Genomic DNA, 110,648 nt, shown 5'->3' on the forward strand with positions numbered 1-110,648 from the left:
CTTTTAAATCCATTGAAGATTCCTGCTTCTGTTCTTTCAGGCAATGCATCCTGGATCCTGCACGTACTGAATGAAAACGTTTTCTCTCATCTTTCCCATAACGTTTCTGTAAATCACTTGAATTTACGCTCTCTGGAGGAGAGGCAGAATTTGACGTTTCAGACTTAACCATTCATCATGAAGGTCTTGTGCCAGAAACGTCGGTTCGCCTGCTCCTCGGATGCTGCCTGACCGACTGTGCTTTTCCAGCACTACACTCTTCGATCTCCAGCATCTGCAGTCCTCACTTTTTCCTATGCTCTCTCCACACTGACCTCTCTGCTAAAGTCCTTCATGTTTATCGTGGTCCATCCCAATTTTATAGATCTCAATCAAATCTTTGATCAGCCTCCTCTGTTCCTTGGAGAACGGACCCAGTCCATCCAATTTTTCCCGAAAACATCTGCCTATATCTCATTTATTTCCTTCCCAGTGCAAATATATTCTTGTTGTAATGAAGTGACCAGGAATCTATACAGTACTCAAGTTGAGGCCGAACTCAACTGGTAGGACTGGTGTATGAGGAGAGGTTGACTAGGTTAGGATTGTGGATTAGTGGTGCTGGAAGAGCACAGCAGTTCAGGCAGCATCCAAGGAGCAGTGAAATTGAAGTTTCAGGCAAAAGCCCTTCATCATGAATAAAGGCAAAGAGCCTGAAGCGTGGAGAGATAAGGTAGAGGAGGGGGGTGTGGGGTGAGGAGAAAGTAGCACAGAGTACAATAGGTGATTTGGGGACGGGATGAAGGTGATAGGTCAGGGGCGGGGGAAGGGTGAAGTGGATAGGTAGAAAAGAAGATAGGCAGGTAGGACAAGTCATGGGGATAGTGCTGAGCTGGAAGTTTGGAACTAGGGTGAGGTGGGGAAGGGGAAGGGGAAGGGGAAGGGGAATGGGAAATGAGGAAACTGTTGAAGTCCACATTGATGCCTTGGGGTTGAAGTATTCTGAGGCGGAAGATGAGGTGTTCTTCCTCCGGGCATCTGGTGCTGAGGGAGCAGCGGTGAAGGAGACCCAGGACATCCATGTCCTCAGTAGAATGGGAGGGGGAGTTGAAATGTTGGACCACAGGGCGGTGTGGTTGATTGGGGTGAGTGTCCCAGAGATGTACCCTAAAGCGCTCTGCAAGGATGCGTCCAGTGTCCCCAATGTAGAGGAGACCGCATCGGGAGCAACGGATACAATAAATGATATTAGTGGATGTGCAGGTAAAACTTTGATGGATGTGGAAGGCTCCTTTAGGGCCTTGGATAGAGGTGAGGGAGGAGGTGTGGGCGCAGGTTTTGCAGTTCCTGCGGTGGCTGGGGAAGGTGCCAGGATGGGAGGGTGGGTTGTAGGGATCCGTGGACCTGACTAGGTAGTCACGGAGGGAACGGTCTTTGCAGAAGGCGGAAAGGGGTGGGGAGGGAAATATATCCCTGGTGGTGGGGTCTTTTTGGAGGTAGCGGAAATATTGGCGAATGATTTGGTTTATGCAAAGGTTGGTAGGTGAGCACCAGGGGCGTTCTGTCCTTGTTAAGGTTGGAGGGGTGGGGTCTGAGGGCGGAGGTGCGGGATGCATTGGAGGGCATCTTTAACCACGTGGGAAGGGAAATTGCGGTCTCTAAAGAAGGAGGCCACCTGATGTGTTCTGTGGTGGAACTGGTCCTCCTGGGAGCAGATACGGCGGAGGCGGAGGAATTGGGAATACGGGATGGCATTTTTGCAAGAGGTAGGGTGGGAAGAGGTGTAATCCAGGTAGCTGTGGGAGTCGGTGGGTTTGTAAAAAATGTCAGTGTCAAGTCGGTTGTCATTAATGGAGATGGAGAGGTCCAGGAAGGTGAGGGAGGTGTCCGAGATGGTCCAGGTAAATTTAAGATCAGGATGGAATGTGTTGGTGAAGTTGATGAATTGTTCAACCTCCTCGTGGGAGCACGAGGTGGCGTCAATGCAGTCATCAATGTAGCGGAGGAAGAGGTGGGGAGTGGGGGTGCCGGTGTAACTATGGAAGGTCGACTGTTCTACGTAGCCAACAAAGAGACAGGCATAGCTGGGGCCCATATGTGTGCCCATGGCTACCCCTTAGGTCTGGAGGAAGTGGGAGGATTCAAAGGAGAAATTATTAAGGGTGAGGACCAGTTCGGCCAAACGAATGAGAGTGTTGGTAGAAGGGTACTGTTGGGGATATTGGGAGAGGAAAAAATGGAGGACTTGGAGGCCCTGGTCATGGCGGATGGAGGTGTAGAGGGATTGGGTATCCATGGTGAAGATGAGGCATTGGGGGCCGGGGAAACGGAAGTCTTGGAGGAGGTGGAGGCGTGGGTGTTGTCTCGAACGTATGTGGGGAGTTCCTGGACTGGGGGGATAGGACAGTGTCGAGGTAGGTAGAGATGAGTTCAGTGGGATAGGAGCGTGCTGAGACAATGGGTCGGCCAGGGTGGTCAGGCTTGTGGATCTTGGGAAAGAGGTAGAACCGGGCAGTGTGGGGTTCCCGGATATGAGGTTGGAAGCTGTGGGTGGGAGATCTCCTGAGGTGATGAGGTTCTGTATGGTCTGGGAGATGATGGTTTGGTGATGGAGGTGTGGGGTCATGGTCGAGGGGGCGGTAGGAAGAGGTATCCTCAAGTTGGCGTTTGGCTTCAGCGGTGTAGAGATCAGTGCACCAGATGACCACTGCACCCCCTTTATCTGCTGGCTTGATAGTGAGGTTGGGATTGGTGCAGAGGGATTGGAGGGCTGCGCATTGTGAGGGTGAGAGGTTGGAGTGGGGGAGGGGGGTTGAGGCGGTTAATGTCCCGGCGGCAGTTGGAAATGAAGAGGTCAAGGGCAGGTAATAGGCCAAGCGCAGGGTGTCCAGGTGGATGCAGTGTGTTGGAGGTGGGCGAAGAGGTCCTCGGAAGGTGGGCAGGAGTCCTGATTGTGAAAGTAAGCTCGGAGGCGGAGGAAGAATTGTTCAACATCACGGCATGTATTAAATTCATTGATGTGTGGATGGAGAGGGATGAAGGTGAGTCCTTTGCTGAGGACTGATCGTTCGTCCTCAGTGAGGGGAAGGTCTGGAGGGATGGTGAAAACTTGGCAGGGTTGGGAGCTGGGATCTGGTGTGGGTGTGGAGCTGGAACTGGCCGCGGAGCCGGTAAATGGAGCGGGGAATGGGGGTGGAGTCATGAGCAGAGGTGGTGTTCCCCTCAGGGTTCTGGGGGCCGGGAATGGTAACAGTGGGATCTGTGGGGGACGTGGGTGGGGGCGGAAGTGGTGGCAGACATGGCAGTAGGGGTGGCGGAAGTCACTGAGCGTGTGACATCAGCGATGATGTGAGGGGCAGAAGTGATGTCACGTGTGATGCATGAGGAATTGTGAGGGACAGAAGTGGTTGTGGGAGTGGCCATGATGGGGGTGGAAGTGACATAATCAATTAGCGTGGGAGTGGTAGCTTAGATTACTTACAGTGTGGAAACAGGCCCTTCGGCCCAACAAGTTTACACCGACCCGCTGAAGCGCAACCCACCCATACCCCTGCATCCACCCCTTTACCCAACACTACGGGCAATTTATCCCGGCCAATTCACCTGACCTGCACATCTTTGGATTGTGGGAGGAAACCGGAGCACCCGGAGGAAACCCACGCAGACACGGGGAGAATGTGCAAACTCCACACAGTCAGTCGCCTGAGTCGGGAATTGAACCCAGGACTCTGGTGCTGTGAGGCAACAGTGCTAACCACTGTGCCACCAGCGTCCAAGCAGTTCCTGAGGCCGGGGGACTCTTCTGGAATGTTTGAGGAGCACTGGTTATAGAGGTGGGTAGATAAAAGTTTGTTGTACTTACAGTTTTTGATGTTTGAGATGGAGTTGAAATACTGTTTGTTGAGAGTATGAATTCTCCTGAGGATGTAGTACAGAGTGGGTCCTTTGCAATTCTGAGAGAGTGTGGCCCTCAGCTGAGGCAGGGCTGACTGTAGAGATGTTAGGTGCTGGCGCATTGCTGCAAGCGTGGAGCGGAGGATCCTGAAGGAGAACTGTTGCTGGTGTTTTTGAATCTGTAGTCTGTACTGTTTATCCAGTTCGGGTCCGAACTCTGCTGGTTTAAAGGTGGTCCAGAGTCCGTGTGGGATGAGCTGGTTACGTAGGCAGGCACTGAGGAAGCAAATGTGGCTGTGGTAGCGAGTTTGTTTCAGGACATGGCTGAAGAGCTTCAGGTCAGAGGAAGTGACCTGGCAGTTGCAGTGGGAGAGGGACTCCCTGAGATTCTTGTAGAGAGAGGAGGAAAACTTCTTCAAGGCAGACATCTTTGCAAGAGGATTTGCAGTAGGGTTAAAATCAACGAGGTAAAAACAATGACTGCAGATGCTGGACACCAGATTCTGGATTAGTGGTGCTGGAAGAGCACAGCAGTTCAGGCAGCATCTGAGAAGCAGTAAAACTGACGTTTCGGGCAAAAGCCCTTCATCAGGAATACAGGCAGAGAGCCTGAAGCGCGGAGAGATAAGCTAGAGGAGGGTGGCAGTAGAGTAGCATAGAGTACAATAGGTGACTGGGGGAGGGATTGTTTTCGCTGGAGTTCAGACAGGTGAAGGGCGACCTCACAGAGACTTATAATATTCTAACAGGAGTAGACAAGGAAGATACAGAGAGAATGTTCCTGATGGTGGGTGTGTCACGAACCAGGGGTCACAGTCTGTAGATTCAGGGTGGACCATTTAGGACGTGGATGAGGCGACATTTCTTCACCCAAAGAGTGCTGAGCCTGTGGAATTCGTTCCCACAGGAAGTAATTGATGCCAAAACATTGAATGTATTCAAGAGGTGGCAAGATAAAGTACTTGGGGCAAATGGAATCTAACGTTATGGGGAGAAAGCAGGATTAGACTATTGAGTTGGACAATCAGCCGTGGTGGTGATGAATGGTGGAGCAGGCTCAAAGGGCTGAATGGCCTCCTCCTGCTTCTTTGTTCTATAATCTTCTTTGTTTCTATAATCTCACTGCTGAAAAAACCCAAAAGAACTGCAGATGCTGTAAATCAGAAACAAAACCAGCGGTTGCTGGAAAAGCTCAGCAGGTCTGGCACCATCTGTGAAGAGAAATTAGAGTTAACATTTTGGGTTTGTTCTGAGGAAGGATCATCAGACTTGAAACATTAACTCTGCTTTCTCTTCATGGATGCTGCTAGACCTGCTGAGCTTTGCCAGCAACTTGCAGGTTATTGTATCACCATAGTCTTACCAGACTATTGGGTCTGCTCTCTCATTAGAGAGAAGTGACTGGTGGTGATTTAACCTGAGGGCTACCAGATCTCAGGCAAGGGAAGAAGTTGAGAAGGACAGTCCTTCATGGCAAACCAATGATGGGAATTGAACCCACACTGTTGACATATAGCACTAATCCATAATCCAACAATCCAGCCCATTGAGCTAAACCAATTCTCGACTTGTAAAGATGAGAAAGATATAAAACGAAAAGAGACTTCTTGTGGGAGCCCAACGACTGAACACACATAAGCCCATCCTTTTAATGTTTCACAATGTATATTCGATAACATATGGAACAAAAGAAAGATCCTGAATTTTGATTGAAAATTTTAATAATGACTGGCAGATGAACAGAACATTTTGGGGAACAGTCAGTCCAAGCAGGATTCGGTTTTAATTTACTTCTTAATAACAAGTTTCAGTTTGCATTTCAAAACTTGATTTTGGACATCTATCCAAATGTAATGTGATAAAATTAGTTACTGACGTAAAGCACCAACTCCACTGAAAAACATCTCTGCCTTTCTGCCACAGACACTGCCTATGGGCATGTGCAAGAAGTGGTCCCCTGGTGTTGTGGCATACATAAATGCAGTCTTTCTAATTTGCTGCTACATAAAGAATGAAGTGATTACTACGGTTGCATTTAAGGGGAAGCTATACAACCACAAGAGGAGAAATTAATAGAAACATGTGCTATCTTTGCATGCAAGAAAAGTTTTCAATAAGATTGGTCATTTTGTTATCCAATCAATGGCATCCTCAGACGTTGAGTTGAAAAGTAATGTACATTCTGCAATAAATCTTAATGTGTTCCAAGGTCAGGGGCAAATGGCTTTGTGTCATCTCTCATGAGGAGGAGGTGATTGCATCATTCACAGCAAGGGGATTCAGTTGATCTGTTTGGTGTCTTTGGAGGATGTCTTCAGGGTCACTGCCATTGGGTTAGTGATGAGGTGCTGCTTCTTAACATTGCATGTCTCCCATAATTCTATCCATCTGGGTTGATACTAGCTGTATGGATATTAGCTACCATAATGGCATTGTGCAAAATTGCATTTGGAGGAATGTGGAACAACACTAGGAGGATATCATTTGATGCACACAGACCATCTATGATCTTTGGACATTTGCTGCATGTTATGATGGTGTAGGCATGTACTGTATCTTTAAGAGAGAAAGAAAGCTGGCAAGGATTTAAGCACAAGAGTGTGCTGAAAAAATTTTTAAAATGTAACATTTGGCTATGAAACATTTAGCTGAGTTGAGTTCCTATGGTACACAACAAATTCAAATTTGAACAGTTTAAATTATGCCAAGATACCTAAATTCAATCAAATTTGAATTTGACTTTTTTGACGACATTAAACCAATGTTTCTGAGTATAAAAATTGGGCATTTAGCCAGAGTGGTAAAGAGCACTAATGAAACACAGATGCCTGCAGAATCTCTATCTGAAAGGTGCCTGTTCATATGAGATCTGTGAAGCAGAAGACCAAAGAAGACAGGAAGAAACCAAGGGAAAAGTGACAGCTGGCTGGTTTTGAAATTTGATTTTTTTGTAAAACTTAATGAGGGGTTTTATTGGATCAGCATATTGTTGTAGAGTGGGAGGTAGATAAATTCATCAGACAAAGGAGGATTACAGTATAGATAGTTGTTGTTTAATGTTCACTTTTCTCTTGAAGTTAAAGAATAAATTGTTAATTCGTTCTTTAAATTGTGGGATTTGGTAGTTCTTTGTCACTCCTACTTTAACAGATTACGAGGCCTGGTGAGCTTTACTGTGTGTCTGATTTAAATTAGCCAAAGGGTTTACCCAGTGTCGTAACATGCAGGACCGGAAGGTATAGCTATGTTCTGCAGAAGGGTAGATTAGGGCTACTATTGTGATACAAGGTATCTGGCTGTGTTCTCCCATTGAGATTTCAGTGAGATTCCAGACCAGGCTCGTTCTGGTTTTTGACTTTTGCTCAGTATTACAAAGGAACACTTTCCTGCATTAATTCTAAAATTCTTGGTCTCGAGAAGCCTATTGATTTCGGTCTTGAACCTATTCAATGATGGAGATTCAAGACGCTTACACAATAGAGAATTCACCACCATCTGAGTGACAAAATCCCTCATCTCAGTCTTAAATGGCCTCACCCTGGTCTGAGATCATATATCCTGGTTTTAGAGCCAGGGAAACAGCCAATCTATATCCATCTTGCTGGGCCCTGTAAGAATTCTGCAAGTTTCAATGAGATCACATTTCATTTTCACAATCTAAAGTGTTAGGTGCAATTTCCTGAATCTCTCCTCATAAGGAATTGAGTTGAGGCTAATTGCTGAGACTCCAGTGCAAAGAGATATTCAGGTATTGAGAGTGGAAGTAATGAACATATCTTGAAGCTTTACTGCTCAGATGGAATGGTGACACACTGAAAATGGTGAAGACGTGTGTCTTCTGTTAATTGGGTTAAGTGCCAAATCCAGGGTGCTAATGGAGTGTCCAACTTGCTTTCTTCAATAATATGCTGATAGGGTTATATGATGTGATGTGCGACGAGATTTGCATGGAGCATAAACAACAACATAGATTTGATGAGTGAATGATGTGTGCTTTAATTCTGTATCAATTCATTTGTTCCCATTTATAATAGCAACTGTATATGTGAACTTGCCACAATGAAACAACAACCTCAAGAGAGGCTACCTAATGCCACATGAAGACTAAACTTGATCATCACTTTTGATGTAAGGTTACAAGAAACTGAGTAGTAAATAAAACTGATTGACAGGGATCAGAGACCTAGTAGCAGAATTATAATCCACTCCCTGAGGAAGGTGGATTACTTACCCTGGGCAAAGACTGGTGTCAATGGAGATCAGCATATTTGTCTATTTCAGCATTCAGTTGATAAACCTTTAACTGTGATACTTTCAATCAATGAAATATGCATAAGGTTTAATATAACCAAGAATGAATTAAAATCATTGTGCAACTATTAGCTGTACGTGGCCCCTACAACTTCATTGATACATTATGATAACTGACAGTAAAGGTGCCTAATTGAATGTTTCAATTGAATTGACCTTGAGCCTGAAGAAGGGCTTATGCCCGAAACGTTGAATTTCCTGTTCCTTGGATGCTGCCTGACCTGCTGCGCTTTTCCAGCAACACATTTTCAGCTCTGATCTCCAGCATCTGCAGACCCCACTTTCTGCGTGAGCCAAAAGCCCACATGATAGTTGTACTTACCAGAAAATTGCTGATGAATAGAAGGAACAATTTTTACACGAGACACAAGTAACTTCACTCAGTATTTCCTTTATTTCATTCAAAAATACTTGTATAAAATACCAAACCAGAAAGTTAAAGTGTTTTAACAAATACTAAATTATTAAGTACTGAGATAAATAGAGTTATAGAGATGTACAGCACGGAAACAGATTCTTTGGTCCAACTCATCCATGCCGACCCCCAGATATCCAAACACAAGCTAGTCCCACTTGCCAGCACCTTTCCCATATCCCTCCAAATCCTTCCTAGTCATATACCCATCCAGATGCCTTTCACATGTTGCAATTGTACTAGCCTCTACTACTTCCTCTGGCAGCTCATTCCATACACTCACCACCCTCTGTGAAAAAGTTGCCCCTTAGGTCCCTTTTAGATCTTTCCCCTCTCACCCTAAATCTATGTCCTCTCGTTCAGGACTCTCCACCCCAGGGAAAAGACTTTGTCTATTTACCCTATCCATGCCCCTCATGATTTTATAAACATCTATAAGGTCACCCCTCAGCCTCCAACACTCCAGGGAAAACAGCCCCAGCCTATTCACCCTCTCTTTATAGCTCAAATCCTTCAACCCTGGCAACATCCTTTTAAATCTTTTCTGAATCCTTTCTAGTTTCACAACATCCTTCCAATAGGAAGGAGATCAGAATTGCACACAATACTCCAACAGTGGCCTAACCAATGTCCTGTACAGCCGCAACATGACTTCCCAACTCCTGTACTCAATACTCTGACCAATAAAGGAAAACATACCTAACGCTTTCTTCACTATCCTCTCTACTTGCAACTCCACTTTCAAGGAGCTATGAAAATGCACTTCAAGTCTCTCCTGTTCACCAACACTCCCTAGGACCTTACCATTAAATGTATAATTTCTGCTAAGATTTGCTTTCCCATAATGCAGCACCTCACATTTATCTAAATTAAACTCCTTCTGCCACTCCTCAGTCCATTGGCCCATCTGATCAAGATCCTGTTGTAATCTGAGGTAACCCTCTTCGCTGTTCACTACACCTTCAATTTTGGTGTCATCTGCAAACTTGCTAACTATACACCGTATGCTCATATCCAAATCATTTATATAAACGGTGAAACGTAGTGGACCAGCATCGATCCTTGTGGCATTCCACTGGTCACAGGCTTCCAGTCTGAAAAACAACCCTCCATCACCATCCTCTGTCTTCTACCTTTGAGCCAGTTCTGTATCCAAATGGCTAGTTCTCCAAAGGAAGAGATACTTTGCATAAGATCCCAGTCAAAGAGCTATTTCGTAGCAACTTAGAAGAAAAGGTTCAGTGCTGGAATTTTAAAGTTTAGGACCAGAAAGATTGAAGATAGGGCTGCCAGGTATACTTGAATGACAGAACTGGAAGGATGCAGATTTCTTGGATAGTTTGAAAGCATATATTATAAATAAGAGGTCAAAAGTGACGTTAACCTAGGAGAAGCTTTGAGGTTGTGTTTGTCCTATGGACACCAATTTTAATTAAATCACTTCCAAGATCTCCTTAGAATCAACCAATTTCACACATTGAGCTCATTTGAAACTGTGGGTTTCCCTGTCTTAATTGGATGCATTCAGGAAACAAAAGGGCTTCATAGAAATGATTATATTCTCTGGTAAAAAAGATTCTCTCTTTTTTAAACTTTTTAAGTGTGAAGATAATTGATTAATAAATGCAGGACAGATCACTGCTCATTTACCAATCAAAACGAAAGGATTAGTTACCAGCATGCTTCCTTCGGGGAGTGCTGCGGAGGAGATAGTGAGAAAGAGAATAATTCTGCCTCATATCAAAAGCTTAAAAATGTGAAAGCTTGTCCAAAGACCCACAAAAGAAGTTAATATGCAAAACTAAAACATATAGGATTGGTGATATTATACTGGCATGAATCAAAAACTGGTTTGCAAACAAGATTAAAAACAGAGCAGGAATAAATGGGTCTTTTTTCAAAGTGGAAGGTGCTGACTAACAGGATAATGCAGGCAGTGCTTGGGCCCTTGCTCTTTGCAATATATGAGTAACTTGGATGTGGGAATCAAATGTAATGTCTTCACATTTGCTGATGACAAAGCTAGATACCATTGTGAGTGATGAGGTGGTGGTAAAAAGACTGCAGGATGACTTAGACAAATTATTGGGCAAATACATGGTAGATGCAATATAATATGGATAAATGTGAAATTATCCTCTTTGGTAGGAAAAGCAGAATGGCATTATTGTCACTATTTTGATAATAGTGATAATAATTGTTGATTGTGAATTATAGAAATGATGATAATTAGGAAAATGCTGTTTAGCAAAAGGTCCTGGTACACTCATCAATGAAAGCAAACATGTAAGTTCAGCGAGCAGTTAGGAAATCAAATGGAATGTTGGTCTTCTTTGCAAATGTTTTTAGTACAGGAGCAACAACGTCTTGCTGTAGCTGTACAGGGCCTCGGTGAGTATTGTATTCAGTTTTCATGGAATGATAGAATCCCTATCATGAAGAAGCAGACCATTCTGTCCATTGAGTTCACACTGGCCCTCTTAAGAGTGTTCCACCCAGATCTTCACACCTCCCCCCTGCCCCCCACCCTATCCCTGTAATCCTGCATCTCCCATGGCTAAACCACCTAACCTGCACATCCCTAGACACTATGGGAAATTTAGCATGGCTAATCCACCTAACCTGCACATCTTTAACCTGTGGGACGAAACCAGAGCATGCAGAGGAAACTCACACAGACATGGGAAGAATGTGCAAACTCCACACAGGCAGTCACCCTAGGCCAGAATTGAACCTGGTGCCATGGCGCAGTGAGGCAGCAGTGCTAACCATGGCAGGATTGTTTTTAAGAGATTGGGTTGAGTATTCTCCTTACTGATAGGAAAATTATTGGAGAAGATTCTCAGGTATAGGATTTAATCACATTTGTAAAATATACTTAGCGATGGGCAGCTTGGCTTTGTGAAGGGAAGGTCATGTCTCACAACTTGAGTTTTTGAGCAAATGACAAATGATGGAGGAAAGCAGGACAGCAGATGTTGTCAATATGGACTTCATGAAGGCCTTTAACAAGGTCCCTCATGGCAAGGCTGATACACAAGGTGAAGTCACATGGGATCTGCAATGAGCTGGTAAAATGGATACAGAACTGGCTTAATCACAGAAGATAGAGAGTAGTGGTGGAAGTGTGTTTTTCAGACTGGAGATCTGTGACCAGTGGTGTTCCTCAACGATTAATGCTAAGACCCCTCTTGTTTGCAATATAAATGATTTGGAGGAGAATGCCAGTGGCCTGATTAAACCTGTAAGTTTGAGGATAACACAAAGATTGGGGAGATAGCAAGGTAGATTGCCAGGGGATACAGCAGCATATAGATAGGCTGGAGACTTGGGCGGAAAATTGGCAAATGAGTTTAATCTGGAAAGTTCAAAGTGATGCATTCTGGCAGATCTAAGGCAGGATAAAATTATACAGTAAATGGCACAAACTTCAGTTGCATCAACACGTAGAGAGATCCAGGTGAACAGGTCCAGAGTTCTCTGGAAGTGACAACACAAGTGGATAAAGTGGTCCAGAAGACACATATTATGCTTGCCTTCATTGGTCAGAGCATAGAGTATAAAAACTAGCAAGTCATGTTGCAACTGTATTGACATTAGTTTGGCCACATTTGTATTATTATATACAGTTCTAGTACCGCACTACGAGAAGGATCCAGTGGCTTTGGAGAGGGTACAGAAATAGTTTACAAGGATGTTGCATGGGTTGAAGGGTATTACCTATGAAGAAAAACTGGACAAACTTCATTTGTTTTCACTTGAATGTTGAAGGATGAGGGGCAACCTGATAGAAGTTTACAAAATTATGAGAGGCACTGATAAATGAATAATCAGAGTCTTTTTCTCAGGGTAGAAATGTCAGTTACTATAACACAGGTGGATTGGCTATGCCCATAGTGTCCAGGGGTATACAGGCTTGGTGGATTAGCCATGGAAAATGCAAGGTTACAGGGATAGGGTGGGGGACAGGCAAGGACTGGAAGGGATGCTCTTCGGAGGGTCATTGTTAACTCTATGGGCCAAATGGTCTGCTTCTATACTGTAGACATTCTATAACAGATTTAAGGTAAAAGGGGGTAAGTTTAAAAGAGATGTGAGTTTTTTTTTACACAGATGGTGGTAGGTGCTGGAAATGCATGCCAGAGGAGGTGGCAGAGGCCACACATTTGCATTATTTAAGAGGCACCTGGACAGATTTATACAGAGATCAAAGAGATAAAAGGTTTTCAATTTGGAAAGGCATTTTGTTGATGCAGTCTTGGTGGCCCAAAAGATCAGTTCCTATGCTTTACAGTTCTTTGTTACATTTACTCAAACTTAAAAGAATGAGAGGGGATCTCCCTGAAATGTAAAAGTCCTAACATGTTCGGACATACTGGATGCAGAGATGACGTTTTCCCCGTCGATGGAAGTACAGATCAAGGGTATCATTGTATCAGGATACAGAGTAGACCATTTAGGACTGACTTGAAGAGAAATTTCTCCACTCAGATGCCCTTTGGAATTCTCTATAAGGCTGTTGAGGCCAAATCACTGAATATATCAAAGAAAGAGTTAGATTTCTAGGCACAAAGTGGTATGGGGAGAAAGCAAGAGTAAGATGTTGAGATAGAGGATCAGACATAATCATATTGAATAGCAAAACAGTCCTGATATGCTGAAGGCATACATCTACACCTATTTTCTATGTTATATGTTTATTACATGTTTGATGGAAGCAAGAACAGGACCCTGTTCTCTAATCTCAGCTCTACCATTGTGCTCTGACTAATCCAAGCCCCTTCAGAAAAATCCAATAATATAGAGGTACCAACAGGTTATCTGATGGATACAGTTAACATTGCTACCATTTTGAATTTAATCTTGAAACTCCAGTATTTGTCACAGACCCCAATAGTCTGGGTCAAACTCGTAAGCTCAAAATTCCAATGCTCAAAAATTTCTCTTTAATCCACTTCCTAAATTTGTCTAAAATAAATTTGATTCTGTACCTTAGACCCTGTGACCTATGCAGAGTATCATCAAAGGACAGGCGAGTTCACACAGACAAATCATTTTTCAGAATGTGACAACGCCATAGAATTCATGTTCGGTCTGAGTGGTAATATGGACTCCATCCATTGTCCAGGTGCAGAAAGCATTCTTTGCCATGCAGAAATCTCTTCCTCATTTGCATCCATCCAGTCGACAGGTTGGCCATAGCTGAGACCTATAATAGAGCAGAGATCATCGGTGAACAACGGGACTCTACATTAACTACAGATTAAATGTTAAGTGGAACCGATATGAAAAATATTACACAAAATCAGTAATGTTCTCTGCTCGTCAACATTTGAAAAATAAATAATCTGTAGATATCTTTAATGTGGAAAATGGAGAGGTACATTTGTTATTTTACGGTCTTATTTAAGTATCGTGTCAAACATCTTACATACAATGAATGGCTTTTGACATGTGTAGGTATTCGTAGGTCAGGAACTATATGTAAAAATCTGTAATGTGCTGCAGAACCTATAGAAGAGACTGAAAGTGCTGGTGTTAAGAGCAGTGATTTTTCACTGAAGTACAATTCCGAGGCAGGAAAATTCATACAGTACTAAAGGCTCTGACTTCAGCAACACGTTTGGAGTTAAGTTTATTTATAGCTTTTGACATTTGAATTGCAGTCATTGTTGGTGGTGAGTGGTTCCTGCTGCCTGCTGCAGCATTTAAAGAGGCAGGTATTACTGCATTGATTGATTTATTGTTGTTGAAATGGTCGTGAGATCTACTGTTTGACACATGGTCCTTCCTGCCCCATTTTAAGATTTTCGGCATTCCAGCACTGCCACAAGAGGAAGGTCACCTCTACGTGGAAAGATAGTGGATTTTGAGCAAAACCAAATCAGCACGGGTAGAAGGTGGTGTTCAGGGCAGTGCGTGTGAATATTGAAATGACTTCACAATGGCCAGTATCCTGTCTTCAGGTCACCTGCTATTTACAAATGGAGAGTCCTTGACACTGATCCAGTTCCCTCAGAGCCAGTTTTCAGAGTGAATAGGATGTCTGACACTTTTTTTCCCCTCTTTTCTTTACAATAAAGCTCAGTCTAAGATGTCTCCTGAAATAACTCAACAGGTATCCAGTTACCAAGTCACTCTTTATTTACAGGTGCAGAGTCCTGGATGTTGATCCAGCCCCATCAGAGCCAGCTCTCCGAGTGAGCAGAACCCCTGACACTTCTGCTTGTTTTTAAAACAAAACCCGGACACTCCAGTTTCTGACACTCCTGTTCTTTTTTTTTTGTTTTTTTTTCTTTTCAAGCAGTGCCCCTCACATCAAGCACTCCTGTTTTTTATTCTTCTCCTTTTCTTTATTAACCCCCACACTACCGCCTAACTGCAGTAGTGCTTATTTTTCCCCAGCACCCATAGTGTGTGTGTGCAGGTGTGAGACACAGTGAGAGACGCAAAGTGCACAAATCTTTATTTAATTTCCACCACCAGGGAAAGTAGGAAAACACCCGAGTGGCCTGTGACAAGCAGTGCCCTTCACATCAAAGGGCAATGCTGTGTGATCAAACAGTGAAGGGGAGGGCAGGGACTAAATCAAAATAGAGTTGGAGGGGGAAATGATGCATTCCACTCCCTGCGGCGCCCACCTCTCCCTGAACAACTCCAGGGTGTTGGTGGACACCGCATGCTTCTTCTCCAAGGACACCCGGGCTCTAACGTAACCGCGGAAGAGGGGCAGGCAGTCGGCCCTAACGACCCCCTCCACGGCCCGCTGCCTGGACCTGTTTATGGCCAGTTTGGCCAGGCCCAGGAGCAGACCCACGAGGAGGTCTTCAGACCTGCCCTCCCTCCTCCGCACCGGGTGCCCGAAGATCAGGAGCGTGGGACTGAAGTGCAACCAAAAGCAGAGGAGAAGGTTTTTAAGAAAATCAAAAAGGGAGTGCAAATGCCCACACCCAATATACACATGGTCCACGGACTCCACAGCACCACAGAACAAGCAGTTGGGCTGGGAGTCCGTGAACCACTGCAATCTGCGGTTGCAGGGGACTGCTGCGTGCAGCACCCTCCACCCCAGATCCCCGAGAGAAAGGTGGAGGACTCCTGCGTAGAGGGCCCTCCACTGGGGATCCCCACTGCCCGGTGGCAAATGGGCATGCCAGGGCGTGCCCGGGCGGTTGATGAGGGAGAAGAGGTGGACGGTGTGCAACAGCAGTCTGTACAGGGCCCGCCTTTTAACATCCTTAAACGGGACAAAATTAAAATTTCGGAGGCGGCTCAGGTTGTGGGGCACAGGCTCTCGCGGGAAGTATGGGACCTTGGGGCCAATGTGAAATTCCGACACTCATGTTCTTATCTGTCAGACAGGGCTCCCTGATTGGACCAGAACAACCATTCCAGTCAAAGAACTTCATATTCTATGTGTCCACCTGGCTGGTCTTGTTAGAATCACCACAAACATAATTATTCCCACAAAATCACTCTGTGCCAGAAAATGACTAGGAGTCATATAGGGTGAGGAGAGTCAGTTACATATAGAACATTTATCCCCTCCACACTTATCATCAAGCACATGAGTTTGTGCCACAGAAATTCAAATGAATTATTTCTATTTCCATGGATGGCCTGGTCATTGCTAGCTGTTACAAATCCAGTGACTCCCACAGTTACCTTGTCTATACATACTGACACCCTGCTTTCTGCAAGACTCCATTCCATTCTTCCAGTTCTCAGTCTCTGTCACATCTGTTTTCTTGATGCCAACTTCTGCAGGAGGTCCTCAAATGTCTAATTCTTCCTCAACTGAGAATTTCCCAAACTGTGGTTATCAAGGGCCTCAGTTGTGTCCCACCCAATTTCTGTACATTTCTCCTCACTCCTTCCCGTCCCTCTCATAAAAATGATAGCATCCTTACTTTCTATCCCAGCCTCTGCATCCAAAGGATGATATGCCTTCATTATTGCCACCTCTAATGAGATGCTACTACCAGACTTGTATTTCCCCTTCCCTCCTATGTCAACATTCCAAAAGGACCGTTCTTTGTGGGGAACCCTAGTCCACTCTCATACTCTCATGGCACTTTACCATACAATCACATAAGGTGTAACACTTGCCTGTTTACCTACGTGGGCGGCACGGTGGCACAGTGGTTAGCACTGCTGCCTCACAGCGCCTGTAGACCCGGGTTCAATTCCCGACTCAGGCGACTGACTGTGTGGAGTTTGCACGTTCTCCCCGTGTCTGCGTGGGTTTCCTCCGGGTGCTCCGGTTTCCTCCCACAGTCCAAAGATGTGCGGGTCAGGTGAATTGGCCAAGCTAAATTGCCCGTAGTGTTAGGTAAGGGGTAAATGTAGGGGTATGGGTGGGTTGCGCTTCGGCGGGTCGGTGTGGACTTGTTGGGCCGAAGGGCCTGTTTCCACATTGTAAGTCTAATCTAATCTAATCTAATCTTCTCCTTCCTTACTGTCCAAGCTCTCAGACGCACCTTCCAGATGAAGCAACGATTTACCTGCACTTCATTCTATCAATCTGATCTACTGTTCTGCTGCTCAATGTGGTCTCCACCACACTGGGGAGACAAAACACAGTCCAGGTGACTCCTTTGCCGAACACCTAAACACTCTCTGTAAAAATTATGCTGAGCTTCCAGTTGTGTGCAATTTCAACATATCACAGCATTCCCATGCCACAGTGAAGCAAAGCTCAATGCAAGCTGGGAGCAACAATACCTCATCTTCTGCCTAGGAACCTTATAGTTTTCAAAATCCAACATTGAATTTAACAACTTCAGATTGTGAACACCCTGCTCCATGTCATTACCCACCCTCACACCCTTAGATCCTATTTTGAACGTATTGCACATATTAACCATTCATACTTTCTGTTAGTACCCTAACCAGCATTTATCTCAACCTCATCAGTTTAGCATCAGCAATACCTTTATTTGCCTCTGCTTTATTTCCCTTTACTCTCCCACTTGTCACCATCTCCATGTATTCTATTTACTCCTTCCCATACCCTACCCCAGCTCTTCATCAATATAAATACTACCCTTTCCCAGCTGCTTTCGGTTCTGAAGGACTAGACTTACAGCATTAACTTTGTTTCTCTTGCTGCAGATGCTGCTATACTTGCTGAGTTTCACCAGCACTTTGTCATTGTTTTGGATTGCAACTATTCCTTGCATAATGACCAGAATCCTGGGGATTATGGGGTGGGACAACTGAGAGTCTTGTGACGCAATGGTAGTTTGCCTGCCTCTGGACCAGAAGGCCAAGTTCATTTCCTAACCAGCCTCAGAAGGTGGGTCATAACATGTAAAAAAAACAGATTTATTAGAAGTAATTTCTACTTGTCGTGGTTGCTACTGCAGTCCAACGATAGCATATCCTGTGGTAAATGGTTCATCTCCTGACTCACTGAATCTTCTCCACCATCTACAAGGCACAAATCAAGAATGTAATACAATACTCTCCCCTTGTCTAGCGCAGCAGGTCAGGCAGCATCCAAAGAGCAGGAGAATCGACGTTTCGGGCATGCGTCTTTCTTCAGGAAGATTCCTGAAGAAGGGCTCATGCCCGAAACGTCGATTCTCCTGCTCTTTGGATGCTGCCTGACCTGCTGCGCTTTTCCAGCAACACATCTTCAGCTCGAATCTCCAGCATCTGCAGTTCTCACTCTCTCCCCTTGTCTAAACTGGTATAACTTCAAGAAGTTTGACAACACATGGAAAAATCAGTTTGTTTAATCAACAGCTCATCCAACACTTTAAATACCTCAATTTTAAAAAAGTGCTCTGGAAATTAATCTGTAACATTCTTTGTATCTTGCTCGTGTTCTCTTTTTTGAAACAATCCATAAAACTTTCCTCTATGAAAATATTAGGACAAGTGGCTGTCATGTTGCTCACTGCCCTGCTTATGTAACACCGTGGCTGACACCACTTTAAATAAAACATTCACCTATTTCAAATTCAAGACCACTCTTGAACATAAGTTGGAGTCTTGTGATCTATGTGGAATTCTAAGTACAATTTTGAGGTAAAAATAGTTGGAGACTGAGGAAAAAAATTGCACATTATTAATTCAGCCTGTAAAACAGGGTCAGAGGTTCTTCTCAAACATACCTAAGGTAGTTTTAACTTTTGTTACGCTTGACAAAGAGAACTATTTCTGTTACCTGTTCCTAGACTTAGTCTCAATCCTCCAAGGAGCTGGTTGGAAAACGTATTATGGTCCCAGACAGTGATCTCAGCACAGGTCTCCTTCATGTCTTCTGTTTGAAAGCCATCATATACCATTGTGTGGTTATAAACAGGATTCAAATTGTTCTTTATCACTCTGGTCTTTTGTCTGCTGGACTTGCTGACATCTGGGAGAATATAACTGATAACAAAATAATGGCACAGGAGTCAGTTACACAGCTTTCAAAAACGATAATTGGTAGTGTTCAGAGTGTCTTGGCACGCTGCATATTTCACATTAATTCAATCACAATGCATGTTGCCACAGCAGCAGAATTGCACTGCATTTCAGGGTTCCAACTCAGATGTAATGTATTTTGGAGTGCCACATGTTTATCAACATCTGCTGCATGCATGTATCTGTACTTCTGGGAACTGTAGTAGAATATTTGTCAGGATTCAGAGGAAGCCCAACGCCATTGGACAGTGGGTGAGTTGTCATCTCGGGGAACAGATTCCCACAGCCTGTTAATTACTCAGGTTGGGATATCAATGAAAGCAGAATTTAAAGGGCGTACAAAGGTTTGAATTAAGCTCAGCTGAGAACAGGTGCACCAGAATTTAAGTCCTTTCTTCAATTTTCTCTATTGCTTTATCAAGATAGCTACTAGATCCATAAATCATTGGTAATGCCAATGTGAAATTATGCCTATTTTATTGAATCCCCTATTATCAACATCATTGTGGTACCATTGACCAAGCTTGGCAGCAGGAACAAGCTAGAGGCTAGTAATTCTGAGGTGGACAGCTCACCCTCTGACTCCCCAAAGCCTGTGTACCATCCTCAAGGCACAAGTCAGGAGTGTGATGGAAAGCTTTCCACTTGCCTACATGGGTTAGTTTAAAAAAATATTCAAGAAGCTCAATATCATCCAGGATAAAGCAGCTAACTTGATTGATACCTCTATCAACCTAAAATTTCACTTCCATGGGATCCATCACCACTGACACATAGTGGTAGCAATGCATATCATCTTCACCAATGATTCGATAACAGCTAAACCCACAATCTTTACCAAGTGGAAGAAGATAGCACAACATAGGAAAACCACCACCTGTTAAATTCCCTCTGAGGCTCACACCATCCTGACATTTGAATGTTGCTGAGTCAAAACCTTGGAATTCCTTTCCAACACCAGTGTGGGTGGGCCCACACTACATGGACTGCAGGAGTTCAAGAAAAGAATTGTTATTGGGCAATAAATTCCAGATTTTCCAGCAACACAAAAGAAGAATAAACTCCACGAAATGAAAGACTACCATACCATTTGACAAAAGAGTTGATGCCCTTCGATTGGATTGGGAGGAGATTCCGAGCTTCCTTGAGCCAGATGTGCAACTCTGCCGTGGGAGGCATTCCCTGACCTAAAGCAGGATATTACAGCATCAGATAATATTTTACTCCTATCCCACTCACAACAACTCCCCTCTCTTCACCAAACATTCTGAGTGACAATTTCAATCCTTCTTGTCCCCAGTTCATGCAAAGAATAGTAACACAACCTGAATTACAAGAATCACTTAGGTTTATACAAATGACATTGATATAGTAAAATATCCAAGGAACAACTTAAAGAAGGTAAGGGGCAGAGAGATTTAGGGAGGACTTTCAAAACTTTAAGATCTTGGTAGTTGAAGGCATAACTGATAAAGGTGGCATGATTAAAAATCAGGGATGCTCAAGACAGATATTGCTGAGTTGTAGGGCTTGAGAAAAGGTGGAGACAGGAAATAGAGGAATTTGAAAGAATGGACGAGCTTTAAGATTAAGACAGAAGTCAATGTGCATCAGAAGTGATGGATGAATAAAAGTTGAATGAATTACGGAAGTGGCAATAGTTTTAGATGAGCTCATGTTTATATAGGATAGAATGAGGCATTGGAATATTCAAATCGCGAGGACATAAAGCTGAAGAAGGAAACAAATGGAATTGTGCTGGAATGAAGGGGCCTTGGTAAGACCACACTTGGAGTACTGTGTGCATATTTGGTCTCCTTACTGTGGAAGGATGTTCTGGCTATGGAGGGAATGTGTCAAAGTTAACCAAACTGATTCCTGGGATGGCAGGCCTGACATCAAGACAGACTTGATTCGTTAAGTCTACATTCATGGAGTTTAGAAGAATGAAGGGGGGGTGGATCTTAGAAACCAATAACATTTTAAACAGGATTAGACAGGGTAAATACAGCAAGATTTTCTCAATAACCAGGGAATCTAGAACAAGGGGTCACAGTCTAAGAATACGGGTAGGCCATTTTGGACTGAGATGAAGAGAAATTTCTTCACACAGAGGAAGTGATGATCCTGTGGAACTCACTGCTTCAGAAAGCAGTTGAGTCCAAAATATATTTTCAAGAGGTTAGATATAGTTCTTAGGGTTAAAGGGACAAAAGATACAGGGACAAAATGGAAACAGGAAATGGAGTTGAATGATCAGCCATAATCATATTGAATGATTGTGCAGGCTTGAGAGGTTAAATGGCCCACTCTTGCCATTACTTTAACTATGTAGTCAGCAGCTCATCTTGGCGTTAAAGATACCAAATTGTGAACAGCCTGGTTAAGCTTCAAACAGTTGCCATGGGGAAGGATATATTCAGCATCCAGGGAAATAAGTTCATTGTGGGAACCAAAGAATGAATTTATTTCTTTGGTTCATTCATCTGGTCTTCCCAGCATTGATATCAGCAACTTCAATAGGAATAATACAAAAGCAGATTTTTTTTTACATTTGAACAGAAATTAGTAAAATAATGATATCCAGAAGGGATCTGGGTTTCCTTATCCAGGAATCATAGAAAATTAACATGCTGGTATAGTAAGGAATTAGGAAAGCAGGACGATGGCTTAGCGATTAGCACTGCTGCCTCACAGCACCAGGGACCCCGGTTCAATTATGGTTTCGAGTGACTGTCTGTGTTGTGTTGACGTAAGGTTTTGATGACAACAGAACAAATGGATAATCCTTAAAAGAATAAGTTGAGTAGAATATATTTCCTGAAGTTTAGAAGAATAAAAAGCACTCTCACTGAAGTTTATAAAATTCTGGAGGAGGAGTTGACAGGGTAGTTATTGGAAAGCTGTTTCTCCTGACTTGGGAATCAAGAATTGGGATGAGAAGAATGGGTATACACTAATTCAAGATATGAAATGGCCATTTAGGACCAAGGTGTAGAAAAAATATCTTCACTTAGTAATTTCTGATTCTTTGGAATTCTCCCAAAGGTTTGTGCTTGTCAATAAACATGGTCAAGACTTAGATTAACATAGTTAAAAATCACACAACACCAGGTTATAGTCCAACAGGTTTAATTGGAAGCACACTAGCTTTCGGAGCAACGCTCCTTCATCAGATGATTGTGGAGGGCTCGATCGTAACACAGAATTTATAGCAAACATTTGCAGTGTGATGTAACTGAAATTATACAGACAATCAATTTTTCAATGCATAATTTCAGTTGCTCTGAAAGCTAGTGTGCTTCCAATTAAACCTGTTGGACTATAACCTGCTGTTGTGTGATTTTTAACTTTGTACACCCTAGTCCAACACCGGCATCTCCAAATCTATATTAACATATTTTTGGATACTGAGGAAATCTGGGATCTGGGGTTGCAGATTAGTAATGAAGTTAAGGTGGAAGATCAACCATGATATTATTTAATGGAAAAGAATATCCAAAAAGTATTTTGGCCTATTTCTGATCCCCTTTCTTTTGTTCTGATTTTAACTTCAATTTGTAACTGTAATTGTTACTGACATCATGGTTTAACATACCGTGTGCACCCGCTGGAAGGAATTTCAATGATAAGGACAGTTGACCTCTGCTGTGGATCATATTTGTTGGAGCTGCAATCTGCACAAGAGGAAATTCCATACTTTACTTCCACATCCTTAGGTGCTTATTCCTCACATGCACTATAGAAAAGGTTGGTGTAGTTCAGTCTCAGACAGAATCAGAGTTGGTATCTTGAGATCTGCAATGGGTGGATGGATTTGCAGTTTGAGAGGGGCCAGTAGCCATGATGTGGTAGGAACCAAGAACTCAATAGGGTTTCGCTGTTGTTTATTTCGTGAGCTAAGCTAAGCAGAGCTGTCACCGGTTTGATTCCTTACCAGGTCATTGCGAATTTGTGGTCAGTAGAAGGGTAATGGGAAATTTGATGAAGCAAAAAAACTTACCACAAAAATCTGTGGAAAGAAAAATCAGGACAATTCCTACACATTTACTTATTATTTTGTAGGTTGTCTGTCAACAATTTATTCACATGAACAATGAATGGATTGGAATGTAAAACCACAGGAATCAAACAAAAAGTCTTTGGCCTAATTGTACATGGTTCCAACTTAACTAAATCAAAACCCATCCACTTATGCAGAATTCAAATTGGGCTCACTTACCTCTGTTTCACTAGCCACAGCTGCTGCACAGTTTGCAAATCTTACCAGAAAGATGAATAGGATATTTAAATATTAAGGGCTGTACCTTGCCAGCTCTCAGACTGCAGAAAAGAAGGGGCAAGAAAATAGACTGAAGCTACAGTGTACTCACCACTGGGAAAATTTCAAGCGGGAGGAGAGTTGCGAGGCATCTCGGTTGCATGCATCACAGAGGTAGGCAGCCAAAATACAGAACTTGCAGGCCACTTTATGGGAATCTGACAATTTTCTGATGGTGGAGTGCCCTGCTGACACATTGGAAAGCCACCAGTTTCATAGAGAAAGTCTTTCTGCAAAAGACCTGACAGTCTTTGGAGACAGAAGATCCACAGCCCAAAAAAATCCTTGGGTCTAAAAGGCAGCCCCTGTGGCCAAAGTGATCACTATGCTTATTGAACAGAGTCAAAGCCAAACAACATATACAACTTGAATTTACAGTAAGAGTAAAAAGATAAAACTAAAGGCTTTATATCAAATGCACATAACATTTGAAATAAAACAAATGAACAGAAATCGCAAAATAAATGAAAATGTATAGTCTAATAGCCATTACATAGATATGGCTGCAGGATGACATGGATTGGGGTCGAAATCCTGAAGGGCACAGGATATAGAGAAATTAGAAAAGTAGGAAAAGGTGGAGGTATGTCTCTGACAATTATAGTATTTGCAGTTTTACTGAGAGTATATGATAGTATTATGGAGGGGGATAGTCTTTGTTCAGGAAACCAAGACATAGAAACAGTTTGGGTAGAAGGAGAAATTAGGAAAGACAAGAAGTCACTTGCGGGCACTGTAGCTATATTGGAACAGCTAGTCTAAGGGTACAATTAATTTTGAACATGTCTTCAGTTCTATTGGTGGGATGTTATTCAGGCTCAAATTCTTTGCAGTGTTCAGTGTCTTCAGTCATCCTTTGATATCATGTGGAGTGAATTAAATGACAACTGGGATCTCATGAATCGCCTGAACTGAACCATTCATTTGCAATGGCAGGAGTTTCTATGGGTAATTTAGGAGGCACAGCAGAAATTCATCCCAAATAAGAGTAAAAGATTCTAAGGGGAGGACGAGGTAACCATGGAAGACAAGAGAAGACACGGACAGCATAAAAAAAGAGAAAGCATACAATGTGGTGAAGATTAGTGGGAAGTCAGAGAATTGGGAATCCTTTAAAACCAGCAGAGGTCAACTAAAACAGCAACACGAGGGGAGAAGATAAACTATGATGGTAAGCTAGCTAGTTGTATTAAAAGAAGATTGTAAGAGCTTTTTAGATATATAAAAAGGGTGAGAGAGAAATAAGTTCAACTGCTGAAAAGGAGGATTGAGAAGTAGTAAGACAGAACAAATGCTGGTTAAAATGATTAGATAATTTGTATCAGTCTTCACGTAGGAAGGCAAAGGTAGCATACTACAACTTCAAGAGAGTCAGGGAACAGTGTTAATGTAATGACCATCACTAAGGAGAAGGTGCTGGGGAAGTAGAAAGGTCTGAAGTTTGATCAATCACACAGACAGAATGGACTAGATTCCAGGGTTCTGAAGGAGATAGTTGAGGAGATTGTGGAGGCATTGGCATTGCTTCTTCAGGATTCCATGGAATCAGGGAGGATCCCAAAGTACTGGAAAGTAGCTAAAGTAACACCCCTATTTAAGAAGGGAGGGAGGCAGAAGGTGGGAAATTACTGGATAGTCTCAATTAAAAGTTGACCTCATGTAAAAGTTGACCTCTGTTTTTGACGAAAAGTTCTGGATTTTTCCATACATTTCATGTAAAAGTCAATCCCAGTTATTCACACATAACAGACCAACATTTGAGAGTCAAGGTATTATCCTGTTCATAAATGTTATGATGAGGAATTTGTTTTGTGCTATTATGATTTGAAGCACAATTCACACCAATTTGGCATGAAAGAGTCAGGTGACAACTAACCTTGTGGAATACAGTCATATACTGAGTTGAGGTTTTGAAATTTCATTGTGTGTCTTTAATACAGAAATAGGTTCTTGATTTTTAATGGGATCAAGATTTAAGGGGGAAAAAGCAAGGGAATGGGGTTGAGAAACATATCAGCCATGATAGAACAGTAGAATAGTAGGAAAGAAGCTAGAAGAACAAAGCAAACCAGGCAGCATCAGGGGTGAAGAAGTTGGTGTTTTGGGTGTCCCCTTTCTCCAGGTCTGGGGGAGCTGCAGATAAAGGGGGTAGCAGGATAGTGTGGTGAAGTGGGGATAGGTGAAGACAGGTAGAGGGTATAACCTGGTTTGGGGTGGGGGGGGGAAAAGAGGGTTGGTGGCGGGGGGGAGCAGTGGGACAAACCCAGGATGGTCAAAGAGAACAGTCCTTGCAGAAGGCAGAAAGGGGTGGGGAGGGGAACATGTTCTTGGTGTTTGGGTCTAGTTGGAGTTAGCAGAAGTGTTTAAGGATGATGCGTTGGATGCGGAGACGGGGGGGGGGGGGGGAGGTGGTAGGTGAGGACAAGGGGAGGGATCTCTGTCATTATTGCGTGGGAGCGGGGGTTAGAGCAGTCGAACGGGGAGTGTTGGTGGTGTGGAGGAAGGCTGTCTGGAGGACGGAGAGAGGAAAAGCACATTGATCAAAATAGGTAGATATGTGGAATGCTTGCAAGTGGAATGTCTCCTTGTCCAAACATATGCATCTTCTGCGGCTCCACAAAGGCTGCCTTACTGATCTTTGAGGGAGCTGAAAATGTGTTGCTGGAAAAGCACAGCAGATCAGGCAGCATCCAAGGAGCAGGAGAATCGACGTTTCGGATATGAGCCCTTCTTCATCTTTGAGGGACCCCATTCTCTCGCTTGTTACCTTTTTGTCCTTAATGTATTTATATAAACCCTTTGCATTCTTCTTAACCCTATTTGCCAAAGCTATCTCATGTCCCTTTTTTTCCCTCCCGATTTCTCTCTTAAGTATACTCCTACTGTCTTTATACTCTAAGGATTCACTTGATCTATCCTGTCTATACCTGACAAAAGCTTCCTTCTTTTTCTTAACCAAACCCTCAATTTCTTTAGTCATCCAGCATTCCCTATACCTACCAGTCTTCCCTTTCACCCTGACAGGAATATACTTTCTCTGGATTCTCATCATCTCATTTCTGAAGGCTTCCTATTTTCCAGCCCTCCCTTTACCTGTGAACATTTTGTTTCAATATTATGTAATTGTGTGAATTCATACTGAGAGATTGAACAATGAAGTAGCAAGTACATTGGAATGTCATTGTCTTCCTCATTCCCCATTCTCCACTCGACCCAGTGTGACATATTCAGAGTAAAAACACAGGAAATTGGGTATGGGTAATCAAGATGGAGGGTCGTTCACCACTGCAGGAAAATCAGAGGTCATTTTGAAATAGTGAGCTAACTTCACTAATATAACTGATGAATGTGACAAGTCATAAATGAGTATAAATCAAGTATCAAGTTATTTTTCCATATTTTAAATTAATTCCATTCACTTTGTACACTTTAATCAACTGTGTAATATGTCACCATGGAATATAAACATTTATTGTTATTTAACATATGGTTTCAGCATCAGTCACTGCCAGAATATTATACTTCATTCCTGCTCTTTTTGAGGGAACTGCTTTTATTGCAACCAATGGCTGTTTTCCAATCCTTTAAATGTAAAAATTGCTGCATAAATGTGTAATGGTACAGTATTCATTTACTGAGTATGTGCAGGATAGTTACAACATCTTACATGTGGCTGCAGGATGTAGGACGTCGGTTTGATATTGCTCCAATCCCATGATTCCAATTGGATCTCCACCTCTCCCATGAAGAGATTGCGGCCAAAGTGATCACTGTGCCACACGGACAGGTTCAGAGTTCGACTCTGCAGTTCCACTTTTTCTATTTTGTACTTTAACAGAAAAAAAGAATAACTTATGAGGAGAGGGTGAGTGAAGGTACTGTCCCAATAATATACACAGTACAAGTCTTAGCAGATAAATGCAATACAGTCAGAATGGAGTGATGAATTTCGAATTAGTACTGTGCCAAAGAATGAAATGCCAGTGTGTGTATAGTTACAGGAGCTTCTACCATGACCCTGGATCTGTCATGGTTTATGTTCACGTATTGGTGGTAAGATATGTTTGATGTGTAACTGTCAAAGGATAAATGGAATAGGTTTGTGTGTGTTAGGATATTATGGCATATGTAGGTGTGTATCAAGGAATATATATTGTGTCACATATCTGGAGTATTTATAATATATTGTGAGGCATAGACTTACATTTACATATTGGGTGTATTTGTATCAAGGTAGCTCAGTGTAATCACCATGTAAACGAACAGAGCTTAAAAATGTGTTGTTGGAAAAGTGTAGCAGGTCAGGCAGCATCAAAGGAGCAGGAGAATCGACGTTTCGGGCATAAGCCCGTCTTCAGGAATCCTGAAGAAGGGCTTATACCCAAAACATAGATTCTCCTTTGCTGCCTGATCAGCTGCGCTTTTCCAGCAACACATTTTTAAGCTCTGATCTCCAGCATTTGCAGTCCTCATTTTCTCCATGTAAACAAACAGGTCAGTCTCATATGTGGCAGTATACTTATTTGATGTACACACTAACAATGATAATTTGGATTTATACAGTCCCCTTAACATAAACAAAATGAAAAAGTGTACTTAAAAAGGAGCATTGTAAAACAGTAGGTAACAAAAGCAAAGACATTGTATTGTGCTGAGAAGTTAGGCATGTTGCCAAAGTGTTTCAACTTGTATTTAGACAGATGCAAGAATGTAAAATTGCAAAATAGTCATAATTTTTTACTGTGGGTGAAAAGGAGTGCAGATTAGTTGGCAAACTTGTATTATTGGCTTGTTTATATCACTTCCTGATTCCCTCTGGCTATCATTACCTAAAAGGTTGCCCTCCAATGCTGCCGAATCCTTTTGCTTTGTAAGTCTACATTTCCCCTCACCAGAACTCCACCTCACATCTGAAATAAGTAGTTTAAAGCATTACCACAATGGTAAAAAGAAAGATGAATAGATATTATCTTATAGTCATTCCAGAGACATGGTTACAAGGGGATCAGACTGGGAACTAAATATTCAGGGATATGTCACTTTTCAAAAGGACAAGCGAAAAGGAAAGGGTGGTGGGTAGGGTAGAACCTTGATTAGTAATGGATTGAACAGTTAGAATTGTAGGAAAAAATCTTGAATCAAAGATGTAGAATCCATTTCAGCGAAAGCAATAAATTACAAGGAGGAGAGGTATACACAGATGAAGTAGTTTATAGGCCTTCTAACAGTAGCTATTCAGTGGGACTGAATATAAATCAGAAGATAATGAGGGCATGTAACAAAAGACAGTACATTGATCTTGGGTGACTTCAATCTTCATTCTTAATGTAGATTGAGAAAATTAGCAAAAGGTAGCTTAAAGGAAGATTTAATAGAATACCCTGAATTCAGGATAGTTTTCGTGAACAACACAATCAGGGATGAGGTGATTTTCAATCTGGCAATATATAATGAAGCAGATTTAATAAATGATTTCAGAAGAAAAGATACCCTAGGTAACAGTGACTATAATATTCATAACCAATTTAGATTCAGACAGAGAAAGACAGACAGACAAAGATAGAGAAAGAGAGACAGACAGAGAAACTTGGGTCAGAAACAAGTGTGTTAAACTTTAGTAAGGATAAATTAGAAATGAATGAATGAAGGCAGAGTTGGCTAAAGTGGACTAGGAAAAGGGTGGAGCAGAAAATAGGTCTGATGAACAATGGTAGATATTTAAGAAAACAGTTCATGACTCACAGAAAAGAAATATCCCAGTGAAGGTTTCTAGGAAGGGAATAAATCAACCATGCTTACCCAAGAAAGGCAAGGACAGTATCTTATTGAAAGAAAAAAAAAGACAAAGTACCAAAATTAATGGCATGCCAAACTAACAAAAGATGGCCAAAAGAAAAATGTATGAACTAGCATTAATATAAAAATCAGACTGTAAAAGCTTCTTTGAATATGAAAGAGTAAGAGAAAGGCTAAAATGAACATAGGCCCTTAGAGATGAGACTGAGGAAATACTTTGCAATCTTCATGGTAAGGACATTAATAGCAGTTATAAAAATGCCAAACAAGTGGCAAGCAGAGGGGAGGAAATAAATACAGTAACTATCAATAGAGAAAATGTACCAGTGAAACTAAATGCGCAATTCCCTGGATTTGCTAGGTTGCATCCTAGGATAATAAAAGGAAGTAACTACAGAGTAAGTGAATACATTATAAATCTTTCAAGAGTCCTTGGATTCTGGAAAAGTCCTAATGACAGGAAAACTAACAATGTAACACACTTATTCAACTAGGGAAAGAGCCCAAAACAAGCCCCAAGAAATATAGGCCTTAAATGTCTATTATTGGGAAAATGCTATGTCTATTATAAAGAATATAGTAATAGACCATTTAGAAATGCACAATATCATAAAGCAGAGTCAGCAGGATGTTTTTAAATATATTTAGTCATTCTGTGGATATCACTAGATGGTCAGCATTTATTGTCTATACCTAGTTGCCCGAGAAAAGGTGGTGGTGGTGGTGACCAGCCTTCTTGAATAGCTGCAGTACACCTGCTGGGAGTTGACCCACAATGCCAATAGGGAAGGAATTCCAGGATTTTGACATGGTGACAGTGAAGGAACGGCAATATGTTACCAAATCAGTATGGTGAGTGGCTTGGAAGGGAACTTGAAGTTGGTGTTCCCATAAATCTGCTGCCTTTGCCTTTCAGGATGGAAATGGTCGTGTGTTTGGAAGGTGCTGTTTGAGGGTATTTGGTGAATTTTGGGAGTCATCTTGTAGATAGTACACTGCTGCGACTTAATATCAGTTGTGAAGGGAATGGATGCTTGCAGTGTTCGTCAAGTGGGTTGCTTTGTCCTCAATGGTGTCAAGCTTCCAGAGTGTTGTTGGGGCTCATCTAGACAAGTGGGAGTATTCCATAACACTCCTGACTTGTGCCTTGTAGATGGGGGATAGACCTTTGGAAGTCAGGAGGTGAGTTATTTACCACAATATTCCTAGGCTCTGACCTGCCCTTATAAACACTGTTTATGTCATCGGTCCAGTTGAGTTTCTGGTCAATGATAACCCAAAGCATGTTGATACAGGGGGATTCAGTGATGATAACATCACTAAGTGTCAAGGGGCGTTGGATAGATTTTCTCTTACTGTTGATGGTCATAGCCTCGCATTTGTGTGGCGCAAATGTTACTTATTACTTGTCAGCCCAAGCATGGATATTGTCCAGATCTTGTTGCAATTGAACATGGACTGCTTCAGTATCTGAGGAACTGTGAATGGTGCTGAACATGTTTGCCAATGATAACACCATCCCATTTCTGATCTTATGGTGGAGGGAAGGTCATTGATGATGCAGCTAAAGATGGTTGAATAAACATATGGATGATAATGGAATAGTATAGGTTAGATGGGCTTTAGATAGGTTTCACAGGTTGGTGCAACATCAAGAGCAGGAGGGCCTGTACTGTGCTGTATGGATATGGTTGGACCTAGGACATGCTACAGGAAGGATAGAAAGGAAGACGAGAGGAGGGGGAGTGGCAATTTTGATAAGGGACAGCATGACCCATGGGCTCACCGAGCTCCGGACTCATAGCAGAAGCAGTAATGCAAAGGTTAGAAAAAACAGTTTAACGTAATTACAACCCAAACTCTGGGTCAGATACGTGGACAACACCTTTGTAATCATTAAAAACACAGAAATAGAGAACACACACCAGATCATCAACGCCACACTCACAGGAATCCGATTCACGAGAGAGGAAGAAAAGGACAACCAGCTCCCATTCCTAGACGTGATGGTACAGAGAACACCGAATGGAGAATTCACCACGAAGGTATACAGAAAAGCCACACCCACAGACCAAGTCCTGAACTATGAAAGCAACCACCCCAACACACACAAACGAAGTTGCATCAGGACAGTATTCAAAAGGGCCACAACACACTGCAGCACACCAGAACTACAAAAAGAGGACGAAGAACACCTATACAAGGTATTCACCAAAAACGGATACCCACGCAATTTCATCAACAGATGCCTAAGGGAAAGACAACGAAATTAGGACATGCCACAACCCAAAGGACTGGCCACACTACCATACATCAGGAGCGTTTCTGAACTGACAGCCAGACTGCTGCGACCACTAGGACTCATAACAGCACACAAACCAACAGCCACTCTCAGACAACAACTCACCAGGACAAAGGACCTGATACCCTGCATGAGCAAAACCAACGTATGTACAAAATTCCAAGCAAGGACTGCACAAAACACTACATAGGACAAACAGGAAGACAGCTAACAATCCACATCCATGAACACCAACTAGCCACGAAACGACACGACCAGCTAGCCTTAGTAGCCATACACTCAAATGACAAACAACTTGAATTTGATTGAGACAACACCACTATTATAGGGCAAGCCAAACAGAGAACAGACAGGGAATTCCTAGAGGCATGGCACTTATCCACAAATTCTATCAACAGACACATCCACCTTGACCCTATATACCGGCCACTGCAGCGGACAGCAACTGACAACCAGAAGCGGCAGATTCAAACCACTATAAATGCCAGAGGAATCAGCACAGAAGCGCTTCACAGGAGGCTCCCAAGCACTGAGGATGTCACCTAGAAAGGGGATGAAACGTTTGCAACAAAAACTCCCAGCTCGGCGATCAGAACCACAACAACAGGACAGTATTACAGCTGTGCTGAGGGAGGATATTCCCGGAAATACATCCAGGGAACTTATTTGTATTTTGGACCCCCCCAATAGTCAGAAGGAAATTGAAAAATTGAGATCGATCTGAGATGGGTACAGCAGAGAACAGAAGTGAGTCAAACAAACAAACAAACAAACAAACAAGTCAGGGCAGGCAGGGACAAGGTAGGACTAATAAATTAAACTACATTTATTTCAATGCAAGGAGCTTAACAGGGAAGGCAGATGAACTCAGGGCATGGTTAGGAACATGGGACTGGGATATCATAACAATTACAGAAACATGGCTCAGGGATGGGCAGGAATGGCAGCTTAATATTCCAGGACACAAATGCTACGGGAAGGATAGAAAGGGAGGCAAGAGAGGAGGGGGAGTGGCATTTTTGATAAGGGACAGTATTACAGCTGTGCCGAGGGAGGATATGCACGGAAATACATCCAGGGAAGTTATTTGCGTGGAACTGAGAAATAAGAAGGGGATGATCACCTTATTGGGATTGTATTTTGGACCCCCCCCCCCCAATAGTCAGAGGGAAATTGAAAAACAAACTTGTAAGGAGATTTCAGCTATCTGTAAGAATAATAAGGTAGTTATTAGATTACTTACAGTGTGGAAACAGGCCCTTCAGCCCAACAAGTCCACACCGGCCCGCCGAAGCGCAACCCACCCACACCCCTACATTAACCCCTTACTTAACACTATGGACAATTTAGCATGGCCAATTCACCTGACCCGCGCATCTTTGGAGTGTGGGAGGAAACCGGAGCACCCGGAGGAAACCCACGCAGACACGGGGAGAATGTGCAAACTCCACACAGTCAGTCAGTCACTTGAGGTGGGAATTGAACCCAGGTCGCTGGTGCTGTGAGGCAGCAGTGCTAACCACTGTGCCACCGTGCCGCCCATGGTAGGGGATTTTGACAAACATTGACTGGGACTGCCATAGTGTTAAAGGTTTAGATGGAGAGGAATTTCTTAAGTGAGTACAAGACAATTTTCTGATTCAGTATGTGGATGTACCTACTAGAGAAGGTGCAAAACTGGACCTACTCTTGGGAAATAAGGCAGGGCAGGTGACTGAGGTGTCAGTGGGGGAGCACTTTGGGGCCAGTGACCATAATTCCATTTGTTTTAAAATAGTGATGGAAAACGATAGAACAGTTCTAAAAGTTGAAGTTCTAAATTGGAGAAATGCCAATTTTGACGGTATTAGGCAAGAACATTTGAAAGCTGATTGGAGGTAGATGTTCGCAGGTAACGGGACGGCTGGAAAATGGGAAGCCTTCAGAAAGGAAATAACAAGAATCCAGAGAAAGTATATTCCTGTCAGGGTGAAAGGGAAGGCTGGTAGGTATAGGGAATGCTGGATGATGAAAGAAATTGAGGGTTTGGTTAAGAAAAAGAAGGAAGCATATGTAAGTTATAGACAGGATAGATAGAGTGAATCCTTAGAAGAGTATAAAGGAAGTAGGAGTATACTTAAGAGGGAAATCAGGAGGGCAAAACGGGGACATGAGATAGCTTTGGAAAATAGAATTAAGGAGAATCCAAAGGGTTTTTACAAATATATTAAGGACAAAAGGGTAACTACGGAGAGAATAGGGCCCCTCAAAGATCAGCAAGGCGACCTTTGTGTGGAGCCACAGAAAATGGGGGAGATACTAAATGAATATTTTGCATCAGTATTTACTGTGGAAAAGGACATGGAAGATATGGACTGTAGGGAAATAGATGGTGACATCTTGCAAAATGTTCAGATCACAGAAGAGTAAGTGCTGGATGTCTTGAAATGGTTAAAGGTGGATAAATCCCCAGGACCTGATCAGGTGTACCCGAGAACTCTGTGGGAAGCTAGAGAAGTGATTGTTGGGCCTCTTGCTGAGATATTTGTATCATCGATAGTCACAGGTGAGGTGCCAGAAGACTGGAGGTTGGCAAACATGGTGCCACTGTTTAAGAAGGGCAGTAAAGACAAGCCAGGGAACTATAGAGTGGTGGGCAAGTTGTTGGAGGGAATCCTGAGGGATAGGATGTACATGTATTTGGAAAGGCAAGGACTGATTAGGGATAGTCAACATGGTTTGTGCGTGGGAACCATGTTTCACAAACTTGATTGAGTTTTTTTGAAGAAGTACCAAAGAAGATTGAGGAGGGCAGAGTAGTAGATGTGATCTATATGGACTTCAGTAAGGCGTTCGACAAGGTTCCCCATGGGAGACTGATTAGCAAGGTTAGAGCTCAGGAAATACAGGGAGAACTAGCCATTTGGATACAGAACTGGCTCAAAGGTAGAAGACAGAGGGTGATGGTGGAGGGTTGTTTTTCAGACTGGTGAATCGGTGCTGGGTCCTCTACTTTTTGTCATTTACATAAATAATTTGGATGCACGCATAAGAGGTACGGTCAGTAAGTTTGCAGATGATACCAAAATTGGACGTGTAGTGGACACCAAAGTGGATTACCTCAGATTACAACAGGATCTGGACCAGATGGGCCAATGGGCTGAGAAGTGGCAGATGGAGTTTAATTCAGATAAATGTGAGGTGCTGCATTTTGGGAAAGCAAATCTTAGCAGGACTTATATACTTAATGGTAAGATCCGAGGGAGTGTAGGTTCATAGCTCCCTGAAAGTGGAGTCGTAGGTAGATAGGATAGTGAAGAAGGCATTTGGTATGCTTTCCTTTATTGGTCAGAGTATGGAGTACAGGAGTTGGGAGGTCATGTTGCGGCTGTACAGGACATTGGTTAGGCCATTGTTGGAACATTGCGTGCAATTCTGGTCTCCTTCCTATCAGAAAGATGTTGTGAAACTTGAAAGGGTTCAGAAAAGATTTAAGGATGTTGCCAGGGTTGGAGGATTTGAGCCACAGGGAGAAGCTGAACAGGATGGGGCTGTTTTCCCTGGAGCGTCAGAGGCTGAGGGTTGACCTTTGAGGTTTTCAAAATTATGAGGGGCATGGATAGGGTAAATAGACAAAGTCTTTTCCTTGGGGTCGGGGAGTCCAGAACTAGAGGGCATAGGTTTAGGGTGAGAGGGGAAAGATATAAAAAGGGGCAACTTTTTCACACAGAGGGTGATACGTGTATGGAATGAGCTGCCAGAGGATGTGGTGGAGGCTGGTACAATTGCAACATTTAAGAGGCATTTGGATGGGTATATGAATAGGAAGGGTATTGGAGGGATATGGACCGGGTGCTGGCAGGTGGGACTAGATTGGGTTGGGATATCTGGTCGGAATGGACAGGTTGGACCAAAGGTTCTGTTTCCATGCTGTACATCTCTATGACTCTATGACACTACCCTGAGGAACTTCTGCAGTGATGTCCTGCAGCTAAGATGCCTGACCATTACAACCATGACCAGTTCCCTACATGTCAGGTATGACTCCAACCACTGAGAGTTTCTCACCTGATACTCATGGATTCCACTTTTGCTAGGGCTCCTTGACATCACACTCCGTTGACTACAGTCTTGATGTCAAGGACTGTCACTCTCACCTCACCTCTGGAATTGAGCTCTTTGTCCATGTTTGAACCAAGGCTGTAATGAGGTCAGGAGCTGAGTGGCAGAATGCTCACTGGGCATCACTGTGCAGGTTATTGCTGAGCAGGTATTGCTTTGTAGCACAGTTGATGATACCTTCCTTCACTTTACTGATAATGGAGTAGACTGATGGGGCTGTAATTGACCGGGTTAGATTTGTCCTCCTTTTTACGTACAGGACATATCTGGTAAGGGTAAATCATGCCTGATAAACTTAGTAGAATTCTTTGAAGATGTAACAAGCAGGATAGATAAAGGTTTACCAGTAGATGCAATATATTTGGATTTTTAAAAAGCATTTAGTAAAAGGTACAGCACATGCAATTATTTATTAAGAAAAGAGATTATGAAGTTGGGGGTATGGATAGAGGATTCGCTAAATAACAGAAAACAGTATGTTCAGGAAAAGGGAATATCTTCAGATGGCAATCTGTAACTAGTGGAGGAGCCACAATTATCAATGATGGGGCCACAATTATTTAAAACACATATTAGTGACCTGGAGGAAGAAAGTGAATGTACAGCTGCCAAGTTTGCACATGAACAGGAGGCTAGAAGAACACAGCAAGCCAGGCAGCATCAGAAAGTGGAGAAATCATGTTTTGGATGTAACCCTTCTTCAGGACTGATGGTGGGTTTAAAAATGAGCTGCAGATAAAGGGAGGCGGGGGAGGGGGTGGAGTGATTAGGTAGGGATAGGTGAACATAGATTGAAGGTATGACCTGGTTTGTTGATGGGAGGAATGAATCCGGTTGGTAGCTGGAAGGAAGGGTCAAATCAAAGAAATGGAAGAGAGAGGGAGGGGCTGGAAAGGGTCAGAAGATGCAAAGGGAGGTTATTTGAAACTGGAGAACTCAATGTGAGTCCTTTGGGCTATATGCTGTCCAGGTGTAAGATGAGGTGTTGTTCCTCTAATTTGTGGTCTGATTCACTGTGGCAATGGGTGAGACAGAGGATGGTCATGTCGAAACTTGGAGGAACACCACCTCAATGTCTGCCTGAGCAGCCTACAGCCTAGAGGACTCAACATTGAATAACAATAACTTTCCTTCCCATCTTCTGACTCCCTTTCCAGCCACTCACCCTCCCTTCCATTCCTTTTACCAACCTTCCTTTCATCTACCAACAGGATTCATTCCTCCCATTGACCAACCAGGTTGTACTCTCTACCTGTATTCACCTATCACTACCTCACCACTCTGCACCTCTCCCTACCCAACTCTCCCCCACATCCCCTTCTGTCTACAGCTTCCCTACTACCCATCCCCAGTACCGGGGAAGGGTTACGTCCAAAATGTTGACTTTTCCACCTCATGATGCTGCCTGTCTACCTTGGTTTAGAGATTAAAAAAACTGCAGATGCTATAAATTGGCAGATGACAAAGTTGAGTGGGAAGGCAAGAGGTGAGGATGACTTAGAATTAAAAGTGGGATGCAGGCAAGTTAAATGAGTGGATGAAAACTGGCAGATAGAAAATAATGTGGGAAAATGTGAGGTTACAACATTGGCAGGAAGAATAAAGGAACTAAAAAGTTCTGAAACAGAGGAAGTCTGCAGAAAACAGCATTGCAGATGGATTTGGGGGTCCTTGTGCAAGTATCACAAAACTCACATTCAAGTTCAGTGGCTAATAGGGAAGGCAGATGGAATGTTAGTTTTCTTTTTAAAAGGAATAGAGTATAAAAGTAGGGCATGCTAAAACTATACATGCACATCACACTACACCTAGAAGACTGATCAATTCAGATCCTCGTATCTTAAGATAGATGAACTGGCACTGGAAATAGGCAAAAGAATATTTACTAGGTTGTTGTAAGGTATTTCTTATGGAGAGAGGCTGAGTAGGTTGCACCTGTTGGAGAGATTTGCCATGATCTCATTGAATGGCTTGTCAGATTTGACAGGCCAAATGGACTATTTCTATTCCTATCTCATATGGTCTTATGGATTAACTTGTTCAACAATAGGAATATTTTCAAGTCTTGTGACTTTTTTAATTACCAGAAGACATGGGAAGCTTATAGTTCTTGTTCCTGCCTCCATGGCAACTTCTTGGCAAAACAGAGTTGATTTGTTTCTTCTATGATACCAGTTGTTTTGATCATTTGAAATATGATATTCTTGTGCTTGACCTGATCAGATCAAAGTATAAAAGCTTTGACTAAATGGCTCTGTTCACACTATATTCAAAGTTTGTTTTCCCAAACGGCAAGAATGAAATATTTCAGTAGTTATTGAGTTGAGGCAAGGCAGAATGTGGTGATGTCATGGAGGTGGAATTGGTGGTCTTGGTGCTTGAATAAAGATATATGCCATGTAGTGTTTCGGTATCAATATGATGAATATGTCAGGGTGTGTTAATTATATATCTTGTAAATGTCATAGACTGTTTTACTAACAGATGTATAAAAATTAAGACACCTAACTTATCTCACCTCTAATTTCTCATTGAATGTAGGATTCAACGTTTTTTTCTTCACTGAGGTTTTACGTTTGCTTCGGGATGATTTGTCTGGGAGAAGATAGCTCTTCACATAGCTGTTAAGTGATCAAGTTCATAAAATCACTAAGTACTGTAGCCAGAATATTTAAAACAAAATAAACCACCCGGTGTTTCACATACACACTTGGACATGGACACAGTCACACGGCGATTTTTGAACCAAATACAGTTCCACTTTGTCACAATGTGGGTCCCACCATCTCAATGGTGTCAAGGTATCTGTGGAAATCAGTACATTTTTGTAAAAGTTACATTTTTCCAAAGATTTTGTACTTACGGGTCAGAACGATTTTTCTTGACTCCAGCAAGATCATCACATTGCAAAACGAGAATGTGGAACTCATGAGTTTTCTCATCATAATGCAGGGAGAAAGTGATACTACCTCTCACATCAACACTTCCAAAATCAGCATTGCTGTACAAACTCATCATACTGCTGCTGAGCTACAAGATAGAATACACAGTATCAGTTAGTGAAGCATCTGTTGTATTCCTTACCAAGACTTCAGGGCAAAAAAGATTTGTGCAAAAATGGATCCTATTACTACCATAAACATTTTGCACGATGAAGGAGCCTAGTGTCTACATTTTCTTGCTCCCATCCAGCAGCTGAATACCAGCAACTCAAGTGGTTGCAGCATAAATGGCAAACTCTGCCTGTCTCATGTGTGACATTAAGTCAGTTGTCTTCTTTGAATTTGAAACTGCTATTGGATGGCAAGTTTTCTGATACCAAATGGTGTACGTATGAGGAATGTCATCAGCCTAAACAGCTTCAACCAGAAGGGTTATGAGACAATTACACCCACCTAAATGATGCATGTGCTTTCCAAAGTGGACTTTGTGGAGAGAATCTGCAATTGAATTCAACTACTATACACAAATATGATTTTCAGCAGAGCTTGAAAATCGGAAGATATTCTGATAAAATCAAGAATCAAGCAAAGCTGTTATCTCTCTCAAGACTTGTATCAAATCTTTTTGCTGAGTTCATTAAGAAGGGTTCATAAAGGAGCAATAATCCTAGGCATTGGACACATTCCGTTTAAGGCCTCCTTTTACAAAGAAGGCATCACTTTAATGTGCTCAGAATTGCTTTTGGTCCACAAGTTGAGAAGCATCTATTGGCCTGAGATAGAGTAAATCATAACAAAAGTAAGGCCATCTTCTTGGAAACTTGGCCTATCGATCCTTTGTCTCCGTCACTATCAGATCAAGCTGTCAGAGTGTGCTGGGAATATGATTTGGAGGGCCTGTAGCATGCATCAAGAATAAGGAGGTGTACATAACTGAAGTCAAGTAGAAACTGGGAATATGGGAGTGATGGTCCCTCTTGGAACCCAATCAACTCTTGCAAGTTACTGTTAGTACTTTTGATCATGGTGCAAGACCCATTCTTGAATTCTGTGTGATGACAATTATCCAAGCTTTTCTTCCAGTTTGCCTAGAGATTGAAAATGGACTTTGCCCACAGAGACATGAAACACAAAACTTCAGCTGAAGAGGAAACAATGTATCCAATATCACCCTCACCAATTGCCATCTTTGTGTATGGTTGCTTTATTGGAACAGGATAACCAAATGATAAAATGTTCTAAAGTTCTATTGTTCTCAAACTCAAAAAAACATTGTCTGCCATGGAGCATTCTATTCAGTCAGACTATGCCAAAATCATGTCATTCATAGAAAAACTTGTGTGAGAAACAACTGTGATGCTAAACCAATCAGATAGTGACCTATACACAATGTCCTTGATGCACTTTGAAAAGGGATATGAGGAGTTCTGTCTGATGATTCCCCAAGTAGATGGTTAACATCAGATACCTCTGGAATGGAGAACAGATGGTCACTTCTCTTTTTGAAATGTACATTTGCAAAGAATAAAAACTTGTGGTGATTTTTTTTTGGTGAAAGTCCATCCTAAATGGCTTCATAACACATAATTCTGTGAAATGCTTTGAAATGTATACAAAAATCAAATCAACTCATCTGTGGTCTGCTCAGAACTTGTTCCTATTTCAAAGTGAGAAGCAGTCTCTGACTGGTACATTCCAAACTTCAGGACTAGAGGATGTATTAATGCTTGATGCAGCCTTTGCAAAGGTTCTATGAAGAAAGGCTGCAGTTTAAGGGCCCCCACCATTGTACACCCCTAGTGTCAGATTGGTCTGGTTTTACACAGGAGAAAAACAAATGTAGTGCAAATGTAGATGTAATCTGCATTATAGGTAGTGTCAGGCACTCAAGACTACCACGTACTATTGTCAAATGGACTTGTATTGCAACATGTGAACTGCCATATTTGAACTGTACTGTAATGATTATACAATAGGCCCTCCAGCAGCTACAGAGACATTGAGGAACAAATTTGTTGGCAGATAATGGAAAGATGCAATCAACACAGAATGGTCCTAGTGGGTGATTTGAGTTTACCCAATATTGACTGGGCCTCCCTTAGATCAATAGGCTTAGACAGGGCAGAATTTGTTAAATGCATCCAAGAGGGTTTCTTGAAACAGTATGTGGATAGTCCAACTAGAGGAGGGGCCATATTAGACCTTATACTGGCTAATGGGCCTGGCCACAAACATTCAGTCCTGCCATCACTGATTTGTAGCAGCAGTAAATCATCTACAAAGTACCTTGCAGAAACTCACCAAGGCTCCTGATACAGCACCTTCCAAATCCACTATTACTACTATGTGGAAGAAGGGCAGCAAATACATGGGAACAGTCATCATTTGCAAACCTCCTCCAATTCACACACAAGTTGATTTGTAACTGCACTGCTGTTCCTTCACTGTCACTGAGTTAATATTTTGGAATCCCCTTGCTAATAGCTCTGTGGGTATACTTGAACCACTTGGACTGCAGTAGTTCAAGAATGCAGCTCACCACTACCTTCAAGGGCAATTAAGGATGGGCAATACACCCACATCCCATAAAAGAATACTTTTTAAAAGACTCACACAGTTTAGTCTTCTAGTTATGGGTCAGTACCAGCAGATAATATATTGCTATTCAGTCTGCTCAATACTTTGAAGAAAGGATCTGACAAGGAAGGCAAATCTCCAGCAGCATCACAGTTTCATTAGCAAAAATCTTTTCTTTCAATCTACACCGTGCTATTTCTGTGTACAAACAGCCAGCACAATTCTTGCATTAATTGTTCTGCACACTGCAATTACATGTGAACTTTTGAAAGTTCAAACAAGCGATATATAGTTAGCTTTGCTCAGGATGTGGACAGAATAACGTTAGTTCAATGTTGTTCATGTGACATCCTGATAAATCACTATTTCGCTGTCAAACTTTTACTCTTGTGAAGGTGGAAGATATTATGAAAAGGTCACTCCTGTTAAATATCTAATGACAGGAAATCACAGCGTTGTTGTCACACAGAGAAAAGGTTTCCAAGCAACAGACACATCAATACATGAATTCTTCCAAGTATCTTTGACTATTTAGAATGCGGTCTAAAATGTGGCAATCAGTAATTTGTGAATTGCTACAACATTCCTGTACAAACAGTGGTACATCCCAGTACACAAGACAAAGATTGAAACCCATTGCATCCTCGAGCACACAGAAGGTGAAACAAAATATTCCCAGCAGGGCATTCAGGTTTTAGTACATTTCCGAATACTCACGCTAGGGGATTTAAGACGTGACAGCGCGCTGTTGACATCCTCATCTTTTGTTGGTACACTGCAATCATTGTTGTGCAGGGAACAAGTATCACAATCGATCTCGTCAGTACTCTGTAGTTGGCAAGGAAATAACTAAATGAAAACATGAAGTTGACTAGCTGGAAAACCCAGTCGTCACAAGCATCTCATCTCAGCAGCTCATTGCCATCAGCAGCAGGACAATTAGAGTAACACTATGCTCCAACTTTGTGGACACTGTGGGGCCTAATGGAACACTACCAGCAATGTTGCCTCTGGCCAGTGTCACTGAATCCTGTCAACCTCATTGGGTTGACGGTCTGATTTTCCAGTGTCACTATACTCTCTCCTTCTGCTATTTCTCTTTCCAATTGTCTCTATCAACCCTCTATCCTTTCCTTTGACGCTGTTTCTTCTTCCCTCCACCAATACTCCACATCTGCCTCAATTTCCTTCCCCTTCTATCCATTCTCTCTCCCTTCACTCTGTCGCTCATTTGTTTGCTGACTCTCATGCGCCCACCCTATTCATCCTACTCATTCCCTTTACTCACACCCCTCTATTCGTCTTCACCACTTATTCTCACTCTCTGCCTCCTCACATATTCTCATCACACAGTTCTCTCCTCTTAATACTCTCTCCCCACTTTGCCCCCCCCACACTGTTGTCCTTTGATGCCTACCCTCACAGTTCCCCATACTCTTGCCCTTCATCACTTATATGTTGTCTCATGCTTCATCCCCTCCACACAGTTGTCCTTTGTCCTCCACACTCTTATCATTCATTCCCCACACTCTTACTCCTCCTGACTTTTCTTGCACTTTGCCCAACATTTCTCTCATTTTCATATTCCCCAATATGGTTTCACTATTCACACCCCCACATTCTCCTGTGCATCACCATCCTGACACTCTTGTGCATCAGCCCGTCATTTCACTGCATTTTATTGTATTTCCACTAGAACAGACACACTACCATAAAAACATTCATTCATTCTACACGCTCTTGCTTTTCACCCCTCCCACACTCATAGCCCTCCTGCTGTCATGCGTTTGGCTCTAACTTTCTTTTTCTCTCTTCACCTGCCCCAGCACACTCTTGCATAATCTCCTCACTCTCCCCCTCTTTTATTTTGTCCCCACCATGCTCTCTCTTGCTTTGTCACCCCACTTCTGACTGCTGCCTCAAGCCCATTCTCTCTTTCACTTCAGCCCCCTCACCACCTTTCTCTCTTGCTCTGCCCACCAAATCTCACTCTCTCACTTTGACAGCCTACAAATTCTCTCTCCCCCCCCCACCCCCATTTTCTCTTTGCCATACCTCCCATTCTCTTTCTCAATTTACCTCCTCAATTCTCTTTCACTTCAACCCCACCACCCCCTCTTCACTGGTCCACTACCCCTTTCACTTGACATTCTCGCTCTCTCTCTCTCTCTTTCCCCCCCCTCCCCCATCTCTCATTTTAGCAGTAGTTTTTCTCTCTCCCTCTCTTTGGCCCCACATCCAAACATGACAAGAAACAGGAAAAAGCAGAAGGATGCCAAGCCTGTTCCAATCAACCCTTAACTTTGGTAAATAGATAAGTCTGATTTTCAGGTTTAAAATTTAAAATTTAAAACTGATCTGCAACTGAATTGATCTTCCAGTTACTCTACAGAAGAAAACTCCCCACCTTTTAAGTGTAGAAATGCTTCTTACTTTCACACCTGAAAGTTCAGAGATTTTAATCTACACTTTCCAGTCTGAGCCTCATCAACCAGCAGGAATTGCACTCTCCCCTGGTTCTGTCTCTTCCTTTTAATGTTTGAAAAAGTTTAATTAACCCTTTACATGTGAAATTACAAGGATGACAAACCCAGTTTGTGTAATCTTTCCTCATAACTTAATCCATGGCGTTCAAGCACTATTTTGGTAAACCTTTTTTGAACATATTCCTGTTGGCTGATCTGCTGGTTTTTATACCCATTGATACATCTGTTCAGTTTATTGTAAACAATGTCTGTCACACTGCATTGAAGGGAGCCTTCCTGAAATCTAGAGCCTTGGTTCTGTTTCACATTTATTCCTTTCAAAATGACATTAAGCTCAAACATATGTTATGATTGTTACTTGATAAATGTTCATGTGCTGTTAGGCTATTAGCTGAAAACGTGTTGCTGGTTAAAGCACAGCAGGTCAGGCAGCATCCAAGGAATAGGAAATTCGACGTTTCGGGCACAAGCCCTTCATCAGGAATGAGGAGAGTGTGCCAAGCAGGCTAAGATAAAAGGTAGGGAGGAGGGACTTGGGGGAGGGGCGATGGAGATGTGATAGGTGGAAGGAGGTCAAGGTGAGGGTGATAGGCCGGAGTGGGGTGGGGGCGGAGAGGTCAGGAAGAAGATTGCAGGTTAGGAGGGCGGTGCTGAGTTGAGGGAACTGACTGAGACAAGGTGGGGGGAGGGGAAATGAGGCCAAATTTTGTTGGTTGGAATGTAGTTCGGAGTCCGTGTGGGATCAGTCGGTTCCATAGGCAGGTGCTGAGGCGCCCTCCTAACCTGCAATCTTCTTCCTGACCTCTCCGCCCCCACCCCACTCCGGCCTATCACCCTCACCTTGACCTCCTTCCACCTATCACATCTCCATTGCCCCTCCCCCAAGTCCCTCCTCCCTACCTTTTATCTTAGCCTGCTTGGCACACTCTCCTCATTCCTGATGAAGGGCTTATGCCCGAAACGTCGAATTTCCTGTTCCTTGGATGCTGCCTGACCTGCTGTGCTTTAACCAGCAACACATTTTCAGCTGTGATCTCCAGCATCTGCAGACCTCATTTTTTTACCCTGTTAGGCTATTAAAAATGTTAGAATTAGAAGATTGATGTGGCCTATATGGTTAGCATGTAATGTAATGTTGCAGGGAACTAAACTGAACACATTCAAGAAATTCAATACCTTCCTGATATGGTTAGCTGGTTTAGCCTAATTTATATGAAAGATAAAATAATTATAAGCAGCACATGCTTGTCCAATCTCAGCATTTATACATGCTAATGCCTCACAAGTGCTTGCAACCTCCGATATATAGAAGTAGGAGAAAGTGAGCACTGCTGATACTGGAGATCAGAGTCAAAAAATGTGGTGCTGGAAAAGCACAGCAGGTCAGACAGTATCCGAGGAGCAGCAGAGTTGATGTTTTGGGCATAAGCCCTTCATCAGGAATGTCAGGAGGAGAAGCCAAGAGGGTTGAGAGATAAATGGGAGTGGGGGTGGGAAGGCAATAGGTAAATAGGATTCTGGGTAATCCAAGATGGAGGTGGGAAAAACTTCTGCCTGGAAGAGCTGCTCCCTTTTTTGAGGTATTTTAGGTGTTGGAGGGGATTTCCTCAAATTCCAGCAGCAGCAATTACTGTTTAATATGCTGTTGCATTGTTTTGGAACTTTGGAAGAAAAAACAGTGAGTGAGAGAAAAGTTACTGCCTTTGCTGTTTATGAATTAGTGCATCTGGGAAATTAACAAACAGTGAAATTCACAACTAATCTTAGAGGAACTGTTGGGCGAAGTTTACAGCACAGAATCAGATCAGTTAATTGTTGCTTTAAGTCTGTCCAAGAAAAAGGCTGTATTAGTGAGTACAGTGGGTTCTTTCTTGATTGTGTGTTTTTGGAGATAAGTCTCTTGATTAAACTTAAAATATAAGCCATAGCTATTAATTTAACCTGGGGCAGTGTTTGTAGAGGAATAAGATGGTGTTATTTTCTGGGACTGTAGATTGTGAAGGAGCAAAAATGGCCTTTGCAGTAATATGTACTTCTTGTCTGATGTGGGAGTTTGAAGAGAGTTTAAGGGTTACTGCGGATTATATCTGCCATTAATGCTGTTGGATGCGAATTGTATCAGATTGAGTGGATTGGTTGGAGAAACAGGTAGAAGCGATGAGGAATTTGCAACAGCAACACTATGTGATGGATGACAGTTATGGGGGGGGGAGGAGGAGAAGTCTCAGATACAGTCACATAGATGGGTTAACTCCAGGAAAGATAAGAGAGGTAGGCAGCTAGTGCAGGAGTCTTTTGTGGATATACCCATTTCAAACAGGTATGCTGTTTTGGAAAATGTAGGGGGTGATGGATTCTCAGGGGAATGGAGCACAAACAGCCAAGTTTCTGGTATTGAAACTGGCTCTAATGCAACGAGGGGTACGTTGGCTTCCAAGAGATCAATTGTGTTTGGGAATTCTGTCGTCCGAGGTACAGACAAACGTTTCTATGGCCAGCAGAGAAAAAGCAGAATGGTGTGTTGTTTCCCTGGTGGCAGGATCAAGGATGTCTCAGAGAGGGTGCAGAATATTCTCACAGGGGAGAGGGGCCAGCAGGTGGTCATTGTCCACATTGGAACCAACGACATTGGAAGGGAAAAGGTTGAGACTCTGAAGGGAGATTACAGTGAGTTAGGCAGAAATTTAAAAAAGGAAATCCTCAAGGGTAGTAATATCTGGATTACTCCCAGTGCTATGAGCTCGTGAGGGCAGGAATAGGAGGATAGAGCAGATGAATGCATGGCTGAGGAGCAGGTATATGGGAGAAGGATTCACATTTTTGGATCATTGGAATCTCTTTTAGGGTAGAAGTGACCTATGCAAGAAGGACGGTTTGCACCTAAATTGGAAGGGGACTAATATACTGGCAGGGAAATATTCTAGAACTGCTTGGGAGGATTTAAACTAGTAAGGTGGGGGAGGGGGTTGTGTGGGACCCAGGGAGATAGTGAAGAAAGAGATCGATCTGAGATGGGTACAGCAGAGAACAGAAGTGAGTCAAACAAACAAACGAACAGTCAGGGCAGGCAGGGACAAGGTAGGACTAATAAATTAAACTACATTTATTTCAATGCAAGGGGCCTAACAGGGAAGGCAGATGAACTCAGGGCATGGTTAGGAACATGGGACTGGGATATCATAACAATTACAGAAACATAGCTCAGGGATGGGCAGGAATGGCAGCTTAATATTCCAGGACACAAATGCTACGGGAAGAATAGAAAGGGAGGCAAGAGAGGAGGGGGAGTGGCATTTTTGATAAGGGACAGTATTACAGCTGTGCCGAGGGAGGATATTCACGGAAATACATCCAGGGAAGTTATTTGCGTGGAACTGAGAAATAAGAAAAGGGATGATCACCTTATTGGGATTGTATTTTGGACCCCCCTCCCACAATAGTCAGAGGGAAATTGAAAAACAAACTTGTAAGGAGATTTCAGCTATCTGTAAGAATAATAGGGTAGTTATGGTAGGGGATTTTAACTCTCCAAACATCGACTGGGACTGTGATAGTCTTAAAGGTTTAGATGGAGAGGAATTTCTTAAGTGAGTACAAGACAATTTTCTGATTCAGTATGTGGATGTACCTACTAGAGAAGGTGCAAAACTTGACCTACTCTTGGGAAATAAGGCAGGGCAGGTGACTGAGGTGTCAGTGGGGGAGCACTTTGGGGTCAGCGACCATAATTCTATTCTTTTTTAAAATAGTGATGGAAAACGATAGACCAGATCTAAAAGTTGAAGTTCTAAACTGGAGGAAGGCCAATTTTGACGGTATTAGGCAAGAACATTTGAAAGCTGATTGGAGGCAGATGTTCACAGGTAAAGGGACGGCTGGAAAATGGGAAGCCTTCAGAAAGGAAATAACAAGAATCCAGAGAAAGTATATTCCTGTCAGGGTGAAAGGGAAGGCTGGTAGGTATAGGGAATGCTGGATGATGAAAGAAATTGAGGGTTTGGTTAAGAAAAAGAAGGAAGCATATTTCAGGTATAGACAGGATAGATAGAAGAGTATAAAGGAAGTAGGAGTATACTTAACAGAGAAATCAGGAGGGCAAAACAGGGACAGGAGATAGCTTTGGAAAATAGAATTAAGGAGAATCCAAAGGGTTTTTACAAATATATTAAGGACAAAAGGGTAACTACGGAGAGAATAGGGCCCCTCAAAGATCAGCAAGGCGACCTTTGTGTGGAGCCATAGAAAATGGGGTTAATACTAAATGAATATTTTGCATCAGTATTTACTGTGGAAAAGGATATGGAAGATATAGACTATAGGGAAATAGATGGTGACATCTTGCAAAATGTTCAGATCACAGAAGAGTAAGTGCTGGATGTCTTGAAATGGTTAAAGGTGGATAAATCCCCAGGACCTGATCAGGTGTACCCGAGAACTCTGTGGGAAGTTAGAGAAGCGATTGTTGGGCCTCTTGCTGAGATATTTGTATCATCGATAGTCACAGGTGAGGTGCCAGAAGACTGGAGGTTGGCAAACGTGGTGTCACTGTTTAAGAAGCGCAGTAAAGACAAGCCAGGGAACGATGAGCCTGACTTCAGTGGTGGGCAAGTTGTTGGAGGAAATCCTGAGGGACAGGATGTATATGTATTTGGAAAGGCAAGGTCTGATTAGGGATAGTCAACATGGCTTTGTGCATGGGAAATCATGTCTCACAAACTTGATTGAGGTTTTTGAAGAAGTAACAAAGAAGACTGAGGGCAGAGCAGTAGATGTGACCTTTATGGACTTCAGTAAGGTTTTTGACAATGTTCCCCATGGGAGACTGATTAGCAAGGTTAGATCTCAGGGAATACAGGGAGAACTACCCACTTGGTTACAGAACTGGCTCAAAGGTAGAAGACAGAGGGTGGTGGTGGAGGGTTGTTTTTCAGACTGGAGGCCTGTGACCAGTGGAGTGCCACAAGGATCGGTGCTGGGTCCTCTACCTTTTGTCATTTACATAAATGATTTGGATGAGAGCATAAGAGGTACAGTCAGTAAGTTTGCAGATGACACCAAAATTGGAGGTGTAGTGGACACCAAAGTGGATTACCTCAGATTACAACAGGATCTGGACCAGATGGGCCAATGGGCTGAGAAGTGGCAGATGGAGTTTAATTCAGATAAATGTGAGGTGCTGCATTTTGGGAAAGCAAATCTTAGCAGGACTTATACAATTCATGGTAAGGTCCTAGAGAGTGTTGCTGAACAAAGAGACCTTGGAGTGCAGGTTCATAGCTCCTTGAAAGTGGAGTCACAGGTAGATAGGATAATGAAGGCGGCGTTTGGTATGCTTTCCTTTATTGGAAGAGTATGGAATACAGGAGTTGGGAGGTCATGTTGCAGCTGTACAGGACATTGGTTAGGCCACTATTGGAATATTGCGTGCAATTCTGGTCTCCTTCCTATCAGAAAGATGTTATGAAACTTGAAAGGGTTCTGAAAAGATTTACTAGGATGTTGCCAGGGTTGGAGGATTTGAGCTACAGGGAGAGACTGAACAGGCTGGGGCTGTTTTTCCTGGAGCGTCGGAGGCTGAGGGTTGACCTTATAGAGGTTTACAAAATTATGAGGGGCATGGATAGGATAAGTAGACAAAGTCTTTTCCCTGGGGTCGGGGAGTCCAGCACTAGAGGGCGTACGTTTAGGGTGAGAGGGGAAAGATATAAAAGAGACCTAAGGGGCAACCTTTTCACGCAGAGGGTGGTACATGCATGGAATAAGCTGCCAGAGGATGTGGTGGAGGCTGGTACAATTGCAACATTTAAGAGGCATTTGTATGGGTATATGAATAGGAAGGGTTTGGAGGGATATGTGCCGGGTGCTGGCAGGTGGGACTAGATGGGGTTGGGATATCTGGTCGGCATGGACAGGTTGGACCGAAGGGTTTGTTCCCATGCTGTCCATCTCTATGAATATTTGACTCTTGATGAAGGTGGGGAGTGATGGTGATAGGTTTTTTTTGGGGGGGGGGGGGGGGTGGTGTAGCAGATACATGGGAAGGAAGATGGACAGGTAAGATAGTTCTAGAGGGCAGTGCTGAGTTGGAGGGTTAGATCTGGAATAAGGGGAGGGGAGGGGATGTGAGGGGAGATGAGGAGACTGATGAAATTAGGCAGAAACTGATGCATTCTTTTATTACCTTATCTGATCTTACTGAAACACCTACACCCTGAAACCGGCAACAAGCATTTCTGTCCCTGCTGTATCCATGTCTCAGAAATGGCCACAACTTTGAAGTCCGAGGTACCAACCCATGCTAGAAGTTCACCCCCCCCCCCCCTTATTTCAGATGCTCCTGCTGTTGAAGTCGATACACTTCAAACCACCTTCCTGCCTGCTTGGGAGGCATGGCATGGTTAGTCAAGGACAGTACTACAGTGGCAGAAAAGACGCTTGGTGAGGATTCATCTACTGAGATAATATGGGCTGAGGTTAGAAACAGAAAAGGAGAGGTCACCCTGTTGGGTGTTTTCTACAGGCCTCCGAAAAGTTCCAGAGAAAAGGATTGCAAAGATGAATCTGGATAGGAGTGAAAGTAACAGGGTGGCTGTTATGGAGGACTTTAACTTTCCAGATGTTGACTGGAAATGCTATAGTTAGAGTACTTTAGATGAGTCAGTTTTGTCTAACGTATAGAGGAAGGTTTCCTGACACCGTATGTAAATAGGCCAACAAGAGGCAAATCCATATTGGATTTGGTGCTGGGTAATGAATCAGGCCAGGTGTTAGATTTGGAGGTTGGTGAGCACTTTGGTGATAGTGACCACAATTCAGTCATGTTTACTTTAGCAATAGAAAGGAATAGGTATATACCGCAGGGCAAGATTTATAGCTGGGGGAAAAGGCTGAGGTGATTGGGCAAGATTTAGATGGATTGGATGGGGAAGGAAACTGTAGGAGATGGGCACAATTGAAATGTGGAGCTTGTTCAAGAAACAGCTAATGTGTGTCCTTGATAAGTAAGTATCTGTCAGGCAGGCAGGAAGTGACCGAGCGATAGAACCATGGTTTACTAAAGAAGTTGCATCTCTTGTCAAGATGAAGGAGGATGCTAATGTAAAGATCAGATGTGAAGGCTCAGCTCGGGTGCTTGAGAGCTAAGTTAGCCAGGAAGGACCTAAAAAGAGAGCTAAGAGCCAGGAGGGAACATGAGAAGTCTTTGGCAGGTAGATCAAGGAAAACCCTAAAGCTTTCTATAGGTATGTCAGGAATAAGAGGTCAGGATTGAGGTTCATAAAGGAGGAAATGTTAGCAATTTTGGAAAGTGTGAAAATAGATAAGTCCCCTGGGCCAAATGGGATTTTTATCCTAGGATTCTCTGTGAATCCAGGGAAGAGATTACACAGCCTTTGGCTTTGATATTTATGTCGTCATTGTCTACAGGAATAATGCCCGAAAACTGTTCAAGGGGAGTAGAGCCAGCCCTGGTAATTATAGGCCTGTGAGCCTTACTTCAGTTGTGGGGAAAGTGTTAGAAAGGATTATAACAGATAGGATTTATAATCATCTAGAAAGGAATAGTTTGATTAGGGATAGTCAACACGGTTTTATGAAGGGTAGGTTGTACTTCACAAACCTTGAGTTTTTTGAGAAGGTGATCAAACAGGTGGGTGAAGGTAAAGCGGTTAATGTAGTGGACATGGATTTCAGTGAAGTGTTTGATAAGGTTCCCCACGGTAGGCTATTGCAGAAAATATGGAGGTATGGGATTGAGAGTGATTTAGCGGTTTGGATCAGAAATTGAGTGGTTGTGAGAAGACAAAGGGTGGTGGTTGATGAGAAATGTTCATCCTAGAGTTCAGTTACTAGTGATGTACTGCAAGGATCTGTTTTGGGGCCACTGCTGTTTGTCATTTTTATAAACGACCTGGATGAGGGCATAGAAGGATGGGTTAGCAAATTTGCAGATGGCACTAAGGTCAGTGGAGCCGTGGACAGAACAGAAGGATGTTGCACATTACAGAGAGACACGGATAATCTGCAGAGCTGGGCTGAGAGGTGATAAATGGTATTAAATGCGGAAAAGTGTGAAGTGATTCACTTCGGAAGGAGTAACAGGAATATAGAGTATTGGGCTAATGCTAAGATTTGTTCAGTATTTCCCAGGAGCTGAAAAACTACGCTATGTTCTTCGTGACCTGCAACACATTATCAATGAGGATGAGCACCTCACCAAGACCTTCCCCACACCTCCACTACTTCCTTTAAACAACCACCAAAACTCCAACAGGTCACTGTTCGTTGCAAGCTGCCCGGCTGTCAGGACAACTCCATACAACCCTGTCACGGTATGCGCTGCAAGACATGTCAGAGTGTGGATATAGATACCATTATTATGCGTGGGGACACCTCCCACCTTGTATATGGCAGGTACTCATGTGACTCAGCCAACGTTGTCTATCTTATAAGTTGCAGGCAAGGATGCCCGTAAACAATGTACATTGGGGAAAACAAGCAAAGGCTACGACAACGGATGAATGGGCGCCGCACAACAATCAACAGACAGGGGTGTTCCCTCCCAGTTGGGGAACACTTCAGTGGTCCAGGATATTTGACCTTGGACCTTTGGGTGACCATCCTCCAAGGCAGACTTTGGGATAGGCAGCAGTGAAAAGTGGCCAAGCAGAGGCTGCTAGCTAAGTTAGGTTCCCATAGGGAGGGCCTCATGCGGGACCTTGCATACATGTCACATTACAGGTGACCACCACTGTACTATACACAAACACACACGAGCACTCCTATACACACCGATGCGCACACAGACACCCACACACAACCCCACATGTAGCCCCTCACAGACTTAAGACACTCTACACTCACTACAACACATTTTCTCACACTCAACCCCCCACCTAGACAGACACACATACACAGACAAAAACCCACATGCACTCATTTTGTGGGGTGAATTTGTACTTGCAGTGTTACATTGTCCTTTGCTCAAAAACTGCATGTATTAATGTAGAACTCGGTTATCTCACTTTTTAAATTAGAATCAATCCAAACATCATGGCATAGACAGAACACAGGGGGCTGACATCTTCAACATATTGTCTAGCTAACACCCATTGTTAACAGCTAGCCTGAGAATGCAACTTTTTTGAAAAAGTTTTGTGATTTACACATGAAAGAAGTGAAACTATCATGGTATTCAAACAGATGAAAGACTTAACAGAATCAATTTTTCAACGTATAATTTCAGTTACATCACACTGTAAATTTTTGCTATAAATTCTGTGTGTTAGGATTGAGCCCTCCACTATCACCTGATGAAGGAGCAATGCTCCGAAAGCTAGTCTGCTTCCAATTAAAACCTGTTGGACTATAACCCGGTGTTGTGGGATTTTTAACCTTGCCATTCCAACACCGGCACCTCCAAATCAGGTAAGATTCTTGGTAGTGTGGATAAGTTGAGCGATATCGGTGTCCATGTGCATAGATCCTTGAAAGTTGCCACCCAGGTTAATAGAGTTGTTAAGAAGACATATGGTGTTAGCTTTTATTGGTAGAGGGATCAAGTTCTGGAGGCACGAGGTCATGTTGCAACTGCAGAAAGCTCTGGTGCGGCTGCACTTGGAGTTTTCCGTACAGTTCTGGTTGCTGCATTATAGAAAGGATGTGGAAGCATTGGAAAGGGTGCAGGGAAAATTTACCAGAAATGTTGGCTGGTATGGATGGAAGGTCTTATGAGGAAAGGTTAAGGGACTTTAGGCAGTTTTCATTAGAGAGAAGAAGGTTGAGAGGTGACTTAATTGAGACATAAAAGATGATCAGAGAATTAGATCTGATGGACAATGACAACCTTTTTTCCTCAGGTGGTGATGGCTCGCATGAGGGGACATAGCTTTAAGTTGAGGGGTGATAAATATAGGACAGATGTCAGAGGTAGGTTCTTTTCGAAGAGTAGTAAGGACCTGGAATGCCCCGCCTGCAAAATTAGCAGACTTGCCAACTTTAAGGGCATTGAAATGGTTATTGGATAAACGTATGGATGATAATGGAATAGTGGATTTGAATGGGCTTCAGATTTGTTTCACAGGTTGGCAAAACATAAAGGGCCGAAGGGCCTGCACTGCGCAGTAATGCTCTATGTCCATCTTCCTTCTGCTCCATCCCCTATTTCGATGTATCACCATCATCTACATATCACCTTCCAAGCTCCCTTCCCCCAGCCCTTGTTATGAAGATGTGGGTGTACCTTTAAGAGTTAAAAGCAGAGCTACTGGACACAGCACCAAGTGTATTCAATAACAACACAATGTATGTAACACTGGGCTGAACAATTTGCGTAGTTTATTGCCTGGAGACAAAAACAAATTCAAATTCTGCCCATCAGTGTAAATTGTGCCCAATAAAAAATACCAATTTCCAACCAAGATTGTCAATATACTCAATTCAATCTTAAAACCCAATAACACAATCCAATGCTCTGGGGTATAAAAACAGGGGAATATTAAACAGTTGAGAGGAGAACTGACAAGCCCAGGCTGAAAACAGACTGCCTGAAAAATAGCTCTCTTAAAATGGCACCTTTTTGATCAAATAACCAATGATGAAGAAATTCTTAAGAAAAACATCAGAAGACACAGGAAGATCCGAATAGAAGAATGAAAGCTGCCTGGTTTTGAGATAAGAAATGTTGTTTTGTAAATCTTAATTGGGAGTTTTAGCTGAGTAGTATTATAGAAATGAAGGTAAAAGATAGGCTAGAGAAAGAAGTTGTAAATAGTGGTTTGTTAATTATTCTGTTATACTTTAAGAAATAAAGTTGTTAATTCTTACTTTCCATAGTTCTTGGTCACTCGAACTTTTGCAGATTACTACACGGGATAAATATTTTGTGTTGCTGGTTTTAAATTAAGCAGGACAATTTACCCTGTGTCTTAACACCCCCCCCCCACCTCCCATTTATCTCTCAGCCCCCTTGGGCCACCACCCCACTACATTCCTGATGAAAGGCTCATGCCCAAAATGTTTACTCTCCTGCTCTTTGGATGCTGACTGATCTGTTGTGCTTTTCCAGCACGACACTTTTTGACTACATACAGAACTACCATGCAGTTTAAAAGATTTGCTATTTCCATAGAATCTTCATAGCGTTATGAACTCAACCACTGGCAAAATACAATCAGATTTGAAAATGAAACCTGCTTGAAAGACCACAATTTATTTTTGTAAATTTGGTTACTGTGGCTAGTTGCCAGTCACTGAACATTTTCATACAAGGATGCCAATGTACTTTTAAAAATAAACAGTTCCTTGTAAGTGGAATTGCAGGCCGACAGGGTGAAAAGTGCATTGGCATGCTTGTCTTCATTGGTTGGAATATGGAGTATGGAGTTGGAACGTCATGTTGCAGCTGTACAGGACATAGCTGAGGCCACTTTTAGAAAACTGCGTACAATTCTGGTCCCCCTTCTCTAAGGAAGATGTTGTTAAATTTGAAAAAGTGCAGAAAAGATTTATAAAGAATGTTGGTGGAACTGGAGGGTTCAAGTTAAGAGGCTGAATAGGCTGTGGATTTTTTTCCTGAAGTTTCGGAGGCGGGAGGGGGTGACCTTATAGACTTTTATAAAATGATGAACCTGGATAGGGTGAACAGCCAAAGTCTTTTTCCTAGGGTGGGGGAGTATAGAGTTAGAGTGTATAAATGTAAGAGGCTACCAGAGGAAGTGGTGGAGGTGAGTACAATTACAACATTTAAAAGATACTTGGATGGGCAGATGAATAGGAAATGTTTAGAGGGATATGGGACTGGATTAAGTTAGGATGGTAGTCATGGACGAATTGGACCAAAGAGTCTGTTTCATTGAGATTTGACTCTATGACACAAGTTTATTACACAAAAAGAAAAAAAAAGACATGTGACAATTTAGAAGGGTTGTGACAAACAGTAAAGAGAAAAATTCAATGTTTTCTTAGCAACATTCTCCTGACACTTAATCCCAGTAAATTATCATTGCTAATTTGATGACGCTGTAAGTTTTACCTTGCAGCAACTTTCCATAGAGTCACCAACTGTGATTCTCTCCATTAAAGCCCCTCTGCAAAATACACTGCCACAGGCCTACTCACTGACATTTCCTCATTGAACTCGTAAGGTTCAGGGCTAGTTCCAGCCCTATCTACTGAGTTATAAAATTATACAGCACAGAAACAGGCTCTTCAGCCCGCCATGTCTTTGCAACTAAATACCACCAAACAAGACTAACACCATTTACCTCCACTTGGTAGCCTACTATACTCTAGTATTTCAAGTGCTTGCCTGTATGCTTCTTAAATCTTACGAGAGTATCTACCTCCATCATCCTGTCAAGAAGCATATTCCATATTTTTATCACCCTCGGGGAGAAAACCTTTTTCCTCAGATTCCTTCTGAATCACTTATCCCTCACCTTAAACCTATGCCCTCTGGGCTGACTTGCACATTCAAGTCATTAACAAACAGCAAGGATCCCAGCACCCTTCCCTGTGGTACAGTGCTCATCATAGATTTCTAATCACATAAATAACTCTCCACCATCAGCTTCTGCCTGCTATTTGCAAGACAATTTTGCTTTGGATCCCATGGGCTCTTACCTTTTGGACCAGCCTATGTCAGAGCTTGTCAAAGCCTTTCCTGAAATCCATGTAAACCACATCAACTGTACTAGCCTCATCAACAATCACCTGTTGAAAACACTCAAATTAATGAAACAGGATCTCCCTCCAATAAATTAGTGCCAAGTAACCCTGATCAATTCCTGCCTTTCCAAGTGTTGATTATCCCTGTCTCTTTTTTTTCCCCTAATTCTTATTTTCCAATAGTTTCCCCACCAATGAAGTCGGATTAACTGGTCTGTAATTACCTGGCCTATCCTTGCTGCTCTTGAATAAGGAACCACATGAGCTATCCTCCAGTGAAATGTTAAATATCTATGCTAAGGGCCCAGGAATTTCTTCCCTTGCCTCCCATAGCAGCCTAGGATACATCTAATTAGGCCCTGGGTATTTATGCAGCTTTACGTTTAGTACACTTGGATTATTAAAACAGCTCAAGATTTCTTTCTAGCTCTGATGGCCTGCAGGATGATAAACTAATCACACTTTTGCTGGTATAAATCTTTTCTTCTAAATGGAATATGCTTCCCATTAGCCTTTCTGTGGGTTGTAAAAACTCAAATTAGTGAATACTTCAGGAATCATCTTAGCAGGCAGCTTATTTCGCCATTTAGCTTCAGTCACATGATTTGAGAAATGTTGTTTTGACCCACAGCTAGGAAAAAAGTCTGAACCTTACAGAAAAATCACTTCCTCAGAAATAAAATCGAAAATCCATCGATGTCGACTTTGGAATCCAAGTTTAATAATAATAATAACAAGAATGATAATAAATAATATGAATAATAAAAATACTAATATGATAAAAACGTTTGTCACAAATGTTTGCTTCCCTCATGACCGTACCTTCTATTAGTGAAGTGATTTCAACCTAATCGCTAAGATTATTCCTCCCTACTACTATTTTTCCTACATAAGATGGTAAGAACTAGGAGCATGAGTAGGCCATCTGGCCCTTCGAGCCTGATCCATCACTCATGATGATCATGGCTAATTTTTTCACAGACTCAGCTCCACTTAGGCACGTTTTCACCATATCCCTTAATGACTTTATTTTTCAAAAACGTATGTAGCTTACCTTTTAAAAAAAAATTACTATAGTAGCGTCAACTACTTCCCTGGGGAAGGAATTCCATAGATTAACAACCCTCTGGGTGAAGAAGTTTCTGCTCAGTTCAGTTCTAAACCTGCTTCATCTAATCTTGAGCCCATGCCCTCTTGTCCTAGTTTCACCTACCAATGGAACCATCTTATCTATTTCTAGTTGATCAATTCCCTTCATGATTTTATGTTTCTATAAGATCACCCCTCATTCTTCTGAATTCCAACGAATATAATCCAATCTACTCAGTATCTCCTCATAAATGAACCTCCTCAACTCCAGAATCAATCTAGTGAAACTCCTCTGCACCCCCTCTAAATGCTAGTACATGCTGCCTTAAGTAAGGAGACCAAATCTGCACACAGTTCTCCAGGGTATGGCCTCACCAGCACCTTGTACAGCTGTAACATTACCTCTCTGCTTTTAAACTCAACTCCTTCAGCAATGAAGGACAAAATTTAATTTCCCTTCCTAATTACTTGTTGTACCTGCAGAACAACCTTCTGCGATTCATGCACAGGGACACCCAAGTTCCTCTGCATAGCAGCATGCTGCAACTTTTTACCATTCAAGTAATAATTTATTTTGCTGTTACTCCTTCCAAAATGTATGACTTCATATTTACTAAATTGTATTCCATCTGCCCGACCTTTGCCCATTCAATGGATCTATGTTCCTCTACAAAGTTTCACAGTCCTCTGCACACTTTGCTCTGCCACTCATCTTTGTGACATCAGCAAATTTTAAACACCATACACGTGGTCCCCAACTCCAAATCATCTATATAAATTGTAAATAATTGTGGTCCCAACACCAATCCCTGAGTGACACCACTAGTCACTGCCAGCAGAATGGCACTCATTTATCTTCACTCTTTGCTCCCTGTCAGTCTACCTTTTCTATTGATCTTTGAACCAGACATATTTAGCTTCCAATCCTGATTCACCTTACAGCCATGTCCCAACAGAGGATATGACATGTAGCCATAAGTGGAATTTGTTTTTGCAACTCACTCATCTCATTCTTTTACCTCCCTGCATTTGCATAAAGAATACCTCTTGAGCTGCACTTGTAACTGTCTTACTGCTCTAGTGTTCTACTTATGCAATTCTTATTTCTAAACTTCAGGTTTGCACGTTTTAGTTTATCCATTGCCTGTAGTTTCTTAAACATAATTTGAGTGTTACTATACTCCTTTTTAAATTGATATTAAACTATCTTTTACACAAACTTTTCCACCTGAAATGTTCCCCCACTTATTAGTTACAAATCTTTGTAAATGCCCCATTGTCTTGAATCTGGTCCAATGCCTATCATAACGATTGAGTTCCTTCTTACCTCATACTGGTGCCAGTGTCCCATGAAATGGAATCTCTCCTTCCCCAGTTTCTCTTTCTTTATTCTCTTCCACCTTATTCCAGCTCTTTTTTCTCTACCTACTGCACCCCTCATTGCCCTACCTCCTCTGTCCCTCCTTGACTTTTCATTCTATTTCATCCATAGAACTGGAAAGGGAGAGAAGGAAGTACTGCTGGCAAGTTGCTTATGCTCCAATCCAACAAAATCATGTTTGGAATAGTTCAGTTTAGAGAACGTGTACAAAGGTTACAAGTTTTGTTATGTTCATTACCTGTACTGAAATAGTCGGGACCAATATGCTGTCTTCCTCAGTCCGCAACACCCCATCATCTACGGCATATGGAGCACATAATGGGTTACAAAGCAATCAATATGATCATAAAACATGTATAAAGAACACAGAGAGTGAGTCAACCAATCTGATTTTGTATTGGTTAAGGGGATGGGATAACTGGACAACAGATCTGCAATGTGTATGAAGATTCTTACTTTGCCTTCCCCAAGATTTACATTAGGTTTCTGGGATTGGTGAGAGAATAGTCGTGAATTCAGATGGTGCCCTGCACCTGCAGTCCCTTTCTCAGTGTGACAAGGCCTAGTGCTTAGAATACAACCAATACCATCCTGACAAGGCCCAGAAAAGAACATCTGACTCCACCACTGCAATGCTTAGTCTTACTTCCTTTTAGGGACCTCCCCTTTGCACCTTTCCACAGGTCTTGGGACTCCCCGCAGAAAAAAAAATGTGTGTGTAAGTAGTAAATATTAAGAAAACAAAAATGTTTCACACAAGAGCAAAAATCACACATCAACATCTTGGTTCCAACCTCAAAGTTGATCTTCAATTCTTTATTCCCACACATAACCCTTACTCTGATTCCTGTGACATCCTACCTGCTGTTTCAGAGATCACATGGTTATTTTTCTGGGTCTGAAAGAAAACATCCAAGAAAAAAAAAGTTGTGTTCAAGCAACTTTAATGAACGATAGCTAAAAGCTGAAAATGAATTACCTTTTCAAGAATATACTTTTTAGAATTGTTTTGCTGATATACAATGCAGTTTTTAAAATTATCTATATTTGTGAATCCTTTTGCCCTTCTGTTTTTGCACATTCAATAGCTTCTGTGATGTTTCTCTTTTCCTAAGAAAGTGCATTACTTCATATTTATCAGTGTGACAGTTTATTTGCTACTGAACTGCCATGTGTCTAGCTGCTAGCTTCTAAAATATCTATTCTTAATATTTGATACTGTCTACAGATTTTGATATTGAATTAAATTTAATAAATCTAGATCAATGTAAATTATGAATCAATGGATGAAGCATGCATCCATGTAGAAAACCCATTCTTTACCTTCATCCAAACTGGATAACTATCCTTTACACCTTTCTGCTTTCTACTTTTTAGCCAATTTTTCATCCAGTCAACTATTGTTCAACTAAATCCACAAGTAGCAGCATGGAGCCTCAGTAGTCAGCACTGCAGCCTCAGTGCCAGGGATCTGGATGAAATTCCAGCCTCATGCGACTATTGGTGTCGAGTTTGCATGTTCTCCCCGTATCTGCATAGGTTTCCTCTGGGTGTTCCAGTTTCCTCCCTCAATTCAGAGATGTGCAGATTAGGTGAATTGACCATGCTAAATCGCCCCATAGTGTTCAGAGATGTGTGGGTTAGGTGCATTAGTCAGGGAAATGAGTCTGGGTGAGTTACTCTTCGGAGGGTCAGTGTAGGCTTGTTGGGCAAAATGGCCTGTTTCCACACTGTAGAGATTCTGTTCCAAGTTGTGCTATCCTCATGAGCTTACTATATGGTACATTATCAAAGACATTTTGAAATTTTTAGGAGGAGAACAGCTGCAACTTCTCCAATCTCTTTTTGTAACTGAAGTCTCTTATCCATGCAACTATTCTCATATCTTTACTGCACCTTCTCTAAATTATCTCCAGATCCCTCTTAAAATGAGTTACTAGAATTGAATGCAATACTCTTGTTGAGGCTGGCATTTTATAAAGCTTATCATATTTTCTTGTATTCATTACCATTACTTATAAAACTCAAATAACACGAGGCTTTTTAACTATTTTCTCAACCAGCCCTTACCAACATCAATGATTTAATGAGCATTTACTTCCAGATTTCAGTTCCTCTAGAATTATAACCTTCAGACTATATTGCCTGTGGTTATTCCTACCAAAATATGTCACTTCATATTTCTCTTCATTAAGTTTCGTTCGTCACAATCATTCAACCAGCCAATCTACGTCATCCTGAGATTTATTAGTATCCACCTCATGGTTTACAATACTTCCAGGTTTTGTCTCATCTGCAAATTTGAACTTGTACATCTAAATCAAATTCATTAATATACATCATGAAATGCAGCGGTTCAGTATATTTTTCTCCAATCTGAAAAACAACAATTTACTACTGTGTTCTGCCATTTTTCTAAGTTCATGGCAAGGCTGCCATTGTACCTAGTGATCCAGTGTCTTCAACTATGATCACAAGCCAAATATGTGGCACTTTTTCTCCTTGAATACACTGTCCAAAGACAGATCTAATCCACAACATCACAACATGCACCAAGAGTAAGGGAAGGAGCCAGTTTCTGAATCAAGCTCAGCCAGAACAGGGATCAAGTTACTTGCTGTTGGCACCAATTGGATGCACAGCATCCCTTCAGTCAACTGGCACCCTCTAGGAGTTCAAGTGCTTGATAACCTACACCTTTCCACTCATTTTACAACCTGGAACTGTGGTTAGTGTTGGTCAAGTAACTAATTTCTTTCCGGCACGTGGCTGACCAGGAATTTTCTTGTTTTCATCACCTGTCACTGGTACACAACCTGGGGTTTGGTCACATTATGATCACACCATCCTTGGCCATGAAGTCCTAGAGTGGGATTTGAATCTGGAGCTGCTAGCGCAGAAACAAGGAGACCACCAAACTCATCACGAGACCACCTCATGCAGCACTTTGTCTAAAGCTTTCTGCAAGTCCATATACACCACATCATAGTACCCTCATTAACCTACTTTGTTACCTCAAATCAAAAAACTTGCTAAATTTAGCTGAACATGATAGATCTTAAATCTGTGCTGGTTTTCCTTAATCTATCCTTGATCAAATGACTTAATTTTGCTTGAAGTTATTGTATCTAAAGATTTTTCCACCATTAAGGTTAACCAATTGGCCTGTAGTTGGCTGGGCTTATCCTTAGAATCTTTGTTTAAACAAAAGCACAACATTTCTCCAGGAAAGATTGGGAGGCTACAGCCAGTATACATTCCACTTGAGTTTCCACCATTAATTCCTCAGTCACTTCTTTGTATAGATCCCTTCTTGTCCAGGGGCCCCAGGAGAGAGCGGTGGGGGGGGCGGTGGTGGAGAAGGTGAAGAATCCTGAACAAATACAGGTTTGCTTGCTAATGCTCTCATTGTCTCATTGGTGGGAGCTTTAGTGGGATTGCACTAAGTGTAGTAATTTAACTGAATGTAACTTAAATCAAGTTATACCAAGGTAACTTAATTTTATTTGTTGAATTGTAGATCTTTTCCCCCCTCTCCTCAATGGTTTGTCGAGTAGAGTAGTAGTTTTTGTTTTCTGTTATTGTTATTATGTTACAAAGTTGTCACACTATTTTGTAGTGATTTTGTAAAAAATTACAATTTTTTCTCAATAGAAATATTTATTAGAAAAGTGTGTAAGTCCTACCCCGATTTGCTTTTCCAAAATGCCCTAGCTCACATTTATCTAAATTAAACTCCATCTGCCACACCTCAGCCCATTGGCCCAGCTGATCAAAATCCCGAGGAGCTATAGGGTAATCTTCTTCGTGGTCTACTACACCTCCAATTTTGGTGTCATCTACAAACTTACTAACTAGACCTCCTATGTTCACATCCAAATCATTTATATAAATGACAAAAAGCAGTGGACACAGCACCAAACCTTGTGGCTCACCAATGGTCATAGGCCTCCAGTATGAAAAGCAACCTTCCACCACCACCCTCTATCTTCTACCTCTCAGCCAGTTCTGTATCCAAATGGCTAGGTCCCCCTGTATTCCATGAGATCTAACCTTGCTAAGCAGTCTCCCATGAGGAACCTTGTCGAATGCCTTACCAAAGTCTATATAGATCATTACTACCACTGTTATTTTTTTAAAAAAAAACCTCAATCAAGTTTTGAGACATGATTTCCCAAGCAAAAAGCTACGCTTACTATTCCTAATCAGTCCTTGCCTTTCCAAATACATGTACAGAGGAACCTTGATTATTTGAATGACGCAGGCAGGGAGTATTTTGTTTGGATAATCGAATGCTGGATGACACATTTTAGCCAAGCACTGGGACCTTGTGATCTGGTCCGGATAATCTGAAATTTGGATAATTGAGGTACCTCTGTAAATCCTATGCCTCAGGATTCCCTCCAACAACTTGCCCACCACCGCCAGGCTCACTGGTATATAATTCCCTGGCTTTTCCTTACCACCTTTCTTCAATAGTAGAATCACGTTAGCCAAACTCCAAGTCTTCTGCCACCTCACCTGTGACTATTGATGATACAAATATCTCAGCAACAGGCCCAGTAATTACTTCCCTAGCTTCCCACAGAGTTCTAAGTTACACCTGATCCACTTTTATGCGTTTCAAGACATCCAGCACCACCTCCTCTGTAATATGGACATTTTTCAAGATGTCACCATCTATTTCCCCACATTCTATATCTTCCATGTACTTCTCCACAATAAACACTGATGCAAAATACTCATTTAGTATCTACCCCATTTTCTGTGGCTCCACACAAAGGTTGCCTTGCTAATTTTTGAGGGGCCCTATTCTCTCCCCAGTTACCCTTTTGTCCTTAATGTATTTATAAAAACTCTTTGGATTCTCCTTAATTCTATTTTCCAAAGCTATCTCATGTCCCCATTTTGCCCTCCCGATTTCCCTCTTAAGTATACTCCTACTGCCTTTATACTCTAAGGATTCATTCGATCTATCCTGTCTATACCTGACATATGCTTTCTTGGTTTTCTTCAACAAAATCTCAATTTCTCTAGTCATCCAGCTTTCCCTACACCTAGCAGCCATTCCTTTAACCATAACAAGAATATACTGTCTCTGGATTTGTGTTGTTATCTCATTTTTGAAGGATTCCCATTTTCCAGTCGTCCATTCACCTGCAAACATCTGCCCCCAATCAAGGTCTTGCCTAATATCATCAAACTTAGCCTTCCTCCAATTTAGAACTTCAACTTTGAGTTCCAGTCAATCTTTTTCCATCATTATTCTAAAACTAATAGAATTATGGTCACTGGCCCCAAAGTTCTTCCCCATTGACACCTCAGTCACCTGCCCTGCCTTATTTCCTGAGAATTCTAATCTAATCTAATATGTCAAGTTTTGCACCTTCTCTACTCTGTGCATCCACATTGTGAATCAGAAGATTTGCTTGTACACACTTAAATTCCTTTCCATCTAAACGCTTAATTCTATGGAAGTCCCAGTCTACGTTTGGACAGTTAAAATCCCACACCATAACCACCCTATTTTTCTTACAGATAACTGAAATCTCATTACAAATTTGTTTCTTGCTGACTATTAGGGAGTCAATAACACAATCCGAGTAAGGTGATTATCCCTTTATTTCTCAGTTCCACCCAAATGGACTTCCCTGGATGTATTCCCAGAAATATCTTCCTTAAGTTCAGCAGTAATGCTGTTTATCAAAAAAAAAGCCACTCCCCCTCCTGTCTTGTCGTCCTCTCTATCCTTTCTATAGCATTTGTATCCTAGAACATGAAGCTGCCAGACCTGTCCATCCCTAAGCCACATTTCTGTAATTGCTATGATATCCAAGTCCCATCTTCTTAGCCACGCCCAGAGTTCATCTACCTTCCCTGTTAGGCCTCTTGCATTGAAATAAATGCAGGTTAATCTATCAGTCCTATGTTATTCTCTGCTTTGGTCCTGCCTGCCCGGACTGTTTGACTCGCTCCTTTTCCCAACTGTACCAGTCTCAGATTGATCTCTTTCCACACTATCTCCCTGGGTCCCACCCCCACCTCACCTCAAGTTGAAGTCCTCTCGAGCAGCTCTACAAACTCTCCCTGCCAGTATATTAATCCCCTTCCAATTCAGGTGCAATGTATCCTTCTTGTACAGGTCACTCCTACCCCAGAAGAAATTGAAATTATCCAAAAATGTGAACCCTTCTCTCCAGACATGGAAACTATCCCTAACTATCTCCCACATTCGACAGGGAGCGCATACCACTCTACTCAAAGCCATCTTTGCTTCTTCACAATCTACAGACCCAGAAAATAGCACCATCTTTTTGTTCTAAAAAACCATGCTCCCGGCTAACTTAGTATTTATAGTTTATAATTTTTAAATTTAATCAAGAGACAGATCTCAGTAAAACATGTAATCAAGAAAGAACATACTCTACTCACTACTGTAGAACTTACAGCACGATTACACTTATGTACTTCTGTTCTTGTGCTGTGAGCTCTCCCACACACGTTCCTCCAAGGTCAGCTGTGAATTTTGCTTTTTGTTACTTGTTCCTAGACGCACTCCGATGTCCAGCCACTTCTCGCAATGGTTTATTTTACAAAGTCAACTCATGATCATTAACAAATTGTAATGTATTTGCAATAAAACATTATGACACTGCAACCAGTAATCTTCTGGGACACAACGATATCTCAAATTAGTTTTAACAAATTTAACTGACTGACCTGGTTGTCAGCAGATAGTGTTACTGTTTCCTGTTCTGAAGTCACATTGCTTTCGTTGTCAGCAAATCTGTAAAATGTAGACAGAACTGCTAATGCAGAAATAACTTCACTGCAGCATCAGTTATGCACTGCACATTCTCATTAGCATCACATTTGGTACATAATGTACCATTTTGCAAATTTATATTTCTCAATTCTTATCCATTTCCCACTCCAACCTCTACCTGGAATTCCTGTCATCTTTAATTTTACTGCTATTATAATATTGGGAAAATGGCTGGCATTATACAGTGTCTACATGCCCAATGTGGTCATCCTAATTATTAATTTTAATAAATTTTAGACTGGCACACAGTTACAGAGACGAAGACATTCAGTCCAATCAATCTAGCTAACTGCAGGAACCCAGGTTTACCGTCTTGCTATTTATTTTCATTTTTTTCCTTCTTCAAACTAAGTTACTTGTAATTTTGATACATCATATTTGCTTACAAAACAGAATAGACTCCACGTCAGAAGGTAAAGTTCACAAAGTCTTGTATTTGACCAGCTGCGCATTATTATCTTGGAAAGAGGTTAAAATACACAGATCATTTCCGTGAAATATTACACTTTACATTTGTCTTTGTACCTTTCACGAATGTCTGCTTGTTCACAGTCTATTACGACCATTCTTGTAATCTCTTGTTCAGAACTAACATTCTCTAGCTGTTCTACCTCTTGATCTTCTTGCTCATTAATGATGGTCTTCTCTTCATTAATTGTCACTTTTTTCTGTCTTTCACCTGTAAACAACACAAAAACATGACTTTAACAAAATCGATATTCAATTCAAACTCGTTAAATCTGCCCAAATTAACATCAATCTTAAAGATATGGTTTAAAGGGGCTCTGTAGAAAGGTTGATTTTGCTCCGGTTCCATGGAAATAACTTGGAGCAGCTTTAGAACAAATAATTCTCAGATGTGGAGAGCAGCCTGAAAAGATTCATTTTAAACATTAGATTTCTGTATCCACCAACATCTTTGAGAACACATGATACACAGTATACATTGTGGAGAAACTGCCACTTTCTGCAAATTACAAATAACACCCCTTTTGTTATTTTTGCTGAGTAACTCTGATCCACATCACTATATTTACACAGCACAATGGTGCTTTGCTTGTCAAAACAATAAATCTATCACATAAAGTAAACTTGTTCATGTATTAAACATCCCAAGATGTACAAACATATTTTGACACCAAGTAACAGAGTGGAGATTAGGAAAAGTGACCAAAAGTTTGATCACAGTTAGTCTTAAAACGTCTTGAAGAAAGAATGATAATTGTATTGAGAGACCCATGGGAATAAAATTTCAAATCTTGTGGCCCAGGCAGCTGAAGGCATAGACAGGTGAAGCAATGAAAATCAGGGTTGCACAAGCAGCCAAAATTTAAGGGGAGCAGAAAGCTTAGGAAGCTTTCAGGAGTTTAAACTGATAAGGGGAAATGAGCCTGTGAGGAATTTTAAAACAAAGATGAGCATTTCAAAACAAAGGTTTTGCCAGATTGAAAACCAATGTAGATCAGCGAGCATACAGATGATGGATGAATGGGATTGGTGCAAATTCTGATACAGACAGGAGAGTTTGGGATGGGCTTAAATTTATGGAGATGGGAAGCCAGCCAAGAAAGCATTGTAGGTCTGAAGGTACTCTAGGTACGAATGAGGATTTCAGAAGACAAACTATGACAGTTCGTAAACACTCATGCACCTCTACTCCAACACGAATTCACAAATGAATGTGGAGGCTGATGGTACTTAAATAGCTCCACAGAGGCCAGAATCCTATTACCAAATCACCCTTTATTCCCTTGTTGTGACACTGATCAGATTAAATTACATACAGTGTGGAAACAGGCCCTTCGGCCCAACAAGTCCACACCGACCCACTGCAGCGCAACCCACCCAGACCCATTCCCCTACATTTACCCCTTCACCTAATACTATGGGCAATTTAGCACGGCCAATTCACCTAACCTGCACAATTTTGGACTGTGGGAGGAAACCGGAGCACCTGGAGAAAACCCACGCAGACACAGGGAGAATGTGCAAACTCCACAGACAGTCGCCTGAGGCAGAAATTGAACCCAGCTCTCTGGCGCTGTGAGGCAGCAGTGCTAACCACTGTTCCACCATGCCGCCCATTTCCCTTAGACAGTTCTCAAATTGAACAGGATACCTGACCTGCCTGTTCTTATCCGTCAGGCAGGGCTCCTGGATTTGACCTGATTAACAGTCCCAGTCAAGGAATTCATATTCCATGAGGTCCACCTGGCTGACCTTGTCACAATCATTACAAGTAAAAGAACCAATAGTGCAGCAAAATTTTCGGGGATGTACATAGGACAGAACTGGAGAAGGATAGAGAGTTACAAAGTTAGGAAGTAATAAGGCCATGAAGGGATTTGAATGCAGAACTCAAAAATCACCTTTGGAGACACAACTGCAAACCATTTTAGGAACAGTAGTAAGTCATTCAGCCGCTTGAGTCTATTCTGCCTTTAAAAGAGATTATGACAGATCTGTGACCCAACTCCATCGTCTTTCTTTGGCCATATCCCTTAATACATTTGTTTAATAAAAGATTATGATTTACAACTGATTTACCATGAATTGCCATCTGTTGAAGAGAATTCCAAACCTCAATCACCCTGTGTGTAGAAGTGCTACCCAACATCTCTCCTGAATAGCCTAGTTTTAGGTCTAAGATGCTGCCAGACCTGCTGAGTTTTTCCAGCAGTTTTTAATTTTGTTACAAAGAACGCAAGCTGCTCAACTTGAAACACCAAGTCTGCAACATTTTCAGAGGGAGGTCACATGATTCAGTTTGGACACAGGAGTCTGGCATATCTTGCCCAGAGTAAAAGCCTTTGTTCCCTCTCTCATTTTTCTCTGATATTCCTGGAGGTTGAGAGTTGAAAAAAAATCAGCAGAAGATTTCATCATCATGCTTGGCTCTTTAAGGAGAATATGAAACATACCATAATGTTCTCCAGAAAAGTGAATTCAGCCAGCCATAAAATGATTCAGGGAGAAATTCCAGTGCAAAATGTATATACGAAAAGTTACTTTGTCCAAATGTTAGTTTGTCATCTACCGATGATGAATTATTTCCTCCTGAATTTAACTGTTACTTAGTCAGAGAACATCTTAACAGGCTTTATGTATTTTCCTCCAAACATGGATATGGTTTTGTGAATGTTTTGTCAAGAAGGGTGGTTGTACATCTTTGCAGAGTTTGAATGTTTTACTAATAACCTTTATTCTTTGCACGAGTAAGTTTTGTTTGCAATACATTAGCCATTTGTTACTTAAGTGACCTTTCTGGTTTATTTCTGATACTGAGCTACGTACAGTCTAAATTAGCAATACCACCTTTAAATTGAAGGGCTCATGAAGGGCTTATGCCCATAACATCGATTCTCCTGCTCCTTGGATGCTGCCTGACCGACTGTGCTTTTCATCAGGAGTACTTTGCATCAGTATTTACTGTGGAAAGGGATATGGAAGATATAGACTGTAGGGAAATAGATGGTGACATCTTGCAAGATGTCCATATTACAGAGGAGAACATGCTGGATGTCTTGAAACGGGTAAAAGGTGGATAAATCCCCAGGACCTGATCAGGTGTACCTGAGAACTCTGTGGGAAGCTAGAGAAGTGTTTGCTGAGCCTGTTGCTGAGATATTTATAGTCACAGGGAAAGTACCGGAAGACTGAGGTTGGCTAACCTGGTGCCACTGTTTAGGAAGGGTGGTAAGGACAAGCCAGGGAACTATAGACCAGTGAGCCTGACCTCTGTGGTGGGCCAGTTGTTGGAGGGAATCCTGAGGGACAGGATGTACATGTATTTGGAAAGGCAAGGACTGATTCAGGATAGTCAACACAGCTTTGTGCGTGGAAAATCATGTCTCACAAACCTGATTGAGTTTTTTGAAGAAGAAGCAAAAAAGAGGATTGATGAGGGCAGAGCGGTAGATGTGATCTACATGGACTTCAGTAAGGTGTTCGACAAGGTTCCCCATGGGATTAGCAAGGTTAGATCTCACAGAATACAGGGAGAACTAGTCATTTGGATACAGAACTGGCTCAAAGGTAGAAGACAGTGGGTAGTGATGGAAGGTTGTTTTTCAGACTGGAGGCTTGTGACCAGTGAAGTGCCACAAGGATTGGTCCTCTACTTTTTGTCATTTACATAAATGATTTGGATGCAAGCATAAGAGGTACAGAAGGGAAAAATATATAAAACAAAAGACCTAAGGGGCAACTTCTTCACACATAGGGTGGTACATGTATGGAATGAGCTGCCAGAGGAAGTGGTTGAGGCTGGTACAATTGCAACATTTAAGAGGCATTTGGATGGGTATATGAATAGGAAGGGTTTGGAGGGATATGAGCCGGGTGCTGGCAGGTGGGACTAGATTGGGTTGGGATAGCTGGTCGGCATGGACAGGTTGGACTGAAGGGTCTGTTTCCATGCTGTACATCTCTATGACTAGTCATACAAGTAATAGGGTTACAATCGCAGATCAAAAAGTTAGGAATCCTTAAAGAAGTAACCTACCTCCTGACACCAAAACATTGTCCATCATCTACAAAATGTTATTCAAGGTAAAATGGAATACTGCCCACTTGCCTTGATGAGTGCAGCTTCCAGAACACTCAAGAAACTTGACACCAATTGGGACAAAGCAGACTACTTGATTTGCACTACATCTGCAAACTTTCACTGTCCACCACAGACAGACATTCAGTAGCAGCAGTGTATCACCTACAAGATGCACAGTGAAAATAAACCAAGTTTCTTAAGACTGCACCTTCCATAACCAGTACCAATGAAAGACAAGGGTAGCAGGTACATAGGAACATGACCAACAAGTTCCCCTCTTAACCATTTATCATCTCATCTTGGAAGTATGTTGTTGTCCCTTCACTGTCACTGGGTTGAATCCTGGAACTCTTTCCTTAAAAGCACTGTGGACCATCGTAAACCAAATGGACTGCAGTGGTTCAAGAAAACAGCTCACCACCACCACCTCTCAAGGGCATCCAGAGATGGTAAAATATTCTGGCCTGGCCAGGGAGGCACTTTCCCATGAAAGGATTCAAAAATTCGAATATTCTTAGGAGATGTTGTGATGCAGTGGCAGCATCCCTGCCACTGAGCTAGAAACTTTGGTTCAATTTCCACTTCAGGACTTGATGGCCATGGAACATGCTTTCAGAATTTGACCACAGCTTGATTACCAACTTGTAAATATGTATGGCAAGTGATAAGAATGGGAGAGTACTGGTCATCCATGCTTGATACAGTGGCATCTTTCAAGCTACATCCTTTGGTGACTGGTTAGCAATCCGTTCCAGAAAATTAGCAATGAAAACTGACATAATCACACGCTTGACTCATGCGCCACAAGATTCAGACTTGGAATCATTTAATACATCCTTTCTACACAGAACTGGAAGATCACCCTTAATAAATATGGCCATGCTCCTTTCTCTTTAGATCATTCTTTATCATTCATGAATACTTGCTATCCAGGCATGGTAAGAACCTATTTCTGGCCTTGGTTAAGTTATGTATTTGTTATTACAGGAACATCATTTTCCTATCTGTGGGATTCATGCCTGAGTGTCTCTAACCTCAATAGCTGCCCTATGGGCATTACCATTTATATAATGTAGTATTTCCTTCAACTTATTTTTTAAAACTTTCCCTAGCCTTGTTCTTGCATTTTTAGCATCTTTCTGATTATAACTTTTGCCCATTTTACTCTGTCCTTTGATCTCAGTATTGTTGCTTCTATTTTCTGGTTCTTCTTATTATACCAAATTAGTTTAAGCACTTCCCTGCAGTATTAGTTAAGCACTCAAGAAAACACTGCTCCCACGTTAATTTCGATGCAGCCTATCACCTTCTTCCAGATCCAAGAATCTGAAATTCGCTCAACTGCACCACTTCTCCAGCCACATATCAAAAAAATTGCTTCCCTGCACAATCTTCCTTTTACTATACTCACTACAAAATGCTAATGGGAGTAATCCTGAGATTACTATCCTTAAGGTCTATTTAAAAGTCTTTTTCCAAGCTCTTGACACTCTGCTGGAAGGATTTTCATACTTTTTCTACTTACCTGATTTGTTCTGGCTGTTCCCTTTCCTCTTGTAGGCTGGCTTGCATTAGTTCAGTGACACCATTTATTGTGACACCAGTGAGATCAACATACCATCTAGGAATTGCTTATGCTAATATAACAACCTGTCTATGCCCAAAACTATTAATTTCCTATTTCTACTCTTTCTTTACCCTTGTGTGAAGTTAAATCTCTCATGGTTCCAGGGGTTTTATTCTTATTGCATTTCTCCAGCATTGTCATTCTTCTTGGCATTCAAAACATGCAATGCTTCTTTGGCTATCCCAGGAGTAATTGGAATGTCCAAGTCATTTCATGAATTCACAACTTGATGTATCAAATGGGGACTATTACAGCAATATATTGAAAATCATGGCTGACCAGCAGCAAAAGCTAGTACAACAATCAAAATGAATCCAAGATAGAACCACTGAAGTTTACAAGATAGAAGGTGACTGACTGCAAAAGATAAAGCTGAACCATTCTAGGCAATCTTTGTCTCCTGCAGTGGACCCCATCATCACAAATGATAGTTTTCAGCCAATTCGATTCACTTGATATCAAGAAACTGTTGGAAGCACTGGATAGTGCAAAGGTTATGAGCCTTGATGACATTCCAGTAATAGTACTGAAGACTTATGCTCCAAAAAGTTGCCAATCACCCAGCCAAGCTGATCCAACACAGTTACAACACTGGCATTGACTAACGATGTGGAAAATCAACCAGGTTTCTCTTGTACACAAAAAATAGGATAAATTTAACCTGGCCAATTACTGTGCCATCAGCCAGTCAATCTTAATCATCAGTAAAGTGATGGAAGGTGTCATCAATTGTGCTATTAAGCAGCACCTGCTTAGTGACACCCAGATTGGGTTCTTACCAGGGCCACTCAGGTCCTGACCTCATTCCAACCTTGGTTCAAACATGGACAAAAGAACTGAATTCCAGAGGTGAGTTAAGAGTGACAGCCCTTGTCATCAAGGCTACATTCGACCAAGTGTGGCATCATAGAGTCCTAGCAAAATTGGAATCAATGGGAATTGAGACAACCTCTCTGATGGTTGGATTCACATCCAGCACACAGGAAGATGATTGCAATTGTTGGAGGTCACTCATCTCAGCTCTAGGATATTTCTGCAGGAGTTCCTCAGGATAGTGTTCTACCCCCCTTTAGTTGCTTCAGTGACCTTCCCTCCATAAAGGCCAGATGTGGGAAGGTTTGCCATTGATTGCACAATGTTCAGCATAACTTACGGCCTTGCAGATACTGAAGCAGTCCATTTTCAAATGAAACAAGATCCTGACAATATCCAGGCTTGGACTGACAAGTAGCAAGAAACATTCACACCTTACAAATGACAGGCATTGATTATCTCCAGTAAGAATCAGAGACAATCTAACCACCACCATTTTAATTTCAATGATGTTACCATCACTGAATCCCCACTATCAATATCCTGTGGGTTACTATTTACAAGTTGAATCTTTTGGAAACAGTAGAGACAGATGACATTGCCAGTCCGTGAGGGTGGCGTGGAGGCAGAGCGGAAGAGTCAGACATCGCAGAGAGCTGTGGTAATAGGGGACTCCATAGGGAGAGGAACTGACCGGGGTTTTTGTGGCAGCAGGCACGACTTAAGGAATGTGTGTTGCCTTCCTGGTGCCAGGGTTAAAGACATCACAGACAGAGTGCAGGAAATCCTCAAGGACGAAAGTGAAGAGCCAGAGATGATGGTACATGTCAGCACAAATTATGTGAGGAAGAAGAGGAGCAACATACTACAGCGGGACTTTGGAGAACTAGGAAGGAGGCTGAAAAGCAGGACATCCAGGGTGGTTATCTCCGGTTTGCTTCCAGTTCCTCGGGCTGGTGAGGCCAGAAATAGGGAGATAATGGACTTGAACATGTGGCTGGGGAACTGGTGCAGGAAGCAAGGATTTAAATTCTTGGATCACTGGGGTATATTTTGTGGTAAGCATAAATTTTACAAGAGAGACGGTTTGCACCTTAATGGGTTGGAGACCAGCATTCTGGCAGGCAGGTTTGCTACTGCAACACAGCTACATTTAAACTAAGTAGCCAGGGGGAGGGGACAAACTGGATATTTGAGAAGGAAATTGAAGGGAAAGTTAGAACAAGGGAAGTCAAGAAAGACAACTGTATCAATGAAGCAGAAAACTCAAAAAGGGATCATGCTGTAAAGTTGAGTGAAATAGGAGTTGATGGGAAGGGTGAGGGCAGTAACAAATTAAAAATACTATATATGAATGCACGAAGCATGAGAAATAAGATGGATGAGCTTGAGGCTCTTTTAGAAATTGGCAGATATGATATTGTGGGGATAACTGAGACGTGGCTTCAAGTGGACAGGGCCTGGTAAATGAATATTCAAGGCTACCCCTGCTATCATAAGGACAGACTGACAGGCAGAGGGGGTGGGGTGGCCATGTTGGGAAGGGATGATATTCAGTCCCTTGCGTGGGGAGACCTAGAATCAAGGAATGTAGAGTCAGTATGGATAGAGCTGAGAAATTCTAAGGGTAGAAAGACCCTCTCGGGAGTTATCTACAGGCCCCCAAATAGCAGTCTGGATGTCGGATGTAAGTTGAATCAGGAGCTGAAATTGGCCTGTTGCAAAGATGTTACTACAGTTGTTATGGGGGATTTCAACATGCAGGTAGACTGGGAGAATCAGGATGCTATTGGACCTCAAGAAAGAGACTTTGTGGAGTGTCTCCAAGATGGATTCTTAGAACAGCTGGTGCTGGAGCCTAGCAGGGAGAAGGCAATTCTGGATCTGGTATTGTGCAACGAACCAGAATTGATCAGGGACCTCGAATGAAGGAGCCATTGGGAAGTAGTGACCATAATACAAGAAGCTTCAACCTGCATTTTGAGAGGGAGAGTGTACAATCGGAAGTGACAATATTTCTGTTGAATAAAGAGAACTATGGAGCTATGAGGGAGGAGCTGGCCAAAGTTCAATGGTGCAATACCTTAGCAGGGATGACAATGGAGGAACAATGGCAGATATTTCTGTGTATAATGCAGAAGATGCAGGATCAGTTCATTCCAAAAAGGAAGAAAGTGGTTGTGGCTGACGAGGGAAGTTAAGAAACATAAAGTTAAAAGAGAAAAAGTATAACATAGCAAAGATAAGTGGGAAAATAGAGGACTGGGAAGCTTTTAAAGAACAACAGAGGATTACTAAGAAGGAAATACGCAGAGAAAAAATGAGGTATGAAGGTAAACTGGCCAAAAATATAAAAGAAGATAGTAAAAGCTTTTTTAGGTATGTGAAAGGCAAAAAAATGGTTAAGACTAAAATTGGGCCCTTGAAGACAGAAACAGGGGACTATATTACGGGGAACAAAGAAATGACAGAAGAATTGAATTGGTACTTCAGATCTGTGTTCTCTGGGGAAGACACAAGCAATCTCCGTAAGGTAACAGTGGCTGAAGGACCTGAACTTACGGGAATTTATATTTGCCAGGAATTGATGTTGGAGAGACTGTTAGGTCTGAAGGTTGATAAGTCCCCGGGGCTTGATGGTCTACATCCCAGGGTACTGAAGGAGGTGGCTCGAGAAATCGTGGACGTGTTGGTGATTATTTACCAGAGTTCGATTGATTCGGGATCGGTTCCTGCTGATTGGAGGGTGGCTAATGTTGTACCATTTTTTAAGAACGGTGGGAGAGAGAAGGCAGGAAATTATAGACCAGTTAGTCTGACTTCAGTTGTGGGAAAGATGCTGGAGTCTATTATAAAGGATGAAATTACGACACATCTGGATAGTAGTAACAGGATAGGTTAGAGTCAGCATGGATTTATGAATGGTAATTATGCTTGATTAATCTTCTGGAATTTTTGAGGATGTAAATCTGAAGATGGACGAGGGAGATCCAGTAGATGTAGTGTACCTGGACTTTCAGAAAGCTTTTGATAAAGTCCCACATAGGAGGTTAGTGAGCAAAATTTGGGGGCAAAGTACTAACTTGGATTGAAAGTTGGTTGGCTGACAGGAAACAAAGTGGTGATAAACGGGTCCATTTTGGAATGGCAGGCAGTGACTAGTGGGGTACCGCAGGGATCAGTGTTGGGATCGCAGCTTTTTACAATATAGAAGATGGTATTAGTAATAACATTAGCAAATTTGCTGATGATACTAAGCTGGATGGCAGGGTGAAATGTGGTGAGGATGTTAGGAGATTACAGGGTGACCTGGACAGGTTAGGTGAGTGGTCAGATGCATGGCAGATGCAGTTTAATGTGTATAAATGTATGGTTATCCATTTTGGTGGCAAGAACAGGAAGGCAGATTACTACCTAAATGGAATCAATTTAGGTAAAGGGGCAGTACAGAGAGATCTGGGTGTTCTTGTACACCAGTCAATGAAGGTAAGCATGCAGGTACAGCAGGTAGTGAAGAAGGCTAATAGCATGCTGGCCTTCATAACAAGAGGGATTGAGTATAGAAGCAAAGAGGTTCTTCTGCAGCTGGGCAGGGCCCTGGTGAGACCACACCTGGAGTATTGTGTGCAGTTCTAGTCTCCAAATTTGAGGAAAGACATTCTGGCTATTGAGGGAGTGCAACGTAGGTTCACGAGGTCAATTCCTGGAATGGAGAGACTACCTTACACTGAAAGACTGGGGCGACTGGGCTTGTATACCCTTGAGTTTAGAAGCCTGAGAGGGGATCTGATTGAGACATAAGATTATTAAAGGATTGGGCCCTCTGGAGGCAGGAAACATGTTTCCGCTGATGGGTGAGTGCCGAACCAGAGGACACAGTTTAAAAATATGGGTAGACCATTTAGGACAGAGATGAGGAGAAACTTCTTCACCCAGAGAGTGGTGCCTGTGTGGAACACTCTGCCCCAGAGGGCAGTGGAGGCCCAGTCTCTGGATTCATTTAAGAAAGAGTTGGATAGATCTCTCAAGGATAATGGAATCAATGGTTATGGAGATAAGGCAGGAACAGGATACTGATTAAGGATGATCAGCAGGCTTGAAGGGCAGAATGGCCTACTCCTGGCCTAAATTTATTGTCCATAAATTTAACTAGACGTAGACGTAATGTCAATTCAGTGGCTACAAGAGCTAGAAAACTGCAGGAGTAACTCACCTCCTGACTCTTTAAAACCTGTCTACCACCTACAAAGTACAAGTCATGAGTGTGAAGGAACACTCCTCACTTGCCTGGATGGGTGCAGTTGCAACAACAAAAGAAGCTTGACACCATTCAAGAAAAAGTTGCCCACTTGATTGGCAACACAAACATCTACTCCCTCTTGCACAGATGTCCAGTTGCAGCAGTGTGTACAATCAATCAACAAGATGACTGCAGAAACTCACCAAAAACCCTTTGATAGGATTTGGGTGTTTGGAAGTACTATCTAGAAGGACAAGGTCAGCAGATACATGGGAAGACCACCACCTGCAAGTTCACCCCCAAGTTACTCACCATTCCTTCACAGTTGCTGGTTCAGAATCCTAGCATTCCCTCTTTAATGGCATTTTGGGTCTACCTATAGAGCTTGGACTGCTCTGATTCAAGAAAGCAATCCACCATCACCTTCTAAACAACAAGGAATGAACAATATATGCTAGCCCAACCAGTGAAGCCCATATCCCAAGAAGGAACAAACAAAAAAAGTCTGACCAGTTGTGTCTGAGCTGACTTTTCGAAAGGAACAACCCAAAACTAATTTTGTTGCTGATGAATACTTATCAATATGTTACATCTCATTGGAGTAGTTGTGCTAAAAATCAAGGCTTGCTATACCCAGAGTAATCAAGAACATAAATATTTTTAAAAGTACACAGAATTTGACTATCATTCCCAGGATAACAGACAGCTTCTGCACGGAATAAGAATGACTATTAATTACATACAAATAGAATCTCGCTCCAGGTAAATAATTATAAACCATCAGTATCTAACTCCACATGATGGGGTCAGTCAGCTCAGGTTGTTGGACAGCTGGTTTGCAACATAGTGACACCAGCAGTGCAGGTTCAAATCCCACACCAGCTGAGGTAACTATGAATGTCCTGCTTTCACAACCATGCTCATGCCTGAGGTGTGATGACCTTCTGTTTAAATTCACCAGTCATCTCTAAGGACAGAGCAACGCTGCAGGACTATGGCAACTTAACCTTTGCCATATTCTAATCCCTTTTAAATAACTCCTGTACACATACGGTCAAATACGGGGTAAAAAAAAATAGATATTATGGATAGAGCAAGAACTGAGAATGCAGTTACTATTGCTGTTCTCATGATTTGCCGAGATGAGATTAAATTACATACAGTGTGGAAACAGGCCCTTCGGCCCAACAAATCCACACCGACCCATCGAAGCATAACCCACCCAGACCAGTCCCCTACATTTACCCCTTCACCTAACACTACGGGTAATTTAGCTTGGCCAATTCACCTAACCTGCACATTTTTGGATTGTGGGAGGAAACCGGAACACCTGAAGGAAACCCACGCAGACACGGGGAGAATGTGCAAACTCCACACAGACAGTTGCCTGAGGCAGGAAATGAACCCGGGTCTCTGGCGCTGTGAGGCATCAGTGCTAACCGCTGTGCCACCATGCCACCCACATACTTGCGTTGATAAGGAAACCTTTTCTTAAATCTTCCTTTTCTGGATGTTTTCATTTGTCTGCAGAAGGCACAGGTTTACTTTTACAAAATGGTCTCAGATTTACTAATTTTAACAAACTCAAATTGTTTCTCTTTATGCTTGAACGTTTTTTTTTCCTGCAGACAGCTCTTGAGATGGTGGAGATCTCATTGCTTTTCACGGCATTCGTAGGTGCAAGCTGTTCAGCTAACTGGGAGCCAGAGGATTGGCCGCCAGAAGGCCTTTGTCATTGGTCTGTGGATTAGCGACCAGTTATCAATCAGCCACATGTTGCTGAGTGAATTGCCATTTGGACACATCCTGGATCAAGTTTTTCTGTAAACCTCCTCCCAGTGCTATTTGAATCAGTAGCTGTCTGTGAGATATTGTATTTGCTTCACCAAATCATTCACAAGCACACTATGTTTACTATATTGTGTTTCCCTTCATGCTTTTGGAATACATTTTACTAATACAAGACAAACTAAAGTAAAACATCCCTTCTGCATCTTTATACCTTTCAATTCCTATTGGCCACATGCTATAAGCAGTGTTTAGACCTGTCTCTGTATCACAGGCTACCCCTGAAGAAGTGGGCGGCACGGTGGCACAGTGGTGAGCACTGCTGCCTCACAGCGCCTGAGACCCGGGTTCAATTCCTGACTCAGGCGACTGACTGTGTGGAGTTTGCACGTTCTCCCCGTGTCTGCGTGGGTTTCCTCCGGGTGCTCCGGTTTCCTCCCACAATCCAAAGATGTGCGGGTCAGGTGAATTGGCCATGCTAAATTGCCCATAGTGTTAGGTAAGGGGTAAATGTAGGGGTATGGGTGGGTTGCGCTTCGGCGGGTCGGTGTGGACTTGTTGGGCCGAAGGGCCTGTTTCCACACTGTAAGTAATCTAATCTAATCAAAAAAGTGTTAATATAACCTATTCAGAACAATGCTACTCTACCATCATGTCTCCATAACTCACTCAAAACTATGAAAAGATTATAATAATATTAGTTAGCCCTTAATAACAGTCTCTCGGGATCTGAATAGAGTGCAGAACATCAAAGAGTTTCCTCCAATGATATGTACCTTTTAAAAATATCATAATTAGGCCATTACCCCGTTTATGAAACTTACTGTCAAAACAGCACTTACATGAAACGTCATGAATTAATGTCAAAACCGGCAATGAAATCTCATGACCAGCTCTATGTACTGAATAAAATTATAGAGGATATATGTTTAATTGATAAGTTATTTAGATCATACAGGTCTAGTATTTCTACTAACATTACTGACTTTAAAGACAAAAGGACTAATATCTCTTAATTATGCAAGGTTAGACTGGACAGATATTCTAATCTTATCGGAAGTAACAGCCAGCATTTAACAAGTGCTTAAAACTATCTCCTGCTTCCCAGGAACAGATATCACACAAAACAGTGTACAGTAGATACATTTAAGTAACACCATAATGCTAAATGTATGGAAGAACTGTGTATAAAAAGAGGCTACTGTAAACACTACTTCAGATTCCATTGCTACCTTGAACTATGCTACTGCTGATGCTCAATAAAGAGGCTATTTTCGATCATTATTCAACACAATTCTATGCTGTATAAACATCACTTAGAGTATCATGTTACTCGCAATTTAAAATTGCTGCAGTCAGAATCAGAATTACACAGCATGGAAATAGATCCTTTGGTCCAACTTGTCCACACTGATCAGACATCCCAATCTGATCTCATCCCATTTGCCAGCATATCTCTCTAAACCCTTCTTATTCATATATCCATCCAGATGTCTTAAATGTTGTAAATATACCTGCTTTCATCACTCTGGCAGTTGTTCCATACACATACTACCCCCTGCATGAAAAAGTTAACCCTCAGAGCCTTTTAAATCTTTCTCCTCTCACCTTAAACCTATGCCATTTAATTTTGGACCCCCACCCAAGGAAAAAGACCTTGACAATTTACGCTATCCATACTGCTCTGATTTTATAAACTTCTATCATTTCACTATAATTTCAGCCTACTATTTCCAGGGAAATAAAGTTCCAGCCTATTCAGCCTCTCCCTGTAACTCAAAACCTCCAACATTCTTGTAAATCTTATCTGAACCCTCAAGTTTAACAACCTTCCTATAAAAGGGCAACCAGAATCGTAAAGAATATTCTAGCCGTACCAATATCCTGTATAGCAGCAACATTATGTCCCAACTTCTATATTTAATGTACTGACCAATGAAAACAACTGTTCCAAACGCTGCCTTCACCACCCTGTATACATGCGACTCCATTTTCAAGGAATTATGCACCTGCACCCCTAGGTCTCTGTTCAGTAACACTCTGCAGGACCCTGCTCATTAACTATATAAGTCCTGCCTTGGTTTGTCTTACAAAAATTCAACACCTCACCTCACTTTACTTTATTTACATGAAGTCCACCTTCTGCTCCCTAGCTTATTGGCTCACCTGACCAAGATCTATTGTACTCTAAGATAATCTTCACTGTCCACTACACACGTATTTTGGTGTCATCTGCAAACTTATGAACCATTCCTCCCATATTCATATTCAAATCATTTTATATGAAATGATGAAAAGTAGTGGACCCAGCACCGATCCCTGTAGCACACCACTGGCCTCCAGTCCAAAAAGCAACTCACTACTATCACCCTCTGTCTCCTACCTTCAAGTCAATTTTCTGCAAAATTCTCAAAAACACATGATCAGGTCCCTGGTATTTATCTATCTTCATGCATTTTAAGACCCCCCAGCATCTCCTCTTCTGTAATATGAACTATTTTCAAGACATCACTATTTATTTCCCCAAGTTGCCTCGCTTCCATGACCTTCTGGACGGTAAATACTGTTTAACATCTCACCTATATCTTATGGTTCCACAGATAGATGGCCATATTAATTTAAGGGACTCTACTCTCTCCCTAGATAATCTTTTGCCCTTAATGCACTTGTAGAATCTCTGCATTCTGCTTAACTCTATTTGCCAAAGTTATCTCATGTCTTTTTATTGCCCTCCAAATTTCCTTCTTAAGTATATTCCTAATGCCCTGTACTCCTCTAGGGATTCACTCAATTCCAGTTGTCGAAACCTTCATCTTACCTGATAGATGCCTCCTTCTTTTTATTGCCCAGAGCCTCAATTTCCCTAGTCATCCAGTATTCTCGACACCCACGAGCCTTTTCCTTCAAACTAACAGGGACATATTGTCTCTGGACTCTTGTTATCTCTTTAAAGGCCTCCCACTTCCCAACCATTCCTTTATCTATAAATAGCCTCCCCCAAACAACTTTTAAAAGTTCCTGTCTCATATTGTCAAAATTGACTTTACTTCAATTTAGAACTTTAACTTTTTGAATACCTCTACCGATTTTCGTAACTATTTTAAACCTAACAGAATTATGATCACTTGCCCCAAAGTTCTCCCCCACTGACACTTCAGTCACTTGCCCTGCCTTATTTCCCAACAAAAGGTCAAGTACTGGTCTTTCTCAAGTCGGTACATTCATATATTCAATAAGAAACTTTTCTTGTACACACCTAACACAATCATCGAAGCCCTTAACATGATGTCAGTCCCAGTCCAAGTTTGGAAAGGTGAAATCTCCTACCATTACAACCTTATTATTCTTACAGATATTGGAGATCATCTTACATATTTGCTTTTCAATTTCCTGTTGACAATTGGGGGAGCCTATAGGACAATCCCAACAATGTGATCACCCTTTTCTTTTTTTCCTCAGTTCCACCCATATAACTTCACTGGATGATCTCCCAGAAATATTGTCCCCCTTGGTACAGCCACTATTTATCCCTAACCAAAAGTCCTTAAACAATCCTGGACTTTTATTTTCTTGTTTCAGTCCATAAAATAGTAGTAAAATGAAAACATTGTTTTTACAACCACATATCCAGTTTTACCCTGAAAGCTATACCAATCTCTTCTCCAATCTCTTCCTGTGACAAAACATTCCAAACACCAATTAGCTTCTGTGCAAAACCATTTTTTTCTAACCCCTCCCCTTACTCTTACGGGTGTGGAAATTTGCAAAAGGACATGAAGAAATTGAAGATCCTTCAAAATAACCTTTCCTAATTATTCTGTCACAACTGTTCCTAACTTTAAAATCCTCCAATAGATCTCCTCTTAGTTTTTTTCTGCTCCAATAGAAACAGTTTACCTTTCAGATTTACCTTTTGTTCTTTTCTTCTTACGAATAGAGGCACGTACAATATCCGATCCAAATTTTTTGTCTGTGTGTCGCTTTGCTCTGACTTCCTTAAACCAATCACCTGTTGCAATTTTTAATTGTTCAGGATTAAGAACAGATTGTTGCAACTTCCTGCAAAATTCACAAGAGAAACATTTAGGAGCAGTAACACAAATTAAATGTAAGAAGGAGCACTTATGTACCAATAATATCTCATGAATTAAGATTCATGATCACTGACCTAAAGCTCTGTAAAAGATTTAGAAAATGGGGGAAATTCTGCATTAAGGCTTCAAATTCTAGCAATTCACTGTACAAAATACAGTACTTCTATTAATTTTGGAATCCAACCCAAAAACTAATAATAGTACCTTAATTAGTTTAATTAGATGCTAAATTGTGCCTGCAATTTTGGAATTCCCTCACAGTTGCTAGAGATATGGCAGTCACTCCAGTTATGAATAAACAAGTTTTCTGCAATAGTCCCAGTGGTATGGGACCTGTAGCAGCTTGTTGAAAATTTCAAGCTTAAATCTTATGACTCAAAGTTGGGAGGAAAACCAGGTTTAATGTATGGAGCTGGAAATTTCAAAAAAGTCATAGACAGATTAAATTAATGGGTATTAAAGGCATTCAATGTTGAAAACATGAGATCATCCACTTTGAACTTGAGAAAGATTAGATTAGATTAGACTTACAGTGTGGAAACAGGCCCTTCGGCCCAACAAGTCCACACCGACCCGCCGAAACCCAACCCACCCATACCCCTACACTTACCCCTTACTAGGGGCAATTTAGCATGGCCAATTCACCTGACCCGCACATTTTTGGACTGTGGGCGGAAACCGGAGCACCCGGAGGAAACCCACGCAGACACGGGGAGAACGTGCAAACTCCACACAGTGAGTCGCCTGAGTCGGGAATTGAACCCAGGTCTACAGGCGCTGTGAGGCAGCAGTGCTAACCACTGTACCACCGTGCCGCCCACAAAAAATCAGAGTATTTTCTAAATAATGGAGACAAGGAATTATGGGAGAACATTAAAATATAGGGATTCAAGAACAGGAATGACAAAGATAATGAACAATATGAAACAATGAGAAAGACTTCATCAGAGACTCTCACTGATGAGGTTATGTGGCAAAGTGCCTGAAAACAAACCTTCAAGCTCAGCAAGCTAACTTACATACTAATTAGAAAGACTAATAGATATTGACTTTTATCTCAAAAGGGATAAAAATGATTTTAATGTTGTATAAAGTTATTGTTATATCCTACTTAGAGCATCATGTTCAGTTCTGAGCACTTCATTTCAAAGGGATATATTATCCTTTTAAATGTGGCTTGTGTTCCCTTGAGAACAAAGGATTGGAGGGTGATTTGGTGGGAGTTTAAAATTAGAGGTGCAATTGGGTAGGAATACAGGAAAATGGATTCTCACCTTAGAATGAGAGCCAGACCTTCCAGGAATGAGATCAAGAAATCCAATTTCACAAAGATTCATTAAGGCAAATCCCAATCCTATTTCCCATTAGTTTCTGTGGACAGAGCCAGTGGGCTGACCATGGCCCATCTCTTCAACAACCTAACTGCTCCAGGACATGAAGTGCCCAGACCCCTGACAGGTGGCTGCACATCTCCCAAACTGTATTAGCTCAAACTCCAGATTGAATGCTATGAAATGACAGGATTGACTGTGACCCACTCCCTGTACTGTAGAGGCACTGACACCCTAGCAGAAAACATCTTGAAAATTTTCAGTACTTGGCTTCTGGTTTCATAACTGGTGTTAATTCTCACGTGGTAACTGATTATGGTTGTAGCTTGTTAATGGTTCACTTGCCTCGCTTGCTAATGAGACAAAGTTAACACTTGGTAATGACTGATAATTGAATATTCATAAGTCATCACAGATGCTTGTCAGAATGTCCTGTTCATCAGCAGGTCTGGCAGTACATATGGAGAGAGAAGTGGAGTTATGTTTCAAATCCAATACAACTTTTCTTCAGAAGTGGATCTATTTCTCTGTTAACTTGACTTCTCTCTCCACAGATACCATCAGACATGCTGAGTTTCTCCAGCATTTGCTGTTTTCATTTCAGATCTCCAGCATCTAGAGCATTGCTGTGGCCTGTTTATCACTTGGACTTGACTACTTCTTTTGTTGTACTCCGCAAAATATTGTGGTTGGTTGCTTAAGATATCTCATCATTGCAACAGCCTCTTAGCAATTGGTGGTAAAGTTTAGTAATTCCCAAGTCAGTGAAAAGTTTCTAAAATGGTAGACATTCAGGAAGCTATGTTACATTCAGGCATAAATGGCCCCAAACTTCAAGGAAAATATCACATTTAATTATTCCAGAAGTTACTTGTGTTATTACACTAACCTTACTGCTAAAGTTAATTAATTCATTGTAAATCTTTTACTTCACAGTTAACATTAAAGACTAACACAAAATTGCACAGGAAAAAATGTCATCAACTGTAACAACTGGAAATGTGAAATGATTATTCAGGTCTAATTGTAAGAATTAAATGTAAAATTTCCTTCTGCTTACTTGATCCGTTGGTCCTCCAATAAACGGAGCTCGGCGTCTCGAGAAAGGACATGTACAATCATGTCTAGCTCCTCATCGGTTAGGAAACTCAAATCAATCAGGTCCTCTACGTTGAAATTTAACTCCATGGCAAGATGTCCAGTGCCAGGTAATTCTTCAAGAGAAATCAGCAGCAAACATCAGCTAGACTTGGTGGTGAAAATACTTTAGTGCCTTCCTGAACAGCTGAGCAATTTTCAGTCTTGTAAACTCTGATCTTCACAGGATTAGCAATGCAGCAATATCCATTCTTAAAGAGCCCAATACTATCTAAATTTGAGGAATGCAAGTTCCAAATCTTCCATTATGTCCCAATTTATTTTTCTGCATTGGTCCTGACAAAAGGTCACTGCAAACAAACATAAAATTGACTGATTTTAATGCAAATCACCAATTTTTGTTAAATTTTGCATATTGGTTCTATAGCATTAAACAATAGTAATCTGCATACTTCAACTGAGGAAGAGTAGACACTATGTATATTCAAAATGACCTGGTTTCAGCCCTTTGCACCTTCACTGCAGGGTTCCTTGTTCTACCAATGCTAAGCTCCAAATACTGCTGCCATAGTGCAGATCATGATGCTGGCTGTTTTCCGTGGAGCGTAAAAGACTGAGGGCTGAGAGGTGTATAAAATCATGAGGGGTGTAGATTGTCTATTTATCCTAAGTCTTTTCCCTTGGGCGGGGGGAAAGAGTCTAGAACTAGAGGGCATAGATTTAGCGTGGGAGGAGAAAGATTTAAAAGAGACCTATGGGGCAACTCTTTCACACAAATGGTGGTGTATGGAATGAGCTGCCAGAAGTGGTGGAGGCTGACACAATTACAACATTTAAAAGGCATCTGGATGGGTATATGAATAGGAAGGGTTTAGAGGGATATGGGCCAAGTGCTGGCAAATGGGACTAGACTAATTTAAGGTATCAGTCCAACTTGTCCACGCTGATTTGAAGGGTCTGTTTCTGTGCTGTACAGCACTATGACTGACTGGCCTTTCGTCATACTTGGAGCCTTATAAGAGTCTGGCTCTTATTTTAAGATTATGCCTCCTTATTCCCTGACTTGAGAAAATAATTTCTCCTCCATTTATCTTTCCAAACCATTAGTCATCTTAAATAGATCTTTAATCTCAATGTACAAGAAAATGTAAGCCTCAAGGTGTTGGATTTGTTACCTTATTACTCTTGATGCTCCTCTCCTACATCTGACACAACAGTGACTTAGCGACAAAAATTGTTGCAGTCTTCTCAACAATACCAGTTTGATTTCATGAATCACCTTTACACTGCATTGGATATGGACAAAACACAGGGATCAGGATTAACCAGGAATCCAAGAACCATCACAGTTGTTGAGATCAATATTTAACTGTTACCACATCAGAGACAGGGGAAATAATTTCAGCATCAGCAAGAAATGTCATGAGGCGGTTGGGAAGTGGGAGGTTTGTAGGGCCTGAAAGGAAACTCTCCTGGATGTATTTTTCAAGCATTTTATAGAGAGGTTGCTGCCAACAGTGCATTTTCCAAACCCCCATATCCCACCTTCCAAATGCCTGTGGGTACAGTTTCTGCACACATAAACTTTCCAAAAATAATGCAAATTCCAGAGATAACAGGCTTAAAAAAAAGGAGACACAAGAGCATAAAGTATAGGAGCAGAATTAGGTCGTTCGGCCCATCAAGTCTGCTCTGCCATTCGATTATAGCTGATAGGTTTTTCTACCCCATTCTCCTGCCCTCTCCTCATAACCTTTGATCCCCTTAATAAAGAACCTATCTATCTCTGTCTTAAATACACTGAATGTCTTGATCTACAGCCTTCTGTGGCAATGAGTTCCACAGATTCACCACTCTCTGACTAAAGAAATTCTAAAGGACTGTCCCTTCGCTTTGAGGCTATGCTCTCAGGTTCTAGTCTCTCCTACTATTAGAAACATAGGTTGTTGTGCTATAACACAAGTGTCATCAATGTGAATTTGCTGTAACGCAATTGATGGATTGGGGCTGTTGTATCTCAAGACATATGTTGGCTGTAACTCGATTACATCGCCAGCATTTTAAGTGCTCTTTCTAAAGTGCACTTTTTCTATGACATGGGATTGTACAAGAATACAACCATCATGTTATAGAAAAACTGGCTGCATTTTCTCCATGTCCACTCTATCCAGGCCTCTCTGAATACGGATGTTGACTCCAGCAGATCTTTAGTCACCAGCTGCCATCCTGAAATATTCTGTAAACTTCAATGAGATTCCCCCTCATCCTTCTAAACACGATCGAATCCTCATCCACTCCACATATGACAGTCTTCATACCTGGGATCATTCTTGTGAACCCTCCCTGAACTTCCTCCAAGGTCAACACAATCTTCCTTACATATGGGATCCAAAGCTGCTCTCAACATTCCAAATGCAGTCTGATTAGAGCTTTATACAGCCTCAGCAGTCTAGTACTCTAGGCCTCTCACAATGAATGCTACATTGCAATTGCCTTCCTATCTGCCAACCAAACCTGCATGATAACCTAAACAGAATCTTTATAGCTGGGAGTCCTAAGTCTCTTTGTGATTCAGATTTCTGAAGCCTTTCCATATTTAGAAAATGGTCTCAGCCATTTATTCTTCCTACCAAAAAGTGTGTAATCTCTCACTTTCCCACGTTGTATTCCATCTGCCACTTCTTCACCCACTTTCCTAAGCCTGTAAAAGTCTTTCTGCAGTCTCCTGCTTCCTCAACACCACCTGATCCTCCATCTATCATTGCGCCATCTACAAACACAGCATCAGTGCTCCAAAAGCTAGTACTTCCAAATAAACCTGTTGCACTATAACCTGGTGTTGTGTGATTTTTAACTTTGTCCACCCCAGTCCAACAGCAGCACCTCCTTATCATGTGGGCTCTTATCTTGTTGTGCAACCTCCTATGTGGCACCTTGTCAAAGGCCTCCTGGAAATCCAAATAGTTAATGTCTGTCCTATGCCGAACTTGCCATTACCTCCTCAGGGAATTCTAACAGACTTGTCAGGTACAATCTGGCATTTTCTAGTCCTCGGGACTCTCCTTGACTCAGTGATTCCTGAAAAATCACCATCAAAAGCCTCCCTGTAATGAGGTCAACTTATGGACCTCATAGAATATATGAGTTCCCTGAAGCCCTGTTAATCTGGTTCAATCAGGGAGCCCTGGCTGAAGGATATGAATAGCAGTGTCAGACATCCTGTTCACTCTTGAGAGCTGGCTTGAAGGATGCTGAATCAATGGCAAGGGTTGTGTGTGTAAATAAAGGTTAAAAAATCAGACAACACCAGATTATAGTCCAACTAGCTTTTGGAGAACTGCTCCTTTGTCAGGTAGGAAGTGAGGCAGAATCAGAAGACACACAATTTACAGCATAAATTCATAGTGTCAAGCAACTGATATGATCCTACTCGTGACCTGATGAAGGAGCAGTGCTCCAAAAGCTAGTACTTCCAAATAAACCTGCTGCACTATAACCTGGTGTTGTGTGATTTTTAACTTTGTCTACCCCAGTCCAACAGCGGCACCCCCTTATCATAAAGGAAGGTTGATATGGTCAAGGTCCATCAGTGCCATTTGCATTATGGGCACAAGTGGAGGCAGAAATCAGAAGGCTGGAAAGCAAAGGATTCCTCAAACCAGCCCATTTTGTGGAATGGGCGGCACCGGTCTTACCAATTATGGAGCCCAATGGATTGGTTAGTCTTTGTGGGGATTTTAAACAAACACGGTAAACCACTTTTCACACTTCCTTGCGTTGAGCATTTATATGCAAAGCTCGCAAGGGACGGTCCTTCAAGACGGTCCATAATTCTGGTACCAGTCTAGATCACAGACTTGATGAATTGTTTTCACTCAGCATTCTGGAGTGTTTCTGATTCTTTGCTAATAAATATGAGGTTGTGAATATAACTATTCTTAAATGTACATTCCCAGTAGCAAATTTGCCCTTTCTATACCAATGAAAATATGTTTTTCTCTTTTTCTTTCAACAAGGGATTTACAAAGGTGAGGGAAAGTAGTCAACCACCAGGTATTTTCTCTCACTTTTCCACACAGAAGAGAAAGAGCAAGAGATAGATGTTTTCTTTCCAGAGAATTGCTGTTTTATCCATACCAGAGGTTAGAACCATCTGCCTCGGAACCAATCAAATGGTTGCAACTATGCAGATCCCTCCTGAGCCCACAACAACTGGGACCTGATTGAAATGTCTATTAAAAGACTGTGTCTGTCCCAAGTTCCTCTTAACAGGCACCTGTGATACCATTCTGGCTGAAATGCTCATTCTCTATTTAAAAAAGGCAACATCGCACATACAATTCACAATGTGTTCCAGTAACTTGTTTTTGAAACTGCAAAACATCTTCCTACACAATTTCCTAACTTTAAAAGGAGTACCTTCTCCCATTCTAGTCCTCAGTCCAAAAACAAAGTGGCCTTCATAATTGTTAAGACTTCCTTACTGATAAATTCCAGTACTTTTTGACAACTGATGTAATACTAATTCATCTTGGTTTCCTATTTTCTCTCTCTCCTTTCTTGAACAGGATTTTTTTTTATATAAAAAATTCCTTACAGTGTGGAAACAGGCCCTTTGCCCCAACCAGTCCACACTGACCCTCTGAAGAGAAACCCACCCAGACCCATTTCCCTCTGACTTATGCACCTAACACTATGGGCAATTTAGCATGGCCAATTCACCTAACCCGCACATCTTTGTGACTGTGGGAGGAAACCAGAGCATCCAGAGGACAGACACAGACACTGGGAGAATGTGCAAAGTCCACACAGACAGTCAGAGGCTGGAATCGAACCTGGGACCCTGGCGCTATGAGGCAGCAGTGCTAACCACTGAGCCACTGTGCCCTTGAACTAGCTAACTTCCAATTCAATGGGACCATTCTAGAATCTCAGGATTTTTGAAAAATCATAACCTGCACATCTACTACCTCATAAAACCCTAGAATACAGAGCATCAGGGTGAAGGGATTTGTCAGATTTTAGTCAGTCACATTTTTTCTCCATAAGGTCTTGTCACACAAAATTAGCTACCTACTGCTTGGCTAGATGTTTTGGATTCAAGTTCCATCTTAGAGCTTGATGGCTCTAGAAGGTGTTTCATAACATAGTCAAACAGTGTAATCATGAATCTGTTAATTGTTCCAAAACATGGCTGGGAAGAGTGGGAGAGAGTCCTGGTTTGGAGAAGACCAAGGTAAGTACAGAGCAACAGCCTTTCTTGTTAAATGACTTCACCACAGCTTCTAACATCATCAAGCATTATCCTCATTCCAATGCACTAACAAATATTTTCTTTCTGCTGATATTAATTATCTTAATTTCTTTCATCTTATTAGCTCTAGGTTACTTTCTATTTCTAGTACGTAAATTGTGTCTTCTACTGGAAAGACAAAGTATTTATTCAATGTCTCTGCCACTTCCTCATTCACATGATCATTTCCCCTATTGCTGCCTCAAGGGATCAGTATATTTCAGCTATTTTCCTTTTACACACTAACAAAAACTCTTATAATTTGTTTTTATATCCCCAAATACCTTGTTCTCAGATTTTAATTTCCATGTCATCTTTTTGGTGGGCCTCTACAGGTTTCTAAAGCTTATCCTAATGGGCAGCCAGGAGGAGCTGAGGTAGTCCATGCTTCTTTCACCAGTCTCCTGACCCCATCCCAAACCACCTCACATGGCTTTGGCAAAAAGGTGTGTTACATCCAATTTTAAAACCTAACTTTACGAAGGGAACAGAAGATTATACAGGAGTTGTTGAAATGGATTACTGAGAGTCGTTTCAGGATTGGAGGATTTCAATTACCTGGATAGGAGGCTGAGGGGTGACCTTATAGAGGTTTACAAAATTATGAGAGACATGGATAGGCTAAATAGGCAAAGTCTTTTCCCTGGGGTCAGGGAGTCCAGAACTAGAGGGCATAGGTTTAGGGTGAGAGGGGAAATATATAAGAGAGACCTAAGAGGCAACTTTTTCACGCAGAGAGTGGTACGTGTATGGAAATGAGCTGCCAGAGGATGTAGTGCAGGCTAGTACAATTGCAACATTTAAGAGACATTTGGATGAGTATATGAATAGGAAGGGTTTGGAGGGATATGGGCCAGGCACTGGCAGGTGGGACTAGATTGAGTTGGGATATCTGGACGGTGTGGACAGGTTGGACTGAAGGGTCTGTTTCCATGCTGTACATCTCTATGACTCTATTAGAGAATCTGGGGTTGTTCTTCTTTGGGAGTAGAAAAGTGAGGAGAGAAGATTAGATGAAGGTGTTCAAAATCAATGAGGGATCTATAAAATAGATTGGATAAAACTAACCCTTTAGCAAGAGAGTTGTGAACCAGAGGACACTGATTTAAGTTTATTGGCAAAAGAATCAATAAGAATGAGGAAAAATCCTTTTAGGTAGAAAGTCGTTTGAACTTGGAATACAAGCCTTGACAGTGTAAAGGAAGCAAGGTGAAAACAATGACTGCAGATGCTGGAAACTAGATTCTGGATTAGTGGTGCTGGAAGAGCACAGCAGGTCAGGCAGCATCCAAATTATTCCTGATGAAGGGCTTTTGCCCGAAACGTCGATTTCGCTGCACTTTGGATGCTGCCTGAACTGCTGTGCTCTTCCAGCACCTCTAATCCAGAGTGTAAAGGAAGCAGACACAATCATGTCTTCATTAGGGACTTAAGGAAAAAGAGGTGCAGGGAAAGTGATGAGTCTCTTGGTGTTTTACATTTAAACAGGTCTTTTGGTCAGCATAATAATCAGTCCAATTATGTTGCCAGCAATTTTTTTAGGCTTTCAAGAGTTCAGTATAAATTTCCAATCTTGTTTGCTAAGCTTGTAGAAAAAAAAAATCAGGTGTTAAAGTAGAAAACTTTTGTACTTTACTTTGTTAAAACATATTTAATACCACCTCATCATTCTCCCACTCGCAATGGGTCGATAAATATTTACTCTAAAAGATGACAGCTTATTAGGGAACTGAAGGAAAGATGAGCAGGGAAAGTGATAAGTCTCAGTGTTTTACATTTAAAACAGGTCTTTTGGTCAGTGTAATAATCAGTCCCATTATGTTTTATAAACCATAGAATCCCTACAGTGTGGAAATAGATTATTTGGCCCAACAAGTCGACACAACCCTCTGAAGAGCACCCCACCCAGAGCCATCTTGTTATTGTATCCCTGCATTTCCCTTGGCTAATGCACCTGACCCATACATCCCTGGGCTCTGTAGTTTAGCATGGCCAATCCACCTAACTTACACATCTTTGGATTGTTAGAGGAAACCTGAGTACCCATTGGGGGCCCCACACAGACAGTGTGGAATCAAACCCAGGTCCCTGGAACTGTGAGGCAGCATGCTAACCACTGAGTCACCATGCTACCCAACAGATGACTTTATTCTCTGTTAAACAAGTACTTAAAATTGTATTTATAAACAATTATAAGCTTTACTATTCTCAAAATATCAATATAACATACTTCTTCCATATTATTCCTTACTTGGTAAACAACCCAATAAGAAAGTTTTCATTAGCAATTGAACCCACTTACTAAGATACATGAACAGACTTACTTCAAGTAACATGCATACTCCTTACAAATATGTCACCACAAAGATCCCACCCTCAGTCTTTACCTGAGGCACGGTGACCCTCAGGTTAAATTTACCACCACCCCATCCCCATCTCCATCTCCGTCTCCGTCTCCATCTCATACTTAGAGCAATCCTCTGATCTTCCAGGACTATTGCAAGTTTATCTTTTTAACCACTTGTAAGCCTCACATATTAATGTACATCTACTTACACTAATTAAGGCATACAAAGCAATGCATTTAGCTTAACAGTCGTTATTATACACCCACACTAAACAAAAACACATTAACATCTGTCTATTCACACGAACAGGAACACACATGGCTGATGTTATTAGCATTAGCAACACTTTTTCAACTAACATATTCATCGTCACTAACAGATTCTCAGCAACTTCAAATTCACAGCTACACTGTCTCAATTCTTATAACTTAACACAATATTTTTGCAGCTAACATAAAATGCAAACTCTAACAAATTGGCCTATTTTATTGCTAAAGCTTTTCTCTCCAGGCACTTTCCTAGTGAGTTCAGTAAACTATAAACATTAATTGCTTCATAAGGCCTAATCAACAGCTTAACCCATGAAACAGTTGGGGGCTTTCAACCAACTGAAGTGAACATTCGCTACTGGATCAGCATCAGCTCAAGTAAGCATGCTTATTTTAACAATGACATTTACCTGATCAATTTAGAAGAATTGCTGAACTGATGAGAAGAAAGGCCTCAACATCAACAGAGTAATAAGGCCCCAAAACAAGCCAGCAGCTGTGCAATTATGAAAGTTGCCTGAGTGGCTTTAAGTTTGCATTAGCAGAGTCAGATATTGTGACACCTTTGATAGGAAATCTAACCACAAAGTGTAGAGAAAAAAAACTGGACCGGAGTTTAGTCTGACATGGAATGAGTTTTAAAGACTACTTCAGTTTGTGATGCACAGCCATATACAGACTAACTCACTATTTTGTACACATTATAACTTCACACATCATTGTTTATGTTATAAACTCAGTTGCACTGTACTTTTGAAAGGAATATATAGGTCATACGTACTTCTGAGCTAGTTCTGCCATTTTTTTGTGTCATCATTGATTTGTGTCTTATAACTCAACTCAGTTGACTCAGTTTCATAATCCTGAGTAAGTCTGTTTAAGAAAACTTTTTTAAATTTATGACTGATGCTATATCAAGAGTTCCTTGGAGAAAGGCATTCCATATTTTCACAATTTCTTGTGTGAAATGCTTCTCACATAACCATTGAACTGTTCATCTGCACCCCTTTGTCTGAACTCTCACACCAAAGGAAATCATTTATCTTCATGTCCCCAGTCGAATCCTTTAATGAATCCAGAATACTTACACAACACAAGGAGGCCATTACAGCAGTCATGTCTGTGCAGATTCTCATAGAGCAATTCACCCTCATCCATTCCAATACCTTCTCCCTGAAGCCCTTTTTCAGATAGTAATCAAATTCCCTCTTGAATATCTTGATTGAACCTACCTCCACCATAATTTCATGCACTGCATTTTACTAAATGATTGCATGATGTTAATAATTATTCACACCTCTTCAGGTACTGCAGTAATCTGTATCCACATGCAACAAGCCCAGTGCCCTACAGTAAGGCACAAATCAAGAGTGTGATGGAATAGTCTCCACTTGACAATGCAGCTTCAAGAACACTTGAGAAGCTTGATAGCAACCAGGACAAAGTAGCCCATTTGATTAACAACTGATCCACAACCTTCACTCTTCACTCTCTCCACCATTGACACGCAGTGGGGCAGCAGTGTGTATCAGTTATAAGATACATTACAGTAACCCACCAAGGCTCCTTAACAGTATCTTCCAAATTAACAACCTCTTCCACCAGAAAGACAAGTGCAGCAGATGCATGAGAACGCCACCACCTGTAAGTTTCCTGCTAAGCCACACACCATACTGTTGAGCAACTATACTTTCCTTCCTTCACTGGGACTTCCTTCCTGACAGTATTGTGGATATCCTTACTCTTGAAGGACTGCAACTGTTCAAGAAGGCAGCTCACCAACTTCTCCAGTGCAATTCAGAATTGATAGTGAATGTTCGCCAGAGTTGCTGCTGATGCCAGGATAAGCTTAACTGAATTTCTCGTATGATTCTACCACAAATTGTGCTTTAGCCCACATTGTTCAAATGCCTATAAGATTCTGTCCTTAGGACTTTGATTTAACCATTCAAAAAATTGCACTGATTTGACCCCTGGATTCTCAGATTGAAAGTCTGGTACTCTACTGACTGAGCTATCAGGCTCCCTAAGAGGAGGGGACTGCCATACGTTGGCCAGGAATATGGGTTTCTTCTGTGGCAGGTGAGAATTCTACCACTGAAACACCAATGTAACCATAGCACAAATGTTCTTTAAAAATTAACAGATCTGTCTAATCAGCATGCTCAAAGATGTTTTTATCCACCTCTGGAGCAGGTGGGACTTGAAGCCAGGTCTCTCAGTCCAGGGAGAGGAACACTACTATTGCACCACAAGAAGGCCCTCAAATTGAACTTGTAACTTGATAACCTTATTTGTAACACGACTCACATTAAAGCATATGCAGTACAACATCAACATTTGCTACTAATTATTTAATTTCTTAATTACTTGTTTATTTCAGTAACAAACACACAGTTACAATATGTTTACACAATACCTGCCCACTAGAGGTTTTGCTTTCAGCACTTGCTTGGTACCATTCCCTATCCATCTCAAATAAAAGTGCAGTCAAAATATTGCCCTTTCCTTTCATCATATTGGTCCATCACTCATGTTCCTGGCAATTTCATTGGATCCCATCTACTTTACTAAATTCAAAAACCTTGTTCTCCTGTATAGATTCCTCAAGAGTTTCATCCCGCTGAGTCAATTTAGCTTTATTAGCTTTATTGTCACATACTCAAATGTCAAAAGTTTATAAGTTGCCACTTACAGCACCATCTTAGCTACAAAGGTACCTGGGTGCAATCCTTAGTTACATAGTAGAGAAATGAAGAAAACTGTTACATTACAGCTATACACAATATAACACAATTGTGTTACAGCTATACACAATTAATTTAATTTAATCTAATTTAATCTAACTATAAGTCAGAGAAACAAACAGCAAAGTCAAAAACACAAACATCACAGTTTCCCGCCCAAGGTAGTCCACAACAGACCAGCACAGGGGGCCTCCACATCAAAGTTCTAACTTTATCCACTTCTTTGCATTTGTCCACAGGTTCTGTTCTTCTCACTTTAATCATTTTGGATCCTGCCATTCTTGCAGAAACATTAGTCTTCCTATCCGCTCTGTAGCCTTTGCATTATCAAGTGCTTGCAACCATTTCTTGATAACTCATGGAGTGAATAAAACTGGTTGAAGGCTGGCATCTTGTGATTCAGCAGACTTCAGGAGGACACTGAAATGCTTGTCCATTTAGCGCTTCTGGCTGAAGATGCTTGCCAATGCTTAAGTCTTGTCTTTAGTGTTATTGTGCCAAGTTCTCCCTTCATTGAAGGTGGGGCCATATGTGCAGTCTCCTCCTCCAGTGAGTTGACCATTCATTACTGGATGTGGCAGAGCTTCAGAGCTTAGATCCAGTCTGCTGGTTGTGGTATTGCTTCGCTTTCTCTATCACTGCTAATATGTTGCTTGGCATGTAAATGTCTTCTGCTGTAGCTTCACCAGATTGATACCTCTTTTATAGGATGGCTGAGCTGCTCCTGGTATACCCTCTTCATTGATCCAGGCTTGATTTTCACTGGTTTGGTTGTAGTGGTAGAGTGAAGATATGCTGACACATGAGATTACAGACTGTGGCAGAAAACAAATCTGTTGCTCATGGCCTACAGTGCCTCAAATACATCCAGTCTTGAGTTGCATGATCTGGTTGAAATCTATTTCACTTGGCAGGAGGGTAGTGCCACAGAGCATGATGGAAGGTATTCTCAATGTGAAGGTGGGACTTTAACTCCACAGATCTAATCAGTAGCTTTTTCTACAAGTACTGTCACATTGCATTTATTGTCACATTTATTGCAGGCAAATTGGTGAGGATCAGGTCAAGTAAATTTTTCTCTTGTTGGTTCCTTCATCTCCTGTGATCTTTAGGACTTGGCCAGCTAAGTCAATAGTGGTGCTACCAAGCCATACTTAGTGATGGATGTTTAAGTCCTCGACATATTAGATTCTATACTGCTGCTACCCTCAGTGATCCATTTAGTGCTGTTCAACATGGAGAACTGATTAATTCCCCCTCAAACTTACTTTGAATGGTTATTTTCCATCATTACAATTAGTTGGAATGTTAGATTAAAAAAAGGTTGTTCCTGGGATATTGACATCATTGACTAGGTCAGCGTACATTGCTTAATCTGAATTGCCCAGAGGGCATTTAACTGGCAAACACATTGCTGTGGTTTGGAGATACAGGTAAACCAGATCAGGTGAGAATGTCCGATTTTCCCATCCCAAAGAACATCCTGAACCAGATGGGTTTTTAACAATTGGAGTGATTATCCATAATGTCAAAATAGCCTCTGTACATGCAGAGTTGGAGGCTGACAAAGTTTCTTCTCCCTGGCAATGTCTGTGGAAAAAGTCTCCTTGGCTACTGCTCCTTTGCTACACTGGCCTTGTTGTCCATTGTTCTCCAGCTGCTGAACTGCCCAAGGAGGAGCATTCCTGGAGCTGGGAAGTTATGCAGGGGCCTGGTTTTCCACTGCACCTGTTTCTTCCCACCTGCTGCTACCTCCTTGCTATCATAGTAGGAGGAGTGATCCACCTTCCTGTCCTGAGGCTTAAAAATCAGATAAAATGGTCACCGATGCATGCATAGTTGGGGCCAATGATATCAGCTGGCCATAACACATATTCCTGTCCATGCATGTTTGTTGCTCCACCTGGTGGTGGCATTCACAATAAACAATGAACATAAATCTAGAATGAAAAACCAATCTAATGCGGACCACAAAACATTGTGGTCCACATTAGATTGGTTTTTCATTTTAGATTTATTCATTATATTCAAATATCATTATTTGCCATGGCGGAATTAATACCCCCTGAGCATTAACCTGATACTCGTCCAATGACAATAAGATGACATCAACACCTCCCCACTTAGGCACTTTGGGAATGATACAAATAGTTTTGTTGATGAGCAAGCTTATAACTTGCTGAGAACAACTCTCATCCTATGAACTTTCTTTTTGAATTTACATTTTCTGTTGAAAAAGAAATGTTGTTCAGACAGGGTTGAAATTTGAAGCAGTTGAGAGTGTGGTGCTGGAAATGCACAGCTGGCCAACATTTTGAGCATAAGCCCTTCATTAGGAATGATAATTCATTCCTGATGAAAGGCTTATGCTCGAAACATTGATTTTCCTGCTCCTCGGATGCTGCCTGACTGGCTGTATTTTTCCAGCACCACACTCGCGACTCTGATCTCCAGCATCTGCAGTCCTCACTTTCTCCTGAAATTTGAAACATTTGAGAGTCTGTTATTCCGGACGCAGATCTGATAGTCACAGGATAGTCATTTAGTGAGTCACATAGAGGTAAAATGGTGCTCCTAGATTCACTATGTTTTCTGTAGAGACTTCACTTTCTGGAGTGTACATTTATTTTAAGTGATCTGTCTGAGCATTAACCTTCAGACCATTGCTTTTACAATTTTAATCATTCACAAGTTACAATTAGCTCATTGAGACAGGTTTGCCTCAACTACCATAGTACAACAATAGAACTAGATAATCTGGAATTAAGAATCTAAGATGCTCATGAATCCACTGTCAATTGCCAGAAAAACCCATCTGGAAAAGAAACTATCATCCTTACATGGTCTGGCCTACAATCACAATGTGGCTGACTCTTAACTGCCCTTTGTGCAATTAAGGATGGGCAAGAAATGCTGTCCTAGCCAGAGATGCTGTCATCCCATGAATGAATTTAAAAAAGACTTCTCAGTCTCTGCCTAACAGCCTGCTTGCACTGAAAGGTAAAACTAAGGAGAGAAAACTGCAATAACCACTACAGTCCAAAAACAGAACTAGACAACTAGTGAATGAAGGAGTTAGTGAATACACTAGACGATTAATTGATTTACGATTGTCAGAAAAACCCATCTTGTTCACTAATGTCCTTTAGGGAAGAAAACTTCTATCCTTACCTGGTCTGGCTTAATGTGACTCCAGATTCCCAGCAATGTGATTGAGTCTTAACTGCCTCCTGGACAATAAGGGATGGTCAATAAATGCTGGCCTAGCCAGTGATAACCTCTTCCTGCAAATGATTTAAAAAACTCCTTGAAATTTAAAAAACGCTGGAAACACTCAGTAAGTTGAGCTTTCAAGATAATATTTCACGCATTACTTGACAAAGGCTTACCTGATCAATGAAACACAATCCAATTTTATTTTCATGACTTAAAATCAATTAATTCAGTGTTCTCTGTTGTTAGCAAATGATTGTCAGCACCTCGTCTAGTTACTTTCTATTTTCTGATATTCAAGGTCAGACATTGCATTCTAGAGTGGGTATCTCACCATGGTTCATGCCTCTCTTAAAGTTGTGTCCTTGAAAACTGAGAAAATCCTTGGCACTGTTGGAGGATAGTAATGTGTAAAACATTACTGACATCTTTCTGGACAAAGCAAGTCCTGGATTGTGACTGGATTACAATATATTATCAAGGCTGACAAATTTTAAAGAATCGTAATGTAGAAAGAGCCATTCAGCACACAGAGCCTCGTTTGAAAAGCAACTCAATTCAAACCATTTCTTTCCCTTTTTCCCATATCCGTACACTTTGTTCTCATGAATTATTATCTGCTTACCACACTGGAAGATATTATTTGTGAAATAACTCCACAGAGGCTGGTATCGCATCACCAAGTGTTAGATCTCATATTTTCCAATGAGAATCCGAGTTGCGGGGTGGTTTCAGGTAACATTTATTGCAGCTTTACTTTTGGTACACCTTCATTTCTCCAGAGCAATAAGTTACAAACAAAGCTTCAGACTGTTTTAACATAAACAGTTTAAATTTAGAATGCATATGATTCCCCAACCTCCTTGTTTATTATTGGTCAGCAGCACCAATTTATCACTTTGTAATTGGCTCTGGTACAGCATCTTATGCAGTTCATGCCTTCCTCAGCAATTTACTTGTTGTGCATACAGTTTAACTGTTGATACTCCTTACTCAAAGGAAGTACTGTCACACTCAGCAATTTCAATATATTTCCAATTAAGCTAATCATATCATTGAATGACAAAGAAATGGACAGGCTTGTGTTTCACCACCGATCCTTCACAATGTTTCCCAGACTCTCTTATCTTCCATATGGGGCAGATTTTACTGTTTGAAACTGGTTCAAATCTTTGCTTTTAGTGACTATTTTTGTATATAGGTAGATTTACCAGGGAAGACAGTAGAGCAAAAATGGCAGGAGTTTGTGGGTATAATTGAGGACACTGTACAGAGGTTCATCCCCAAGAAAAGAAAGATTATCCAGGGAGGGATTAGACAGCCATGGCTGACAAAGGAAGTCAGGAACTGTATTAAAGAAAAAGAGAGATCCTATAAAGTGGCCAAGAGCAGTGGGAAATCAGAAGATTGAGAAGGCTACAAAAACAAACAGAGGATAACAAAGAGAGTAATAAGAAAGGAGAGGATCAAATATGAAGGTAGGCTAGCCAGTAATATTAGAAATGATAGTAAAAGTTTCTTTCAATACATAAGAAACAAACGACAGGCAAAGGTAGACATTGGGCCACTTCAAACTGATGCTGGAAGCCTATGATGGGAGATAAGGAAATAGCAGAAGAACTTAACAAGTAGTTTGCGTAGTTTTCACAGTGGAAGACATGAGTAATATCCCAACAATTAAAGGGAGTCAGGGGGCTGAGTTGAGTATGGTTGCCATTACAAAAGAGATAGTGCTAGAAAAGCTAAAAGGCCTTAAAATTGATAAATCTCCTGGCCCCGATGGGATACACCCTAGAGTTCTGAGAGAGGTGGCTGAGGAAATAGCGGAGGCATTGGTTGAGATCTTTCAAAAGTCACTGTAGTCAGTGAAAATCCCGGATGATTGGAAGATCGCTATTGTAACCCCCTTGTTCAAGACAAAAGATGGAAGATTATAGGCCAATTAGCCTAACCTCAGTTGTTGGTAAAATTCTAGAATCCATCATTAAGGATAAGGTTTCTAAATTCTTGGAAGAGCAGAGTCGGATTAGAACAAGTCAACATGGATTTAGTAAGGGGAGGTCATGCCTGACAAACCTGTTGGAATTCTTTGAAGAGGTGACAAGTAGGTTAGACCAGGGAAATCCAGTGGATGTGGTCTATCTAAACTTCCAAAAGGCCTTTGATAAGGTGCCACACGGGAGGCTGCTCAGCAAGGTGAAGGCCCATGGTGTTCGAGGTGAGCTACTGGGATGGATTGAGGATTGGCTGTCTGACAGAAGGCAGAGAGTTGGGAAAAAAGGTTCTTTTTCGGAATGGCAGCCGGTGACAAGCAGTGTCCCGCAGGGTTCAGTGTTGGGGCCACAGCTGTTCACATTATAAATTAATGATCTGGATGAAGGGACTGGGGGCATTCTAGTGAAGTTTGCAGATGATACAAAGTTAGGTAGACAGTCAGGTAGTACTGAGGAAGTGGGAAGGCTACAGAAGGATCTAGACAGTTTGGGAGAGTGGTCCAGGAAATGGCTGATGGAATTCAACATGAGCAAATGCGAGGTCTTGCACTTTGGCAAAAAGAATAAAAGCATAGACTACTTTCTAAACGGTGAGAAAATTCGTAAAGCCAAAGTACAAAGGGATCTGAGAGTGCTAGACGAGGATTCTCTAAAGGTAAACATGCAGGTTGAGTCCATGATTAAGAAAGTGAATGCAATGTTGTCACTTATCTCAAGAGGGTTGGAATATAAAAGCACCGTTGTGCTACTGAGACTTTATAAAGCTCTGGTTAGGCCCCATTTGGAGTACTGTGTCTAGTTTTGGTCCCCACACCTCAGGAAGGACATACTGGCACTGGAACGTGTCCAGCGGAGATTCACACGGATGATCCCTGGAATGGTTGGTCTAACATATGAGGAACGGCTGAGGATCTTGGGATTGTATTCATTGGAGTTTAGAAGATTAAGAGGAGACTTAATAGAAACTTACAAGATAATACATGGCTTGAAAAGGGTGGATGCTAGGAAATTGTTTCCGTTAGGCGAAGAGACTAGGACCCGTGGACACAGTCTTAAAATTAGAGGGGGTCAATTCAGAACAGAAATGCAGAGACATTTCTTCAGCCAGAGAGTGGTGGGCCTGTGGAATTCATTGCCGCAGAGTGCAGTGGAGGCCGGGATGCTAAATGTTTTCAAGGCAGAGATTGATAGATTCTTGATGTCTCGAGGAATTAAGGGCTACGGGAAGAATGCGGGTAAGTGGAGTTGAAATGCCCATCAGCCATGATTGAATGGCGGAGTGGACTCGATGGGCCGAATGGCCTTACTTCCACTCCTATGTCTTATGGTCTTATGGTCTTATATACAACCACTTCAGAATCAATGACTATGATTATCTGAAAAATCTTAACTAAAACCTAATAAAAGTGTTGTAACCAATTGATTTAAGAGAGATTCACTAATTAAATGTCTTATCTATGTCTTATGTGTAAACAACTGTAGCTGCATATTCTATCTCAGTTCAATAACCTTGAGTCGACAGAGCTATTATTGTTCTACTTGGCTACATCAAGCAAATATTTCCTAAGTGCTCTAACTATGGCCAGCCATGTTCTGCTGCATTAGTCATGGGCAGCCGTCGGCCATTTTGTGCTGCTCAGTCATGGGCATCCCTAACACAAAATCATTCTTTATTTACAAGTGGAGAGCTTTGACACTGATCCAACTCCCTCAGAGCCTGCTCTCAGACTGAACAGATGTCTGACCACTCCTGTTCTTATCTGTCAACTAGGGCTCCTGATTTGGACAAGATTAATAGCCCCAATCAAGGAACTTATATTCTTTGAGATCCGCCTTGTTGACTACATCCTTCCCCCTCTGAGCCTGTTCTTTTTTTTTTGTAGCTGCTTCTGGATTGTTTTAGCACAAGGTCAGGTATCCCAACTCTGCCTCTGATCCCGGCGGCATGTAATGCACAGTTGCTGTCCTCTTGTGCTAGAGATCTGTTGTTGGAAAAGCGCAGCAGGTCAGGCAGCATCCAAGGAGCAGGAGAATCAACGTTTCGGGCATGAGCCCTTCTTCAGGAATCATTCAGATTTACCTGGCCATTGTCATGAATGTTGGCAGCAGTTGGTAGTAAGTTTTGTCCTTGGTGGCACTCTGGGCATTGTGCTACCAATGCAGCTATGTCTGCCATCCAATCCTAGCCAACAGACATAACTTCTAGCCAATATTTTCATTTTGGAAACCCCTGAATGACCCTGGTGGAGTTCAGCCAGTATCTGGTGGCGAACTATCCTCGGGCCAATCACTTTTGCTCCCCATAATAATATACCACCCTCTACTGTGATTTGCTCCCTCCGGGTCCATAAAGGTTTCAATTCTGGTTGTGATGGCCCTTTAGTTTCCCCCAACACCACCTGCTACTTCAGTTTTGCCAGGACTGGATATGTCTGCGCCAAGATCTGATATTGTCAGCAGTGACTGGAAGTGGGTGCAGAAAATTTAAAATCTTTACAGACTCTGCCAGTGGCAGTACCACTGGTGGTGTATCTGCCAGCAGGAGGTAGCTCAATGTATCCGCACTTGCTACTTGCCTCCTGGAAGGTGTTCCAATTTGTAAATATATGCACTTAGAATTAGAGCCTGTTGCTGAATTCGGCCTGAAGCTATGGGGGGCACGCTTGTCCTCTTTAAGTAGAACTAGCAGCGGTTTGTTCCCCATTATTATTAACCATGGGAATGGCCTTGCATGGGTAAGAAGCATGGTTGACACAAGGTCAGATCCAGTGATGTATAAAGTCTGTAAAGGTATCGATGGACCTTCAGGGTGTGCACTGTCTTAGATACTGTTTTGCTGTGGGCTGGCCTAGAATCCCTCTGGGCGAAAGTGAATACTACAGATGCTGGAGATTAGAGTCAAGAGTATGGTGCTGGAAAAGTACAGCAGGAATCCTGATGAAGGGCTTTTGCCCAAAACGTCGATTTTTCTGCTCCACGGTTGCTGCCTGACCTGCTGTGCTTTTCCAGTGCCATACTTTCAACTAGAATCCCGCTGTTCAGGATATGTCCCAAGTGAGGCTATGCAATTGCCTTCAATTAAGTGGTGCTCCCACGCTTAGTTGGACTAGTGAGGGTGTCCATTTCCATTGGCATACTCTATAACTCATATGCTGCCCTTGCTGCAATTTCCAATGATAAAGCCAGTTGTAGTGCCTCTTTGTACTCCACTTGGGCTTCAGCTAGTAGGCACTTTTGCATGGTTACATATTAATTCCACTCTCACCGCCAATGGGATAACTACACACAGACTAGTGTCCCATCACCAAGTGGATTTACACATGGAGTGCCCTTGACAATCACTGCAATCTGCGTAAACAAAATATTGAAAAATATGTTTGTGTTTTCTTCAGATTTTCAACATCTATGGTATTTTATATTTGTATGAGACAACTGAAGCTTCCACTGCTGTGGAGGGACTCTGATCATGATTATCTCGAAATTATCACAAAGATATTTTACACCATGACACATAGCACCTGAGCAGTAACATCACACCCACACAGTAAATAAAGCAATGCACCATTCCCTTCCTGCCATTTACAAAATAGGGACTGGATCAGGTTACAAGCGAAATGACAAATTCATTCTTGGTTTGCATTATGATGAACCCTTGTAATGCCAGAGGCATAGGTTCACTTTCTGGATGACTGAGTTCACTGTTCAGTCTCTGCCTCCTTAACCTCACCCCTTGTCCCTTATCTGTGGTCTGATGACCTTCAAGTTAAACTCACCGGTAGCCCCATCTCTCTAAGGACACAGCACCCTGTGATCCTCAGGGACTTTAGTTAAAAAGTGTAGCACTGGAAGAGCATAGCAGGTCAGGCAGTATCCAAGGAGCAGGAGAATCAACATTTTGGGCATAAGCCCTGGATTAGGAATGTTGCGGGGAGAGGGGCGTCAAGGGGGCTGAGAGATAAATAGGAGGGGGGTAGGGATTGGGGAATGTTGTTTGGAAGGCAATAGTTAGATGAAAGTGGGGAGTGATGGTGATTGGTGGTGTGTGTATGTGTGCGCGCGTATGTGCAACAGTCCAATTTCACCAGTTGAAAAGGATGTGAAAACTATCCTGTCAGTACTGAACTTTTCTATGGAAACAGAAGATTAATGGTGTTGTAATTGAAATGTTCAGGATAATTTTTAAAACTTGATAGGATAAATATGTAGAAACCATTTTATTTCATGGAAGAGTCCACAGCAAGACCTTTCAGAATAACAAAGAAAACATTTCTCCACTTGGGTTCCAGATACCCTTGTTTCTCTCATTGCACCTTATCAGCTTGCACTGTCAGCATTTTGTGGGTAAAGTCTTTTCACTTTGCCCAATTTTCAATTGAAAATATATTATACAAACAATGAAACACACAAAGAGATCATTTAGCTCACTTATGCATTTACAATTCTCATTTCCAAAGTGGCATTAGTTTCTCTCAAAAGGTGCTGCATTTTGGAAAGGCAAATCAGGCAGGACTTATACACTTATTGGTAAGTTCATGGGGAGTATTGCTAAACAAAGAGATCTTGGAGTGCAGGTTCATAGTTCCTTGCAAGTGGAGTCCCAGGTGAACGGGATAGTGAAGAAGGTGTTTGTGGTATACTTGCCTTTATTGGTCACTGCATTGAGTATAGGAGTTGGGAAATCAAGTCTCAACAATGTGATTGAGTGTTTTGAAGAAGTAGCAAAGAGGATTGATGAGGGCAGAGCGGTACATGTAATCTATATGGACTTCAGAAAGGCGTTCGACAAGGTTCCCCATGGGACACTGGTTAGCAAGGTTAGATCTCACGGAATAAAGGGAGAACTATCCATTTGGATACAGAACTGGCTCAAAGGAGAAGACAGTGGGTGGAGGTGGAGGGTAGTTTTTCAGACTGGAGGCCTGTGACCAGTGGAGTGCCACAAGGATCGGTGCTGGGTCCTCTACTTTTTGTCATTTTCATAAATGATTTGGATGCGAGCATAAGAGATACAGTTAGTAAGTTTGCAGATGACACCAAAATTGGAGGTGTAGTGGACAGCGAAGAGGGTTATCTCAGATTACAAGAGGATCTTGACCAGATGGGCCAATGGGCTGAGAAGTGGCAGATGGAGTTTAATTCAGATAAATGCAAGGTGCTGCATTTTGGGAAAGCAAATCTTAGCAGAAATTATACACTTCATGGTAAGGTCCTAGACAGTGTTGCTGAACAAAGAGACCTTGGAGTGCAAGTTCATAGCTCCTTGAAAGTAGAGTCACTGGTAGATAGGATAGTGAAGAAGGCATTTGGTATGCTTTCCTTTATTGGTCAGAGTATTGAGTACAGGAGTTGGGAGGTCATGTTGCGGCTGTACAGGACATTGGTTAGGCCACTGTTGGAATATTGTGTGCAATTCTGGTCTCCTTCCTATCGGAAAGATGTTGTGAAACCTGAATGTGTTCAGAAAAGATTTATAAGGATGTTGCCAGGGTTGGAGGATTTGAGCTATGGGGAGAGGCTGAACAGGCTGGGGTTGTTTTCCCTGGACCGTTGGAGGCTGAGGGGTGACCTTATAGAGGCTTACAAAATTGTGAGGGGCATGAATAGGATAAATATACCAAGCCTTTTCCCTGGGGTCGGGGAGTCCAGAACTAGAGTGCATAGGTTTAGGGTAAGAGGGGAAAGATATAAAAGGGACCTAAGGGGCAACGTTTTCACGCAGAGGGTGGTATGTGTATGGGATGAGCTGCCGGAGGACGTGGTGGAGGTTAGTACAATTGCAACATTTAAAAGGCATTTGGATGGGTATATGAATAGGAAGGGTTTGGAGGGATATGGGCCGGGTGCTGGCAGGTGGGACTAGATTGAGTTGGGATATCTGGTCAGCGTGGACAAGTTGGACAGAAGGGTCTGTTTCCATGCTGTACATCTCTATGACTCTATTGGTTAGGCCACTTTTGGATTATTGTGTGCAATTCTGGTCTCCCTGCTATAGGAAGGATGTTGTAAAACTTTATAAGGGTTCATAAAACATTTACAAGGATGTTTCTGCAGTTGGAGGATTTGAGCTATAGGGAGAGGCTGAGTCCCTGGAATGTCAGATACTGAGGAGTGCCCTTATAGAGATTTATGGGACATGGCTAGGATAAATAGCCAAGGTCTTTTTCAAAGGGTAGAGGTGTTCAAAGGTGGAGGGCATGGGTTTAAGGTGAGAGGGGAAAGATTTAAAAGGAACCTAAGGAGCAACGTTTTCAAACAGATAATGGGGCATGTATGGAATGAGCTCTCAGAGGAAGTGGTGGAGGCTGGTACAATTACAACATTTAAAAGGCAACTGATGGGTATATAAATAGGAAGGGTTTAGAGGGATATGGGCCAAATGCTGGCAAGTGGCACTAGATTAATTTAGGATATATGGTCGGCATGGGTGAGTTGGACTGAAGAGTCTGTTTCCATGCTGTGCAGCTCTATGACTCTAAAAAGTTACAAAGCAGTTCAGAAGTAGAGTCATATTGAACTTGAAATATTAACCAGCTTCTCTTGGGGAGATCCAAGATGGCGGCGACTCAGCAAGTCTGAGTTTACAGTGCTCTTCCCAAAACCTGGGTAAAGTGAGTTACTCACCCCCACCACACTTACCAAACCACCCAAAAAAATTTTCTAACCTTAATTAGCTGCTTACTATTATATTTAAGCAGTTTAATATTAAGTGGATAATGAGTAAACCAAAGGGATCCCGCAGCTCTCAGAAAACAAAGACCCCTCCCCCACCCTCCTCTCCTCCTCCGGCTGCAGCTGATGTAAAAACAGGCCTTGAAGAGATGATTGCCAGGCTGGAAACGACACTCGTCAATTTCATCGCAGAATCCAGACAGAGATGGAACTCATTCGAAGAAAAGTTACAAAAGCACAGCCAGGCTATTGAGGAATTACAGGGCCGAGTGAAGGGGGCAGAGCTAAAGGCCACGACCTCCGAGGCTGCAGCACAAACAGCTGCAGAACAGGTGCGAGCTCTGGAGCAGAGAGTCCGGGCCTTTGAAATCTACATGGATGACCTGGATAATAGAAATCGGAGAAAGAATATCCGTCTTCTGGGCCTCCCTGAACAAGAAGAGAAGGGACAGTTAGCAGTATTTCTGGAGCGATGGCTGCCCCAGCTTTTAAACCTGGGGGCTGAAACTGATCGGGTAAGGGTGGAGTGGGCCTACCGGGTCGCAGTACGCGGATCTAGCCCAAACCAGCGCCCACGCCCGGTCCTGTTCCGGCTGCAGAGTTATAGGGAGAGGCAGATACTCCTGGATGCCTCCAGAAATCTTGGAAAGGATCCTAAAGCCATGATCCATGAAGGATCCAAGATTATGTTATTTCAGGACTTCTCCCCGGCTTTGGCACGAAGGAGGAAGGCGTTTGATGAGGTGAAGAAATGTCTAAGGAACTTAAATATTCAATACACCTTACGCTACCCAGCGACGTTATGCTTTAACCACGAAGGATCCGAGTATAATTTTAGATCACCAGAAGAGGCTAAGGAACTTTTAGACTCGTTTAAATAAATCTTAAGAGACAATTTATGTTGGCTTGCCTCTTCCACACTCCGTGGGGAGAAGTGGATACTTTACTCTACTTTACTTTTGCTTCTGGGAGCAGGGTTGTCTTCCCTTGCTATTTTATGTTATTATACTTAACTGTAATTTGTTGGAGTTGTAATTTTATAGTTATGTGTGTTTGTACGTGGTATTGATGCTATCAGATATACTCAGGTATGGGTGGGGAGGGGTGGGGGTGGGGCGCTCACTGTTAACTCTAGCTCGGTATTATATCTAAATCCTATTAAGGAGCGCCCGGGTCAAGGGTGGGACACTGTTTGGGAGAGGATATGGTGGACCTTTAGAAAGGAAGTAAGGCCCCCTGAGAACAAGGGGGAGGATCTCCATTCAAACATGTTTTTTTTTGTTCTTATTGTTTGGAAATAGTTTCCTTTTTATTATACTGTTATGAGTGTATTAGAGAACATTTTCTCTTGTTTGAAGGATGTAAGTGACTCAACTATACACTCTGGATAATTGTGGATTAGATTAGTAGTTAACTGAGTTTCATTGTTTTTCTTTCTTCTTTAGTATCATTCCTTTGAATTTTGATGATTATATATTTAAGATCTATTTTTATATTAATGTTTGTGCTTGAAAGTTCTGTTTATTTTTGTAAATCTGTCAAAATATTAAATTTCTAATAAAAATATCTTTAAAAAAAAAACCAGCTTCTCTTTACACAGATACTTTCAGACCTGCTGATCTTCTAAGCACTTTCCAGTTTTTAGTTTCTTTCATGTGTGACACTTGTTATAAACAGGACATGGGAGATTCTTTTCATCTTTGCTTTATTTCCAGCTCAGGGGCTAACTTGCTTATCAAAGTGGTGTCAACAGGTTAAGGCTGTTGATTTAGGTTCAACAGAGTTTGAAAATAAGATTGACTTGAAATTTTAACTTTACTTTCTTCCCACAGATGCTCCCAGACCTGCTGAGTTTCTTCAGCAATTTCTGATTTTGTTTCAGATCTCCAGCATCTACAGCTCTTGGTTTTATTATACAACTTAGGTTGAATATGGAGATGCCTGTGGAGTACTATACCAAATGATTCAGTATGCTCAAGAGAAAAGTGCATTCCAAACAGTATGGAAACTCTATCCAAACAAATATTTCTTTCTGAAGTATAGTTACAGTTCTATCAATGATTCAAACTAATGCACTTTGTATACAATTGAAAATGCTCAACATTGATGTCATTGATACATACAGTAATGTGCACATCAACATACCATCTTCTGGGGGCATGCAAAAATTCTGAATTAATTCTCAAACTTTTAATGCAGCTTATAACATAAACTCTTCAACTGTTGATGAATAATGTAAATTGTGACTGTTTTAAACTCCACAAGTTCACCCTGTTGAATACTCTTCAGTTAAACTGGAATATTCCTTCAATGTTGCTCACATTCAAAAACAAGTAATCAGACAGAATCAAAGCTCCTTATTCATTATTAATTTCTTTGAACATAACATTCTCATAGGAATCAACATAAATGATTAAATGTAACCAGGATTATTAAAACCTTTCATCAGCAATTAATTTCTGAACTAGAGAAAGCCAACTCAATTAAATCCACCAATCTGCAGCTGTCCAAATAGTAGCTTTACCATCACCGCTGAATTCTACAAAGCAATTTAATCAAAAATTCGCTGTGGAGCTGCTCTTATTCCTAATTATAATTCAATTAAGTTTGCATCTTTTTTTAAATGCAATCTAACTCTTGTACAATTAAGAAATGTCATCTATGTACTTAAAGTAACTAATACCTTGTAAGTCAAATGAGCCATTGGTTGCTTCTGAAATATTGCTACAATATGATCTGGGCAATGCCATTTTAAAAGTTTAGTTTAAGGAAGATAACAATTTAATTAAACTTGATTTTCAGAGATTTAAACATTGTTCTCAGGAATTAACTTTATTCCCGGGAAACTGAGATATAACATTGTCAATACCAGAAGGTCTAATTGTGATGACTATTTGGGATAGAAATGCAATATTAGATGACATGCCTCCTGGCTTGCTGTAGTCATGGGACCTCTACCAAGAGACACTGCAGGCATCCATTTTGTGGCCAGTTCAATAAAAACACATTGCACACTGTTGACCTGTGAGCTCATGACGTGATGCCAAAGTTGAGCTGAGATTGATTGTTGAAT

At 41.7% G+C, this 110,648-nt stretch overlaps 1 protein-coding gene across 2 annotated transcripts; it reads right to left on the minus strand.

The window, feature by feature from the left end:
• Positions 1-8,555: 8,555 nt before the first annotated feature.
• Positions 8,556-93,473, minus strand: LOC132829900 (synaptotagmin-like protein 1). Of its 2 annotated transcripts, XM_060847306.1 has the most exons (16): positions 93,363-93,473; positions 86,218-86,328; positions 85,005-85,392; positions 82,430-82,578; positions 66,028-66,181; positions 65,397-65,463; positions 59,538-59,574; positions 58,915-58,973; positions 41,772-41,882; positions 38,399-38,565; positions 38,054-38,156; positions 27,004-27,165; positions 22,614-22,692; positions 20,103-20,202; positions 18,774-18,979; positions 8,556-13,808 (listed from the first exon to the last, which is right to left on the minus strand). In XM_060847306.1, exons 3-16 carry the CDS (start codon positions 85,130-85,132, stop codon positions 13,651-13,653), a joined length of 1,680 nt encoding a protein of 559 aa, XP_060703289.1. In that variant the 5' UTR covers positions 85,133-85,392; positions 86,218-86,328; positions 93,363-93,473; the 3' UTR covers positions 8,556-13,650. The 2 variants fall into 2 exon arrangements, with proteins under 2 accessions (XP_060703289.1, XP_060703290.1); XM_060847307.1 differs by lacking the exon at positions 86,218-86,328.
• Positions 93,474-110,648: the final 17,175 nt, after the last annotated feature.

Source organism: Hemiscyllium ocellatum, chromosome 30 (genome assembly GCF_020745735.1).
Source record: "Hemiscyllium ocellatum isolate sHemOce1 chromosome 30, sHemOce1.pat.X.cur, whole genome shotgun sequence".
In the NCBI taxonomy this organism is placed as follows: Eukaryota; Metazoa; Chordata; class Chondrichthyes; order Orectolobiformes; family Hemiscylliidae; genus Hemiscyllium; species Hemiscyllium ocellatum.

Excerpts from the sequence above, each read along its gene's own strand:
- LOC132829900 (XM_060847307.1), bottom strand. The coding sequence starts at position 85,132 with ATGGAGTTAAATTTCAACGTAGAGGACCTGATTGATTTGAGTTTCCTA. Across the intron at positions 59,575-65,396 it reads CACTATCTGCTGACAACCAG|ACCCAGAAAAATAACCATGT; the intron begins GTCAGTCAGTTA and ends GTTTTCTTTCAG. Across the intron at positions 13,809-18,773 it reads GAGACTAAGTCTAGGAACAG|GTCTCAGCTATGGCCAACCT; the intron begins GTAACAGAAATA and ends GCTCTATTATAG.